The sequence below is a fragment of the Camellia sinensis genome, chromosome 12 (genome assembly GCF_055761805.1).
Source record: "Camellia sinensis isolate YWXY chromosome 12, ASM5576180v1, whole genome shotgun sequence".
Classification (NCBI taxonomy): domain Eukaryota; kingdom Viridiplantae; phylum Streptophyta; class Magnoliopsida; order Ericales; family Theaceae; genus Camellia; species Camellia sinensis.
In genome coordinates this window covers 100,340,795-100,484,973 of record NC_138972.1, presented here as the reverse complement: position 1 = coordinate 100,484,973, position 144,179 = coordinate 100,340,795, and the positions used below count along the sequence as shown (strand labels likewise).

The 144,179-nt window shown below is 36.9% G+C and overlaps 5 protein-coding genes and 1 long non-coding RNA gene across 29 annotated transcripts; 2 read left to right on the top strand and 4 right to left on the bottom strand.

Moving 5' to 3' along the window:
* Positions 1–62,615: 62,615 nt before the first annotated feature.
* Positions 62,616–83,543, bottom strand: LOC145804664 (uncharacterized). Of its 22 annotated transcripts, none has more exons than XR_014346904.1 (7): positions 83,274–83,514; positions 82,764–82,861; positions 67,484–67,522; positions 66,716–66,854; positions 65,565–65,642; positions 65,364–65,405; positions 62,616–62,851 (listed from the first exon to the last, which is right to left on the bottom strand). XR_014346904.1 is itself a non-coding variant. In XM_082899412.1 (6 exons), the coding sequence occupies exons 1-5, from the start codon at positions 83,420–83,422 to the stop codon at positions 65,374–65,376; spliced, it is 411 nt and encodes a 136-aa protein (XP_082755538.1). In that variant the 5' UTR covers positions 83,423–83,514; the 3' UTR covers positions 62,616–62,851; positions 65,364–65,373. The 22 variants fall into 22 exon arrangements, 12 of the variants coding, with proteins under 12 accessions (XP_082755538.1, XP_082755542.1, XP_082755548.1 ...); XR_014346909.1 differs by lacking the exon at positions 66,716–66,854 and adding an exon at positions 66,056–66,165 and having other exon boundaries at positions 83,274–83,513; XR_014346905.1 differs by lacking the exon at positions 62,616–62,851 and adding an exon at positions 64,665–64,935.
* Positions 72,617–74,551, bottom strand: LOC145804665 (uncharacterized). The gene is made up of 2 exons (XR_014346913.1): positions 72,914–74,551; positions 72,617–72,809 (listed from the first exon to the last, which is right to left on the bottom strand). It is a non-coding gene; the product is annotated as an uncharacterized LOC145804665 (long non-coding RNA).
* Positions 83,544–92,284: 8,741 nt separating the features above from the next.
* LOC114260201 (Tetratricopeptide repeat (TPR)-like superfamily protein) lies at positions 92,285–97,655 on the top strand. 2 transcript variants are annotated; one of them, XM_028200256.2, is made up of 3 exons: positions 92,306–92,880; positions 93,121–94,147; positions 97,245–97,655. In XM_028200256.2, exons 1-3 carry the CDS (start codon positions 92,433–92,435, stop codon positions 97,486–97,488), a joined length of 1,719 nt encoding a protein of 572 aa, XP_028056057.1. In that variant the 5' UTR covers positions 92,306–92,432; the 3' UTR covers positions 97,489–97,655. The 2 variants fall into 2 exon arrangements, with proteins under 2 accessions (XP_028056056.1, XP_028056057.1); XM_028200255.2 differs by having other exon boundaries at positions 92,285–94,147.
* A 2,663-nt stretch (positions 97,656–100,318) lies between these two features.
* On the bottom strand, positions 100,319–102,145 carry LOC114260218 (RING-H2 finger protein ATL16). Its single transcript, XM_028200279.2, has one exon. The coding sequence runs from the start codon at positions 101,756–101,758 to the stop codon at positions 100,601–100,603; it is 1,158 nt and encodes a 385-aa protein (XP_028056080.2). The 5' UTR covers positions 101,759–102,145; the 3' UTR covers positions 100,319–100,600.
* Positions 102,146–108,907: 6,762 nt separating this feature from the next.
* LOC114260200 (putative carbohydrate esterase At4g34215) lies at positions 108,908–113,042 on the bottom strand. Of its 2 annotated transcripts, XM_028200254.2 has the most exons (3): positions 112,362–113,042; positions 111,742–111,946; positions 108,908–109,295 (listed from the first exon to the last, which is right to left on the bottom strand). In XM_028200254.2, the coding sequence occupies exons 1-3, from the start codon at positions 112,947–112,949 to the stop codon at positions 109,225–109,227; spliced, it is 864 nt and encodes a 287-aa protein (XP_028056055.2). In that variant the 5' UTR covers positions 112,950–113,042; the 3' UTR covers positions 108,908–109,224. The 2 variants fall into 2 exon arrangements, with proteins under 2 accessions (XP_028056055.2, XP_028056054.2); XM_028200253.2 differs by lacking the exon at positions 108,908–109,295 and having other exon boundaries at positions 111,548–111,946; positions 112,362–113,039.
* LOC114260199 (hyoscyamine 6-dioxygenase-like) lies at positions 109,027–110,945 on the top strand. The gene is made up of 4 exons (XM_028200251.2): positions 109,027–109,272; positions 109,446–109,696; positions 109,894–110,209; positions 110,345–110,945. Exons 1-4 carry the CDS (start codon positions 109,066–109,068, stop codon positions 110,579–110,581), a joined length of 1,011 nt encoding a protein of 336 aa, XP_028056052.2. The 5' UTR covers positions 109,027–109,065; the 3' UTR covers positions 110,582–110,945.
* Positions 113,043–144,179: the final 31,137 nt, after the last annotated feature.

Sequence of the window (144,179 nt, the reverse complement as noted above, 5' to 3'; positions counted from 1 at the left end):
CTGGGCATCAACTCTAGGTTTCCAAACACAACCAACCTGTTTCAAACCTGCCCAACACAAACCAAGACTCCAATACAAATAGTAAGGGATGGAAATGAAAATAAGACAACAACACACTCCACGGAACCGAGTCTGGAATACAATAAATAAAGAAGGGAAAAACTGGGATCGCTATACTACATTTTAAGAGGCACATAAATTTTTAAGTGATATCAATTGTGGTTATCAAATAAGCATAATTGATTATTACTTAATGCATTCAGTTTTAAGTTTTGAATTAGCTTATCACTTAATTTTTGGAATTAATAAAACTAAATTGAGTATTGAAATGTTTAAGCATTAAACTGGAATTGTAATTTTTATATAAAGTAAAAAAATATGTGGATATAAAACAATTCAAATATATCAACTAATTTAACAAAACAGAGTGCTACTATTAGCACCCTATCAATTATTTTGGACCCTCCATTTTTTAGCTTTTTTTTATTATTACAATAATAACCTCAAATGAAATTACTAAAAAGGACATCAAAAATTTTGGGACACCCTATCTCACAATTAAGCCTGCACACCCACTGCATCATGAGTTAGGGTTTACGAGACCACCCACCTATTACACGATCTTGGGTAGAACTCACCTCAAAAGCTAGCTATTAAGGTGAGGGCGCCCTCATGCTTATATGCTTAATATTACTTTAGTACTCAGGTAATGTGAGACTTCGCTTCACATCCTCCCTCACGCCCAGCGTGCTTACTTGGCAGCACCTGCGGCGTGTGGGCTAGGGACATGCGCCCTACCCATCCTTTAGTACTTTGGCTTTGATACCTTGTTAACTTTCTAAATCAAATTGTATATTCAATTGTGTTTTAATACAATGTGTATATCTGATATATATAGCAATTCTAAACCTAATCCTAAATAGGAAACAAGAATAAACCTAAACTAATCCTAAATAGGAAACAAGAATAAACCTAAACCAATCCTAAATAGGAAATAATATTCACATAATATATACTATACTAATATTATTCTCACACCCCCGCTCAAATTCAAGGTGTTTGGGTAGAAAACACTGAGAGTTTGCTAAGAAGAAATAGAAACTGAGCAGTAGTGTGAGTCTTGGTAAAGCAGTCAACAAGCTGTAGAGCTGAAGAGATGAAAGGAAGCGAGATAAAGTCAGACTGCCGATACTGACGAACAAAGTGACAATCAATCTCAATGTGCTTGGTCCGCTCATGGAAGACAGTGTTATGTGTAATCTGAATAGCACTGCGGTTGTCACAATAGAAGGAGGACAGAGAAGATTGAGAGACGTCCAAGTCAGAGAGAAGACAACAAAGCCAGACAACTTCAGCAGTAGTATGAGCCATAGCACAATACTCAGCTTCGACAGTAAAGCGAGCAACAACAGTTTGTTTCTTGCTTTTCCAAGAGATCAAGGAATTGTCAAGAAACATACAGAAACTAGATGTGGACTTGCGATCAGTAACATCACCAACCCAATTAGAATCAGCATAGGCCACCAAATCTAGAGAGGAAGTAGAGGACAATAGTAAACCCTGAAATATAGTACCTCGGAGATAGCGAAGAATCCGAACCAAGGCAGCCCAATGTGTGGAGCGAGGAGTAGAGACAAACTGGCTAACCACATGAGCCGCATAGGCAAGATCAGGACGAGTAACCGTTAGATAGACTAAGTAACCCACGAGCTCTCGATATAGAGTAGGATCATTCAGAAGAACACCATCAATAGTGTTGAATTTTACATTAAGCTCAATGGGGGTATCAGAAATCTTAGTGTCAGTAAGACCGGCACGATGAATAACCTTATTGGCATACTTGGCCTGAGAGAGAAAGTAGCCCTTGGGAGAAGAAGCTACCTCAATACCAAGAAAATACCATAATAGGCCCAGATCCTTCATTTCAAATGTGTGGAAAAGATGCTGCTTGGCCTCTGATATAGCAGAAGAGTCAGAACCAGTGATGATCATATCATCCACATACAGTAATAACGCAACAAATCCAGTAGAGGTGTGGAGAAAAAATAAAGCAGAGTCTTGGACACGAGGATAAAACCCAAGCTCAGTAACAGCAGTCTGAAAGCAAACATACCAAGCAAAAGGAGACTGTTTCAGACCATATAGAGCACACTGAAGGTGACAAACCTGTTCAGAGGAATGGTGAAGGCCAAGGGAAGGACACATGTAAACCTCTTCAGTGAGATGGCCATTAAGAAAAACATTTTTAACACCTATCTGATAATGAGACCAAGAACGAACAGCAGCGACAGATATCAAAGTACGGACAGTAGTCATCTTGGCAACGGGATCAAAGATCTCCTTATAATCAATACCAAACTCCTGTGAGAAACCTTTGGCAACCAGACAAGCTTTGTAGCGTTCAAGAGAACCATCAGAATGAGTCTTGACTTTGTAGACCCATTTGCAACCAACTAGATTCTTACCAGTATGAAAAAGAACCAACTCCCAAGTACGAGTTTTCTGTAAAGCAAACAACTCATCCTCCATAGCTTGAACCCAATGAGGATCCTAACAGGCCTCCTTGTAAGATTGAGATTCTGAAAAAGAGTGAATAGCAAACAAAAAAATACGATAGGAACCAGAAAAACATGTATTAGACCAACCTAACCAGTTTGGAGGATGACGCGTTCGAGTAGGATATCGGTGTGCAGCAGGATCAGAGTCGTCAGAAGCAAGAGGATCAACAATAGGGGCAAAGACAATCGGTGGAGTAGGAGCCTTGCGACAAAAATAAACTAACAATGAAGGAGGATAAGAAACTGAAGGAGAAGAAGATGGAACAAGCTGAGGAGAACTGTGGAGATGTACTCATTAGACAGAACCTCAGAAGGAAATGGATCAATATGAACCAAATACTCTTTGGAAACTGGGGCGGTGAAAGGAGGAAACTGAAAATAAGGTAGACGTTCGAGAAAAAAAACATAACGGGAGACATAAAGATGACGGGAAATAGGGTCATAACACCGATAGCCTTTCTGAGTAGGACTATAACCCAAAAAGACACAGAGGACAGACCGTGCACTAAGTTTGGTCCTATCTTTGTAGGGAGGAAGGGCAAAACAGGCAGACCCAAACACATGAAGGAGGGAGTAGTTAGGAATTTGGGAGAAAATGCCTCATAAGGAGACCGGCCAGAAAGAAGGGGAGTAGGCATGCAGTTGAAAAGAAAAGCAATTGTAAGAACTACCTCCCCCCAGAATGGAACCAGAACTGAGGCAGAGAGAAGAAGTGACCTAGTTGTCTCAAGAAGATGACGGTGTTTATGTTCGGCTCGACCATTTTGGGAAAGTGTATCTGTACAGGAAGTTTGGTGAATGGTACCCAAATTGGCCAAATACTCACAGAACTCATTTTTAAAATATTCCTCACCCAAGTTAGCCCTTAACACTTTAATTGTAGACCCAAACTGAGTAGTAATCATAGATTGAAAGGTACGGTATATCCGATAGAAATCGGACTTATGAGTCATAAGATAAACCCAAGTGTAACGGGTGCAGTCATTAACAAATGACACATAGTATGCAGAACCCCCTTTGGTAAGGACACGAGAAGGGCCCCAAACATTAGTATGAACTAAAGAAAATAGTGTATCAGATATAGAAGTACTTTTACGAAAAAGTATGGTTGTCATTTTGGCAAGTTTACACCCCCGACATTCAGGAAGGTCACTAGGAAAAGCTTTACCCAATATACCTAACTAAGCTAAAGACCGTAAGCGGTCAGCAGACAAATGTCCTAATCTAGAATGCCATACGTAGAAATGAGTGGACAGAGAATGTAACTGAAAAAATAAAAAAGCAGTTGGAGAAGTTATTATAGGCAGATGCAAGCTCTCCACTTCATAGAGGTCTCTAACTTTACAGCCTATCTCAATCTACTGCTTAGACATCCGATCCTACACAGAACAGATAGAAGAAGAAGAAGAAGAAGAAGAAGAAAAGATAACATCAAAACTGGAAGTATCAAGCTGATTGATAGATAATAAACTGACAGATAACTGGAGAACAGAAAGAACAAATGGAATAGAGACAGCAAACATAGCAGACGGTAAGACAGACCCAACAGATATAACAAACATACCAAACCCGTTAGCAGCATTAACAGTAATAGAAAAAGGAGGGGGAGTACAATTTTGAAGTAAGAAGAGATGGAGAGTCATATGATGAGAGGTACCAGAGTCAAAAATCTAGACAAACGAAGAGATATCTGAAGAAGACCCAAGCAAACCTGAATGAAGAAAGGAAATAATAGAGATAGACGGGGATCGCTGGGAGGTAGACAGTGTATGTTGAAGCTGACTGATTAATCTGAGCACTCAAGGAAGCCAAGTCAGGATCAAGAGCTGGAGCAGATGCAGTAGAACTGGCGAAAGCCTGAAAATTACTCTGAGAAGAAGGGCAAAACTGGGTCTGAGACTGCTGAGAATACGAGCCAGATAGACATCCCTTCTTGGAACAATGATACTTCCAAGGCAGAAAGCACACTCATCCAGAGCTAGAGACATCATAATAACCAAAAAGCTAATAGGTTTAAGTGTAATAAACCCTAAATAGCCAAACTAGGGGTCAAAGGATAATAAACAAAAATCTGATGGGGAAAAATCTAATAAACTAATGCCAGATGGGCCAAATATGACCAAACATAACTAGAAAAGGAGTTACGTAATTCCTCAAAACAGATGTAGCGAACCAGAGAAGAGACAACCAATCTGACCTAGAACCAGCGAGAGAGAGAAAGTAGACCGTCGCAAGAACCAGACGAAGTACCCAACTGAGATGGGTCGACTTCATGAGACCAGAGATTAGGATCAGAGATGGCTGCTAGGGTACTTTGAAAATTTAACAATCCATATTCTCTAAATCTAATAATCACCACCTCCATCACCACCCATCCATCTTTGCCAAATCCAATAATCAAAACCTACCCACTATCAAAACCTTGAAAAATCTTTGGCGTCAATATTCCGGCTGCAATGATGGCTACTATTTGATTGCATACACTTTTCCAACGATGACAATGAGTAGAAGTTTTTTCGACAACCACAAGTCCATGAGACGAGAGGAATACAACAATAAAAGCTCAAAACAGATTCACAACTTTGATGGCTTTCTTAGTTTGGAGGAGATTGGCCTTGTAATGGTAAGTATCTTGAAAAAAATGGCAAAAATAATAAAAATTGTTCGTTACTTTTTCAGGACTGAACTTCCAAACATATGACCAAAATTCTGGAACACAGGTCCGAACATTGTTTGTTTGTTCAGGAATTGGGAACCGAACATTTCTTATTTTTTCTGGAACAAATAACCGAAGCAGCAACAGAAACAGGCACACAAAAAAGGTCCAAGCACCCTTGAGTGGTCGACTGGTGGGTGGAATCTTGCCTAGTTTTGCTCACACAATGAGGCCATGGATAAATGACTGAAAACCAACCAGAGAAGCATGAGAGTAGGTTGTGTTGTGTATGTAACAAAAGATAATAGGGGGAAAAAAAATAGATTGACAAACATCATAATGAAGCAAAGAAAAAAACTTCTTAATCAGCACAAATTTTTTCTACTGGTTTTCAAAGGTTCTACCGTCATGGGTTTTGTTAGGGTTTTGGGAGAGAGGCTTTTTTGGGGTGTGGGGGCGTGCATTTGAATGGGTGGAATGTTTTTACAAAGATGATTTTGGTATCATTTGGGGTAAGAAAAAATATTTTAAAGGTTTTAAAATTTATAAGTGGGAGTCCAAAGAAGTAAGGGATCCAAAATAATTGATGGAGTGCTAATAATAGCACTTATAAAAAAAAACATAGAACCAACTTGGATTTAAAGATTAGCTTTCAGTGACTGGTCTCATTGGCATAAGATTCAGAGGTTTTTTTTATTTATTATTTTAAAGCAAATTCTCAACTTTAAGGTGGTAACCTATTGTGTGCTATGAAATGCACTTGATTGTCCAACCACTGAATATATCATGAAGTAAGCACTTCTTATATCTCAAATCTTGATAACAAAAGCATTCAATTTGTACGAACCTCAAAATGTGGTCAGTTTGAAGAATAGAATGCTGTGCATTTTTTTTTTTTGATCTTACGTGCATTATATGTTCTTTTGAAATCATCTTGCAAGAAGAGCCAAAACAAAAATAAGGACAATAAAATTCTCCCTATCGGTGAAACATCCCAAAAAGTGTTTATGTAAATTGAATGAACCCAACTCCCACACAAAATAATCTTGCTGCATGTAAGAATCGAAATTTGCAAAATAGATTTACTAGAACATTTTCGTTTGATAATGTTGTTGATTTCTTGTTTTCTGTTTACAAAAAACAGAAATTGAGTTTTAAATAATCTAATGAATGTGAGTAATGAAATTTTAAATATTTGCAGAAATTAGGGGCTTTTATGGACCCAACCTATTTGCCAAAAATGACCAACCCGATTCAATCCACCAACTTTTAAGCAGTTTCAATAGTATGGGTGGATGGGTGTAAATGGAGATTTCTAGATCCTCTTATGTTCGGAGGGATGACAGATGAGAAGCCACTAGAACACCATCTAGGAAACCAATCCAAAAAAAAAAAAAGATATTTATTGACAACATTATAAATACACTTCTTGTTTGCTTAAAATATGAGCTTTGTAATTTGAAAAATTTTAAATATTTATTATCAATTTTTTTTATGAAAAATTAAAATTTTTAACTGATCTCCTATACAATGATAAAATTATCCAAATTATTAATTAAAATAAAATTCTGATATCATTAAAATCTGTTAATTGACTCCATAATTTTTTAATAAAATAAGTCATTTGTTATGAAATTAGAAATTCGATGAGTGGGATGTAATTTTCAAAAAGGTTCAGTTTGTTTCTAGTTGGAGATCAAGACTAGACCGTACAGTCCGCAACATGGGCCCACTTTTGGATCCCGTCTCGATGATCTGAACCGTTTACATTTTACGATTCGTTGAGTATATCATCCATGCAAAAAATCAAATCGATCGAATAACAACAATCACTCGTTTGAATCAATTTTATATCAATCATTTATTTTTTCACTGTTCATTTTTTTTTACCTTTATCTGCCTTTTACCCTTATTCTTTATTCTCTCTTTAGTTGTTTGCTAGCAATTTCTTTATTCTCTCTTACGGAGGGAAAGAACTTCTAAAAAAAGGTGTTGTTCTGGATTGTTAATGACACTAAAAGATCTTTTTGAAGACCAATGGATACCTACCACAAACAATGAAATGATTGGTCGAGGAATGAGTAGATTTTTATCATTTTTTCAGGTTGCCGACCGAATAGAAAAAACTCCAGAGATTGGAGGGAACCATTACTCAAATCTCTATTTCCACTAGAGGTGTGCAAGGAATCAATTGACCCGATGAATCCGTCCGATCTGAATAGAACCGAGGCTCTATGGTCGGCTTCGTCACTTTGGACAGTCGGCAATGGTTTCATATTCTATTAATTTATTATCTGACGGTCAATGAATTGATCTAAAATATAATTATTAAAACCGAACCGAGCGAGATATATATTATATTATATATATTCAAATAGATAGTGGTCCATGTTAAGAATACACACCTCTCTTCATATAATATTTTATATTTACCTAAGAAATACACGGTTGTCATCTCTCTTTATCACTTTGGAGTTTGATGCAGAGTAACTCAATTTCCACTTTATCACAGAGTTTGAGACAGACTGTCACACTTCCCTATTTTTTCCATAGCCATTTAATGTCCTCTCTCTCTCTCGCTCTCTCTCCCCTAAACCCTAAGAAAATTCTCAGAAAACTAATCTTCAATCTCGATCTCATCTCTCTTCTTCATATCTGCCCCCCCTCTCTCTCTCTCTCACAAACGATTTCCCAAAAAACAAAGCAACTCTCATCTCTCTCCCTCATCTGTTTGTCACTATTTTACCTCTTATCATCGATCTTTAATAGTGATTGTAATGGAGAAGTGTTGTGAAGAAGGGTGTGGAGATGTTGGGTGATGGCGGTCGTGGTGGTTGTGACTAGTGGTTGGTGGCTGTTGCTGAAAAGAGCGAAGGCCGTGGCGTTGATAGAGTGACAAGCAACGACGGGAAAAGAGTGGTGAGTTTCTTCTCTCTCTTTTTCCCCCAAATTTTCACTTCCCTCTTTCTCACACTGATCTGTAAGTATATATATATTATATGAGTTTTATTTGTTGATTTGAAATTTGATTTTGTTTTTGGACAGATTTTTTCCACACTTATCAAACTCTCGAAATCACTCGAACCGACCGCTAAACTGAGTTCTTTGGTTTGGTCGATTTTGAACTTCACAACGGTCGGCAATGCGTAACAAATTTTCTCACCCGATGTCGGTTCGGCTGACGGGCTATGGATAAACCTGAGCCGACCCAACCTGACCCATGCACACCCCAACCTTAGACCCACGGGGGTGCCTCTCTTTTATAGTTTACTAAATCCAAGTCCCACTAGAAGTCTGACTTTCTATGGACTCCAATTCAATGTTAACTTTGGACTCTTCAAAGGATAAAGATAAACTCCCTAAGAGCTTTATCTTTATCTTAGCAAAGTCTTCTCTTTACTCTAGGACTCTTGTCCCTTATCCACTTATCTCGGATTCTGATATCTTCGAAGATCACCTCGGCCTTGCCTAGGTAACCTCGGCATAACTGCCAGGACACGTGGCACCTCGGCTGACACGTCGGCATCACCATGCCATGTGTTGGTATTCAGAAAATACATCCCCACAACTGCCCCCTAGGTTCTATTACCTCGGCATTCTGAGGTGATGGAACCTATTTCTGTATTTTCTTCCAGTACCTCGGCGTGTGAACTCTTCGGCCGAGATCATTCATTTTAGGCCGACATGCCTTCATCAAAGAACAAGAACTCAAACGAACTCCTCCACGCGCATGAGCTGTCATGCACCTTTTCTCAACCGTTCCCTTCACGTGCTTTATCCTCATTGGCCCGTGTCTGTGACGCGCCTGAAAACTGTATTTCACCCATCTGCGCCGTCTGACGTGTGCGTTGCTCCACGCGTAATAAATGCCCTGCTTTTTGCCGCCGTTTCAAGTTTTTTACAAAAATTTTCTCTCCATCTTCATTTCTTTACTTTTGCATTCGATTTTCTGGCTCTCTCTCTCTCTAAACTTTCTCAAACTCGCCATTGCTCCAGCTCCAAGCTCTGCAACTGCCTTCATTCTTCCATTCCAGCGACGCTTTCATCGCTCCGTCTTGTCTGCAACCGTTGCCTTACCTCGGCGACTTTCATTCCGGCTTCATTTGTTCTGGTAAGCCTCTGTTCCTCTTATTCCCAATTTCTTTTATGTGCTTTCGTTTTACTTACTGCCATTATTGCGCCGTTCAAACCTTTAATTTGCTGAACTATTCATCTGGATGCGTCTTTTCCATGATTTTACTCATATCTTGAACACTTGCACTGTTTTAATACTTTTCTTGCCACTGTTATTGACCTTTTACTTCTGTATTTCTTTCGCTTTTGAGAACCATACCTCTGTTCTTTGTTTCTGAAACGTCAGTCTTTGTTTCTTGTTTTCTGTTTTTCCTTTCCAGATCTGTGCCTTTGATCTTCATCTTCATAGTTCTTAGGTTTGGGATTTGTTTGTAGAACCTTTAATTTAGGGAAAACTGAAACAATCCTTATCAGCATATACCTAGGGTTTCGCCGAGGTCCGGATAACCCCTTAAGAACACCTTTCTTTCTGAAACCTAGCCCTCTTGTTTTTAGGCTGACGTTATGGGTATGTGGAGACATAGGGTAGATACCCCAACCAAACTCGAGTACTTTAGGCGGGTGTTCTCTATTCCTGCCGATGTCCATCTGAGGCTAGCTGAAGATAATGACTCTATCATGCCCACAAATTATTCAATGCCCTTTCCTATAGTAGCTTTTACTGAGTGCGGACTCCGGCTCCCACTTAACATTCTTTTTCGCGAAATTCTTCATTTTTACAAGTTGAACCCTGTGCAACTTGCCATAAACTCTTATCGAGTGATCAATGGTATCATAGCCCTAGCTAGGCAGGAGAATATTAGGATCACCCTTGCCGATGTACAATATTGTTATACCATGTGCCCCCTTAACCTGAAGGAAAAAGGTTACGTCTACTATCTCAAGCCGAGGTCTACTGAATTCAAAATTGTAGCCGACCTCCCGGACTTCAATAAGGGAGCCGGGGATGACTTTGTCATTGCTTCGGGAAATTGGGAATTTGGTCCAGACGAAGATGTTCACCTCTACCCTCTTCCTCGAACAGTTAAAGAGGGCAAGGGTAAGAGCCCAGGGCCAATACTTAGTTATTTCTTTTCCAAGTCTTCGAAACTTTGTCTATTTCTAATGTCTGTTTGTTTGTCCTGCAGATCTTCATCAGCCACCAAAAAACTTCCGCCAATCCTTCTTCCCAGGAAAAGATTTAAAGAAGCTCCTAGATCTTCCAATCTACAAGCGCAAGGCTCCCCTGTTGCAGAATTTTATTTCGACATACAAATCCACGTTGCCCGACGTCCCAAAAAGAAAGAAGAAGAGCCTATCTCCTCCCTCTGCTACCACTCTGCAAACAGCATCAACATCTCGGGCTGACCAAGGGTCAAACTTTGATCCAGCCGACCAACCATCAACTTCAGAGCCATACTTAATCCCAATACCAGAAAGAAAACGTCGGCGACGACTCGTCAAAACTGCTGAGATGGGTCGCCCGAAGCCTGTTGCCCAAGATCTCTTGGCCGACCTTCCCACCGATGTTGATGCTCAACCGACGCAAACCATGCCCCCACCAAAGCCGAAGAGAATTAAAAAGGCTCAGCCCAAGGCCAAAGTCGCTGAGATTGAGGCTGAGGATGCTCTGCCCATCTCTCAATTGGCCGAGAGTAAAAAGACTGCTTCTACCTCCGCAAAAAGGTCTGCTGAGGCCCAGCCATCAAAATCCACCCAATCAAAAAAGCCGAGGTCATCGTCTGCGACGACCTCGGGTTCTAGAATACCAAAAGTTCCTTGGAGACCAGAGATTATTCTGGAAGATAAGCCAATCCTAGCCAGCGACAGTACTGATGACGTAAACGTCGGCGTCGCCCTAAGTACTGCGCTACTCCTCCCAGGAGATCTTGAGTGAAATGCCAAGATGAGTGAGTATGAGAACTACGCCTTCATGCTGCAACACTCTGTCCAAGTAAGTGCCTTTGTGTTGAAATCTGTTTTCTTTCTTAATTTGTAGAATTTTGTAACAATTTGTGCCTTGTGTTCTTTCAGGCCATTCAACATGCCCACTCCCTCTCCATGCAAGCTTTTGAAACGAGGGAGAGGTTGGCCGACATGAAGAGGGAGGTTTCTGCTCTAAAAAAGGAGAGTAAAACTCTTCAGTTAAAAATGAAAAAACTGGAAGACCAGGCTGAGGCTGCCACCAAAGCCCAAACCCTAGCTGAAGAAAAGGCCGAGTCTGCTGAGGCCATCAAAAAAGTTGCCGAGGCCGAGAAGAGAGAGGCTGAGGTCAAAAAGGCCCAGGCTGAGAAAGAGCTTCAGAAGGCTCTGGCCACCAAAGAAGCCGAGATTAAGAAGCTGATGAGAAGGCTTACTCCCAGGGAATGGCCGACGTCACTGAGGAGTACAAACTATAAGTCAGGCAGGCATGCAACAGGGGCTTCTCCCTTGGTTGGATGGCCCTTGCCAAAAAACTAAACATTCATGATGATTCGCCACTACGCAATGCCGATGCTATTCCTCTGCCGTTCCCCCTTCCTCCTCTATCAAGTCAACCTGGAGGAGAATCTGAATTTGAGTCTGAGGACGCCGATGAGGAAGATGATGAGGCTTTGGTCAGAAAATCGAAGGACGCTGATGAGGCTAAGTCCCCTCCTTAGAATGAGCAAGTCCTTGACTTGACTCAACATGAAGAAGGTGATGAGGTTATCCCTGAAGCTGTTCCTGACACTGTTCCAGCCGGCATTCCTTCCGAGGTTAAGACTGTCGAACAAACTCTTCAGGAAATTGACACTGAAATAGTGGCAGAAAAGGAGGCCAAGGTTGTAGCTGATCTCCAAATCCAACAATCTGGAGGAGAAGACCCTTAGCTTTATGTTCTTTTTTTGTATTTTGTTTTTATCTTTTTCTGAACAATGTAAGTTTTTGTGTGGCCGACGTGCCTCCTAATTTTGTAAATTGTAACTCAGCTTTCCTTTTCTAAATGCTTGAATCTCTGTCTTTTCTTTGATTGCTTCTGCGTGGTTTCCATACTTATAATATTTTGCATGATTTACATACTTCTTTTCTTCATTGTGCAATCTTCTCGGGGTTACATACCTCGGGTGCAATAACTACAAGCTTTACTTCGGCAAGATACTGATCTGCAAACTTTTCATAAATTTCAACAGGTGTAAAGCATATACTATTCAATGTCAACTTTGCAAACTTTTTTCCAAGTTTCAACAAGTATTTAAACAGTGATCTTCGTCTAATCCTACTTGTAAATTGCTGCAAATTTCAACAAGTGTTAACATATACTGTAATTTTTTCTCAAGTTATAACAATGATCTACTTGTAAATTGCTACAAATTTCAACAAGTGTTTAAACAATATCCCTAGCTTTTACCTTAACCTGTAAATTGCTGCAAATTTCAATAGATGGTCACATGTTGGCTTAACATTATCGTGTAAATTGCTACAAATTTCAACAAGTGTTAAGCATCTTCTTTGGTTGGACCAACCTGTAGATTGTTATAAGTGTGTAAACTATAACCTCAGTTTCACTTCGACTTGTAAATTGCTACAAATTTCAACAAGTGAAGAGAAACAGTAATCTCGGTTTAACTTCAACTTGTAAATTGCTATAAATTTCAACAAGTGAAGATAAGGAATCAGCTTAATTCCAACTTGTAAATTGCTACAAATTTCAACAAGTGAATTAAGGAATAATCTTGGTTTAACTTCGACTTGTAAATTGCTACAAATTTCAACAAGTGAAGATAAGGAATCAGCTTAATTCCAACTTGTAAATTGCTACAAATTTCAACAAGTGAATTAAGGAATAATATCGGCTTAACTTCAACTTGTAAATTGCTACAAATTTCAACAAGTGAAGATAAGAAATCAGCTTAATTCTAACTTGTAAATTGCTACAAATTTCAACAAATGAATTAAGGAATAATCTCGGCTTAACTTCGACTTGTAAATTGCTACAAATTTCAACAAGTGAAGATAAGGAATCAGCTTAATTCCAACTTGTAAATTGCTACAAATTTCAACAAGTGAATTAAGGAATAATCTCTATCTTTTCTCTGCCCCCAATGTGAACCTGAGTTCTTCTTGGGTTCTCATTATTCATGTTTCAAAAAACACCAATATGTAGCTTTATCAATCGTATGTGTTTTAAAGAAAAAGGGAAAAGATTTTATTGATGACATCGACCAAAAATTCTGCACATCTAATGATAGAAGAATTTCAAATTACAAGTGTTCCAAGGTCTTGGCAATGCTTTGCCCTCATTATCTTTAAGCCGATAAGCTCCATTGCCTAATACCGAAGTAATTCTGTAGGGTCCTTCCCAGTTTGGGCCAAGCTTGCCCTCTCTGGGATCTTTCTTGTTGCCGACGACTTTTCTCAGGACTAGGTCGCCGACTTGAAAATCTCTCGGATTGACCTTCTTGTTGTAAGCTCTGGCAAGCTGCTGCTGGTATACTGCGAGCTGAATTGCAGCTTTCTCTCTTCGTTCTTCCAAAAGATCCAGATCTCGGGCTAAGATTATATCGTTGGTGCCATTCTCTACTCCCTGGGTTCTGATCCCTGGTATGCCGATTTCCAATGGGATGACTGCTTCTGTGCCATATGCCATGGCAAAGGGGGATTCCCCTGTTGATCTTCTCGGCGTAGTCCGATATGCCCAAAGTACGTTGGGCAACTCGTCTACCCACTTTCCTTTTGCTGCCTGCAGCCTCTTTTTTATTCCATCCAAAATTACTTTGTTGGATGCTTTTGCTTGCCCATTGCTTTGGGGAAAACTTGGTGTTGAAAAGTAATTCCTGATCTTGAATTTCGCACAAAAGTTCTTGATGAGTTTGCTGTCAAACTGTGTTCCGTTGTCGGCAACTATTGCTCTTGGAATCCCAAATCTGGTGATGATGTTTCTCCATATAAAGTTCTTGACGTCCACATCTCGGATTTTGGCAAGAGGCTCTGCGTCTATTCACTTTGTAAAGTAATCTGTTGCTACCAGCAAGTATTTTTTCTGCCTAGTTGCCTAGGGAAGTTGCCGAACAAGGTCTATGCCCCATTGGGCAAACGGCCAAGGGCTGGATACTAGGTTCAGGTCCGCAGCTGGCTGATGTATCAGAGGTGTGAACCTTTGGCATTGTTCACACTTCTTCACGTAGGCTTCAGCATCCTTTTGCATGTAGGGCCACCAATACCCCTGGGTAATGGCCCTGTGGGCTAATGATCTGCCCCCAGCGTGGCTTCCACAAATTCCTTCATGAATTTCATATAGGAAATCTTCAACTTGTAAAGGGTGTACGCACCTTAAAAGGGGTCCAGTGAAGGACCTTCTGTAGAAGTGTCCATCTGCTGCTAAACAGAATCTTGCCGATTTCAGTCTGACTTTGTGTGCCTCCTTATGATCTTCTGGTAGCTTTCCTTCTTTCAGGAATGCAACAATTGCATCCATCCAGCTTGGCCCCATGTCCACACACATTGTTTCCTGTTCTGTGCTCCTTGGTTCTATGCTCGGGCCCGACATATAGTCGATCATAATTGTCCTTGTTTTTTCAGTCTGTATTGAACTTGCCAGGTAAGCCAATGCGTCGGCGTGGGTGTTGTCATCTCAGCTGACTTGGAGTAGTCGGCAATTTTGAAATAGGGCTGCCAATCTGATGACCTCTTTTGCATATGCCGACATCCTTTCGTCCCTAGTTGCAAATTCACCTGTGGACTGGTTAACAGTAAGTTGTGAATCACAAAAAACTATTACCTCATCTGCTTCTGCTGCTGCTACCAGTTTTAGCCCTGTAATTAATGCTTCGTATTCCGCTTCATTGTTTGAGGCCTTGAACCCCAAACGGATGGACTGTTCTATTATTTCTCCATCTGGAGATATCAGCAGTACTCCTGCCCCCGCTCCTTGTCGATTCGAACTTCCATCGACAAACAGTCTAAATGAATCGCCGATGTAGATGCTACAGGGTCTGAGTTTTTCCTTCCTTTGTTCTTTTGCCCTAGGCTGGGATTCCTTTTGCTTGCTGGGACAATGCTCATCCTGGCTCAACGGAGCCCGATGTTCAATGCTTTCGGGTGTGAATTATGCCACGAAGTCGGCCAAAACTTGGCCTTTAATTGCTGTTCTTGGCCTGAACTCCAGGTCATACTGGCCTAGGGCTACTGCCCATCTTGCTATCCTTCCTGTTAAGTCTCCTTGTTGCAACAAGGACTTCAGTGGGTGCTCTGTTAGGACCACAATCTTGTGCGCCTGAAAGTAATGGTTCAACTTCTTTGAAGCCATTACTAAGGCTAGCATTAATTTCTCCAGTGGTAGATACCTTGTTTTCTGCATCGGCCAAGGTTTTACTAACATAATAAACAGTTTTTTGCTCCCATTTTTCTTCTCGGATTAGTACTGCACTTACTGCGTGTTCTGAAACTGCCAAGTACAAAAACAATTCTTCCCCTAGTTCTGGATTGGAAAGAACCGGAGTTGTGGTCAAGTACTTCTTTAGGTCGGTTAAAGCGGCTTCGCATTCTTCTGTCCACAGAAAGTCTGTGGCTTTTTTCACCAAGTTGAAGAAGGGTCTGCATTTATCTGAGCTTCTGCTGATGAACCTATTTAGGGCTGCGGCCCTTCCAGTAAGCATCTGAACCTGTTTTGCTGACGTCGGGCTCTGTAGCTCTAGGATGGCCTTGATTTGGTCTGGGCTAGCCTCAATGCCCTTTCTCGTTACCAGATACCCTAAAAACTTACCTGATCCAACGCCAAACGCGCACTTTGATGCGTTGAGTCGGAGCCGGTATGTTTTGAGTATATTAAAGACCTCTTTTAGGTCGGCAAGATGACCCTTAGATTCCTTGGTCTTCACGACCATGTCATCGATGTAGACTTCTACCGTTTTGCCAATCAGGTGCTTGAACATTTTTGTTACTAACCTTTGGTAAGTTGCTCCTGCGTTTTTTAACCCAAAAGGCATTACCTTGTAACAGTACAGGCCTTTAGGGGTGATGAACGCGGTTTTCTCCTTGTCTGGAGGGTACATGGCAATCTGGTGGTACCCCTGTATGCATCTAGAAAACTCATCCTTTCATGCCCTGAAGTAGTGTCTACGAGCTGGTCAATCTTGGGCAGAGGAAAGCTGTCTTTGGGGCAGGCTTTGTTGAGGCTGGTAAAATCTACACAAACCCTCAATTTGCCGTTCTTCTTCTTCACCACTACTGTGTTGGATAGCCAAGTTGGGTAGTGAACTTCTCGGATGGCCCTGGCCTCCAGAAGTCTATTTACTTCTTCTTCTACTGCTTCGACGTGCATTAACGTCGGTCTTCTGGCTCGTTGAATCATAGGTTTTGCCGACCTGTCGACATTCAGTCTGTGGCAAGTGACCTCGGGGTCTATTCCAGGCATCTCGTAAGGTGTCCAGGCGAACACCTCAATGTTGGCTCTCAAAAAATCTTTCAGTTCTCTTTCCTCTTCTTCGGCTAAGCCTGAGCCGAGAAGAAAGAAGCGTTCTTCGTCGTCCTCCTGGACAAGAATTTTCTTTAGTGTCTCTTCACTCTTTTCGGTTGGCTCATTGCCGACATCTTCTAGGACCTCCATGTCCTCGTCTTCAATCTCTGCCTCTTTTGGCTTTCAAATGCTGCAAGTAGTCTTCATTGCTGCCATGGAGCAAGTTTTTGCCTGTAGTTGATCTCCTCTGACTTCTTCAATCCCATGCTCTGTTGGGAACCGTAATAGTTGATGCAGTGTTGAGGGAACTGCCCCCATTGCATGCAACCATGGTCTTCCCAAGATGATGTTATATGGCGAGGGTGTGTCAATCACCATAAATTTTGTCTTGATCTTTTTAGTACCAGCTTGTACTTCCACGCTTGCTGCGCCCAGTGGCCATGTCGGCATTCCATTAAAGCTGACCATAGGGTTGCTGGATTGTTCCAGGTCGTCAGGGTGAAGGCCCAGCTCCTTGTAACATCTGACGTACATGATGTCACAAGAGCTGCCTTGATCTATCAGGATGCGTTTCACTTGGCATTCTCCAACCTGGAGGGATACTACCAAGACATCATTATGCGGATGTTGTACCAACTCCAGGTCGGCTTCAGTGAAAGTTATCATCGGTCCTTGGCATTCTTCAGGCCGAGGCCTTTTGTATCCGACCTGGTTCACGTGCTGCAGGTGTTTTACTCTTTGGGTTTCTCCCCGAATGTCGTTTTCGTTCACCTTTGAGTGGATTACGTTAACCACCCTTGGTCCTCCTGCCTGTGGTTGCTGTGCTGGGGGAGGCGGTGCTGCTGGTGCTTGAGGCAATCTTGCCTGTTCTTCTCTTGTCCTGGCCTCATCAACAAGGTCCCTCAGATGGCCTTGCCTTACTAGGTCTTCTAAGTGTGCTTTTAAGGCTCTGCAACCCTGAGTTGGGTGTCCTTCTTCATTATGGTAAGCACAGCGCCTACCAACGTTTCTTCCCATAAATTCCCCTGGTGCTCTTGCCGGTGCCCTGAAATAGGGTTGGTTTCGTATTTGGTCCAGGACTTTATGGATAGGGATTCGGAACACTGTCGTCACTGCCTGTTTACCCTTCAATTCTGTTTCTTGTTTGGTTGGCCCGTTGGTACCTCGGCCTCGCTTCGGCGAGCCGTTTCCCTTCTCCTGTTTCATCTCTTTGTTTCCTGACGTATCTTCCTCGGCTCTGGCGTACTTCTCGATTCTCGCCATGAGTTCCTCCATGCTTTTTGGCAATGTTTTTGCAGAGACTTCCATAGTGGGCAGTCATCTTTCAGGCCGTTCTTGAAAGACACGACCGCCACTTCTTGATTGCATTCGGGTATTCGATTGAACACCTCGTAGTACCTCTTCACGTAGGCCCTAAGGCCTTCTTCCTTGGTGATTCTTAAAGCCATCAGGGCGTCGACCCTTAAGGGCTGTAGTTTGTTTGTTACAAATCTGGCCACAAACATCTCGGCCAGGCCTTCCCATGTCTTTACACTTCTCTTCGGTAGTTTATGGAACCAATCAGATGCAATTTCCCCAAAGGATGAGGGAAATACTTTGCAGAGCAACGGCTCGTTCCCACTGTATAATGCCATTGAGTTCAGGTATAGTCCAACATGAAAGTTGGGATCTGACTTACCATCATAAATTTGGAACCTTGGCATACTGAATCTTTTTGGTGCTTCAAATTTGTCCAGTTCCACCGAGAACGGTGTTCTCGGCTTAACTGGGGATGTCACCTCGGCTTCAACATTCTGCTGCTTCCTTTTGAGGTAATCCCTCAAGTCTTCCTTACTCCTACCTGGAGCTCGGCTATCTCTGGACTTCAATCTTTTTGGCACACTACTTTCGGCCTCGTGGTGGGCCCGTTTCGATCTTTCTCCATGGGTTGTGTCAAAGCAGAGTGCCTGCCCCTGAACATGCCGATGTTCTTTGGGCCCTGGATCCTTCATTCGATGTGTCCTTCGGGACTCTTCTTGCCTCGCCTCCTCTCGTCCGTCTTCCCTAGAAGGTCGGGGTGAGTGCCTTCCACTCCTGGTGTGCTGAGGGGCTTCGGGGATTGCTTTCCTTCCTCCCTTCTGGGTGTTAATTGCCGGCATCGACGTATCTTGCAGCGGGTATGGTGGCTGCATAACATTGTTTTGCATCATAAAGTTGACCACTGACTGTAGGTCTGCCAACTTGTTTGCCAAGTCTTTTACTTCCTCATCTCTCCGTAGGCACCTATCCCTCCATACCTGAAGGTTATCTTCGTTATAATACTTGCTTTGGTCTGTTCGCTTCGAAGTACCGCCCTCCTGGCTGACGTCTTTCTCTCCGTGACCCTGGTTATGATTTTCTGTACTGTGGTTGTCTTCTTCAATGTCAAGATCAATTGGTCTGCCACTCCTAGCAGGAGTGTCGCCCCAATGTTTTCCCTCTGTCCGTCACTGGCCATCTATTCTTCTAAGATTCCCACAGACGGCGCCAAATTGTGTGAGTAATTTTCTGACCACACTGCCCGCCTAGTAAACAGCTGGAGAGCACCGGCAGAATAGATGGCTTCAGTGAATCTGCAACAGAAAGAAAAGGCTCCGGCGGTGGCTCTTCCACCCGGGGGCACTCCGACGATCAAGTCAGTATATCTCTCAAAGATAATCCAGTGCTAAACTCACAAGCTTTAGTATAAAACTGCGTACCTTAGACCCACGGGGGTGCCTCTTTTTTATAGTTTACTAAATCCAAGTCCCACTAGAAGTCTGACTTTCTATAGACTCCAATTCAATGTTAACTTTGGACTCTTCAAAGGATAAAGATAAACTCCCTAAGAGCTTTATCTTTATCTTAGCAAAGTCTTCTCTTTACTCTAGGACTCTTGTCCCTTATCCGCTTATCTCGGATTCCGATATCTTCGGAGATCACCTCGGCCTTGCCTAGGTAACCTCGACATAACTACCAGGACACGTGGCACCTCGGCTGACACGTCGGCATCACCATGCCACGTGTTGGTATTCAGAAAATACATCCCCACAATATATATATATATATATATATATTTTAAAAATAAAAAAGTTGACTTTTAATTTACATCTCAAAACACCCCATAAACGTATCAATAGGCCCTCATCGAAAAATTATTAAGTATTGTATTTATATTCTTTCACCAATAATCAATTATCATATTCTTTTATGTACCTTAATCATCTAATACAAAATCATAATATTTCGCAACCACATTACCACCCTCTTGAATACTTAATAATCAACCGCCTCCATCTCGCCCGATTAGCAAATCGTGGCCCATTTTATTTTTGGAATACCATATCAATTGTCACATTTCACATCTTATAGAAGTCAGCACTTTGCCATTTGATGAGTTTCACAAAACATTCATATAATACAATTCATGAGGTATAAGACATGTAATGTTGATACATTCCAAATGTTAACTCATGAGTATGAATATCAACAATTTTATCAAAATCTCTTAATTTCACAATCTAGGATTTTGAATAAATTGGGACTTTCCAAATAAAACAAGTTTTAAGCGAAATATTGTCAAAATAAATGCAATAGAGAAGAAAATATCTCACCATAATAATAAATTTCTAAAACCCTAACTACCCACATGAGTGCATGAGAAAGAGTACAAATTTGTATACAATGAAACTAGTGGTAACCTGTGCTATGCATGGAACTTTACAAATTTTTAAAAAATATATATTATAAATATGTTGAAATAATTTAATATTTTGTCTTGTGGTATATATGAAATTTATAAGTTAATTTTTATGTTTATAACTCTTTAAATTATGAGTTTACAAAAATTAAAATATATATATATATATATATATATATATATATATGTAAATCTATTTAGTGCAAGTGTGATAATTTATAATTAAAAAAAAAGGTTAAACCTAATTAAATGGGTTTACATGAGTTGTGATATACCTCTTCTTGTTATGAAAATATACAAATTTAAAAGTTGTAATTAAGACAAATATACAATTTTATTATTAAATATGAAGTGAAATGATATTTAACAATAATTGATATGATGTTTATGTTATCAATCCAATAATTTAAGTTACATTTTTTTTTTTGTTTTAATTTCATAACTAAAAATACAATATGAATATATACGCACACAAATTGTAGTCTTTAAGAATAAGAAAATTTTAGAATATTTTCAACTTTTCATCATTTTCTTTTAAATTTTTTTTTTATCTAATTTGATTTTAAATTTGAATAAAAAATTTGATTTGATTTGATTTGATATGAATTACTTTAACTTTTTCATTAGTTTTTTTTATCAATTTTTAAAAGAACTTTCATTTTTATCCCCCTTTTTTTTTTCTTTTCATCAATTTTGATGGAAAAAAACAATAATTTCCAATGCTTCATCTTTTTAAATTTTTATCAAATTATAATTCGATTAAAAAAATATTAAGGGTTAAAGATTCTCTTAATTGGAATTATAGTGAAATAACATCTTGAAATAGTAAAAGTTTGAATATGTGGTTAGTGGAAATGTATAATTTGATTAATTATCTTCTCATATTTGTATAAAAATTGACACTTATGACCACATCATTATAAGTCGGATTATGGAAAATTTTTTGAGATGTCAAACATTTTTCATTTGTAAATATCCTACCTATTAAAAAAAGAAAAAATAAAAGAAAAAAAAATGTGTAGCTTTTGGATTTGTGTTTATTAATTTTGTTTTGTGGACGTAAACAACTGATGTTTCAATTTAAAAAATTTAAAAGTATAAAAAAAAATGATTTGATTTTTTTGGGATAAAAGAAGTCATCTAACTCTTCTATATATTATTTTAAGATGGACTATTCTAATCATATAAAAAAATAGAAATTATATTTGGAGATTATCCTTATATATTATGCTATTATATACAAATATAGCGGTAACAAATTAATTAATATATATGAAAAGTTATACTAAGCTTTTGTACGGGGAGGAAATAATTCTCCTCGTATAATCCTGTTGACCAAGTCCACGCTCCTCCGTACGACGTCGCTTTGTCACCTGAAAACACAAACGTGAGCTAGCCGGCGGGTGTGTGCCGGAAACCTCTCCGATGCCTAAGTCAGAAAACTTGACAAATAGACAAAGCTCTAAGTTCTCAGAAAGATTGTGTTCAATTACCTCCTCCAAGGTGATGCTCGTAGGCTTTTATAAGTTTCATATGGCACAATCCTAGTAGGACTTGTATTTCTCCATGCAGAGTCCTCCTAGGATTCATACTCCTAAGGATAATGCTTATCCTTTTACACCCTCCCCCACTGCTTAAACCAAGTGGGATGGTTTTCTATATGGCCGAACTTGCTTTTGACCGAAGTAAAATTGGCTATACCGAGCCACAGAGGGCCGAACTATCCTTAGCTCGGTCTTCTCCCCTAACTCCTTACTTCGGCTGTTCTGTTCACCCTTGACGTACTTAGATCAAACTTCCAAGTAACAAGTTCTGACCGACCTAACCATTGTAAGTCACGACCGGACTAACTCCGAAACCGGCCTTCTCAGAACATACTGTGACCGGACTAACTCTGAGACCGGCCTAACCGTAAGTTGCCTAAAGACCGGAGTAGTTTTACTCTTCCTTGGGCCGAAGTAAATATCTCTCCTCGAGCTGGAGTAACCTTCTTGGGCCGAAGTAACTTTGTCTTCCCAAGGCCGGAGTAACTTTGCCCCTCTGGGCCGGAGTATCAATTGCGGCCTTCTTACTTAGTCCTCCGCGTTTTAGGCCTCAATGCCCAACTCGCGGCTCGGCCCAATTTTTCCCAAAAATTACCCTCTCAGCTTTCATTTTCAATTAATTGAATTATGATTAACAAACTAACAAATAGCTGTAATGATATAATATGATAGAAAGAGGATAAAAAAAAAAACACAATGATATTTAAAAATTTGAAATTTACCTAGTTATACAAAAATCTAATATTATAGTACAATCTTGAATTCCCAATAATTTTTCTCATTTTCTATAAAATAAAATGACAATAAAAAATAAAAAATTCGATATCTATTTTTTTACTTCAATTTTACGATTTTCATTAAAAAAAACAAAATTCAATCAAAATCCTTGTCACAAAATGGGCATAGATACTTCAATTGCAACCATCATCACTAATAATTCTTCTCCACCATGTAAACCTGTAAACAAATACATAAATCTCACTAAAACTAAAACCAAAACCAAACTAACAATAAAGAAAGAGAACCACACAAGGAAAAAAATAAAATTAAAAAACAAATAAATTTATGAAGTTGTAGGATATTACCCCCCAACAACTTAGACCTCGCCTCACCTAATTCATCAGCTCCTCCGCTAGTGCCTGCGAACTCTAAGAGTTGGGATGACTAATCAAATTATTCTTTAAATAAACTTGAAAATTAATTAATTTGTCACATTAAGTAATTTAAAATTTTGATAGATATACATCAAAAAAATAGATAATTATATTAATAAATCATAATTTAAATTTAGATATTGTCATATCTTTTTGAGGTCTATATCTAAATTCTTATCTTTTTTTATTTTTATGTGGTTTCTATTTATTATTATTTTTTAAAAATTTATTTAAGATGGAGTTGTGGGTTTCTATTTTTTTAATTTAATTTATCTATGGTTTCTATTTGTTTTTAATTATTATTATTTAGGTAAGTTATGATGTGAGTTAGATATGTGATAGATATGTGAGTTTTATTGATTTAAAGTATGGTGGTGTGAGATATTTTCACATTAGATTTGTTTAGATAGATTTTAAAGATTTTCAAATTTTAAAATTGGATATCGAGAGGCAAAAGAAAGATTTTAACTAAATAAATAAAGATCATATTTATTAATTTTATCTATTTGTATATCTGATTTTTAATTTTTTTTTTTTGATTATATTATAATATAATATATAAGATATAGATAGATAACCACAATTCTCATGAAAAATATTATCTGATTTTTTGAGGGAGAGAAAAGGAAGACTGTAGCGATCCCAGTTTTGCCACTTCGCTGAGTATGTCGGGGGTCGAGCTGCCTAGTCAGCTCGCGGGGGTCCAGGGGGCAGTGCCCCTTGACGGGTCCAAGGGCAGCACCCTGGTGGGGGTTGAGCTCGAGCGGCCGTTTATGCGCTCAAGCGGAAAATGTTTGGTTTCAAAAGTTTGACCTGTCTGCAAAAGTACTGGGTTAGTATATTTGACGCTCGAGCGAGGCATTCCACGCTCAAGTGGACCATGTTATATCAGTTCGTGAATCTGATATTTCAGATCACTTTTCCAATCCTCTCTCTCTCTAAAACTCTCCAAAATTCCAGATCAGGAGTTTCTTTCTCTAAAAGTCATCTTCTTTCTTTGATTTCTCCAAATCCATTGGGATTTAGACCTAAGTTCTTTACCAAAGTTGATTATCATCTCAAGGGCTTTGTTGTGTGCGGTGAAGATTGAGTTTGGACACTGTTGATTTTGAGGGTTTCATCGCATTTCTTCTTCAAAACTTGAGGTAGGGATTTTCTTAGAGTTATATATATATATATATATATTTGCAAGATCTAAATAATTTTCAAAATCATCCTTCGATAGCTTTGAAAATTGATTGTTAATTCAAGAAGTTGAGCGGTTTTGAAAGTGGGTTTGTCTCTTGTTTTTTAAAATGATCTTATGGGTTTTGATCTTTGTTGATTGAAGAAAAGATGATTTTGAAAAGTTTTCTTTCAAAAGATTTGAGTTGTATAGTTTTGGTGAGAAAATCTAAAATTTGGGGATTTTTTTTTTAGAAACTGATAATCCATGAATGATATTATTATATTTATTTTGTGTGTCAAAATAAATGGATGTTTGGAAAATTTCTTATTTATATTTTTAGAAATGATGAATTTCAGGGAATATGAGAATTGTTGTTCATTTTGAAAATTATTGTTCAAAACGTTGAAATAGTCTTGAAATGACTAATTGTTGAGGATACTTGAGAAGAGGGAATTGTGTTATTCCTTGGATGATGAATTGGAATAAAAGTATTTATATTCATCTTTTGTTATCGGCATATCAATTCATTTGATTACATTAAACTTTGAAAGTTGATTTGAAAACTTGCATTGAGAAAAGAATGTTGAGAAACAAGTTTCCATGAATTGATTTTGGGGTAAATACGGTGGTAACCCTTGACAGGTGGTATAGATGAAATTGAATAGGTGTCGAGCCTTCCAGCTAATACTAGTAAAAATGATAGATTATAGGTGTCGAGCCTTCTAGTCAATGTTGGTAAAAATGAAAAATTTGTAGTACTTGTATAGTCTACTTGCAGACACCGACCTAGGGATTACCAGAGTCGTATTTACCGCCCTTGAAATAAATTGTTAGGTTTTAAACAATTGAAATTGCATGATATCATTGAGCATGATGGTTTTCAAAAGATGAAAATGTGATTTATCTTCAAAAAGGACATAGTATGGCATGTGCATTTCATCTCTTGAGACTTGTATAAAATGTATATACTTTGTTAAGAATTTCCTACTAGACTTTATGCTCATCCTATGGAATTTTTGTGCAGGAAAAGATGTGGTGATCCCAACCAACTAGGGGCGTGGAAGTATGTGTGTTGGGAGTACAATGCTCTCATTTTGCTGTGACTCTGTGTGTAAGCCCAGGGCTGTGTTTGTGTGGGTTTGAATAACCGTTTTGTGTAACCAAACTCAAGCCTTGGAAACTTGTAAACCCCCTTGGGGGTATTTATTTGTTTATTTACTTGTTGTTGGATTAATGTATTGTTGCATGAAGAACTATTGTATCATGTACTATAAGTTTGGAGATTTATATTTGGTTTTCCTTGAACGAGCCATGATTGTTGTATTATTATTTGGGCTAGAAATTTGAGGCGTTACAAAGACAAGTTTTAATATTTTCTTTAAAAATTGATGAGAGAAATTAGAATGGAGATTATGAAACATTTTTGTTATCTTTCCATTTGAAATCCATAAATTACGAAACAATTATTATTTCCAAACTAATTAAATAGGTATGGGAGAAATTGAAAAGAGGGGATAATTATTATTTCCAAAATAATTAAATAGATATAGGAGAAGTTGAAAAGGGTGTGTATGAGAGAAGTCAAAAAGATTTGGGGAAAGTCAATAAGTGCTAAGATTTTTTTATTTAAATAAAAAAATTAGAAAATTAAGATTGAGATATTGAAACTCCCACAAGGCTTGTGAATTAAAAACTCCATTTTCTTTATATAATATATAGATTATTACACATATCTTAAAAACCCATATTGAAAAGGGGGAAGAAATCACTCCCTCAAGAGAAAAGGAATCGCAGCTCCACGAAAGAGATGATGACCAAAACAAATTCATTTTGATGGCTTAGCAGTAACTTGATGCGTAGAATAACTTTAATGCTTCAACTTTAAGATGAATCCAACTCCTTCGCCTTCAAATCTTAAGTTATACAAATATGTTCTTGGGTGTATAGATATAAGGAGAGAGAATATATATATATATATATATATATATATATATATGTCACTATAGAAATTTAAGGTTTTGGAGACTAAAATTTAGGGACAAAATTACTTTTTAGAGACTAAATATTTTTTTTTTACAGAAAGTGTCGTTCTTATATTTTTAGCAACAAAAATTGGACATTAGTGATGAATTATCCTTTTGGGACTAAATTTTTTATCTCAAAAAATGAATCATTTTGAAGCCAAATTATTTTGTTACTAAAAGTCTATTTATTAGTGACATTTTCAAAATTTTGTAGCTAAAAATTTTATTTTTGACTTTTCGAGACGATCTTTCAACGATTATTCTTACGACGATAAAAATTGGTCCCTAAATCTCTTTTGCAACAAATTTTTTGATTTTTAGGGACCTTAGAGACCAAAAACTTTAGTGTATAAAATTCTTATATGTTGTAGTGTGTAGAGAGAGAGAGAGAGAGGGGTGAAATTGGACTAAAATATGAAAAAAAAAAAAATGCGTCTTTTAGGTATTAAAAGTCGCACAGACCACTCAAGTGAAACTTACTGCTCAAGCGAACTACTCTTGACAACTTCAATGCTTGAACTTCGAATATGCATAACTCTGTCGTTCATACTTTGTTTTGGGCAAATTTTGAGTCTAAATTGAGGCCTTAGAAGTAAGCTTTCCAATGATTTTAATCTCACATCAAGATTTGAAGTATGGAGAGAAAAAGAAGTAAAAGAATGCAGACTAATTAAAAACAAATACTTGAATTTAAGACTTTTGGTCCAATCATGCCCAAACATCTAGAAATTGGTCTCAATTACAATAATTTAAATTTCAAATGCAAACCTATCATTATCAAGAATTTGGAAGCAATGCAAGTACAAGGTAAAGGATGCCAACTAGCATAAACAGATCGGGACTGAGTCATTACAGGGAAAGCTTCAAGTATGAAAATCAAAACTGCAAGTAAGTGAATCCACCACCAAGTTCTTCAAGAAATAGTCATAAAGAACACTCTTAAGCCCTCTCAAGCAAGGTTTTAAAAAGTGGCCGCAACCATTATGTAACGCCGTTACGTAACAGTTTTGGTGGTTACAGCCACCCGTTATGGCAGCTTTTGCAGTGTGATTGAGATTCGCAGGTGTGTCGGCCGTAACGGTGCCGTAACAGTCGTAATAGCCTGTTACGCACCGTTACATAACGGTTCCGAATTGTTTCTTTTGAAAAAACACACAAAAAAAAGCTAACAATGGGGGGAAGAGGGATAGAGAGAAGAGGGAAGATAAAGAGAGAAGATGGAGGAGCAAGAGATAGAGAGAGAGAAGAGGAAAGATAAAGAACATATTATTGATTTGTTGAAGCTGTAAGACCTATGTTATTTTATTCAGCTGCTATCACTCAACCATTTTATTTGTGTGCGTTTATCTATATATTGTTTGGTAATAATAATAATAATAATAATAATAATAATAATAATAATAATAATAATAATAATAAGTGTGGTCATTATCTATTTGGCTTGGTTAAAATATGTATATATATAAATTTAGGGTCTTATTTATTCTCTTATTTTTGTCATTGTTTATCTTATATATAATATTTAGTGATTGATTTTTTTGTATAACGTAAAGTCATTAATTATTAAAATAAAATGTAAAAAAATTAGTTTATAATGATTTAAAAATATGAAATATATTAGATCATACTTAAAAATTTATAAAAATTGATCAATATTTATTTTAAACCCAATAAATATGACCATGGAAAAAAAATATGCGTATCAGTAAGTTTTTTTCAAATTGTGCGAAAAATAAAAAAATTTACTGTTCCGGTTACCGCAACCGTTACGCTACGGCCTTTACACCCTGCAACCGCAACCGCGCCACCGCCACCATTACGGCGACCGCAACCGCTTTTCAGAACCTTGCTCTCAAGTCTCTAATGAACTCATGAGTACTCACAAACATTCAAGCAAGGCCTAGGATCTACGAGGAAAGATCCAAACCAATTTTCTTAGCTTCTCTAAAAGCCTTGTACTTCACCCAATCTACTAGATTGGAATTTGCTGAGTTTCAACTGCATCCACCAAGCGTTGAATATGATAGGGAAAAATATAGTCAAAAAGCCATTGCAGTTGAAATCTCGAATGAAGCGCGAACTCCTATAAGAGGAAGAAGAAGAAGAAGAAGAAGAAGAAGAAGAAGAAGAAGAAGAAGAAGAAGAAGAAGAAGAAAGAGTGAACGTTGTGAACGTAACTTCAAATTAAACCTGTAAATAAAGAATAAAAAATAAAATAACACATTACTGGATTAGCTCTTTTAATTTCATATTTCATCCTGTCAAAGTGCTCGTATAATTGTCTCATTAAATTTATGCATTCTCCGATATGCGTGTGTTTTTCCTGTAGTGTTGCGGAAGGATCTTCGGGACGACAGACAGGCAACCCCCTTTTTTCCCTATCTCGTTTATCTTGCGACAGCAGCAGATATAAGCTTTCATATTCCTTACTTGTCCCTAGCCAATCTGGGCCAAAAGCATCTTCCAATTTGTTAAAGTATACAATACAACACACACCAGCACACACCCACTAGCATCACATGTTCTGTTAATACAACACACACCAGCACACACCCACTAGCATCACATGTTCAGATCACACTGTAAAGCACACACCAGCACTAAAGAAAGCTTAGTTTAATGTATTGTACTATACACTTCGGTCACCTTCTCCTCTCTATAAATAGAGAGAGCTCAGTCTCTTGTAATAGATAGAAATACAACAGACACTGAATATACATCACTGTCATTTCAGTCCTTCTCCTCTCTTTCATTTCAGTCTTTATTTATCATGGTATCAGAGCCATAAGATTTAGGCCTATACTCCTTTCTTTCCGGCGGGCAGCCGGCCGGCAACCTTGCCTTCGCTGCCCGCGGGAGTTTTTCAACACATATCACATACACATACCTTGACTCCGCTGCCACTAAACCCACTTCAACATTCACCTTCAAGATCAGAGCATCATCACCAATCTCAGTGACTCGGCCACTGAGTCCCTCGTAAACCACCCGTCTTGCTCGTCTCTGGGTACTGAGTATCCCATCTTCTTCTCCTCCAGAAGCCTAGCATTCAACCCCTGCTATGCCAAGAAAGTCAGCAAAATAAGAGCCTTCTCGAAGTGCCCGAGAATCCAAACGACTCTATAACAGGAAGGTATGCCTTGATGTTGTAGAGTGGGGTACCAGGCCTCTGCATTTCTTCAAACACATGACCCCGCTTCTGATTCAAACCACTGTAGCGTCAAGAGGCACGCGATGCGCGTGGCTACCTCGTTATTCTCCAAGACGACCGCCGCACGACGACAAGTTCAAACCCTAGCCTCCTCTGCTCTTCTTCGCGAGCATCCGCCAATGGCACTGCAGGCATCTCGTCGTCCCCGAAGCGCTTCGTCATTCCAGCTCCCCGCGCGACCAGGCAAGGTCCCGTTGTCCTCGCCTCAATCCTACGCAGCATGCCCTGTCGGTGGACTCCACACCTGGCCATCTTTTGATTTCACCATCTCTCTTCTCTCTCTACGAACTCCACACACACCATGCATCCGTAACTCTCTCTCTTCTAGAGGAAGCTGTCTCCCACTCTCTCGGGTTTGGGGTGTTGAAGGCCACTCTCTCGGGTTTGGGGTGTTGCAGAACACAAAAACAAAAAAAACAAAAAACAAAAAAACGACCAGATACACATGCACTCCACCCACTCCCTCTCTCTCTGGTCCCTTTTTCTCTCCCCCATGCTCCCTTTAATCATCTCCATCCTTTTTCTTAATTTATTCCAACCCCACTCCACTTTCTCTTATTTTAATATCTTTCTATATATATATCTCTATGTTTATTTTAATATATTGCACAGACCATCATCCTCTTCTCTTTCTCGGGGGGACACAGCATGCTTTTAAAGAATAAAAAGTGACACACAACACACACATTCTTCTTTCTTTATTTTATTTATTTATTTATTTTTTTTTTTTTTAATTAAAAAAAAAAACATAAGAGGCAGAAGACGAACTGCACACTAACTTATTTTATTCATGTCGGGGCTCCCCCGTTCACCATTTTACATCAACAACAAAAAAAACAAAAAAAAACAAAAAAAAACAAAAAAAACAAAAAAAAAAAAAAAAAAACAAAACAACCACAACAAACAAAAAAAAAAAAACAAAACAAAACAAAAAAAAACACATCCCCAGGCGGGATTTTTTTTTCTTATCTACTCTACCGCCGGTCTCTTCTTCTTGCCTCCGTCCTGGGCGGCCCTTGACGGTGTTGCCTCCGTATTTCCCTCTCCACTGGGCATGATCACTACTCCCTGCTCCTCCACTGCAGCATATGGCGGACCTCCAAAACGGAACATCACGGTGGCCTTCCGCTTCAGCTCCTTGTTTTCCGTCTTTAGCACGCTTATCTCTGCTCGCGCATCCTTATACATGCGTTGGAGCAGAGCCAGTTGGGCGTTTAATTGCTGCACCTCATTTGTCCTACTCTGCAGCCGGTGCGACAAGTTTGTGACCGCCGTCATGGACTCCACACATGACTTCAAAGTATACTGATTCGCCTCCACATCCGTTTGCACTGCCATTTTTTGCTCCACCGACTGCATTGGAAAGTTCAACGGAGCAAACCCAGTGGTGTTTGGTTGAGGTTCACGGGACACTGCACCCGTTATCTCTCTTGTTGACTCGTTGAGATCGGGAAAGAGAGTCAGCAGACCACGGGACGACGAAGCCATTTTCTCTCGCAACAGAGTGTTACAGACTCTCTCTCTCAGCACAACAGTGTTACAGCCTCTCTCTCTCAGCACAACGAAGAGTTTTACAGAGGATTTCGCAGGTTTTTTGCTTCTGCCTCGGCCTCAGGCTCTGTCTTGGTTAAATAGCCGAGGCAGCCACGCGCATCGCGCGCCTCTTGACGCTAGACAAACGGGCACGCCAGCCAAGGCACTCACGTGCCTCGCCATCATCTCTGGCACGCCTTTTGATGCATCGGGCACGCCTTTTGATGGCACGCCTTTTGACAGATTGGGCACACCTTTTGAGGGCACGACTTTTGAGGGCTCGATATCTACATCCATGTATATTTTTTGGGCAGCCTATATACACACTCATACAGTGTCTTCTACACTGCTCAGCTTTATCAATCCCTTTGTTTCACCCTCAAATAGGTTTCTATCTTCACACCTATTTGAGTTTGAGGGGGGGTTATACACAGTATCATATATAAGTTGCTCATGGCGCACTCCCTAAGTCGCCCCCTTGGTGCACCACCACAACCTCTGCTACAACGGTCCGACATGACCCCGTAAACTGTCCTGCTACTACGGTCCGACATGACCTCGTAAACTGTCCTGCTACATCGGTCCGACATGACCCCATAAACTGTCTTCTACATCGGTCTGACATGACCACACAGTGTCTGTTACAACGGTCCGACATGACCCCGTAAACTGTCTGCTACAACGGTCCGACATGACCACATAAACTGTCTTCTACATCGGTCTGACACGACCACACAGTGTCCTGCTACATCAAGTCCGACATGACCCCGTAAACTGTCTGTCACAACGGTCCGACACGACCATACCGTGTCTTCTACAATGGTCTGACACAACCATACAGTGTCTCCTATCCCATTTTTAATTGTCAGCTTATTTTTCTGTTTTGTTATTCTCTCCAAACTCAAGTTGGCTAGTGCCTATCCTCCTTGAGTTTGCGGGGGGCTGTTAAAGTATACAATACAACACACACCAGCACACACCCACTAGCATCACATGTTCTGTTAATACAACACACACCAGCACACACCCACTAGCATCACATGTTCAGATCACACTGTAAAGCACACACCAGCACTAAAGAAAGCTTAGTTTAATGTATTGTACTATACACTTCGGTCACCTTCTCCTCTCTATAAATAGAGAGAGCTCAGTCTCTTGTAATAGATAGAAATACAACAGACACTGAATATACATCACTGTCATTTCAGTCCTTCTCCTCTCTTTCATTTCAGTCTTTATTTATCACAATTCAAGAACCCAAAGGACAAATGAAGGATTTGCTCCGAGAAATGAGGATAGCAAGCAAATAAAATAAATCCGCCAGCTCGTATCCCTGAAGAACAGAATTCCAAGTATACCTCTACAAAATACATTTAAAAAAAATAATGAGCAAAATAACAAAATTCATTGGCTCATAAAGTCACTATATCCCCAACACTTAATTCCCCAAGGCAACTTATCACAAACCCAGCAAATTCCATGCCAGTTATCAATATTCCATTCATTTTAAGAAGATCAATTAACAACAATATTTTACAAGGCAAATCAATGACCATTTATCAAACTATATATATACATATAGATAATGCATATATACCAATGAATCTTCACCGTGAAGCATCATCAACGAATCATCTCCTTCCCAAGCTTAAGGATGTTATATCTTGGCTACAAAATTTGCCATGTCATGGGTTGCACATGTGACAACCCCAAGGGTTTGCTAGAGGGGTTTAAATATTAACAAACTAGTAGGCCTCACACGTAATGCATGTGCAATTCAAAATATATATATATATAATAGTATAAGAATAATGATAAAAAAAAAAATATACATATAGTATTTCTTATTTAAGTAGTAAGATTTGCTTTGCCAAGCTCATGACATTGGTTTCAAATTTTGTGCTTTTCTTTTTTACATAACATAACACCACCAGAAGCCTTCAATTTATATATTAGAATAGATAATTGATCATAATTGAAGGGAATTTGTTGTAATTTATCTAAGGATGGCAATGGGGGCAAGGGGCAGATATTAACTCCCAATTCCCTTATTATAAATTTTTCACATTTCCCAACCCCATCTCCTATGGCGACTGCCCTCCCCATCCCCTAGCAGGTTTGGGTTTTCCCCATCCCCGACTTGACCCATTTACTTCTTTTTTTTTTTAATAAATATTTTCAAAAATATATATTATATATATATATATATATATATATATTTTTAAAAAATATTTTTATTTTTTTAAAAAAAGGGTAAATTACAAACATACCTCCTGAGGTTTACTTAAATTACAAATTATCCTCTGTGATTTTAGAAATTACATTATGCCCCCTAAGGTTTATAATTTCATAACAAATAGGTCCTTTTATTAATAAATCATCAAGTTAATTAACTGTTTTTAATAATGTAAAAACTTATTTCAATTAATAATTCAGATAATTTTATTATTGTATATGTGAACAGTTTGAAATTTCACTTTTCCCATTAATTCTATTAAATAAAAAATTCTGGCAGGGAGGTATTTGTAATTTTCCAAACTACAGGGGACAATTCGTATTTTAAGCAAATCTCAGGGAGTGTATTTGTAATTTACTCAAAAAAACTTATTATTTATTTTTTTTAATTTTTTCTAAAAAAATATTTATTTATTTTTTAAAAAAATAATTTTTAATTTTTTTGAAAATAATTTTTATTTTTAAATTTTTCTAAAAAAAATATATTTTTTTATTTTTAAAAAAAGTGGTGTCAAAATATATGGAGAAATGGGTGGGTACCCATCCCTTACCCACCTCCAATGGAGATTTAAATTATTCCACCAAGCTAACCTGATGGGTAGAAAAATGGGAGAAACCCATGTATTTTGGATTGGATCTCCATAGGTAAACCACTAGGCAGGGTCTCCATTGTCATTCCTAAATTTACCCTTCCTTAAAATATATAAATATATCCATACTAATTATTTTTGTGTACATCCATTTTGGTGTGATCACATGTTGTATCACACTATTTAAATTTCCCAAGATTGTCCCAAAAATAAATTCACTGATTTCACTTCAAAATAATTATTGGATACTTGTTTAGGTGATGTTTGGAAATTAATTTTTTTTAAAAATAATTTTGTAATTTTTCTAAATTGATTTTTATAATGATTTTTTAGTTTTTAATTTCCTTGGTTGGTTCCAAACACACCTTAGTGTTACATGAATTGAGATTGTGTGCTAATATCATGTGAGAGGGAACATCCCAGTTTAATGATGGGCCACGCTTGCTTAACTCACTACAGGAAAAGGGGGGGTATTGCAACAGTTCTTTTATGGTGTTTATGAAAACGCCATTATAAATTAATGAAACACAACGTTTTGAAAAATGTTGTCTCTGATCTCAGTTAAAAGGCGTCGTATTGGGTCAATTTATTGACCGTCCAAACCTCCGTCTCTTTCAACTCAGTCTCTCTCTTTCTCCAAACCTCTGTCTCTTTCAACTCAGTCTCTCTCTGTCTCAATCTCTTCCACAATTTAGTCTCCATCTCTTCCAAAACCCTCGATTTGAAGCTCTCACCATCACTTTCACTCTCATTCTCAAACAAACTCACTCTCTCTCACTCAATTTCAAACAACATACTCTTGTTCGCTTGCTGAATTGCAGATTTTGCATTTGATTAGTTTCTCACTCTCACACACCATGGTTTGCACTTCATCGATCTCTGTCACTCGAGGACTTTGCTCTAGCTGTTCTTCAGCGAACTCGAACTCGAACTCGAACTCGAGCTCGATCTGATCTTCATCAAATCGGCAGATCCAAAATCGATATCATTCTTGAACCAAATCAATCTCTCTTGCTCTTATCTCAGGTACATTTTTCATTATCTACTTTCTTATTGTCAAATCTGTTGATTAACTCTGTACTTTTTTCATGCTTTAGTTTTTTTTAAAAAAAAAAAACTACTTTATATAATTTGTAATGATGTTGCTGTTCTAGTTCTTTAGATTATTTATGATTTTAGCATTGCAATCTGTTTGGGGGAAAAACTAGTTAATATTCACTTGATCCTTATCTTGAATTGGATGTGTGTTTCATTGCTTACTCGACGACTTCTCTTTTGAACTGTTACTAGTAATTTTCTTCTCCCTTCTTGCTTTATCTTTGTTTGAGAGAACTAATTGATGACGTGTTTGATTACTTACTCAAGTAGGTGATCTCTGTTTCTGAAAGTTGTCATTAATGTTGTTTTTGAACATAGAAATGATGTAATACACAAAACAAATAAATTGTTACTATTACATTTCAATGACTTAGTTTTAATAATTGTGACTTAGATGGAAAGACCTATTTTGGATGATTCTCCTATTTAAATCTGAATGGTCTTATTTTGAAATGAATGTGAAAGTGTTGAAAATAGTATTGATGAATTGAATACTTTTTGTTTTTGTTTTTTGGGTCTGATGAATACGGTAATTTGAGTTAGCCATGAATCAATCTGTCCTAGAATAACCTATTTGTAAATTTCCCCGAGTTGCTTTTTGTATTCAATTGCCTAGAACAATTGTTAGTTTGTTCATTCATTTATCACTACCGTCATAGTTGTCGGAGCGAAGGGCCTTAGAATATGGATTTATAAAACGTTACAAAACATTTTTAACTGTGACACCAGTTGTTGAATTGGTATCAAAGACAAGGAGACTGAGGAAAAAATTCTTGAAAAAGAAAAATAGGACACCTCTATTGTGGTAGTTGGCTAACATAAGCTCATTAGAGGTGTTCTATTCAACATGATTGTAGTAAGAAAAATAAGACACCTCTACAGTCATGTAATGTGCAATCAACTACAATCATGGAATTTTTTTACTTTGTGATCAATCAAGATAATTTGGTTGTTCTTGTAGAATCTTCATTAGAGATACCTAGTCATTTTGATGAAGCTCTATATCATAATCTATTAAGAGCATTGTAGAAACTATTAGTTTCTTCATGCTAGAAATGATTCTAGTATGCTTGATAGTTCTGATTCAGGTTGCACCACCGGGATGCAAAAATCATGACAGTTGTTAATTTAGCAAGTAATTATCCATGCATGCATAAATAGCCGTAGACCTGTACAAGAATCTTCATTAGAGATACTTAATCATCTTTGATGAAGCTCTTCTTGGATTGTCTAGTTTGGACAGTTCAAGAGCACAAGCCTATGTTGTAATTAGTAGTTCTACTACTTAAATGTAGTTCATCTCGTAGAGATTTCATGTAGTAGCTCCTCATGTTCTCTAGGTGTATACTAGACAAGGTGTAGTAGTACACCTAGTCTATGTCGTGTACTTGGAGAACTATGGGGAGATGCTGCCGAAATTTCGTTAGAGATGGATAGAGAGGTATGAGCTACTTTTTACAATATAGATTGTGCATTCCTGAATGGGAAAGTAGGATGAACCAACCTATTAAACAAGAGTTAGAGGTGAATGGTGTCATGTCGCATGCATTATAAGGTACTTAATTGAGGTTTAGAATAATTAAAATGAAATGATAATTTTGAACTTTGTTGATTAGGCAGTGACATTTGTAGTATAAGAAAAAGTCAGATGGATAAAAGTTGGATAAATCAACATAGGTTGCACCTAGAATATATAGAAGGGGTTAAGGAATTTGTTAAACTTGCATGCCAAAATAATCCTCTATCAAATGAAGTCACATGCCCATGTAAATGGTGTTGGAATGTCAAACTAGTAAAGAAAGACCTTTTGGGGAAACATTTAATGATCAATGGGTTTCTTCCAAGCTACACCAGATGAATTTTTGACGGAGAAGATTTACTAGCATTTATGCCATTGAATGAGAATATCGGTGATTCGAATGAAGGCGATGAAGTCAATGAAATGATATATGAGGGGTTCAGACTTCCTCCACCAAGCTTGATTCATCTTGCTAGTAATAAGACAGGAAGTTCTAACATCGAACTAGGCCCGAATAAGAAAACTGAAAGATTTTTCAATTTATTGAAGGAGGTCGAAAGAGAGTTGTATCCAGAGTGTCACAAGTTTTCAATGCTTTCATTTGTTGTTCAATTATTGCATGTCAAGTGCCTTAGTGGATGGAACAACAAGTCTTTCATAATGTTGCTTAAGCTTTTGAAGGATGCGTTCCCAAAAGGTGAAACTTTGCCAAAGTTATTCTATGCAACGAGGGTACTCCTTAAGGAATTGGGCCTCGATTATCATAAGGTACATGCATGCCCAAAAGATTGCTCACTGTATTGGAAGGAGACAACTAGTAGGGATGATTGCATAGTGTGTCAGACGCCTAGACACAAACAGTTTGAGGGTGAGAAGAATGATTATAAAAAGAAGCAACAAAGAATTCCCCAGAAGATTGTGAGATACTTTCATTTGATTCCAAGGCTTCCAAGATTGTTTATGTCATCCAAAACTGCTTCATTAATGAGATGGCACGCAAAGGGCCGAATTGATGATGGTAAAATGAGACATCTTGCAGACTCTCCTGTCTGGAAAAATTTTGATACTTTGTATCCCAAGTTTGTGAGTGAGCCTCGCATTGTCAGACTAGGTTTAGCAGCAAATAGATTTAATCCATTCAAGGCAATGGATGTTGCTCATAGTAGTTGGCCAGTTATTGTGATGCCTTATAATTTGCTACTGTAGTTGTGCATGAAGCAACCTCATATGATGATGATATTGCTCATTGATGGTCCTTCTTCACCTGGCAATAACATTGATGTCTATTTGCGCTTGCCAGTGGATGAACTGAATGAATTGTGGGAAAATGGTGTTCAGATGTACGATGTAGAAACTAATCAAATGTTTCGAATGCACGCGGTCTTATTGTGGACAATAAATGATTTTCCTACATATGCAAATTTTTCTAGATAGAGCACGAAAGGTGCTTTAGCTTGTCCTTGCTGTAACATACGTACTCGACATCGATATTTGAAGAATGGAAGAAAATTTTGTTACATGGGGCATCGTCGCTAGTTGAATGCGAGTCACAAATTTCGAAAAGATGATGTGTCTTTTGATGCAACTTCTGAATTTGAACCATGTCCAACTCTGTTATCAGGGGCTAATGTATTACGACAGCTAGGGCCTAAGCATCAACCAACTAACAGAAAAAAAAAAAGAACCAGGAAAGGAAAGGAAAAAGAGGACAACGAGAAGGATCATAATTAGAGGAAAATGAGTATTTTCTTTGAGCTTCCATATTGAGAGCATAATTTGATTCGCCACAATCTTGATGTAATGCACATTGAGAAGAATGTGTGTGATAATGTATTGTGGACGATATTAAATGTTGAACGGAAAAGAAAAGACAATTCAAATGCTCGTTGAGACTTGCAAGATATGGGAATTCGAAAGGAACTACATCCTAAAAAAGGGGTTGCGAACAATTATTATTTGCCACCTGCATGTTTCGTTATGAATAATAGAGAGAGGTTTGTTTTGTACACTTCTGAAGAATATCAAAGTTCCAGATGGGTATGCATTCAATATCCCTTGTCGTGTTAACCTCAAACAACATAGCATATCTGGATTGAAAAGTCATGATAACCATATATTGATTCAACAAATACTTCCAATAGCAGTGAGAAATTTGTTACCAAAGAAAGTGGTTGAACCATTGATTGAGTTAAGCAATTTCTTCAGGCATTTGTGTTCCAAAACTCTAGAGCCAAATGAGTTAGATCGTCTTCAATCCCAAATTGCTCTTACACTTTGCCATCTTGAGAGAATTTTTCCTCCATCCTTTTCGATATAATGGTGCACTTGCCCATTCACCTAGCAGAGGAGGCCAAGATTGTCGGTCCGGTGCAATATCGCTGGATGTACTTTATAGAAAGGTATGCAATTCTACTCCAATTTACATTTGTATTCATTTGTTTGTTTATAACTGAAAGTCATGTGTGCATTTGTTTGTTTATAGGTATCTTATGACACTTAAGTCATATATGCATAATCGAAGTCATTCAGAAGGTTCAATTGCAGATGGATACTTAGTTGAAGAGTGTATGACCTTTTACTCAAGGTACTTGGATGATTCGAGTCAAAATTGAATCGACCAATAAGGAATTTTGATGTTAGCAACAATCCTGGGATATTCTTGGGTCATGCTTTAGGAAAAGGATAAGGGTTTGCACTTGATAACACATCATGGGTACAAGCTCATCGGTATATGTTATTTAACACTGTTGCGGTTGTCCTATATCGAGAGTAAGATAGAAATCTTTGTCCAAAATTTTATTGATACCATGAATAAGTATCTTGCATTTTATAAGTACTTTAAATGTGTAGGGAGTATCATGATTTTATTAAGCAGTCACATCGTCATCTCAAAGATTTTGATGTGGATCGCCGTCACAATGATGAGTTTCCCAGATGGTTCAATTCTCATGTAAGTACTCATAACTTACATGTTTCCAATTTTCAATTCTCATTTTTTCAATTTTTAATTCTCTGTTAGTTGATGTTTAATTTTGTTAACTTCTTAAAAATAGGTTGAATAGTTTCTAGCTATTGAAAATGTTGTGTTGTCAGATGAGATTAAAACTTTGGCATTGGGACCTAGGAAAAAGGCCACGAGATTTAGCGGGTATATAATTAATGGTATTAGATACCATACGAGGAGTCGTGAGTGGAGAAGAAAAACTCAAAATAGTGGGGTTATGGTGAAAGCAAAGACTTGTAGCTATGCAAGTACTAGAGACATATGTAGAAACTTGGAGTCTATAATTGGATTGTTTACTACGTTAACTAATTTGGAACACCGAACACATTTAAAACCACCAAACAAAACATTAATTGATTAGGTAGTTTCAAATGTTTTTCATTGAAGATGAATATGTGGGTTTAGGATAGTGATGAAGAAGAATACAATTAGGGTTTAGATTGGTAAAGAATATGTATAGATAGAGATGAAGGTGTCTGTATAATATTGTAGAGCGTCATTTTAATTGTTTTCATTTGGTGGGTGAGTATTCTATTAAAAGTTGTCATTTAATGTAATTTTACTTCAAAGTATAATTGTAATAAAAAAAATAAGAATTAGGAGGTCCAAAAAAATTAAGTACTAATAGCAGCACTCTTTGTTTTTCTAATGGAATGGGCGTGACATGACCTCTCTCTGCAGAATATCATCACTTTTTTTTTGCATTAGAGAGACACAGGGTACTTTTGTAAATTTACTGCCTCCATTAACGTGGTTATTTGACAGGGGATATTTTGTAATTTTTGAAAACATAGTGGTATTTTATATTTTGCTTGAACCTTAGGGGGGTGTTGGTAATTTGCCCTAAAATGTAAGAAAGCCACTCCCAAATTTGTCCATGACTATCTATATGTCTAACTATCTATGCAATTAAATGGACCTTAAATGATGCGTCAATATTTTACTAGTTTCATTCAAACGATAAAGGTCAATCAAAACACAGTATTGTAAATCAAATGTCACTATAAATCTTTGCACTCTGTATTTCTAAATTTAATAAATTAAAAAATTAAAATGTTAAAAAATTAAAAAATCATATAAAAAAGTTAAAAAATAATTTTCATTCTTTTTACTTTTTGCACATTTTTTTTATGAAAGGTAAAAAATTCAGTCCTAAATATTTCAAGTATTTTGTTAAAAAATTAAATAATCACAAAAGAACATCACTTTTTATATAAACCTAACTTTCTAGCAAATCAAGACCAACAAGGACATGAACTTGCCAGTTTCATGCAAAATGTAAATGTCACTTTCAAACTTATCATTGTAAAACAAATATGTGACTATCAAACTTTATATTTCTAACTATTTAGCTAAATAATGGACCAAAAAGGATGGGGCAAAACCTTAATAGTTTCTTGTAAAATGTAAGAAGGTCACTCTCAAACTTATCAATGACTATCTATCCTTTTATGTCTAACTATCTATGTAATCAAATGGACCATAGAGGAAGCGGCAATATCTTACTAGTTTCATGCAAACTGTAAAGATCAATCTAAACTGAGTAATGTAAATCAAATGTCATTATGAATGTTTACATTTCTAGTCTATCTTTGAAAATTGGCTAAATTAATTAAAAAAAGATTAAAAAGTCATACAAAAAAGTTAAAAATTTATTTCCATTCTTTCTATTTTGTACAGAAATTAGTCATAAAAACTCCAAAAGTCATTCTTAAATATTTCAATTTTTTTCATTTTATATTTTTAGTTGTGAAACTAAAAAAACATTAAAAAATATTCTCTAAAGCATTAGATTTAAAGCAATGAATTTGATTAAGGTTATAATAACATTTGATTTAAAGGAACAAATTTGATTAAGATTATAATAACATTAGTCATAAGTTAACACCACCCACGATATAAAGTTACTATAGAAATAATCAAAATGATCACAGTGGATAATAACTAATATTTTCACTATCTCAAATTATGTTTGACACAAAAAATAAAAATTTAAAATAATATATTCTTGTACTTAAATTCTTAAAAATTTCACCAATTAAAACCACTCATTAAGTACTTATAGCTGTGCTTTAAAAAAAAAAATGGCACAAAAATATGTTATTTTAAATTATTTAGTTTTCATGCCTAAGAAATAATTTACTACAGAGGAAGTACCACTTTACGTAATAGAATACTATAATGAGACAAAGCTAATTTTAATTTCACAAATTTGCGAGTCCTATAATCATAATGAGCTATAACCAAACACTATAAATTGGTAACTAAAATCAATTTTAAATCCATCTAAAAAAAATCAATTTAAATCAACAACAAACTGTTGGCCTATTTGTTGATAATACAATAAATAAAGATTTTAGAGACAAAAGTTTAGTGATAAATTATCTTAATTACCAAAAGTGTTTTTAATGTATTTTTAACAATGGAATTATACATTTAATAGTGAATTACTATCATTTTGAGACCAAATTTTTTGTACAAAAAAGTAAAATTTCCGGCACAAATTTATTTTTTTCCTTTAAAAATGTATTTATTAACGACATTTTTAAAATTTTGTATCTAATGATCTTTTTTTTTTTATTTTAACTATTCTGAAATTCGAAACCTGATGTTTTTTATAACAAAAATTTTATTTTTCAAGATGAAAGAGCCTGGTCCCTAAAATCCTTATATATTGTATTGTAGGATGCTCTTTTACCAATGTCTAGGTTCGAGCTTTATCTCTACAATTGTAGTTTCTCTTTCTCTTTCCATTATCCTTTCTTTCTCTTGGCATATAAAAAAATAAAATCAAAATAAAAAATCAAATTTACACGTAACTTATATTTGGAATGCATCATATATTTATATTATTCATGTAATGTGTATACCTCTACTATTTTACTAAAGGTTGAGTATCTCTCTAGTTCACAAGGTACTGTCTGAATCTGTGAGTAGGGACAGAACCAAAATTTCGTGGTGTGAAAAGGAAAATATTGGTCGATTTTGTTTGGTGGGTGGTTAGATTCGGAAAAATTTAAGGACAACCAAATTCAACAATAATGAGCTTATTTGATGTAGTTTATTGTAAGCTAAAAACTAATAATCATGAAGCATAAGCCAAAATCACCCTTTGCTAGCTTCTAGATAATCAGCTCTTTTTAACTTATTTAAGTTATTTCTTCCTCAGAAAAGCAAAAGTTGTACCAAACAGTCTCATATAGACTTTTAACTAGTGATTTTTGCCTCTTCTATCTATTGATTTTTATTTTTGTTTGTTTGTAGAAGATGCCTTAAATGTTAGTGATTTGCAGCATGCATAGAAGGGCATTTCTCAAACACAAGAAGGCCATGGCACCCTTTAGTTGTAAAGTTGGTCTATTGATGCTGCTGTGGGTTCATTACGGGTTTTATTTTGTTAATTTTAATCATTCATTTTATAGGGCCCAGGAGGTAATGCCCCTTGGCGGGTCTAGGGCAGTGCTACGGCGAGGTTGAGGGGCAGCACCCCCGAAGCAAAATGCAAAAATGCATTCGAAGCTGCTCGTCCGCTCGAGCGGCCGTTTGTGCGCTCGAGCAGAGAATGTTTGGTTCCAAAAGTTTGACATGTTTGCAAAAATATTGGAAGTTAGGATTTTACGCTCGAGCGAAATTTCCTGCACTCGAGCAAGGTCTACTCGAGCAGCCATTCTGCGCTCGAGCTAAGATCGCAGAACAGATTGCTATAAATATGTGTTTCATCAGATTTTAGGGTTACGGCTCCCAGATCTTCTTCTTGGTTATTAGGGTTTATATCTGGGGCTATTTTGCTAGTTTTCTTTGTTGTTTGATTGAGTATTCAACTCATGGTTTAAGAAGTATACATCAAAGGATTGTTTGTTTATTCAATACAAAAGAGAGAGTTGTTTTTCGGTGGATTCTGGAGAATTCGAGCCTGAAGCTTTGATGGATTTTGGAGTAGCTCATCGTCATGGATTCAACATTGACGTTGTGGATTCAACATGGGCAAGACAATTCCGAGGTGAAGATGGGCCTGGAAGAGGCACATAGAGGTCGATTCGATTTGGGTGTGGATTCGCTAGGTAATTGAAAGTACACTTGTGTAGTTCCTTTATGTCTTCTTATTGGATTGTTTTGTGGCTTTTGCCTGTGATTTTTTTTATCACAATTGGAGGCGCACCAATTGTGATTTTTCCACGTAAAATCTTTGTGTCGATTTGTCGTTGATTGTTTGATTGGGATTGTTATTAACTATTTAAAATTGTTACATAATCACAAATCAATATCTAGGGGATTTCTAGATTTTTCAAATTCATTATCAAATTGATGTAAACAGTAACATGTTCCTCTATTTGATAGTAACATATTACTCTATTTCACAATAACATGTTACTCTGGTAATATTGTCCAATAAAAAAAAAAGATGTTTTACTTTGTCCTTACTCAATTATGTGCCTTATCCTTAGAGGGTTTACGAAACAAAATAAATAGGACTGTCTTTTTTCACCAAATTAGAATCCAATAAAAGAGTTTTGGCTAAATTTCTTGTTTAAATTTGGGGTAGGATTTTGGGAACTAAAACCCTCCTTTATTAAAGTTTGAAATATTTTTGACATCCACTAATATGCGTTGACCGACCACCCCCATTCTACAATCACATGTTCATCTTTACTTCATTTAGATACTTCCATTACTTACACATTTTGGTAACTTTTCTTGCACATCCTTAGAATTGAAATTCGTGCATAAACAGTCAAAAACTAACAATCTAAATCATTTAACACATACGAAAGTGATTTAAATTGTTATTTTACAATTAATAAATCGACACAAATAATTTTTATGTAGAAAAAATTACAGTTGGAGCATCTCCAATTGTGATTAAAAAACTATGGGCGAAACGCCACTAATCAATCCATTATGAAGAATGAAAATAAGCAAGATTACCAAACACTTTACCCAACACACTGTAAAACTGTCGTCCACTCGAGTGGTGTGCCTTGTATGCGAAAAAGCTATAAGTGCCTTCGCTCGAGTGATGAAAAGCTCGCTCGACCGTAAAAACAAAACTCCTAGTATTTTTACTAACTGCCTGAACTACTGAGAGACAGAGCCCTTCACTCGAGTGGTAAAAGTTTCGCTTGAGCGATCTAGCTGAAACACAGGCATAAAATTACAACTCAAAATATGTTTGTTCGCGGAATTGACAACACAAAGAAAGTTTCACCTTATTAGTTATACTAAACACCTTTAAGCCTATATATATATATATATATATATTATTAGTAAAAAGAAAGAATTTTATTAATATAAATGAACAATATACAGAGCATCAAAAAATACATCAATAAAAAAGGCAAGAGCAAAAGTATTACCGCTAAATAAAACCATTCCAACTCAGTTGGCACCGAATTGTTAGCTTGATCATGTGCAAGCACCAAGCCAAGAGTAGTAAAGCAAACAACTCAGAGAAAAAAAGAAAAGAAAACAAAAAAAGACAGAAAACAAACAAAGAAAAGCATAACACCCAATTAACCAGGTTGAAGGCTTACAACAAAGTGACCCAGCCAAGTCTTCAACCAAACAACATCAGATCACACCACTCTTCCATCTCTCAAGCACCCCCCCTGATGTAGAATCTAACTTGATGAAGATTAAACACCAAATCATTGACAGAAAACATCATAGCAGGAGATGAATCCTTTACCCACATTACAATTCTTACTTTTATAAGCTCACAAACTTCTTCCATATTTGGCTGCACCCCATTAAACACATCATTTCTCAATTTCCAAATAGACCACAAAATTGCAATTCGGGTGGCATTTCAAATTTTTATTCTAGCTTTTTCATACGAGTCCCTGTTACGAAAATGAAGAAGAGAAAGACTTTTACCCACAATAAGAAGAGTTTACTAATCTGCACATTTTATTGATAAACCAAACAGCCATTATATAGGCAAGTAAACAAACTGATAACAACAAGAAAATAGGAACTGCAGTGACTGCATAACAGACTCAACTTACTCCTAAAACTAGGCCAAAGTAGGCCACATACAACAACTAACTAGGAGCAGTTGTAAACAAGCTTCCTAAATACTGGGACAACTTCTTGACTTTTCCAACAATCCCTCCCTTAAACTGATGTTTTAACATTCAGTTTACTGAAGGTATCCAAAGTGCAAACACCAAGCATTTTTCTTAGCTTCTAGAACACAAGAAACTTGAGAGACTTTGTCTTCGCTTCTTGGTCTATGCTTCTGCAGTAAATTAGATCAATGACTCCATCATTCGTGAGATCCCTCAAGAACTGATACTTCACATCTATATGTTTGCTTCAACCATGTAGAACAGGATTTCTTGATAGCTTTATTGTTAAAGTGTTGTAACAATAAATCAGAGTAGGCTTGTATTCCTTGGACTGTAGTTCTTTGAGAATCTTCTTTGGCGAAATAGCTTGACATGCACAAGTTGTTACATCAACAAATTCAGCTTCTGTAGTTGATAAAGTCATGATTGATTGCTTTCTTGATGACCATGAATTGCTCATGTCCCCATCATGAATATATACCCCGACGTGCTTTTCCGATCATCTGAATCTCCTGTATAATCACTATCTGTGAAGCCATACAAATCTAATTTTTCTCCCTTCTTGTTGAACAACCCAAACTCCTTAGTACCTTGTAAGTTCTGAAAAATTCTTTTTGCAGCCAAGAGATGAATCTATGTAGGACACTCCATATGCCTACTAATGACACTTACAACATGCATTATATTAGGCCTTGTTGCAGTCAAATACATTAAACTCCCCACAATCTACTTGTAAAGAGTGTTGTCGACCTTTGTTCCTCATTATCTTTGTTTAGCTTTAAGCCAAACTCAGATGGTGTATTCACAGGATTACAATCCTTCATCTGGAATCTGTTCAAGATTTCTCCCGCGTACTTCTTTTGAGAAATAAAAATTCCCATAGATGACTACACTACTTCAATACCAAGATAATAATGCATCATTCCAAGATTGGACATCTCAAATTCACCTGTGTGGGGGTCGAAGAATAAGGAGTCGTAGAGATTCCAGATAGTCGAATCTGGGAGAGTTGAGATTCGAAGCACTCGGCAATTGGCTCGAAAGCTCAAATCCAACCCTACTCAGCCAAATAACCGATTAAGCAAGGGGCCGAGTGAAGATCGGTCTATTATAAAATGTGCCGAATATGAGGTGGGAAATGGACCTAATCCCGAGGCCCAAAAAAGAAAAGATATAAATAGAAGAAACATCAGCCAGAAAGAGGTATATGAGAATTGTTATGCTAAATATAGAATACAAGCATTCTTGAGTGTGGAGACTAAGTTGTCCGTCGGAGTGCTAATTCTGGCACCCCCGACCGGAGTGTTTATTCATTTTCAAGTGACTATCAGCGGATCACAAGCTCCCCCCAGGATCAAAAGAGTATTTCCAAACCACTTCTCCACAATTGGCGCCGTCTGTGGGAATACTCAAATACATCCATGGCGGGCGCAATGGAAGATCCTCCGATAGCCACTGACGAAACAACGCAAAGAGACGACCTCACTCCATCAAACATGCTTGGACTGAACACCGTCCCTGTAAGACGCGCTCTGAACTTCGCCTCACCCTCAACTCCAGAGCATGAAGCAATGCAAGTGATCATGGAACAAGCAAAGCAAAATGAACAAAGGTTGGAGAACATGATCACGGAGAACGAACGTCATTATGAAGATTTGGCCTTGGAAGTGGCGTAGTCCAAACAAGTTGTACGCCTAAAGCCGGATCGATCTCCGTAGGCAGGTGGTCGACGACCTCGAACCTGACAAGACGACACTGATAGCGGCTCTGACTCATTATCCCCAGAGCCCAGGAAGACAGGGCAACCTGAAACTACCAGTTCTTCTGAAGAAAGTCCCCGTATAAGGCATAAGCGAAAAAGGCACAGTTCGGACGAAGATCAACACGATTCCTTCGTACGACGGATTGCAAAGGCGGTGCTACCTAAGAAATTCAAAGCACCGTCATTCACCTTGTACGATGGCAAATCAAACCCCACCGACCACATCCGCCACTACAAGCAAGCCATGACATTGAATGCAAATGACGAGGCCCTCATGTGCCGAATATTCCCCAGCAGTTTGGGACCATTGGCCGTCAGGTGGTATTATAAACTGGAGCCGGCTTCGATCAAAACTTTCCACCATTTACAGAAATCCTTCAGGGCCAGATTCATCACTAACAAGGTCCAGCCGAAACAAGCCGACTCTCTCTGGGCAATGCAGATCCAGCCGGGAGAAACACTAAGGGCATGTTCGGTACGATATTGGGAGTGCTTTAATCTTGTTGATGACGCCTGCAACGAATCAATGGCCATCATCGCCTTCAAAATGGGATTACACCCAGACAGTGCCCTCCGCAGCTCTCTGACAAGAAGGCCCCCCAAAAAGTCTGGGCATTAATGAAGAAAGTTGAGGAATACTGCAAAGTGAAAGACGACGCCTTGCGGGTTAAAGCTGGACAAATGGCCAACAAAACGGCCCCTCCTAAAATTGCTCAGCCAATAAGTTCCATACCACCTTAGAGTCCTGAACCACGACAACGAGCTAAACGAGACAAGAAACGGGATTCTCGTCGATCAAGCGATCAATGCTCACACCGAGCAAATGAACAACTGCAGGTCGATAGCAGGCACACAAAGCGCGCCAACAAGAAATATACGGAGCTGTCAGAGCCAATCAGCTCGGTTATGTCCAAAATCCAACATCTTCCGTTCTTCAAATGGCCGTCCAAAATGGTTGGACCCCCTGACACAAGAAGGCGGGACAGGCGGTGTGAATATCACAAAGATCACGGTCATGATACGGACAGTTGCTATGCTTTGAAAGACCACATTGAGGAATTGGCCCAAGATGGTCGCCTCCAGCAACATGTCCGAAAGAGCTCAATCAAAACAGTAGCCCTTCGGCAGGACTCACCTCCGCTCAGTGTTATTCATGTGATATACAGCCTTCCAACGCTATGTACCGCATACGCAATTCAGTCAGCCCCCCAGAGGCAACGCATACCAATGAAACAGCCCCACGAAGCTCCGAGTATTGTCTTCGATGATTCCGATCTTATCGGCATAACACTCCCCCATATTGATCCATTGGTCATTGAACTACACATAAACCGAATTGCTGTTGAACGCGTCCTCATAGACTAGGGGAGCACTTTGGAGGTTATGTATTATGAGACCTTTATCAAACTCGACTTCAACAAATCAGACCTGTCTCCGGCTCCTCACCCATTATTCGGCTTCAACGCAAATCCAGAGTACCCGTTGGGAAAAATCACACTTCCCGTTCGAGCGGGCTCCCAAACAGTGGATGTGGGATTCTTGGTTGTCAAGCTCCCTTCGCCGTATAATCTCATCATGGGGTGAACTTGGTTGCATCATATTCAGGCCGTGCCAAGCACCTATCATCAGCTGCTACGCTTCCCAACCAAACACGGCATTGAGCAAATCCGTGGTTCCCAGCAATCTGTACAAGCATGTTATCTCCTTTCTGGAAAGACACCAATGGAGTCGCAGGTCAACTCCACTGATGTGCCGAATCGAAACAGCCTCGATGACGTCGAACGGCTCCCTAGCAGAAAGCCACGGAGGCTCTAGGTGATACCAGCGGCAGCTTGCCAGGACGTATGATCAGCACGTTCAGCCGCACCGCTACACGCCGGGAAAGTTGCTCCTGAAGGTATTTCCAGATGATAGGAGGCCGGTTGATGGAAAATTAGGTACGCAACGTTGCTCCCGAAGCACTCACGAAAATTCTGTCATCAAACCCGACTTGTGGGGAATGATCCTAGTTCTAAAAGATTCGCCATGTACACATTCCACCTTTGTAATGGAAGGATTCTTGTTCAGAAGCTAGATTCTTATGTAAAATAGCGCTCCGACGAAAAAGCCTCCGGATTCGGAGCGCCCTTCGTGGATATCACGATTGGCCAATCTAAGTCTCCGGATTCGGAGCCCCATCGGCGCATGACGTCTTTGGGTCGATTAAGCCTCTGGATTCGAAGCGCCCTTCGTGGATGTCATGATTGGCCAAACCAAGTCTCCGGATTCAGATCCCCATCAGCGTATGACGTCTTTGAGCCGATTAAACCTCCGGAATCAGAGCGCCCTTCATGGATATCACGATTGGCCAAACCAAGTCTCCAGATTCGGAGCCCCATCGGCGCATGACGTCTTTGGGCCGATTAAGCCTCCAGATTCAGAGCGCCCTTCGTGGATATCACGATTGGCCAAACTAAGTCTCCGGATTCAGAGCCCCATCGGCGCATGACGTCTTTCGGCCGATTAAGTCTCTAGATTCGGAGCGCCCTTCGTGGATATCACGATTGGCCAAACCAAGTCTCCGGATTCGGAGCCCCATCAGTGCATGACGTCTTTGGGCCGATTAAGCCTCCGGATTCAGAGGGCCCTTCGTGGATATCACGATTGGCCAAATAAAGTCTTCAGATTCGGAGCCCTATTGGCGCATGACGTCTTTGGGCCAATTAAGCCTCCAGATTCGGAGCGCCTTTCATGGATATCACGATTGGCCAAACTAAGTCTCCGGATTCGGAGCCCCATCGGTGCATGACGTCTTTGGGCCGATTAAGCCTCCGGATTCGGAGCACCCTTCATGGATATCACGATTGCCCAAACCAAGTCTCCGGATTCGGAGCCCCATCGGCGCATGACGTCTTTGGGCCGATTAAGCCTCCGAATTCGGAGCGCCCTTCATGGATATCACGATTGGCCAATCTAAGTCTCCGGATTCGGAGCCCCATCGGCGTATGACGTCTTTGGGCCGATTAAGCCTCCGGATTCGGAGCGCCCTCCGTGGATATCACGATTGGCTAAACCAAGTCTCCGGATTCGGAGCCCCATCGGCGCATAACGTCTTTGGGCCGATTAAGCCTCCGAATTCGGAGCGCCCTTCGTGGATATCACGATTGGTCAAACTAAGTCTCCGGATTCGGAGCCCCATCGGCATATGACATCTTTGGGCCGATTAAGCCTCCGATTTCGGAGCGCCCTTCGTGGATATCACAATTGGCCAAACCAAGTCTCCGGATTCGGAGCCCCATCGGCGTATGACGTCTTCGGGCCGATTAAGCCTCCGGATTCAGAGCCCCATCGGAGCATGACGTCTTTGGGCCGAAAAAACCTCTGGATTCGGTGCCTCATCGGCACAAGACGTCTTTGGTCGATAAAACTTCCAAGCTCAAGGGCCGAGTAGTATTCCGAATTCGGAGCGCCCTCCAGAATGAAAACATTTACACATCAAGGCAGGGATATGTAGGTTGAGCCAGTATAACCGCATGAACAAGACAAAATGCGCCAGCATTCAAAATAAGATGCTTAATTAAGCATATAAAAATTTAAAATGAGATAAACTTTTAAAATAAAGCATTTTATTCGATTAATTAGTAATTACAAAAACACAATCCGCGTTCGAAGCATTACAATATCTATTCTCATACGGCATCGCGTTGGTACAGCAGCAGCGCCGAATCAATGCCCACTGATCGGAGAGCATTCGCAACTTGAAATGCCTTGATCTGACCATGCTTGAATCCGCAATGTTCACACGGCAAGACAATCACTCTCAACGTGGAGAGCTTCAACACCATAGACAACGTCAAGGCCAAGATCCAGGACAAGAAAGGAATTCCTCATGAAAATAGTAATACTCAACGGTCGTGGCACTACGTCGGCCTCATTTCTCGGTGGCGGTTATGGAGAACTCCCCCATTGCTGTTTCTCCCTTTGGGCTGATCTACTTCGATGACTTATGGGCTGATGTTTTTTCCGTTTTTTGAACGCCCTACCTCTCACATGAGTGGGTTCTCTGCTGCGATTCATTGCAATGTCAAGCTCAGCCAAAGTCGAAGTTTCTCCTCTGCTGCTGAAGAAAACTCCATTTGACATTCACACTTGTCTAACCCCACGCAACAAAATCGTTTTAAATCGAGTCTGAACACAGTAAGCGAAGTTACTAGAGCGAAAAGCCCGAGGCAATTTATTTCTAAATCCTTACAGCGACCCCGAAGCCATTTCATTAACGCAACTCCAAAAGACGAACACCGAGTGATATTGGCCACAGCCATTCTACGAACTAATTTTTGGCTTTTTTGGAGTTAAAATGGCCTAATTATATAAACAGCATTTATAGATGGGCTGACTGTCTCCGGATTCGGAGCCCCAAGTGCATGACATCTTTGCGCCGGTTACGCCTCCGAATTCAGAGCCTCATTGGCGCAATGGACCGTGCGTGTGCCAAATATATATTTAATGAAGAATGCTCATGACAAGCCGGCATATAATCGTTCGAAATTAAAATGCCTAGTTGACTCGGGCCGGTCAATGTTTATACAATGAAACATATGCAAACACGTGTGTGTCGAATGCAAATCACAATGAAACATTTTATTCAATCAGACAATAATTACATAGTTATGAATGCGATCTGCGTTCGAACGTTACATTGAGTGTTTTTACACGACGTCGCCCTCATCCTCACTCTGCTCGACTTCAAAGGCAGAAAACGGAAAATGGTTACGCTAGTACAGTGGCAATGCCGAGTCGACGCCCGCTGCTCGAGGAGCTTCTTCGGCCTGAAGCGCCTTGATCCGACCATGCTTAAATCCACGATTTTTGCATCGGCAAACTTCCTCAGCAAGCTTCTCCTTGGTTTTCTGTATCCTTACTTTCCGGCCTTCGTGGAAGCCTTATTCATAGGCCCTCCCCTTCACGGATTCCATCGCGAACATGCCCGCCGTATCGTGATCAGCGAGCACAGTACTGATATGCCGCTGGGTGACCCTTTCTTCCACAATTGGGTTACCCTGTCCGACGGGTTGTGCCTGAACGACCTTGACCTTTCTTAGCTCATGCTCAGCCACCTCCGCGCGAGCCTCCAAGCTTCAGATGCGTTCATCCCTCTTCTCTATTTCTTGGCGAGCAGCACGGAGACGCATGCCGATTTCATAGGTGGTGTAGAGCCCCTTCACCGCACCGTGAATGCCTTCACGAAACACTTCGAAGTCCTGCCGACCTACTATCGATTGCTGGACCTCGGGAGGAAAAATCTGTCGAGCAAATTCAACTGCCACACTTGAATCTCGAACGATCGAGTCCGCATCTGTCATGGGTCTATTCCCCATGAAGACTGTAAAACTCTATGGGCGTGGGTTCGCACCGGGCTCCCTTCCAGAATGGGGTTGTGGGAATTTGTTCTGTGGCTCCTTGTCCCTCCTAGGCGACCTACTTTGACGACGAGGAGATTCACGTCTCTCTCGATCCCTCGAAATCCTCCCTCCCGCACTCGAAGGTTCGCCACTTTGATTCATGTCTCCTTCCAGCTTAGCTAGCGTCCTCGCTTCCCCTTTACTGTTAAAGAAGAGTCTATTTGACATTCACGCTTGTTTATTCTTCATCAAAGACCTGGACTGAGTTGCTCACTGAGCACATAGATAGAACCTTCATTCATTTATTCCCTACGAGGGCAGCGCCACCGAGGTAATCTCATTAATATCGAAACCTCAACAGCCCGACGCCAACCGAGTCGTGCCCCCATCAAACACTGTTATTCGGCAGTCTTAACTTCCGCAAGGGCAGATTCATCAATCTATTCGGCTTGAGTGCTGCAACCACTTCACGAATCGACTCCTCAATATTGTCTGATTCGGCGTTTAACGTTCATGAACCAGCTGGGGCAAGGGCAGATTCATCAATCTATTCGGCTTGAGTGCCGCAGCCGCTTCACAAATCGATTTACTAGTCCTATTCGGCACCAAGAGTCGACTTGTTCAGATAAATCAAAGTTTAAACTAATATAATTGCCAAGATTACACTGCTATCCAATCGATAGTTAGAAGGCACAACGGACAATAGTCATTTTATCCAAAGTAGTGGAAAGTAAAACTCTTCATTAATATCAAAAACTGCGTACAAGTAATAGTGAAACGGGAAGGAAATTTTCATTAATAAATTGAGCGCAGATAGTAACTAATTTATACATGAAAATTACCTTGAACTGACAAGAATCCACTAAACAAAAATGTATATTGAAATTGAAGATACCTAATAAAACTAGAATGTCTCCTAGATCAATCCTCAGGATCAGACTCAAGTGGCTCAACGTCCACTTGCTCGTATGGAATTGGCAAGGCCAATGTAACTCTAGCGGCAGCAAGGGCTTTGAGCCACCCATGTTAGAAATCCCGATTCTCGAATTTGGGGACCTCATCTACGTATTCCTTCAAGGCGGCGCTCTTCCAAGCCTCTAGCGCCGTAGAAGCTTTAGATTCGGCTTTTTCCTTGGCCGCCTTCAATTCTTCTAACTCGACCTCTGCCTTGGAAAGTGCCTCCTAGGCTAACTTGAGTAACTCCTCGCTCGCGTTCGCCCTATCCTCGGCTTTAGATCTAAGCTGGCCAGCAATCTGAGCCCTCTCCTTTTTAGCTTTGGCTCGAGCACTTTCCATCGCGGCTCTCATCGCCTCGAACTCGACCCTGCTTCTTTCACCTTCAGCTTCAAACTTTAAGCGGCCAATTCTTTTAATGGCATCACGCTGTCGGCGGCCTAGTTCGGCTATCCTTCCAACCGTCTGCAAAACAAGTTTGGATCACCACACCAAGCAATATCGTATGCAAACCATACCAAATGAGCAAAAAAAGAAAGTATCGTATACATACCAGAAGGGCCGACTGGGCAGCGAACGCTATAGCTACCAAATTCAGCTCTTCTCGAAAGGTGGCCTTGTCAGCCGGTAGCGAAACTGAGGCAGCCAAGCTCAACGCCACGGCCGGATCCTTCATGGCAGATGCGTTAGAGGAGATTGGCGTGTCTTTGATCTTTGGTTGAACAACGAAAGGGACAACTATGTCGGACTCCTCTAAGGAGGTCGTTTGTCAGCAGGGCTATCCTCTGAGCCGGCCTCTCCCTCGGCGGAACATTTTTCGCCTCGCTCTTTTAAAACCAGCTGTTCTTCCGTAACCTGCTGTTCAGCCCCCTCCATCTCGGCCACAACAACTTGAGCCGTTTCTTCTCCAGTAACCGGTTGTAAAGATTCAACTGAGACAGGCTCAGAATGGGCGGCCTCGACTTTCTTTTGGGTGACCATTCGCTCGGCATTTCTCTTTCTCACCATCTGCGTGAGATTTTTCCCAGCCATGCCTTCAGAAAAAGCGCCAGGTAGATCTCCCAAGTTTGTAAAAATATCTCCGAAGGAAAACTCTGCCCGACCTGAAGTGGACGGAGAGTTAGGCTAGTTAAGACCGACTGCCGCAAACACTGATTTCAGAGATTCGTCGACCTCTTCGGCCTCCGCAGCGAACACCTTCGTTGATTCGGCAACTGCTTCGACCACCGGCTCTAAGTCTTGCTCCGAATCAGAAGCTTTGAGACCAATATGCCTGAGGGCCTTAAAACTGGGAAAGACAAGAGCCGTAAGGTGTTGTTCGCCGGTTAGGATAGAAATGTCGTCCACGGCCAAGAATGTAGTATAGGTAGGCTCGTACCGCAGGAGAATATGGGCAGCTCTCCCTTGTTTATGTACGTTTGGACGGCCAAAGTACTTTAGTGTAGTCATAATTTCTGCAAGGACTTCATCGTCAGCCGAGGTCAGAATCTTCTTCAACTTATTGCTTGTAAAAACAAAGGGTTAGACTCCGAGAAAAAGCCAAATAAAAGAAAGATCAACAAACAAGGAATTATACGGTAAACTAGTTCACCCCTCCGTCTGGGAATAGGGTTTAGGCGATCTTCGCCTTCGCCGAATTCCCAGTTGCCTCGGACATTGACCATTACATCATTAACTCATTTGCCAGAGCTGGCAAGCATCGATTCCAAGTGATGGTCAGTGTCCTTAGCCCTGAGAAAATAGCGCCCGAGCCGATCAGAGGATTTGGCTAAAGCGTAGCAGTGCCGAATCGCCGGAATGCCAAGATTGATCCCGAGACGCCAGTTCAACTCTACGAATCCCGTTATAATTCGAAAAAAATTCACATTGGGTTGCGAAGGAATCAAACCCCAATAGCGGAGGACGGCCCTAAGAAATGGGTGTAGGGGAAAGCGAACTCTGCCCTCCGCAATGGATAGGAGAGGAAAGACGATTGTATTTTGGTCATCCCTCTCCATATCAAGGGTATTGTCCATTACTAGAGATAGATGGACATCATCGGGGATAGAGAAATGTCTTTGGAACTCAAAAATTCGACCCTCAGAAAGGAGGTCTTTCAAATGCTTAGCCACCCTAGTAAGGACCCAAGGATATTCTAAAATCAAAGATAAATACGGAAAGTAGGGTTGCAAAGCGAAAAGAAGAAAACTTACAAAAGGCAAAGGAGAAGACGGAGAAGAGTCGCAGAAAACGCGTTGGAGAAGAGACACCGACTGGCAATCCAGGAGGTTCAAATATTCGAAAAAGCATGCATTCGAAGGGACTGAAGTTTCAAATCGTAATAAATGTGAGAAAAGCATGAATGAGGCAGGAAAGCGTTGCAGTGACCAAAAAGCATGTATGCGTTCTGACCCGCATCGGGAAAAGGGTTAACCGTCAAATTTTTGACTGCCCAGACTAGAAGCCAAACACGCCGACTAACTGATGCTAGTGGGGTGTTTGGGGGGCAATTGTGGGGGCTGAAGAATTGGGAGTCGTAGAGATTCCGGATAGTCAAATCTGGGAGAGTCGAGATTCGAAGCACTCAACAATTGGCTCGAAAGCTCAATTCCAACCCTACTCGACCAAATAACCAATTAAGCAAGGGGCCGAGTGAAGATCGATCTATTATAAAATGTGCCGAATACGAGGTGGGAAATAGACCTAATCCTGAGGCCCAAAGAAGAAAAGATATAAATAGAAAAAACATCAGCCAGAAAGAGGTATGTGAGAATTGTTGTGCTAAACATAGAATACAAGCATTCTTGAGTGTGGAGACTGACTTGTCCGTCGGAGTGCTAATTTTGGCACCCCCGAACTGAGTGTTTATTCCTTTTCAGGTGACTATCAGCGGATCACAAGCTCCCCCCAAGATCAGAAGAGTATTTCCAAACCACTTCTCCACAAACCGTCATGGATTTCTTAAAACTTTCAAACATGGCTGTATTACTTCCAGTGTTAATTAAATCATTTACATATAAGCAAACAATAAGCATGTTCCCCCCATCTTCAATTTTTATGAAAAGTGTATGTTCATAAGGACATTTTTGAAATCCTTCCTTCAAAAAATAAGTCTCTATATGATTATACTAAGCCCGTGGAGCTTGTTTTAATCCATATAGAGCCTTTTTTAACCTATACACTTTATGCTCATTGCGAAGTTTCACATAACCAGGAGGTTGATCAATGAATACCTCTTCTTTCAAATCTCCATGGAGGAATGCCAATTTCACATCTAACTAGAAAATAGGCCATGAGTTTTGAGCTGCCAATGCAATCACCAATCTGATTGTGTCATGCCTTGCAACTTAAACAAGGACTTCTTTGTAATCAACACCGAACTCTTGCTTGTGGCCCTTAGCTACCAAGCTGGCCTTGTACTTGTCAACTTCACCTTCTCCTTCAGCTTTGTCTTGTAAACCCACTTTACACCAATTTTTTTGTGCCCTTCTGGAAAATCCGATAACTCTCATGTATTATTTTTTTCGATGGCTACGATTTCTTCATCCATAGCATTCTGCCATTTTGATTTTTTGACAGCTCTTTCAAAAACTATAGGATCACAGTCCGAAAATAAAGCAAAGTGAGTGAATGTGTCTTTAGATTGATCAATTTCGGTTACCTCATAGTCCGACATCCATGCTGGTCTTCTTTTGGCACATTAAGGTTGTTCCTTTTCTTTGGTAGTTGCTGGAATCGGCTGCTATTCATTCTCCACCAGTTGCTACCTTCCATCTTCATTCTCTCCATCAAAATCAGCAAGAATCTGTTGTTGAACACCATCTTTGTTACATGGCCAGAACTTCTCTTCATAAAAAACAACATCTTGACTGATAATGATCTTCTTGGTGCTAGGATTGTATAGCTTATAAGCTTTCGATTGATCACTAACACCAAGGAAAATGCATTTTTCTCCCTTATCATCTAGCTTTCTCCTCTTCTCGTTTGGAATATGGGAATATGCAACACACCCAAAAATTCTGAAGTGATCCACCGCTAGTCTTCATCCGCTCCATGCTTCCTCCGGTGTCATATTTTGAATAGCAAGAATGGGACTTTTATTCACAATATGAATACTCCAATTTACTACTCCAGGCCAAAAACTTTTTGGAACTCCACTTCTGAACAAAAGGCTTCACACCACATTCATAATAGTGCAATTTTTCCCCTCACAAACGCCATTTTACTGGGGCATATAAGCTACAGTAAGTTGCCTCTTGATTCCATGGGTCTCACAGAAATTTGCAATTTCATGTGAGTTATATTCTCCACCATGATCCGGGCAAGGAACTTCTATGAGTTGTCCAACCTCTTTCTCAACAAGCGCTTTAAAGCTTTTAAAGGCTACAAAAGCTTCAGATTTTTCCTACAAAAAATAAACCCATATTTTCCTAATATAATCATCAATGAAGGTAATTATGTATCTTTTACCTCCATTAGAACATGGAGTTATTGGCCCGCAAATGTCGGAGTGAACAAGCTCCAATGCCTTCTTCACTCTCCATGATTTCCATTGTGGAAACTGATTACGATGCTGTTTGCTAACAGCAAATTCTTCACAAACTTCAGAGAAAGCTATGATTTGAGGAAGACCAATCACCATATCTTTCTGCTATAGAGTCTTCAATTCACCAAAGTTTAGGTGGCCATAGCGAAAATTCCATAGCCATGCTGCATCCCTCAATTTTGCTGAGAAGCATGAATGAGTGGTGTTGTTGAGATACAATGGAAACATGCAGTTGGCTGTCATGTTAACTTGAGCCACCAAGCCCAATTTTTCATCTTCAATTTTGTAGACTCCGTTTTTGATAAAGATTCCATATCCCTTTTCTTGAAGCTGACCAACACTAAGTAAATTTGTTCTCAAATCTGGAACAAAGAGAACATTAGAGATAGTTTGGATGGAATTTTTGTTGGTTTGAATTGCTACCTTTCCTTTTCCCATAGCAGAGACTTTAGAATCATCACCGAACTTCACAACATCACGAAAGGCTTCGTCCAACTCTGAGAATGTAGACTTCTCTCCACAGATATGGTTGCTGCAACCAGTGTCTAAGTACCACAGATTCTTGTGAGTTTTCTCTTTCACGTGACACGCCATCAAAAGAGACACCTCTTTTTCTTTTTCTGCAAAGTTAGTTCTTTCTCCACTTTGTCTATTCAAATTAGTTCGACAATCCGACTGATAATAGCCATACCTATGACATTTGTAGCATTCAACGTTGGACTTGTCTGCTGACTTTGGTCTAGTTGATTGATGGCCTCCACGTCCTCTTCCTTTTCCTTGAAATTGATTCTCTTGGTGATGGTTTTGTTGGTGATTTCCACGATCATTGTTGTCTCTTCCTCCTCTACTACGACCTCTGCCTCTTCCTCGTCCTCTATCAACTCTACTTGGTATAGAGTGACTTTCAGATGAGGCCTTCAATGCATCTTCCTCTTTCTCCTGTTGGTTAATTTTTTACTCATGAAGCAGGAAAAAACTTTGTAATTCATCAATTGAAAGTTCATTAACATCATTAGATTCTTCTATAGAACAGACAACAAAATTAAATTTTAGTGTCATGGATCGAAGAATCTTGTCAACAATGGTGACATCCTTTGCCTTGTCACCATAGATCCGCATCTTATTGATGGTTGCCAGTGTTCTTGCAAAATAATCTATCACTGACTCTCCTGATTTCTTTCGAAGCATTTCAAACTCTGAATGAAGTGCTTGACGCTGCTGCCTCTTCGCCCTTCTTGTCCCTCGATACTTTTTCTTCATGGAATCCTAACTATGCTTGGAGGTGTCCTTGCAAAGAATTGTTTCCAAGATTGAGTGATCAATAGCTTGGAAAAGATAATTCTTTGCCTTGAGATCTTTCAGCTTCAGTGCTTCAAGCTCTGTCTTCTGCGCATTTGTCAGCACAACACCTTCTACTGGTTCTGCTAATCCAGAAACAACCACCGGCCAGTATTCTTTGGACCGCAAGAAGCTCTCCATTAGCATGCTCCAATGATCATAGTGACCATCAAAGCGAGGAATGGATGGTTACACAAAATTTTCTGAAGCCATCAATCTTATCTACTGCTGCAAAAGAAAAACAGGTTATAGAGAAATAGAATTACTGCTATATCACTCTCTATCTCACTTTTCCACTTGGAGGCTCTGATACCACTGTTACGAAAATGAAGAAGAGAAAGACTTCTACTCATAATAAGAAGAGAGTACTAATCTGCACACTTTATTGATAAACCAAACAACCATTATATAGGCAAGTAAACAAACTGATAGCAGCAAGAAAACCGGAACTACTAAAGCATGAAAATAGAAACTGCAGTGACTGCATAACAGACTCAACTTACTCCTAAAACTAGGCCAAATTAGGCCACGTACAGCAACCAACTAGGAACAGCTGTAAACAAACTTCCTAAATACTAGGACAACTCCTTGACTTTTCCAACAGTCCCAGCCCAAAACTGCAGTAGACTCACCACTACCCAGGACATGGTGTCACTTGTGAGGTTAAATAAAGGGTTTTGATTGAGTTTTGAAAGAATATTGAAGAACACTTTGAAGGTTTGGCGTGTTCTTGAGGCTTGGGGTTTACTTGCACCATTCCCACCATCAACTCTATCTTTTCCCTCCTCTTTGTGAATCAAAGCTTCAAATAAAGGTAAAAGTCTTCTCACATCTTCATTAGAAGCATGCTAGGGTTTCTATTTTTAACTAATAGCATGATTCTTGAGTTAGTTTTGTATTCATGAGTAGTTTTATATATTTCAATCCATGAAATCAATGCTCCATTAAAATCCATATTTTGAATGTGTTAAGTTAAATTCCTATTCATACTTTGTTTCGTGATTAATAACTCATTTTTGAACTAAGTTGAGGTATCACTATGAAACCTTTAAAAGGGTTAGTGTTGCATGATATTATAAATTTTGAGTACAATATTGTTATGCCTTCTATGAAACCAAAATAAATGATTATTTAATTAATTTAGGATTTTCATGTCAAACATTAAAAAATATATTTTATGGCATATTAGAAGACTATTAGTATAAACAACATGTGATTTGAACAATTTTGATTTTTTTTTGAATTTTAAATTGTTGAAAAATTAGAGAAAATAGTTTAGTTAGATTAATTATGAAATAATTTGACTTAATTTAAAATATGGTTTGACTTGATGGTGATTTGATAATTTTACTATAAATTTTACGTTAGTTTACTTACTAAATATGTATTTTAATGATTAATCATTTTTAATGATTATTTTATGATTAAGTTAGCTTTGACTAAATTGGATTATTTAATGATTTGGGACTTATAAGAACTGGTAATGCTACACTTATATTATATTAAAAATTATAGCTATAGGGGCAATTGAATAAAATTAGCTAGAAAGAGAAACTGTTGAGAAAATGGCTAAGTGTTGGGAAATATTTGAAGTGTAAAGGTAAGTTTACGACTAAGTGTTAAAAAACTAAGTTTGGAGTTTTATTTATACATAGTTGATTTTCGGGTGAGTCCCGGTATTATTGATTTTACGAGTTTGGCCCGGGTTATAGGCTTATAACCAATATTGTGGTCTGGTACGCTTAAAGAGATAGTTGATCTACCTATCTACGAGTTAGAACCCCGAACACTACTCAATTAAGAGGAATAATAGCCTCTGTGACAAATAAGTTATATCCCAAAACACTTCTTTTGTCACTTAAATTTTAAATTTAAGAAACAGATAATGGGCACATTTTACGAGGTAAACCAAAATTTCATAATTAAATGAGAATTGGCTAGTAAAGTGATTTTGAGAATGAATTAAGTAATAAATGGACTTTTCACTTAAAAACTCCATGCTTAGGTTAATTAGTTCCGGCCTAGTTAATTTTTAAAAATTGGGGCGTGACATACGATTTGGTTTGGTTTGGTTTTCTCAATGTATGGTTTGGTCTTGGTTTTTAAAATAGACAAATCATACTTAATGATCCAGACAGTGATTTATAGTTATGAATCCGATTTGAAACTGAACTGAACCGTTTATATATATATATATATATAATTTGTTACCTATCGTAAATACTCAAATATCTTATTTATATGAAAATATATATATATATATATATATATGTTGTAATCTTTTATTTTTGCAAGTTTGTTCTTGTACAATGGTGGAATTAGTTGTGAACAATTGCTTAAACAATTATTACATGATGACATTAGTTTTTAAAATCGTGGTTCTAAATCAAATAGAACTGTGGTTTATTAGTTTGGTCATGGTTTAGTTTTGAGATTCTCATGGTTTGATTTAATTCTAAATTTTATGAAACCGTAAGTAATTATTTAATCTCGATTTACTTTTAAATCGAACCAATCCAAACCATGCCCACCCTATTTAATCATGCAACGTACCCATTAAATAAAATTTTCTCCAAAATGACAGCACAATAATTCCATTATCAGAGTGGCTACTCTCTTTAACAACAACATTGATCAAACACAAAGCATGAAAAGCAGAAAATCAACTGAAACAGAGCAGGGTACAAATTCAGCTTTTGTAATTCTGAAAATGAAGAAACGAAAATAAATAAATAAAAGCAAGCATCCTATCTGGCAGAATCCCATAATGTATCATCAATACAGCCTTCTTTGTTGCTGAAATCCACACCAAACAACAGTTTCCCCAATTGGAAACCTGCATGCATGCTAAGGAGATGCAATAATAGCAGGAACAGATTCCTTCTTTGTCTTAGCTTTTACTTTTCCCACTCTTTTACTTTCTCATTCACTAGCAACCCCTTTCCCCTAAAGCCCAGCTCTTATTTGTTGGAAATAATTGAAAGGATAGAATTGTTTTTTGGTTTAAGAACGGAAGTGTAACGACCCTAATCTGCCCCTAGAAGTTAAAGTAGTGACTAGCCAATAATCATAGATTACCGACGGTCTTCTTAAAATATATACGTATAATGGGTCCTGAAGCAGAAGTAACAAAAATAATTTTGTCCATTGAGCAGTGCATAAATGATATAAAAAAACACATACATATATTATTAAATACACATAACATATACACACATCCAACAACATTTACATTTACAAATCTTGACTTCTCAAAAACTTTTCAAATGAGGCAATCAAGGGCCTTGGCTCGGATGACATTTTCAAAAGCTTCACAAAGGTTGACAAAAGCAAAACTCTAAACTTGACCTCTTGTTGAATACCTACATACATATAAGAGAAGGGGTTAAGCTAAAACCCAATAAGTAACATCAATGTAAAGGAGTTAATGAAATGAGTTCCAAATTTTCGAAAACATTCTTATCATATTCAAAATATCATTCAAAGATACAACATACATAAGTTTCATCAAACTTCTCAAAGTTAAGCAAATTATGTGGTACATCCAATAGCATTAATCAAAATAAATAATATAAAACTTGACAGAATGACCTCTAGTCCAATATATGGCAGAACGACCCTAGGTCCAATATATAACAGTTGTAACAAAACGACCTCTGGTCCAACATATGACAGATATGACAGAACGAACTTAGGTCCAACATATAACATCATGGATAATTTATTAGAGGATGCCACAATAGATAAACAAAAGGAAAAGCTCATTCATTCTTAGCAAAACATAATTTTTGTAAAACTTATCATATCATAAGCATTTCGGAATTTCATAGCATATCTTATCATTTCAAAAAATACTTGTATCTGAATTCTTACCATATTGGAACATTTCATAAATAATATACAGATTACATAAAACATCTCATGTTAGAGCATTTTCAAAACCATTTATACGAATTGATCAACTAATAGTAATTTCAAAATTGAGTGGGAAAAAAATTTCAAAATTCGGTAAGCACCTGGTACAGGTATGACATATTTGTCGAAGTACCCATGCTTCATAGTTTCAAGATAATTCTAAATGAGAATTTATATATATATATATATTTTTTTTTTTTTTTTTTTTGCAGCGTATATATTATTTAAAATTTAATTTTTTCATTATTGAGATAAAAAAAACTTATTTATTAAATATTTAATTTTTTTTATATTTTGGAGGCAAATTGATTTTTAAGGTATAGTTTGGGAGGTAAAATGAAATTCCAAATGAATTTTGGTGCCACGTTAACACATTTAGACCAATTGTAGACGAAATGTGACGGCAGTGGCCAAATTGATCAAAATTTCAGAAGTTTGGGTGTAAAATTAATATTAATCGAAGTATGGCTGTCAAATTGAAAATTTTGTGAAAGTTTAGAGGGCAAAATGATATTTCCTCTAACTTATTCATTTCCCATGGAATTTACGTAGAATTTCCAATTCGAAATTACACTGGCCAAACGTGATTCCAATCGGACTTTCAAGGTTATTCAACAAAAGTATGAGATTCTAAGGTTCAACATTTCACACAATAGATTCCTTTCTAAAACAATAGACCATCTTACATACCAAACAATAATATCACTATCACCATAATCTCATACACTTCATTTGATTATCAAATAATTCCTATAGCGCTTCAACTTCTCCAACATTCCCACAATCTGATATACATATAACCAACATAACTGCCATCAAAGATTCCAATTCCTTGCAATATCAAATTCCCACAGTACTTCTCAACTCTTAAGTCTCAACACTAAACTTAGATTACATATAACACACTTAAGCACAAACACATTCATAATGTGAAAGCTTTCCTAAAATTTCGTTCTACAAATTCTTAATGCTCAAATGAACAAGTGCGTGAGAAAGTAATTCGTGCTCTGATACCACTTTGTCATGACCTCAACCCACTCCTAGAGGTTACAGTGGTGATCGACCAGTAATCACAGATTACCTACAGCCTTTGTCACGACCCAATCTCCGCCCCAAGGGATTAGTGAGGTGACCGACCAGTAATCCGTAATTACCAAAGGCCTACTTAGATAGAAACATAATTATGGGGGCTTATAGAAGCATTCAAATTAAAATATGACGTCCAATGAGCTGTGTAGAATTTTATGAGACAAAAGAAACTTGCAAAAATATATACATACATAAACGTAACATCATAATATTATACATATAATATTGTCATGAGATAAGGGTTAAAACCCTATATACAGAAACATTGTCATCTCCCTTCAGAACAACTTAATTACATATTAAGAGGATAACTCCACAAACACAAGAAGCCTTGACACTTGACATTTTCGAAACCTCGATGTGAGGCACAAAGGTTGGCTTTACAAAAACACAGCCCAGACAAACGCCTCTAAGCTTGCTCTTGCGCACAATCACCTACATACTTATATAGATAAAGTGAGCTGGAGCCCAATGAATAACAACGTAAAGGGTTAATGAATAATGTCCAAAAATATAAATTCCCGAATCGGAGTTTTAGTTCATAACAGAAACATACTCATACTTGTAACAAACATACGTGGTACATCTAATAGCAAAATAGAGCAAATGGTCATATAAGACCAGAACAAATTAGACAGATGATTATGCATAATCAGAATAGATAACCATTAAGGTTAGACAAATAGTTCCAAGAGTTGGAACTAACAGAGATCTCTGATAACAGATAACATAAACAAATACTAAAGGATGCCATGAATACATTTCAGAAAAGGACAATCATTCATTCATTACATAGATTATCAGTTTTGAAACATAACATATTCTAAAAATAATTTTAAACAAACATAACTTTACAGAGTTATTACTCACAGATAGCTCCTCAGACAAGTTGGTCAGAACATAGCGTATAACCTACACAAACACATAACAGAGTTACATTGAAACACATGTTTCCAAGCAATGTTCTAATTATTCCAATCCTCTTTCAATGTATTTCTAACTCGGTTTCTTATTAAGAAAGCCTATGCAATGTCCAATGATGTCAATGAGAGCATGAGGATGAAAACTTACATACGGGAGTGTGTTTCAAAAGTGCTGGAAACAGAGCAGTTCGCTCGAGTGCACCTTTGGTTGCTCGAGCGGTGTGATCTGATTGCAAAAGTACTGGATGGTGTCAAAGTGGGCTCAAAACACTTAGAAACTCACCCAAGAACATGGACACAAAGCCAATTTGCAAAATCAAAGCTCAAAACTTGTTAATTATTCAAAATCAAGCTTACAGCTTCATACTTAAAACATGCAAATAATGAATTTGAATCAAAACATGAACAACTGAGATAGTAAGTGTAAAATCATGATGAATTCTCAAAACTTGGCAAGTATAGCCTCATGCATGTAAAGAATTTGATGAAATTCTAACTTAGGGTGATGAATTATGCATGCATGTGTGAATTAGCACCAATTTCCTCATCCTAAGCTCAATTCTTATATTTAATCACATAATCCTCTTAAATTCACATCTTTAATGACATAATTTACTAAATTAAGGTTCAAAAGCTTACCTAGGGCCTTTAATTGAGCTCCCCTTAGCAAATTCTTGAGTCAATTCTTCTATTCTCCTTCAAATCCTTTCAATACTCCTCCCTCTCTCTCTAGGTGATGTTCTCACTTTCTGTTACAAGTGTTTAGCTCAAAAGATGATGAAGAAAATGAATTCAATAAGCTCATATTTTATTTATATAGTCTAGATTAGTTTAAGGTAATTAAGTATGTTTAAGGCTAATTAATCTAGCTTAATTCTAATTATTTTGTTCCAAGTCAAATTCTAATTAAATCTGCCATAACATTCTAATATTCCAAGTAGTCTATTGGACTAGTCAATTTCGGTTTCTATCACCGTTAAGGCCTTAAATTTTAGTTCCTAACAGAAGTCACAACAGATATTCCTACATTTAACAAATATGAAGCCAAAAATCATAATAAACACATAATTAAAATTGAAATTCACATTAAGCACTTAAGTAACATTCAAAATTAACAATTAACAGCATAATACGTGTCGGGGTTATTACAGCCTTCGTAACAAATCACAAAAATATTTAAGTATAATGGGGCCTGAAGTGGAAGCAACAAAAAAATGCATAAATAATATATCAAATGCATGCATATATTATTAAATACAAATAACATATATATATATATATATATCCAACAACATTTACATTTATAAATTTGCAAATCTTGACGTCTTAAAAGCATTCCAAAGAAGGAAATCAAGGGCCTCGACTTGGGTGACATTTCCAAAAGATTCACAAAGGTTGACAAAAGCAAAACTCTAAATTTGAAACTTTTGCTGAATACCTACATACATATAAAGGAAGAGAGTGAGCTAAAGCCCAATGAGAAACATCAATATAGAAGAGTTAATGAATGAGTTCCAAATTTTTGAAAACATTCTTATCATATTCAAAACATCGTTCAGAGATATAACATACATAAGTTTCATCAAACTTCTCAAAGTTAAGCAAACTGTGTGGTACATCCAATAGCATTAAGAAAAATAAACAGAACGACCTTTGGTCCAATGCATGGCAGAACGACCTCTAGTCCAATATCTGGTAGAACAATCTTAGATCCAATATATAACAGCAATAACAGAACGATCTCAGGTCCAACATATGACAGATATGATAGAACAACCTCAAGTCCAATATATAACATCATCGAGAATTTACTAGAGGATGCCACAACAAATAAACAAAAAGAAAAACTCATTCATTCTTAGCACAACATAATTTCAGTAAAACTTATCATATCATAAGCATTTCGGAATTTCATAGTATATCTCATCATTTCAGAAAATACTTGCATCGGAACATTTATCATATCAGAACATTTCATAAACAATATACAAATTTCATAAAACATCTCATGTTATAACATTTTCAAAACCATTTATACAAAAATATCTTTACAAAGACATTACTCACAGTGAATCTGATTTCGGTAAGTCTCCTCGTATGACCGACCTACATAATACACACACAATTCAATAAAACAAAAGCACTTAATTAACTTTAGTTTCCTTCATTCAATTAGTTTAACTAGAGTCAATTTCTAAGTATATTTTATTTCCCGATTAGTCTTAATATACGAGTACCGGTGTCCGGAAGGTCAAAAGAAGATCAAAACACATTCACTATGTTCCGCACGTGTGGAGTCCTAGCTGCACTTGTAGTTATTTTAGAAACTGTGACCATGTTTTGGTTCCTAAAGAACGTGCAGGACTCACAGCCACATGTACAGTTTTGGACAGTTTTGTGCTATTCAAAAGTTCATCAAGGATCAAAGCGTCACTTACTCAAATTCTTACCAAACCTCATGCGAAACCCTTCTTAAATTATGTAATTTCATGAAGAAATATAAACACATGATCAATTTCTAAATCATTTTCCTTAAAACCTCTTTAATTGCATGATTAAAGCTAAAAATCCCATGCATGCAATATTTGCAAAACTTTTTCTCTTTTTCTTTACAATATGAAATTAAAGCCATAAAACTCTTAAAAAAGAATTTGCATGTCCAAATATTTATCAAAATCAAACCAATTCTTCATTGTCATTCTCAAATCATAATTTACTCATTAGCATGTCCAAGTTTATATTTAATTAATTTCCTTCATATCAAACCCAATTTCAAACCATTTACATCAAAACCCCTTTTATTTGTCAAAATTAGAATCAAACTTCATGAGCTCCTAATTTTCAAAACCTTGTTCTTGTTTCTTCAAAGCATGAAATCAATTCTTAGAAATCTATGATGTGAAAGTTTGCGGAAAAATTTTATTTGAAAAAATAATCATTGAAAGAAACACCACCTGATTACACAATCTAAAATACCTCAATCCAAGCGTGGTGTTGTTAGTATCTCACCAAGCGATCCAAATGTCTCGCCTCCAAAGTGATTCACCTTGCACCCTCTTGCCTTTATTTTTGTGTGTATTTTTCTACGAACTTTAAAAATTCTAATGGCCAATTTTTGTATCAAATACGTCTGATATATATACAATACATGATAGAGTTTGCATGTAGGTGGGATCCATAGGGATTTCTATCTTTCAGTTGTGGTGATAAAATAAAATATGTATCTTTTATTTTGAATTTGCAGGAACTTATCCAATTTGTCAGTTAATTATCTTTTAAATAGATAATATAGAACTTCCACTAATTGCAATAATGTCCATCAACACGTTACAATTAAATCTCTAAAAGTAGAGAATTACAAGTGAGATCCTTTCTTACAATTGGTCACAAGCTTCCTTCCACCAAACTATATTCCATATGAGCTTCTAGGTATGTACAAATTTATCACTATCAAAAAACCCTAGCTCATGTAAGCGAATTCTAAATTTTCCTTTCTTCTAATTGGACCCGAAAAGCATTTTTCAAAAATAGTACTTTTGTAATACATGTATAAAAATATTTTTATGAAAAATTACTAGCTGGTTTTCTTTTGATCCAATGTTAATAGGAAAAATTACTTGAATATATTTTCTCACTTTGAGAATGGTGGATTCCATGTTAAGCACCTATATAAATCAATTACCACTCACATAACCCAACATGTCTGTGTATAGCCTTTGATTTAGCGTCGCCGATTGACAATATCAAAATTAAATGAATAGTTAATTAATTTATACAAGCCTCTCAGATCAAAGGAAAATAAGTGCATTATAATAAAACTACCTATTAAATTAACAGTGATCATTCCATAGGCATTCTCAAAATCGATCCTGTTTAGTGTATGTACTTATTGCATAGCACCCTCCTATTTGCCAAGGTAACTACCTCAATGATGGAGTAAATCATTCTATCATATAACAGCAAATCAGGTGTAAGCCATAGTAGTGCGATGCCTAATCAACACCCATAGCCTAGAACATTAATTGGGTCAAGCAGGCACCGAAAAATCATAACTCCCACCTTTTGGTTCATTAACCATTAGCATGTTTTTCTACAATATTACCCAAGGGACCTTATGTTCACATCACATGTAACATTAAATATAACATTACCCAGAATAATAATATACAAAAATGCAGAATAAAATGCCAAGCAATTTATTCAATCAGTTAATAAAGTCAATAAATTGGTTTTTGAGGGCACAAATGCTAACATTCTCCCACTTGCACTTAAAACCAATTACACATGTATTTAATACCCATAATCTCCAAGTGCTTCTGAAAAACCTTCTGATTTAAGGCTTTTGTGAAAGGATCTACAACATTTTCAGCTGATGCAATCTTTGCCATTGACATATCTCCTCTATGGATGATATCACATATCAAGTGAAATTTACACTCAATGTGCTTTGTCCTTTGATGAGCCTTAGGCTCAATAGCATGTGCAATAGAGCAAGTGTTGTCACAATAAACAATTACAAGAGATTCAATTGTTAGGACAACACGTAGTTCTTGAATGAACTTGCAAATCCAAATAGCTTCCTTTGCAGCTTCACTGGCAGCCACACACTCTGCTTCAGTTGTAGAATCTACAGTAGTATCTTGTTTGCAACTTCTCCAACTTATTGCTCCCTTTCCAAGAGTGAACACAAATCTAGAAGTTGATTTTTTATCATCAATACCAGATTGAAAATCTAAATCAATGTAACCTTCAACAACCAAATTAAAACTACCAAACACTAGAAAATAGTGTTTAGTCCTTTTCAAATATTTCAAAATGTGTTTCACTGCTGTCCAATGCTCTATACTTGGATTGGATTGGTATCTACTCACAATGCTCACTGTGTAACAAAGACTTGCCACTGCCGAAGCATAAGGAATATTTCTCATTTTCTCTCTCTCCTCTTGTGTTTTTGGTGTCATTCCCTTAGAGAGATGAATTCCATGCCTAAAGGGTAGGAACCCTTTCTTGGAATCTTGAATGCCAAATATTGCCAAGACTTCCTCAATATAATTGCCTGGTGAAAGACCAAGTAATCTTTTCTTTCGGCCTCTAAACAATTTGATCCTGAGTATTAACTAGCTTCACCAAGGTCTTTCGTTGCAAAGTGATTAGATAACCAAACTTTGACCGATGACATTGCTCCTACATCATTCCCAATAAGTAGTATGTCATCAACATAGAGAACCAAAAATACTTTGGCACTCCCACTGACCTTCTTGTAAACACAAGGTTCATCCATATTTTGCAAAAAACCAAACAATTTGATTACATTACCAATGAATTTGATACCCTTAACCACGATCTTGTCTGATTGAGGGTCAGATCTCTTATTACCCAACTCAATACCATTAAGTAATCTCGCCACGCCTTTATTATCAAACTTAACGTCCCTTAATTGTTCATCGTATAGCTGTAATTTCCTTACTCCCCTCTTAGTATTGTTCAATTAACGACAAACAGGTGCCATGGATGGTGAAGTATCGACTTGAAAATTCCAATATTAAAAAGGGGTTACGTATTGTAAAATGAAGGGGTATCTGAAGTATTCTTCGAAAAACAGAGACGAACTGTGGAGGGGAATACTTGGCGAAGCAGAAACGGAGAAACAATTCTTTGCTCTCTATAAAGAAAGATGTCCCACCGATTACGTCACAAAATACCCCCAATTAAAAATATTTTGCAGGGATCATTACAAAAGAGAGAAGCCCCTCGTCAAAACAAATATTCCAACTCCGAGATGCTTGCTTGAGGCCATAAATGGACCTTGTTAATTTGCACACTTTATGTTCTTCACCATGAGATGTAAAACCTTCTGGTTGGTGCATACAAATTTCCTCTTCAATAGAGCCCTTCAAGAATGTGGTTTTAACATCCATTTGCCAAATTTCAAAAGCATAGTGTGCAACAATTGACAAAAGAATCCTTATGGACTTTAGCATGGCTACTGGCGAAAAAGTTTATTCATAATCAATACCAGCTTTTTGGTTATACCCTTTCGTTACTAGTCTTGCTTTGTAGGTCTCTACCTTTCCATTGGGTCCTAATTTTCTTTTATATATCCATTTGCAACCTATGGGTTTGATGCCCTCAGGTTTATCTACTAAGGTCCAAACCTTACTAGAATACATTGAGTCCATTTCAGATTCCATGTCTTTTTGCCAATGCCCAACATCTTTGTCATTAATTGCCTCTTCATCAGACAATTCTAATTCTATCTGATAAATCTCATTTAACAACGATAACTTAACTAGAGGTCTAATGATCCTTTTACTAAGCTGAGGTTCTTGTGCAACAATTGGTTCAGTGCGCTTACTTATTTGTCCTTCACTTTGACTACTTGCCCGATCCATTGAAATGTCAGTTAGTTCTTCATGAACAATTCTTGTTCTATTTTCTTGAAAATATAATCCTCTTTTTAAAAAATAGCATTTCTGCTAACAATAATTTTTTGTTCTTTAGGATTATAAAAATAGTAACCAAGAGGGTCTTAGGATATCCAAGGAAAATGCATCTGTCAGTTCTCAATTCCAATTTATCAACATTTTGCTTTTTCACATGTGCTAGACAAACCCATATCCTAATATGCTTTAGCCTAGGCTTTTTCCCAGTCCCTAATTCATATGGAGTTTTAGGAACTGATTTAGTAGGAACTCTATTTAACTAATAAATAACAGTTTCTAATGCAAATCCCCAAAAGGAAATTGGCAGTTCTGACATGCTCATCATTGAACGAACCCTATCTAATAAGGTTCTATTTCTTTTTTCTGCCACCCCATTATTTTGTGGTGTGCCTGTGGAAATTAATTGAGATATGACACCATTCTATTTTAAATAATTTCAAAATTCATCTAAAAGGTGTTCTCCCCCATGATCTGATCGAAGAGCTTTGATGCTTTTTCCAAGTTACTTTTCTACTTCACTGCGAAATTCCTTGAACTTTTAAAAGGTTTTAGACTTATGTTTCATTAGATACAAATAACCATACCAAGAATAATCATCGGTGAATGTAATGAAATAATAAAAATCACCTCTTGCCATGTGATTTATTGGGACCACAAACATCTGTGTATTAATCCCAAAGCTTTTGTGGCTCTAATTCCTTCTTAAAAATGGAATTTTAGTCATTTTTCCATGCAACCAAGGCTCCCAAATTGAATATGGCTCAATTTTCAAAAATCAGAAATTAAATTTCTACGAATATTTGGCACAAATAGACAATTTTCTAAAACTAGAGTCTAATTAAATGATAATTCTAAATAAAAAGTTCCTATAGAAACTATAGCAACTGTTGCACTTGTTCCCAACTTTATTAGCATCTCCCCTTCCTTAAGCCTTCTGGTCTCATTGACCCCTGCAACATATTGCAAATATGTGAGGTCGCACCAGAGTCTACACACCAAGCATTAGGAAGATCAATCAATAAATTGGTTTCAATAACAAACAAACTTAACATACCTTCTGAAGGTTTGTCCTTTTTCATTGTTGCCAAATAATGACGGGCAGTTTCTCTTCCAATGGCCAAGCTTTCCGCAATGGAAACAATTTCCTTTGCTTTTCTTTTTATCTATGCCCTTTTTAAAAATACTGTGTTTTTCCAGAGAACTTAAAGCCAATAGTTTTCTTATTAAAATTATTCTTGCCCTTAGGCTTGAATTTTCTTGGACCTTCCTTCTTACCCATCATCACGGTGGGTTGGCCCTTTTTAATAAGATCCATTGTTGCTTGCAACATATTGAGCAGCTCTGATGGTGCAACGATCATCTTATTCATGTAGTAATTCAAAATAAATTGATTATAAGAATCTGGTAAAGATGAAAGGATCGCATCAATTTTAGTTTCACCATCAATATCTACACCCAAAGTTTCCAGTATGTAAATGAAATAAATCATTTTCAGGACATGTTCCCATACTGGAGTACCTTCCACTATTTTGGTGGACATCAAACCTTTCATGGCAATTTGGCGTGCACTTCTGCTTTATTCTCCAAACATTTCTTTCAAATTAACCATCATGTCTTTTGCTATAAGAACACCCCCGTGCTGCTTTTGCAACACATTGGTCACTGAGGCCAATATGTAGCATTTTGCAACATCATCCGCCTCATGCCACTTCCTAGCAGCCTCACGTTGTTCATAAGTGGCATTCACTCCAGGGAGCGCAGGTGGATCAGTGGTTAGAACATGGTTCAATTTTTCAGCAGTGAGGACAATTGTTAAATTTCTCTTCCAATCCACATAGTTTGGCAAATATGTGTCAAAAGAATATAAGTATTGCATTGTATATAAATCCATAGGATGCAGAATTTGTATCTACTATGGTAATGCTCACTAGAATTATCATTCAAACAATTATAAACAATTTATAACGCCACAAATATAACACTTATATTTAAAACATTCATAGTGAGCATTGGGAAACTAATCCTACATGTACAAAAATTTCTTTAAAAATAAATGAACATACCTTGAATGGGTGGATAGTTACTGCCCATCATAATATCATCTCATGTTATCATTTTTCTTTTTCTTTTAGAAAAAATAAATTTCTTTATAACTCCCAATTTTTCTTTTAGCCTCCAAATCAACTCATATGACACCTTTTGATTACTAGATAAAAATTTTCTAAGTGCAAATCATTGTTTAGATACATAGCATGAACATGTAAGATTATGCCTTCATTTTAACCGACACTCTCACTAGTCATACTTATACTTTTCACAAAATAAATAAAACAAACTAATTAATTAAAACCCCAACCAACTCTTTCAGTATCAATTAAATCTCAATTAATCAGAATTTTTATTTACCAACAATGGAGGGCCATAGATTTTATTTCCTTAAAATAATCACATTCAACACTTAATCATTAAAATGGGATACCAATAACATTTATAACTAATTTATTCACATAAATTAGCAAACTAATTTTTATGTTATCAATAAACTAACAAAAACAAACAAAATAATCACTGCAGTGTCTTACGGAAACCAATCCCCCTTTTTTTTTCGGCCCCATCATAAAGCTCTGATTTGAAACTGCAATCATGTCTACAACAAACTGATTTTTTTTTAGTCCTTTTTTTTTCCCCTTCTTGTTGCGTACTGTTTCAGCCCCCTTTCATTTTTATTTATTTATATTTTTGATGAACGATTAATACAAGGAAAAAAATATATATTATATATTCACAAATTATATAATCGGCAATCACCCAAGACAGTATTGAATATTCAATATTTTCATCAAAATGAAAAACATAAATATAGACTCATGTAATCAAAGTGGCGCGGCTCTGATACCATTGAAAAAAAATTATTTGAAAAAATAATCTTTCAAAGAATATTTACACCATCTAAAATACTTCAATCCAAGCATGTTGTTAGTATCTCACCAAGTGATCCAAGCGTCTCGCATTTAAAGTGATTCACCTTGCACCCTCTTGCTTTTACTATTGTGTATAATCCATAGGGATCTCTATCTTTCAGTTGTGGGGATAAACTAAAATATGTATATTTTATTTTGAATTTGCAGGATACAACTCATCCAATTTTTCATTTAATTATCTTTTAAATAGATAATATAGAACTTTCACTAATTGCAATAGTGTTCATCAACACGTTACAATTAAACCCCTAAAAGTAGAGAATTACAAATAAGGCCCTTTCTTACAATTGGTCACAAACTTCCTTCCACCAAACTATATTCCACATGGGCTACTAGGTATAGACAAATTTATCACTATCAAAAAACCCTAGCTCATGTAGGCAAATTCTAAATTTTCCTTTTTTCTAATTGGACTCCAAGAGCATTTTTCAAAAATAGTACTTTTGCAATTATACATGTATAGCCTTTGATTCGGTGTCATCGATTAACAATATCAAAGTTAAATGAATAGTTAATTAATTTATACAAACCTCGTAGGTCAAAGGAAAATAAGTACATTGTAATAAAAATACCTTTTAAACTGACGGTGATCATTCTATAGGTGTTCTCAAAATCGATCATGTTCAGTGCATGTACTTATTGCATAGCACCTACCTATTTGCCCAATGTCACAACCTCAATGATGAAGTAAATCATTCTATCATATAGCAGCAAATCAGGTGTAGGCCATAGTAATGCGACGACAAATCAACACACATAGCCTATAACATTAATTGGGTCAACAAAGCACCAAAAAATCATAACTCCCAACTTTTGGTTCATCAACCATTAGTATGTTTTTCTGCAATATTATCCAAGGAACCTTATGTTTACATCATATGTAACATTAAATATAATGTTACCCAGAATAACAATATACAAAAATGTAAAATAAAATGCCAAGCAATTTATATAATCAGTTCATAAAGCTAACAAATTGGTTTTTGAGGGCACAAATGATAACATGTACAATTACAATTAGAGTATTAAAACTTGTAGAAATTGTTCATGCTTGTAAAAATGAAACTCAAATTCATGCAAGACATTGAAAATCAAATCTAAAATAATTAATTTCCAAATTTATTTCCATAACCGTGAACCTAGATCAATTTCTTCATCCTTTTGCCAATTCCCTATTTAATTTCATGAAATTGAACCCAATTATTTCTTAATTTCAGTTTTTAGGTTACTTATGTACAAAATTCAAACTTCAATTTCTCACCTACAATGTTCAATTTGGTATATTCTTGACAACTTCTTCACTTCTTCTAACTTCCTTAGCTTTTCTTCAAGATTTCCAGCAAATGTGTACTAAAAAATTGAACTCTCTCCCCCTCCCTCCCATGGTTTTCTCCAACAAAACAATTAAAATGAATAGGCCAGCACTCTTACCCTTTTCTTGATTTCATTTGTTCTGTTTTTTTTATATTAAAATGATCGGACACTTGTCCACCTTAAATTAAGCCATGTGGTGATGTATATGAGTAAGATTAGATTAATTACTAATTATCTATTAGCTTCATTAATCATTTAGTCCTACTTAATTATGATTAGCATATAACTTAATTAATTTAATTAGTTTCAATTAAGGGTTAATTTAATCATTCCTAATTTTATTAATCTAAATCAAATTTTTAATTAAACTCTCATAACACTCTACATATTAAACTGCTTCAATTCAATTAAGTTGATCACTCGTAGTTTCTTAAATCATCTCGACTTTCAATTTCTAATTCAATTCATAATCCCCTGTTAAACGAATCACCATACACATATTACAAATAACATATGAATTATAATTAATTAATCATGTCTAGCTCCATTCAATTAGAATTAATTTTTAATTTCCCTCACTGAATTAAAAATTCTTCGCATCATATTAATGCTATTTAAGCTTCTCAATTAATATTTCTAAGACAAACATTTCAAGTTCAAGTTCAAAATTATTTCTTAACTTAACAATTTTAATCCATTAACATTTATTCAAATGTTGTTCTTGAAATTGATCTGATTTTGTGAGTCTCATAATTTTTGATAAATATATATTTCCAACCAATTGGATTCATTTCCATTTAATTTCTTTTTCATTAAATCACATTTTATTCCTTAAATAATATAAGGTAATCAAATTCGATTAAATATTTTTATTCATGTTAATGATTATTTTGTCTAAGAAATTCATGTGTTTCCAACTCATTAATTATATTATTTTCTAAGTATCAATTTAATTATTCCACACAATCAAATAGGCTTAATTTTGATTCAAGACATTTAAAGGTGATCAATATTAATCATTGTAATTGACTTTGTTTGAGGTGTTATAGGAAGCTTGTTGAAGGGTAACTCAATTTAAATTGTAATCACTTCCAGTTTTGCCTTTTGTTTTGTTTTAAGTTTGTATTTGCCCTTGCATTTTTATTTTTTGTTTTGGTGGTTTTTCTGTTGTTATGTTTTCTCAAATGGAGGCTTTAATGTTCTACATTTGCTATTTAATTTTTTGACAGTAATCTTATTTTGTCTACGAGGAAGAACAACAATGTACCCAACGTTAAATGATTTCATTCAAAGTCAAGGTAGACATGAGTGTGTTAGTGTAAGAGCTTTTGAAAGACTAGATGATGGTGATAATTTTTACGAGATACTTATGGACCCCAATATTTGGCCGCACCCTAACATTGCTTCTCCAATAGTACTAGTGTTTAGAGTGCAAAATAATTTCCAATTTTTTGTGGAGGTAGAAAAGGTAGGACAACCTCTGGAAATATTCTTGAGAAAACGAGTGAATAAAATGACATTCTGTGATGTCTTAAAATACAACGCTGTGAAGAAAAGAAGAGGTTTTCCTCAACCTTAAAAATGGAGCGCAAAAGACCGGTATATTAGGATAAGGATTTATCAGGCTTATAGAGCTATCATAAGGTCTCTAAATCTACTTGTGTTAAAATTTGACTTATATTTTTTTTCCTAACACTCAGCAAATTTAAAATACACATAAAATGTGCTTTTTGGAGGTGAATGTTTACTTGTATTACATCCCTACACCAAATAGCATATCTAAATATTAGAACAAAAATAAAATAGAAACTTTATGAAAAAAAAATATAAGTCAAATTTTAATGCAAGTAGATTTAGACACCTTATGATAGCTCTATAAGCCTGATAAATCCTTATCCTAATATACCGGTCTTTTGCACTCCATTTTTAAGGTTGAGGAAAACCTCTTCTTGTCTTCACAACGTTGTATTTTAAGACATCACAGAATGTCATTTTATTCACTCGTTTTCTCAATAATATTTCCAGAGATTGTCCAACCTTTTCTACAACCACAAAAAATTGGAAATCATTTTGCACTCTAAACACTGGAGAAGCAATGTTAGGGTGCGGCCAAATATTAGGGTTCATAAGTATCTCGTAAAAATTATCACCATCATCTACTCTTTCAAAAGCCCTTACACTAACACACTCATGTCCACCTTGACTTTGAATGAAATCATTTAAAGTTGGATACATTGTGTTCTTCCTCGTAGACAAAACAAGATTACTGTCAAAAAATTAAATAACAAAGGCAGAACATTAAAGCCTCCATTTGATAAAAACATAACAATAGAAAAGCCACCAAAACAAAAATTAAAAATGCAAGGGCAAATACAAACTGTCCAACCAAAGCAACAAACTTAAAACAAAACAAAAGGCAAAACTGGAAGTGATTCACAATTTAAATTGAGTTACCCTTCAACAAGCTTCCTATAACACCTCAAACAAAGTCAATTACAAAAATTAATATTGATCACCTTTAAATATCTTGAATCAAAATTAAGCCTATTTGATTGTATGGAATAATTAAATTGATACTTAGAAAATAATATAATTAATGATTTGGAAACACATGAATTTCTTAGACAAAATAATCATTAACATGAATAAAAATATTTAATCGAATTTGATTACCTTATATTATTTAAGGAATAAAATGTGATTTAATGAAAAGAAATTAAATGGAAATGAATCCAATTGGTTGGAAATATATATATTTAGACTCATAAAATTAGATCAATTTCAAGAACATTTGAATAAATGTTAATGGATTAAAATTATTAAGTTAAGAAATAATTTCGAACTTGAAATTGAAATGTTTGTCTTAGAAATATTAATTGAGAAGCTTAAATAGCATTAATATGACAGAAAGAATTTTTAATTCAGTGAGGGAAATTAAAAATTAATTCTAATTGAATGGAGCTAGACATGATTAATTAATTATAATTCATATGTTATTTGTAATATATGTATAGTGATTCGTTTAACGGGGGATTATGAATTGAATTAGAAATTGAAAGTCGAGATGATTTAAGAAACGACGAGTAATCGACTTAATTGAATTGAATCAGTTTAATATGTTGAGTTTTATGAGAGTTTAATTAAAAAATTGATTTAGATTAATAAAATTAGGAATGATTAAATTAACCCTTAATTGAAACTAATTAAATTAATTAAGTTATATGCTAATCATAATTAATTAGGACTAATAAAGCCAATAGATAATTAGTAATTAATCTAATCCTACTTATATACATCACCACATGGCTTAATTTAAGGTTTTAATATGAAAAAGAAAAAAAAAACAAATGAAGTCAAGAAAAGGGATGTAAGAGTGCTGGCCTATTCATTTTAATTGTTTTGTTGGAGAAAACCATGGGAGGGATGGGGAGATAGTTCAATTTTTTAGAACACATTTGCTGAAAATCTTGAAGAAAAGCTAAGGAAGTTAGAACAAGTGAAGAAGTTGTCAAGAATAGACCAAATTGAACACTGTAGGTAAGAAATTGAAGTTTGAATTTTGTACCTAAGTCACCTAAAAACTGAAATTAAGAAATAATTGGGTTCAATTTCATAGAATTAAATAGGGAATTGGCAAAAGGATGAAGACATTGATCTAGGCTCATGGTTATGGAAATAAATTTGAAAATTAATTATTTTGGATTTGATTTTCAATGTCTTGCATGAATTTGAGTTTCATTTTTACAAATACGAATAAATTTTACAAGTTTTAATACTCTAATTGTACATGCATCATAGATTTCTAAGAATTGATTTCATATTTTGAATAAACAAAGAACAAGGTTTTGAAAATCATGAGCTCATAAAGTTTGATTCTAATTTTGACAAATTAAAGGAGTTTTGATGTAATTGGTTTGAAATTGGGTTTGCTACGAAGAAAATTAATTAAATCTAAATTTGGACAAGTTGAGTAAATTATTGTTTGAGATTGACAATCAAGAATTGGTTTGATTTTGACAAATATTTTGACATGCAAATGCTTTGTTTTATGGTTTTAATTTCAGGTTGTAAAGAAAAAGAGAAAAAGTTTTTGCAAATATTTCATGCGGGGGATTTTTAACTTCAATCATGCAATTGAAGAGGTTTTAAGGCAAATGATTTGGAAATTGATCATGTCTTTATTTTTCTTTATGAAATTACATAATTTAAGAAAGGTTTTGCATGAGGTTTGGTAAGAATTTGAGTAAAAGTGAAGCTTTGATCCTTGATGAACTTTTCAACAGCACAAAAATTTCCAGAACCACACATGCGACTGTAAGCCCTGCACGTGCAGTCGATGAACCAAAATAGGGTCAGACTTTTTGAAATAACCGCGCGTGCGGCTGGGACTCCCGCACGTGCGGAACACAGGGAATGTCTGTTTTGATCTTCTTTTGACCTTCCGGACACCTCTACGCATATATTAAGACTAATCGACAACAAAATATACTTAGAAATCGACTCTAATTAAACTGATTGAATGAAGGAAACTAAAGTTAATTAAGTGCTTTTGTTTTTTTTAATTGTGTGTATATTGTGTAGGTTGGTCATAGAAAAATGTTTGGGGGCCCTAATTCTGTGGCTCAAATGTGGCTCAAATGGCCAAAACGACGTCGTTTTGGCCATTTTGATGTTGTTTTGTACTCAAAACGACGTCGTTTTGGCCATTTGAGCCACATTTGAGCCACAAAATTTGGGCCCTCTACCATTGCTCATGGTCATATGAGAAGACTTACCGAAATCAGATTCACTGCAAGTAATGTCTTTGTAAAAATGTTTCCGCATAAATGGTTTTGAAAATGCTATAACATGAGATGTTTTATGAAATCTGTATATTATTTATGAAATGTTCCAATATGATAAGTGTTCAGATACAAGTATTTTTTGAAATGATAAGATATGCCATGAAATTCCGAAATGCTTATGATATGATAAGTTTTACAAAAATTATGTTTTGCAAAGAATGAATGAGCTTTCCCTTTTGTTTATCTATTGTGGCATCCTCTAGTAAATTATCCATGATGTTATATGTTGGACCTAAGGCCGTGTTATCATATCTGTCGTATGTTGGACCAGAAGTCATTCTGTTACAACCATTATATATTGGACCTAAGGTCGTTCTGTTAAACAATTGTTCTTGCATTCTGTTTCCTGTTCATTATTATTAGTTTAAAACATTTCATCAAACAACCAGTGGGTACGCGAAATCCTATTGTGTAGTCACTTAAAAGATTCTAATTCTAGGATTTGAGGAGCTAGTTAATCTTTTTCTAATTTAAACTATTTTGGGCCATTTCTTGACTTAATTTTCAAGTAGTTCTTCACTGTTTTTGGGTCTAATTCAGGTCCAAAATTTTATGAAATTATTTAAATCTAATATTATTTTGAGTTTTGTGTTTCCAACATTCACATTGTAATCTCAAGTTAAATCACAAGTTGACAACAAATCTGAACTTAAAAATTTGAAGTTAAATTACAAGTTGTTGACAATGATATATTCACAGTTTCTTAGGACTTGTTTGGTAACCATTCCGTTTTCAATTTTCAGTTATATTTACAAAAATTTTAAAAACTGCCATAAAAACTTGTTTGATAATTTTTTTTATTTATAAATGATTGTCTCAGATTATAAATTTGAGGAAAAAACGTAAACTCAAGAGTTTACGTTTTCAGTTTTCAATTTTTTTTCAATTAATTTTTTCTTCAAATAATTTATTTTCTTTTATTTTTTTTTCAATTATTTTTTTAATTAATTTTTTTTTTCAATTAATTTTTTTTCCCAATTAAATTTTTTTTCAATTTTTTTAATTAATTTTTTTTCAATTATAATGTGTGTGATCCCATTGTCTTAAATAATAAAAATAAATATAAATATTTTAAGCCTGAACAAACATATTTTTTAATTTATGTTTTTAAAATTTTTTAAACATTTTGTTCAAATCAAACGCGTTTGTAATTTATTTTTTTCTAAAAATAAATAAAAACCAATTTATAAAATTTTTATAAACATAAACCAAAAACGTAAACGTTACCAAACGCTACTTTAGTAACAAATTTCTATGTTCTCATTGACATCAAGTCATTAACTTTTTAATTACCAGGTTGGAAACAAAACACACACACAAAAAGAACAGAGTGTTAACTCCTATTAATCCCAAAAAAAACAAATATATTGCATTTGACAAAAAAACTTTACTTGAACAACCAGCAATTCACACAAACCCAAAAAATTCAAAATCACAGTTCTTATACCAACAAATTAACAAATGAAAAACCCAGAAATCATCACCATCATCAACAAACAATAAAATAGAAGAAAGAAGATTAGCTTAATTTGCAAAAAACCCAAATCAATGAGAGAAGAATTACAACTGAAATCTGCAAAACCAGATTTTAAAAATAGTTTTATCAATTGCATTCAATTGCTAGTTTTATCAATTAGCTTAAAAATAGTTTTATCAATCGCATACCCACTCCATCAAAAAGGAATTTGTGATTAGGTTGAGAACACAGAACACGGGTTGAGAAGAGAAGAAGAGGGGAAAAGAGAAGAAGAGAAGAGAAGAATACCTTCCAATCGAATTGTCAAAGTACAACCACTCAAATTCATCGAGCCGGAGTTCACATTGTTTGCATAAACTTTTATTAGTAATCTTAACAACCATCCCCTAGAAAACATGAAGAAAAAAGATAGATGCATGTATACAAAACTACTGTCACATAAATTTTATCCTAATTGAAGTCACTTATAATGAGAAGAAGCTCCATTTCATACACGGGCTAAGTACAATCTAAGTGCCTCCAAGCCATGTAACATTTTAAAATCATGAAAGGGAATGGGGAAAAACAAACAAACAAAAAATAGCCTTTCAAATTACCTGATTTAGAGAATTCTTGATTCCATCCTATTTACTATTTTTTATTTTTGACAAGTAACTCAAATTGCCAGACCAATTTTCTTCAATTCACAGTTCAGTCAAGACTTGAGAGTTCAATCACAAGGACAATTCACATTGTAATCAAAGAATTTACAACACATGATGATTAAATCAGAGAGAGAGCATAAAGAGAGCCACGTACCAAATCGGGAAAAAGCAGCAACGGTGAGAGGAGAAGCAGCGCTGGAAAGGCCAACGGCGACGACTAGCAAGAGCAGCGGCGGCGCCGATCAGCAAGGAAAGGAGGAGGATCAAGAGGGAAGATGGAGAGGCACGTCGATCGATGGCCATCGGCGGCAGAGGCGAGATGGAGAGGCGCTAGAAACCCTAGAAAGAAATTGACCAGCTCTTTCTCTCTCTACCGAAACAATTTCATGAGCTTATGTAGAATATCGGAATAATTATTTTATATAAAAAATTAAATTGAAAAATTATATATAATGAGCTGTAGTGAAAATAAATAAATAAATATATATATATATATAATCATACTTATTTTAATATGCGTGATTAAAAAAATATTATCCCACTCATTAAATTAAGTGTGATTAAAAAATCATTTAAATTTTTTTAATCATATTTCTAATAAAAGTGAGATATTTTTAATTCTTCTTATGTGATCTTTAATCACATGTTAATTAAAAAGTGTGATTAAAAAATATATATATAATCACACTTATTTGAGAAGTGACATAAAAAATAAATATTATCACGCTTAATCAAATCAAGTATGATTAAAATATCAATCTAATTTTTTTTATCACACTTTCAATAAAAGTGAGATGTTTTCATTTATTAAAGTGTGATCTTTAACCCTTTTTGTAGTAGTGAGTATAATATGTGGGGGTCGGGGGGGTCGGGTACAAGAATGAAAGTGGCGGATTATCCACCACCCGATCTGAACCTGCGAAATTAAAAATTTTGGATCCATATCCGTCCGTCACGTATCATGAACCCATCCAAAAAACGTCGAGTGAGTCGGGTCGGCACAATCGGTGCCCAGCCCTTGAGCCACTCTAATAATGGAATTATTGTGCTGTCATTTTGGAGAAAATTTTATTTAATTGGTAGGTTGCATGATTAAATAGGATAGGCATGATTTGGATTGATTTGATTTAAAAGTAAATTGAGATTAAATTATTACTTATGATTTTATAAAATTTGAAATTAAATCAAATCATAAGAATCTCAAAACTAAACCATGACCGAACTAATAAACCATAGTTCTATTTGATTTAGAACCACAATTTTAAAAACTATTGTCATCATTAATAATTGTTTAAGTAATTGTTAACAACTAATTCTACCATTGTACAAGAACCAACTTGCAAAAATAAAATATTACAACTTATATATATATATATATATATATTTCATATAAATAAGATATTTGAGTATTTACGATAAGTAACAAATTATATATATATCAAAACGGTTCAGTTCAATTTCAAATTGGATCCATAACTATAAATCACTAACTGGATCAGTAAGTATGATTTGCCTATTTTAAGAATCAAGACCAAATCATACATTGAGAAAACCAAACCAAACCATGCGGTTTGGTCTATGTCACGCCCCAATTTTCAAAAATTAACTAGACCGAAACTAATTAACCTAAGCATGAAGTTTTTAAGTGAAAAGTCCATTTATTACTTAAGTCATTCTCAAAATCACTTTCTTAGCTAATTCTCATTTAATTATAAAATTTTGGTTTACCTCATAAAATGTGCCCGTTATCCATTTCTTAAATTTAAGCAGAATTTAAGTGACAAAAGAAGTGTTTTGGGATATAACTGACTGGTCACTGAGACTATTATTCCTCTCTACTAAGTAGTGTTCGAGGTTCTAACCCGCAAATAGTTGAATCTACTATCTTTAAGTGTACTAGACCACAATGTTGGCTATAAACCTATAATCTGGGCCAAACTCGTAAAATCAATAATACCAAGACTCACCCAAAAATCAACTACGCATAAATAAAACTCCAAAATTAGTTTTTTAACACTTAAGTTATAAACTCACTTTTACACCTAAAATATTTTCCACCACTTAGCCATTTTCTCAACAATTCCTCATGACCTCTGAATCTGGGTTTAACTGTGATTGGTTTGGTGTTGTACATGGATGTTTTATGTAGTTCTTAAGAACATCACATCTTGAATAGAGTTCTGGTAAAATTGAAAGTATATTCATAATCATTCAAATTTTTAATTTTTTTAAAATTTTTTTTAATCTCCATGATCACAAGAGAGAAGATCTAGATTTTAATATTGCATCATCTATACACAACTATGAACATACTTAATTTTATTATTCACGTGAATGGATATAGAGAGAAGTATATCGAACTAAAAATCAGCTTGAGACCAAATCGAACTATAGCAATAAATTTGACTCTCGTGGAAGAAATTGATTTAAATCAAAAGTCGGCCTGACAGAGAAGAATGTGCAAAAGATGCTAGGGTTTCGACCTGAATTTTGATTGAATGTCTACCACAGAACTTGAAACTTGAACTCAAAATCTACAAACCTAACAATGCATAGAGAGATCATAAATGATCCAAAATCAAAGAAAGTGTGATAAAGTTGTAGACTGAGAAACCGATAGAGAGATTGTGTGTGTGCGTGTGTGTGTGTGTATGAGAGAGAGAGCGAACGAGATTGATAGAGAGATTCATAACACTCGAGTTTTTTAGATGACCATGAGGCCGGTCCCGATCCCTTGGTCCCTCACTTTTCATACATTTGATATTAAATTTTAAATCTTATTTTAAACAAGAATAATTAAAGTGATTTTTTTTTTATACAAATGGTCCATTTTAAAGTCAAAATCGTTATACAATTTATTTTGTTTTAGTTAACTTGTATATTTTTTGAAATATAATAGTCCTCTTTTTTAATGAATAATGTTTGAGCTTTCTTAATTATAAAGTTATGTTTAGTTTGATTTTCAGTATCTATTTTTTTTTATAAAAAAAAATCTAAGAAACTAAAAATTAAATTGGTAAAAAAAATTAAAAATACATTATTTTTATATAATTTTATCTTTTGAGAGGGTGTAAATAATTTTTTTTGATATTTTATTTTCTTTAAATTAATTTATATTTTTTTAAAAGTCAAATATAACAACAATTTTGATGTCATTATTAAACTAACCCATTAAATCAAAAAAATCTAAAACTTAAAACATTTCATATATCGATTACACATTAAAACCTAATAACCATCCATTTCATGATAACCATCCAAAAATATCTGTCAAAAACAAATACAACCATCTATTATATGATAATCGTACAAAAATATCAATAAAAACAAACACCCATTACGTGATCATCATCCAAACATACTAAAAATTAATTTGGTAAAAAAATAAAAATGTAAAAGATTTATCATTTTTATATAATTTTATCTTTGGTGGGTGGAAATAATTTTAAAAATTTTAAAAATAATTTTTTGATATTTATTTTGTCAAACTACTTTATATTTTATTAAATTGATGGCTTTATCCTTGAAATGGAGCTACAGTACTTTCAACTGTCTTTATTTTGAACGAAATTCAAAATTCAATATCAAATGTATCACAATTAAAAGTTCAATGACTAAAGTGACACAAGTTCCAAATTATTGGAACCGTTAGTGTAATTCGCCCATATAACTATATTCATTTATATTTTGCGTTGGTATTTCATTGCCGACCGACTATAATTTTTGTAATATAATATTAATAGTTTGTACAATTAAATTTTATTTTAATTAAATTAAAATTATTATTCATATTAAATATGGGGTAAAATTGAAATAACATCTACTATGATGAAGTAATGAATATTTTGAAAATAATTTATAAAAAAATAAGATACAGTTGTCTATGTTAAAATTTGATATGACTCATTAGTAATCTTAGGAATAAAATAAGATTTATTGATTATTGTCCCTTTAATTTTTTGTATATTGAATTTTGCTTAATTATAAAACAACAAAATTATATTTTATTTTTTTGAGTCTTTGTAATAATTTCTTGATATTTTAATAATTATATTCAACAAATTTTGTGTGGATACTAGAAAAAATTTAAAAAATTATAAACATTTACTATTTCATTAACAAATTTTTTTTTTTTTTGGCTGGGCTCAACTTGAAATTTCGCTTAGAGCCCACCTTGTTTCTTGTCTATTTTACTTAATGGAAATAAACAAATAATTTATATTGAAAATAAATTTAAAAAATTATAATTTAAATTAATAAAGTTTAAAAATTTAGAATTTATTTGAGAAAATTAGTGAAACATCCCTCTTCCAACTTGTGTAATAGGAGAGGTCCAATATATATTTTTTTATCAGCTAAGGTCCCTCAATATTATCACAGAGAAAATTCGACTCAGAGAATTTTGCCTGTCTTAGAGAAATTTTGACCAACTCAGAGAATTCCACCCGACTCAAATAAATTTTGGCCCCGACTCAGAAAAATTATGAAATTTCTCTAATATAATCATAGAGAAATTTCCCTATGAAATCAGAGAAATTTCTCTGTAAAAATTGAAATTTATCTAAGTTAAGGAAAAATTTCTTTGCGTCGGATAAAATTTCTCTAAATCGAATTTTCTCTGTAAAAATGTTGAGGGACATTAACTAGTATGGAAATATTGTATGTCATTTATCTTATAAAATTTTAATATTATGGATCTTAAAAATAATTCCCCTTTATTTTGTTATAAGAGTCCAACTTTGAATTTGTGTATAATTTTTTCAAAAAATTATGATTTTATGGTTTAACGTTTATATAATTTATCATTAATATGAGGTTACTTTTTTAAACTTACAATGTAATGAAATTTTTCCAAAAAGAAACAAGGGGATAATTTTTTTTTCTTTCTCTTTGATCAAATCATAAAAAATGGTTATTATATTTTTGCACCCTGATTATAATTTTTTTAGTTCGTATAATTCACCTCATTTAGAGGTGATAAATTAGGATTTGGGATAGATGCTATCCCTTCTAAGCACAATATCGTGTTGTGAGTCTTCCAAGATGTGTTTCAAATTTTTTTTAATAATTTGAATAATTCATAGTGTATGGTTTGTTGAGAAGGTCATCTATGACAAAATTCAACTCAATTAGACATTTGTTACCCACAACATGACCACATATATGTTTAGAAATAATAAACGATTAACATGATTTTAACAATTTTTTAACGTTATTATTCAGTTTGATCATGAAGTTGTACTTGTCCGATTAAATTTATTTTTTATATGAATGATATACTTAATGAATCCTATAACATAAATGGCTTGAATCATCAAAATATTATCTGAATAAACTACACGGAACGTGATAGCATGGGTGCTGTCACAGCACCCAAACAAAATCCGATAAATTAGGAGGATGTAGCATTTTTTTTTATTCACAAATGTATTTCATTTTATATTAGAGGAAATTAGGGAGACATCACTCTACAAATTTACGTTAGAATTTAAGGACACTAACAATTTTCATTCTAGTTAAAGTCACTGAGATTTGAAGTAGTAAGACAAACTTTAACCTGTATAATTCAAAATGCTTTCATAATCTTAAAAACCCTAATCTTTGTTGTTATATTTTTCATAACACCGTTTTTCTCACTTTTTACATTGTTTAAGTGATTTTGAAATTTTAAATTTTAATAATTTTTTATTTACATCTCTATTTTTTTGTAAAATTTATATTTTTAGAATCTTATTGACAAGATTTTTCAAGCAAAATCCATGAGTAATATGAAATTTTGAAGAAAAAAAAAATCATGAAATTTCATTGACATAATCATCGAAATTTCACTGACCTAAATCAATTTTTTTGTTTTTTTTTTTAATTTTGTATTCAGCATAAATCTTATTTTACAGATTTTGATGAAACAATTCAAAAATATAAATTTTATAAAAAATAGTGATTTAGATCAAAAGTTATAAAATTTTCAAATCGAATGAGTTAAAAAAAATAAAATAATAAGCGTTATCTGAAGTGGTATAGTGGGGTATTTTTACTAATATAAGAAATTGTGTTGTCCTTATCATTTTAAAAAAATATTACTACATATCTTAAACAAAAAACCCCCTTTATATTATTATTTTCATTTCAAATACTAAATTACAATAAAGCTATACATTTTTAAAGAATAAATAATAATTAAAAATTATAGAGTTTGACCATTATAACAAAATAAAATTTGAGTTTATAATTTTGTTAATCTAAATTCTAAATTTTAATTTATTTCCAATTTAAATCACTATTCTATTTTTATTAAGTAAAACCGATCAAAATATAATATTTTAGTTATTAAACTCAATGTACGTATACATGTATAAAATATTATTTTTTATTGAGTTTAAAGATTAAATAGAATTTTAATTATGAATTTAATGTGAAATAAGTTTATTTTGTTTCATGAGTCTTATATTACAATAAAATTATAAATTCTTAACGAGATTTTATTTTTTATTTTTATTTTCCCATTCTTAAAACATCATCCCCGTAAATTTATCAAGGTAAGAGAGTGGATTTTTAATTGATTAATTTTAAACAAATTAAAAACTAATATACAATATCCATGTGATTAGCAGTAAATTTAGAAGTAATATTTAAAATTTTCTACCAAAATATTAATTGTTGCTTTGCTTATAACACTTGTATAATAATTATTGACTGTCAAAGTGACGTGATCATATTACAAATTAATCTGATTATTTTTGAAAAAAATTTCATTCTATATATTTTTTAAAAATTAATTATAGATTCATTCAAAATTTTATAATATTAATAAAATTTACCATTCATATATAATTCTTTTTTTAAAATACATTGTAATTTCCCTATAATTTGTCACGGAAGAAGAAGAATTTTATAAATTTTATAGGGGGAATATGAAAAAAATGGAAAGTATGAAAAATAATTGCAAAAGAATAAATGTACAAATAAATAAAATTTACCATTCATATAAAATTAATTTTTAAAAATATTTGTAATGCCACTATAATTTGTCATGGAAGAAGAAGAATTTTATAAATTTTATAGGGGGAATATGAAAAAAATGGAAAGTATGAAAAATATTTACAAAAGAATAAATGTACAAATAATTCATATATTAAATTGTACAAATAAAACTTGTAACTTCATAATTTTACAATTATATTTTGGGAAAATTAGTCTAGGGTTCCTCTCCTACTTTTCGTAATGGAATAAATCCACAAAATTATTTTTTGATGTCTAAGATCCCTAAACATATATCAGAGAAATTTGACTCTTTGTCTCTACTCTACTCTCTCTCTCTCTCTTCTTCTCCTCTCCACCCTCCTCTACGACCTCTTCCTCAACACCTTCTCCTCCGACTCCTCCCTCCGCGCCGCCCGGATCCGAGACCCGGCCTGCTTTTCCTTCTCCAATGGCAGATGACGAGACCATCACCTGCTAGATCTGAATCCTCCGGGGATTTGATCGCGGCGATTCGAGCGATTGAGTCCGATCAATCCTTGACTGTGTAAACTACGCATGCATCAACCCAACAGACCCCATGCCCCAGCAGCCACCACCCCGAATCTCCAGCAGCAGCACCTACAAGTGAAAATATGAAATACCAGAGCTGGCCACTCTTTCATCAGATGAGCCGAGGCCAGAGTATGAACTCGCAACAGAACAAAGAAACAATCCATTACAACCACGTTCAAGCCATGTCCTTGTTTATTTAACTTCAATGCAATAAGTGCTGGAAATGTAAAGCCCAGTGAGACTGCAGTAATTATGAAGAAACCCAGAGAAATTTCACAAGGAGAGCTTGGAGAAGATGGGTTCAAACCCCGAAGTCCTCTTGGTGTGGTTTTGCATTGGAGCTTGGGGCCAGCTTTTAATTTATATATATATATATATATATATATGTTGCTATTGTTGTTTATTCACTCAATGGAGTGAACTGTTGATAACTTTTATCTTGCTTTTGAATCTAACCTGACAATAATCCCAGTCGTAAACAAAATTGACCAACCAACTGCTGATCCAGATCATGTTAAAGCTGAGCTAAAATCAAAGAATTTCTCTGGACCAACCCAGAGAAATTTCAGTTCAAAGCAGATAAATTTCAGTTCTAACTTGTGATGCAACTTTAATATTGATTAAGGTTACCTTCTTTTCTAACCATGCAGCCAGAGAAAATTTGAATATCTCTGGAGAGAAGGGTGATATTGCTTTGTCGGCATGTTAGCTGCTTAGATCATCCACCAACTGGTCTGTTCATATAAAGGAGAAAAGAGAAAATAAGAAAAACTAGCAGCCCGCCAAGAATGCATCCAACCATAATCAAGGTAATCTTCTTTGATGATTTTGGGTTATGTTTCTTTGATGGCAAACTAGCCACAATCTTTTTTGGGGGATTAGGTCCAGTAAGGTTTCCATCATAGTTGCTTAATTTGAAAATCTCAGCTCCATTTAAAATGACGTTATAATAGTGAGATTTTGTTTTCGTGTTTGGGTGTAGCTCTAGCCACAGGTCTTGCTTCTCCCCATTGTTTACTTTTGGAACCAAAACAACATAGTCTCGGTACACTGGAACTGCGTACCCGTTGCTCCAAGCAATAACATCAGCTTTAACTTCGGCTGTTTCATTGTTGATGAATATGTCAAACACCCTCTGGTTTACATTTTTCATCCACCGATTCACCTCGCAAAAATGCAACCGAACAAGGTAGAAGAAACTAGAATCAATGGGGAAAAATCAGCTCAGATTGTAAGGCACATTGACGTTGGAATTTAGCCCCATGGCTCTAGCTGTCTTGTAGACCATCTCAGGTGCAGTGTATAGCAAAGAAGTGAGTTCAGGTAGGGAAATTCTTATGTTAAAAAAAAAAAGGGCAGAGAAATTTACAGTGGGAAGTTTAGGGAAGTCTAGAGAAATTTCTCTAGAAAGTCCAGAATTTCTCTGTACCAATTTTCTCCGACTTGAATTTTCTCTGGACTAATTTTCTCTGGATTGATGTTGAGGGACTTTAGACATCATGAAAATATTTGATGTCCTTTATACTATAAAATCATAATATCAGGGACCTTAAAAAAAATACCGCTTATATTTTTTACCCATTACTTTTTATTTATTTATTTAAAATTTCCCAATTTTATATAGTTGCATTTGTCAAAAGAAAAAGAGAAGAATTCCCTCTCTCTCTCTCTCTCTCTAACAGTGAAAGGGTTTTTCTACAAGGGTTTAACCACCGTCGCAGCGAAACCAATTCCTCTCTCTCTCTCTCTCTCTCTCTCTCTCTCTCTTTCTCCATCCGCCATGAGAAGAGCTTCTTCCAGAGTCTTCTGTCATCTCTCCCCACATCCCAAACTCTCTTTCTCTCTCCTCTCCAGAGACTTCATCACCCACCTTTCTTCTCTCCCCACCACCACCACCAATCAACACCACCACTACCACCACCACCACCTCCCATCCCAGACCCACCTCGAGTCCTGCACCAAATCCGATGCTTTACTCTTCTCTAAGTTCAAAACCCACCAATTTCAGATCCACCCATCTCACAATCTCAATACCCTCGTGGACCAACAACCTCCAATCTCCTCAAGGCAAAGAAAGATTAAAGAGAGATCACAGCTAGATGAGGCTTTTGAGTCTGCCAAGACCACTGAAGATATGCTCAAAGCATTCAAGGACATGGAAGCAAGTTTTGACGAGAGGGAACTTGGATTGGCTTGCTTGAAACTCGGCCTCAAACTTGACCAAGAAGGTGAGGACCCTGAAAAGACTCTTTCTTTTGCTAATAGAGCTTTGAAAGCTTTGGATAGAGATGATAATAGGGTGTCTTTACCTCTTGCCATGGCTTTACAATTGTTGGGTTCTGCTTGTCATAGCTTGAAAAGGTTTAATGATAGTTTAGGATACCTTAATAGGGCTAATAGGGTATTGGGTAGGTTAGAAGAAGAGGGTTCTTGTAGTCTTGATGATATTAGACCGATTCTTCATGCAGTTCAGCTTGAATTGGCGAATAGCAAGACTGCAATGGGAAGGAGAGAGGAGGCTCTTGGTAATTTAAGGAATTGTTTGGACATAAAAAAAATGACTTTGGAGAAAAACAGTAGGGAAATTGGTAATGCTAATCGGGATTTGGCAGAGGCTTATGTTGCTGTTTTGAATTTTAAAGAGGCGTTGCCATTTTGTTTAAAAGCATTGGAGATACATAAGGGACAATTGGGGAATAATTCGGTGGAAGTTGCGCATGATAGGCGGCTTCTTGGGGTTATCTATACTGGGTTGGAGGAGCATGAGAAGGCACTGGAGCAGAATCAGTTGTCACAGAAGGTACTGAAGAATTGGGGTCTTAGTTCTGATTTGCTTCGGGCAGAGATTGATGCCTCCAACATTCAGATTGCATTGGGGAAGTATGAGGAGGCCATCAATACTTTGAAGGACATTGTTCAGCAGACCAATAAAGAAAGCGAAGATCGAGCTATGGTCTTCATTTCAATGGCGAAAGCTTTATGTAATCAAGAGAAATTTGCTGACTCAAAAAGGTGTCTACAGATTGCTTCTGGGATTCTTGATAAGAAAGAAGCAACCTCTCCAGTAGAAGTTTCTGAGGCATACATGGAGATATCGATGCAATATGAGACTATGAATGAGTTTGAAACTGCAATTGCGCTGCTAAAGAGAACACAAGCTATACTTGAGAAGCTCCCTCAAGAGCAACACTCAGAAGGAAGTGTTTCTGCACGTATTGGCTGGTTGCTTCTGTTAACAGGCAAGGTGCAGGAGGCTATACCCTACTTGGAGAGTGCAGCAGAGAGACTGAAAGAGTGCTTTGGTTCCAAGCATTATGGGGTTGGGTATATTTATAACAACTTGGGTGCGGCATATTTGGAACTAGATAGGCCTCAGTCAGCTGCACAGATGTTTGCAGTAGCCAAGGAGATTATGGATGCGTCCCTTGGTCCTGGTCATGTGGATACAATTGAGTCATGTCAGAACCTTTCAAAAGCATATGGTGCCATGGGGAGGTAAGAAACTAAGATTACCTTACTTAATTTCTGGTATCTTTGCATTACATAATATACACTTAACTGATTTATTGGTTTTAAGTATAGCTTTGCAAACTACTAAAATAGAGGAGAATTTTAACAAGTAGGTGATAATGGGATATCATTAGAAACTGACACTGGTTTTACATATACATAAACATTGTCATCCATTGAAGTTTAAATCATTGGACATGCCAAAACTAACTATGCTTTCATTCTAATATTTAGCTCTTATATGGACCAAACCCGCCTTATAGAAGCTAATAATGCCGTATGATTGTTAATTCTTTTTAAACTGTAATACAAGTATGTGAGGACTGCATATTTGCAGATTCCATATGAGTAACTTCCGTGAACTCGGTCATGGGTGTTGAGTGCGGATGTTTCAAAAGTGTCAGATTCATCTAATTCTTATGTCCAAGGACACAACGACACATCTAGATGTCATGTTTCTTGAGTACATTTTTCTAGGATAAAATGATATTTGCAAACTAATATAGATCATGTTATGCATAAAATGGACATCTTATTTATCCGTAGTTATTTCGTAAACTTGACTATTTATACATAATTGTTGGGTGCATCCCCAACTAGACATGTCAAACACATATCCCACATCTTTCAGCATGTTTGTTTGGACGGACTGAATAAGGAGGGATTGGAATCTATCGGATTGTAATCCTAGGATTCATAGTCTTGAGACTATTTGATTGGATAGGATATGTATCCCATGTTTGTTTAGTTATGGAATTAGATGTCAGGAAAGGACTATTTGGTTGGATAGGATATAAATCCTATGTTTGTTTAGGATATTATAGAGAAGGATAAATGCTTAAATGGCTATTTTACCCTTTTCAATTATTTACTAAGTAATAGCAATATTAAACATATCTTTAATATTTTAATTATTTTTAGTTAGATTAAATAAAAATTTGTTTTATTTTATTTTATTTTTTACACAATTAAATAATTTTTTTTAAAATTAAATAAATAAAATATCAATAAAAATATATGCTATTTTTTTAATTAAAATTTTAAATAAATTTATTTTTAAAAAATAATAATAATTAAATAATGAAATTAAATAAAACATCTATTAAAATTTAAATAATGAAATTAAATAAAATATCAACAAAATTTTAAAATAAAACGTCAATAAAATATTTATAAAAAATTATTTTAAAAATTTAAATATATAAAACATCAATTAAAATTAAATAAAATTATTTTATTTTTAAATTGAGACTACTTTATTAAGTATAATTAATATCATGAGGAAAAAGATATTTAATACTAGAGAGTCAACAATGTAATTTGGCAACCTAATCTCATGGGATAAGTTATCCCATGATTTGTGTCCCCCCCCATGAAATACAATAGTCCAACAAATTTGAGATTAATAGTCCGGTGCAAAAAATTTGATACAAACAACAGACTATTAGTCCTAATGGACTATTAGTCTAATCCCACCCTTCAATCCCACCAAACAAACATGCTCAGAGTGTTGAGTGTCCAATATGGATACTTCACAACTTTAGAAGAGTATTTGTAGCATAGTTTGCATCGTTGGACACTTTATTCTTTTTCCCTTCTCTATTGTTTGTACAAGTTTTCTTGAAGCCTTCCAACATATTATTATGCTACTTGAAATTGCCTTATTTCTGCTACTTTTTTTTTTTTTTGGATACATCGGAAAGGACTTTCTGCTACTTATTTTGATGAAAAACATCTGTCACTTCAGCAAAACAGTTCAATGAATCTGAACTCTTGCATTCCTTACTACTTAACATTTAAACTTAGGCACACATCAATACCAAAAAGATGTATATCCAGTTTGATTCCCATTAGATGGGGGGTCTGTGATGGATAGATTGAATGCAGATCTTACCTTTAACATAATTTGCACAAAGTTAATTGTCTCACTTCTACTTGGTATGGACATATTATCCAAAGTTAATTCTCTCTGTGTGTATACGCACCATGGAAATTTCATAGCCATAGAGTGGATCTTCATTTTGTTTCATGTGAACGAAGTCCATCTTTTGGCATTGGGCTAAATTTACTGAAGAGGTTTTCAACATCTGCTACAATGTCAATGGCCAGCACAAAATGCAACAACTGAACAATGATATTCCCTAGTTTTCACTCTCACCCTGCAACCCTCAGACACCTGTTTATCCTTCATCTTTAGACCTCTCAAGTCCATGAGCATAGTTGATGCAGGAAGAATAGGGACAGCGCTGGATTTTCAAAACAGAGGTTATTTGATGGCCTGAACAGTGAGTAAATTATGGTTTCAAGAGTAAATTGAAGGCTAATAGGTAGGAGAAGGAATTATGGTTGATTTGAGGGTGATTAGATGGAGTTTTGAGGTTGAAAAATACACTTTTAGAGGGCTGTAAATAGTAATCCGAGAATAGCAAATTGAAACATAAAAGAAGAAGAAAGGAGGAAAAGAAGATAGGTCTAGGTATCACACACCTAGATTCCATAGGCATCACACCTAAGGTTTGATTGCATCACACAATCCATAAAGAAGCTTCAAAGCTCTTTAATTTTTTATAAAATATCAACTCTATTGAATTAGAGGCATTACATGGCTTTATATAGACTTTAGAAATTTCTAAACCAACTAGAATCAAAAAAAGGAAACTGCTATAATATCTTAAACTTTCAAAGCTAATTTAAGACCAAATAAAAAACATAAATAAAACTCAATTAAATAACTTGACCCATAAGACGATCTATGGGCAACCCATATAACCCATGTCAGTAAATATAAAATTACCAAAATACCCATAATCTTAAAAATCCTAGAAAATATAAAAATAATAATAAAATAAGACTCCAATAATGTTAGAAACATAATTATAGAAGATTTCTATTAGGTTCTCTATAAAATCATGCCAATGTCCAAGTATCATCACTTCTCTGAACTTAGCCTTTTTTGAGCTTCTTATACTCTGCATCAATAGTGCAGTGCTGCAGCTTACTTTGTCCGATCTTTTAAGTTATAGACTTATAGGGCAAAAGATTATTTTGTTTAAAATTTAACCTTATTTATTGGATTGTGCAGCTACCCTCTTGCAATTAAATTCCAGGAGCAGGTAATTGATGCTTGGGAAGGCCATGGTCCGAGTGCACAGGACGAACTCAAAGAAGCTCGCCGACTTCTTGAAAAATTAAAGAAGGAAGCTCGAGGAGCATCATCAAATGAGCCTCCTGTAAGGGCCTTGCCCTTGCCCCATAATAGTCATGGCTCCACAAGAAGCTGTCAGCCTGGTGTTTCTATTAGTGAGAGGCAATCCAGCACAATTTAGTGTAGTATGAAAGGAAACTGATGCTGAATCAAGAACAATGCTGTATACCTCTCCTCTCATGAGCGTTTCTACTTGAAACAACGATGGTTATTGCTTCATCTTGATTTCTTGCTGATAAATACTAGTAGCAAGTCATATAAGTCCAACGAACAGATTTTTCATGCCATGTGCCGCCATTCTGTAAACCTTTTCTAGTTTTTGTGACTTGATGTTGGGCCGTGGATGTTGCTCATGGCTAAGCCTTCCGGACAATTAGTGTTACTAGAAAATGCTAATACCTTAGCAAATTAAGTTTTGGAACACATGTTCCAAAACATGGCATACTATTGTCCCCAAAATAGTAAATTTAGGGGTGGTTTGTGATGATCTAAATAATTGCACTTTTTGGTTTTTTACAAAAAAATGTGTAGAAAAATAGAGATGTGATATGATCCAAAAAAAGATAAAAAGTGTGTACTTATTAGGTTATCTCAAACAACCCCTTAGTGATCCGAAACGATTCCAAAAGTTTTTCTGTCGATATATTTCCTTAAATGTTTTCTTAGGAGGAAAAAAAATCAAATATAGTGAACTAAAATTTAAGGTAAGTGCACTTTTGATAGGACAACGTAAAAAACGAGTCAAAATGTTTAATTGTTAAAAGAAAATTATTTTAGAAATACTTTAAATTCTTATAATATGACAAGTTTGTCCTGTTGTATCACATTTTAGAGTATGTGGCATACGATGTTTTCATTCTATATATTGAAATGACCCATGTTGCAGTAACATAGAGTAGAATCATGGCTAAGCCTTCGGTAGAGTAGAAGCAGCTTGACTGATGGCTTGGTTAGGGTAGTATTTAATTCATTAGAATGGAATGATTATTCTATCAAATATTCATTTTTATGTTTGATTGATTAAAAAAATAATGAAAAATATATTGCAAATGGAATCATCATTTACCATTGCAAGGGAATGATCATTCCATAATGAAGCTTAAGGAATGCCCATTTCATTCTAGTCCAAATAAAGCATTAGTGTTAGACTTGATGTTTTGTTTCACGGGCTTTGTATGAGGACAATGCAGAGAAACACTAGCAAGAAACCTCATCATCATCAATGGGTTTGATTAAACTCATCTGATAGATCTTAGTGACCCAGAGGACTTCCACATGCCATTAGATCAGGCACGTAGGAAGTGATCTTGCATGATTGGCTCTTATTATTATAATTGTGTTGTATTTCAAGCATGTGGCTTCCCAATTATCATAATGCCCAGAGGGAAGAGACTGTCTGGGTTATTACTAATCTTTCAGGAGTTAGAAGTCATGTTTTGCAATTTTTCTAAACTAATGCTGTATTTTTTTTTTTGATTCTTTGTTGACACACATGAATACATCTTTGATCTTTCCTGTTAAACCTAGGGTTCTATTATATTGTGTATTTATTAAAGAGCTTATACTGCGAGTGAGGTTGATAATTTTTTATTGAATAGTGGTACCATTTGTCTATGTTATAGTGAATTTTACTCCATTTCTTATTAAGTGGGAATGTGTTTAAAAAAGGTGGAGTTTAAACATTACTTATATGAGCTTAGCTTGTCTCTAATTCGGATTTCAACTGAATTGAATAGAACAATCCGAGCAATAAGGTTGTGACATATCAGCATTATTGCAAATTGAAGGCTCTGATTTGTCCATGTACTCACACAACTCAGTATTGGATCTTTTACGGGTGTGAGGATAACTTTACATGTCACAATATTGTTGCTCGGACTGTTCCATCTAGTTGAAACTTGAAATTCTACTTATATGTAGATATATAAGATTTTGTTAACAAGTTTAATTAGTTAGTAAAATTTAAAATAATTGCATATCATGTACAATTATTTAAACTTGTTAAAAAATATGCTCACATTAACAAAAATCCAATCCCCCCCCCCCCAAAAAAAAAAAAGAGGAAGAAAAGAATGTGTTTCACATCTTTGTAAATATTTGAGTATAAGATCTAATATCTCGAGTTCAAGTCACTCTAAAAGATTTTTGAAAGTTTGTTCGGTTATTAATTTTAGGATGGTCTCAGAATTAATTGAAGTGCGCGCAAGTTGGTTTCAATATCTGGTTATTAAAAAAAAAAAATTGTTAAACAAAGAATAGTGTTTTATGAGTTTAAATCAATTTAATCTTAAGAAATTGGGTGTTGGGAAGGGTGGATTTGAATTTGTTTGCTTTCTTGGATTTTGTTGATGAGTTGATTGGTCTGGTGTTTTCTGTTCATGGTTTTTCTTTTTATTTTTTTATTTTTTGGCATCTTCTTGATGCTCGTGGCAATAAATTTTATTTATCAAAAATAATAAAAAAAAATCCTGTAGTTCAACTAGTCAACTTGTAGAAGCAGATGAACCAACATCACATCAGCTGAAAGATAGCCAACCTTGAATTGTGATGATATGAGGCCATATTCACTTAACCATAATCATTCATTCTATTCTTCACCCAACATCAACTTTATTATTGCCTTGACACGAAAGAAGGTGGTGATCATTTCCAATGGAGAGCTCTTCAATATTTTCACTCATGGACACTCAATTCTTTCAGAAAAAAGGGCCCCTCTACCCTTGCCTTCGTTCATTGCCCCTCTCTTTTTCTCAAAGGGTGACTTGGTACATGAGATTCTTATTAAAGTGATGTTTAAGAATGATAAAATTTAATCAATTTTATTTCTCTTTTCTGGAAAAGTTATTTCCGTGACTCGAACCTACACTCCTAATGGAAAGCTTTATCGTTGGACCAAACAACATTATGGGAAAAGAAAAAAAAAGTAAGTTAAAACGCAATGATCTTCATTCTTGAAGAGGAAGGAAATCAAGAGTTGTATCTACTCATAATGGTTGAAGCAATTATTGTGACACCCATGCCTACATTTCAGCAAGAGACCAACTCCTCTTAACTACTATCTAAATATCATGACAAATTCTCTTTACACTCACCTAGCATACTCTTTTTTTCATGACAAATTTAGAAATTCCCTTGTAAGAGTTTCACTATCTCAATCACAAACAAAAATCAAAAGATAATTCAGAAAGAAATGTGGTAATTAATTAAGCATGAACCCTATGATTAATTTACAACTAGAACTCAATAGGAAGAATTGCACTTCTAGATCCCCTTCCATGTCCAAATGAAAAGAACGATCTGCGGACTCTGCTACTACTAGACGCCTCACTGTGTCTAAGATGTTCGTTCTCGTTCTGTCGTCTGATCTCTTGAACAGCCAAGCAAACATGCCGATCAGCTGCTGAATCCATCGAGAAAGATCTCCTGATGGGTTGTTCAATACAGAACCGATCGTCTTTTTGCCTCACATCAATGCACTCATCACCCATACTCGACACAAGATGAAACTTTCCTTCTTTCGCCTGCTTCCCGAGCTTCTGCTCAAATTTTCCCGGAAAGTGAACCCTTGATAGCATTAACTGTTCCCTCGGGTCATTTCTTTCTGGAACTAATTGTCTACGTGGTTGCATTACTGTTCTATCAGCTCCGGCCAATTCAATTACCACAAAGGCTTCATCACCACCATTGAAAGTATCTACAAATGGCCTTGGATCTTGAGGTGAAGATGTTGGTGCAACAAGCTGGTCAATCGGATATCGTGTTGTGCCAGAAATGCTCGATCTGCAGAGAGGGCAGTTGGCATTGCTTTGGAGCCATATATCAATGCAGTCCAAGTGAAAGGCATGACCACAATTGGGAAGAACTCTGACCATGTCTAGTTCTTGAAACTCATTCAAGCAAACCACACACTTGCACAAGCTTTTTTCTCCTCCATTTTCGCCTCTGCTGTATTGGAAAGTAGGGATTTCGCGGATCAACAAGTCATCGAGGCCATGGCTCTGCCATGAGGGAGAGTAGGCCGTTAACGGGTCTTCGTTTTGTGGCGGTCGGGGCATGGAAAAGCGGCGGAGGGGGTCGAATTGTTGCCAGTTTAAGCAGCATTTGGTGACAAAGACGTAGTAGCTAACTAGTAAGAAAACTGTGACAATTATACAAAGTACTGCAATGGCTAATATGGGAAATCCAGGATCTGAAGTAGGAAAGGAAGGTTGATAGGCTAAGTTTTGTTCGTTTTTGATTGGATGGAGAGACTGGGATTCATGGTTGTAGATTTGTTGTTGTTTGTGCATAGAGCCCATGAGAGATTTACAAAAAATATGAGAAAGAGTTGAGTTTGATTGGTGGGCTTGGTAAGATCTTGAATGGAAAGACACAGACAAGTAAATAATCATACGCAGAAAAAATTAAAAGAGAAGATTGAGAGAGAGAGAAAGAGAGAGAGGGGAGAGAGAATGCTTTAATAAAACATTGGGTTGAGGGAGAGTGGATGGGTGAATCTGGGTCTGACTATTAAGAGGTTAAGTCAAAGGTCTACCAAAGAAAAAAATTTTAAATTTTTTTTAATAATAATCAAAGAAAGAGAGGACTAGCATTGAATGAAAGCGCAAAGTTTTGCGGAACACATGTAAAAAATAAGAGTAGATGGTGAGATATGGAGATCAGAGATGAGAGAGAGACAGCCTGAGTCGACTCAAACCTCGTTGTTCTACTCTCTCTCACACTTTATAGTTTTTAATAATCAACTGGTTGTGAATGGTATACCACAAATGGGGAATGTTATGCCCTACCTGGATGCTTATAATTGGTTTAAATACTGTAAGTCTTTCACACTTTATTAATGAATCAAAAAGTTTTAAAAAGTTTATTTTGGCCTAATATTTTTTTGAAAATATTAATAGGTACAAAAAAAATTTATAAATAAATAAGCTCCGTCAATAAGATGGGTTCGTAAATCCCCTGTTATGAAATCTAATTTCTTTGATTTTCGTGAAGATGAGCCATGTTCATATAATGAGCTCATTTCATTAGAAGCGAGGCTTATTGGGAGTGTTTGTTTCAGCTTTTCAGAGCCAACTTATGGCTTTTAGCTTTGAAAAAGTTATTTTGGACTGTTTGGTTAAACTTATTTCAACAACTTCTGATTCTAACAGCTTATTTTAACTCAAAAAAACTGATTCTGAGAAGCTGCTCACCCCTTACTTCTGATTATCAACTTCTGTTGTGGACATGTTAATTTGTGGTTATACTCTTAATTTTTTTTATTTTTTATTTTTTTAAAAATAGAAAAAGACTCAAATGGACTATAGATTATTATTATTTTTTTTTTATGAGAAATGTAGACAAACAAAAAATAAAAATTAATTGAAAAAGCTATTTCACAGCTTATTTAACAAACACTACTCAGCAACTTAAATCTATAATCTAACAGCTACACCAAACAGTTTAACAACTTCTGATTAAAGTCATAATCTATAATCTGTTAAGCTATAATCTATAAGCTGTTTTAACAGCTACACCAAACAGAGCCATTTTGGAACGGCCCTTGGCTTCTTTGGGCCACATGTAAATTCCGACCTCTATGTATGATTCTTGCATTCAGATTTGACAGAGATTTCTAATCCAATCAATTAGGGTTGTTCAAGTATCTATTTGATTTGCTAAAATTAATGGTCCAAATCAATTTACTATAAAAATGTGCGATTTTAATAATCTGAGTGAACGAATATGTAATTTTTTTAATCCGTCTAAATTCAGATAGATAGCGAATGGGAGACAAACACAATTTTACAATTCTCAGACTAACAACTATCATCAAAACAAACACAATTTTACTAATCCCCTCACTATCAATCCCCTCACTAACAATCCTTTCACTATCAATCCTCCCGTTCTACCTCTGAAAATAAACGAGGCTTTACTTCTATTTAAAGCCAATCAATCATCAAATGGCAAATCTATGAGCAATGTTAGAGATTTTAAAAGTTTTATTAAAATTTTTATCAAATATTTCATGTGTGTGTGTGAAACTTACATCATGTGGATTCCATATAGATCCCACATTCATGTGAGACATTTAGTAGAAACATTAATAGAACTTTTAGAATCTTTAACATTTTTGCAAAATCTATTTCATGTCATCAATCTTGTGATTATCATATGTGCCTCCGTTTGGGAAGTGGGTTGGCTTTTTGGCTTTTTTGGTTATTTTAGCTTGGGCTTAAAAGCTTGGTTTGGGAAGGGCTTTTTGGCTTTTTGGCTTTTTTGAGTTTTTTTGTGAGAGAAGAATGTAATGATTATGGGTTGGATGTGATGTTTTGTTTGTTATGGCTAAAATAGCCTATTTTGTTTTTTGTGGCTAAAATAGCCAAAAAAGCCTGCAAACTCACTTGCCAAACACAGGCAGAAAATGATATTTACTTTTTCATAAGAATGATATGACCGCGTCAATTTTAAAAGGAGTAATGTTATACAAATGAAAAATTTATACATAATTTTTATATATAATGATATGGTTTATTGTGAATTTTTCATTTCAAAACAAAATATCATTAAAGATGAGTTTATTTACAATAATGAAATTACCACATCATTCTTGTGAAGTTTTTTATATAAAATTTGGAATAAATTACAAATACACCATCTGAGATTTGCTTAAAATACAGATTGTTCCCTGTGATTTGAAAAATTACAAGTAGCTCATTGTTAGTATTTTTTATTTAATAGAATTAATTACAAAAATGAAATTCATAATTACTTTCCTAAACAATAATAAAATTACCTAAATTATTAATTGAAACATATTTATAATATCATTAAAAACTGTTAATTGACTTGATGATTTATTAATAAAAATGACGATTTGTTATGAAATTAGAAACTTCAGGAGATAGAATGTAATTTCTAAACCGCGATTCGTATTTTAATCAAATCTCAGAGGGTGTATTTATAATTTTCCCTAAATTTTATGTATGTATAGAATTTTCCTTTTAAAAATATAAATCATCTTGTTGTGTTTGGTAACGTTTACGTTTTCAGTTTATATTTACAAAAAATTTATAAATTGATTTTTTTTATTATTTTTTGTTTATTTTTAGAAAAACATAAACTACAAACGCGTTTGGTAATTGACAAAATGTTAAAAAAATTTTAAATATATAAAAAAGAGTGAGAAATTGCAAGTGGTGGCGGAAAACGGTGGTGGAAAGTGGTGACGGTGGGTGGTGGGTAGCTGGTGGTGACGGTGGGTGGTGGGTAGCTGGTGGTGGCGGATGGGTGGGTGGGTGACGGTGGCAGGTAGTGGGTGGTAGCGAGTGGGTGGTGGTGGTGGTGGTGGCGGGTGGTGGCAGGTGGGTGGCGGATGGCGTCTGGTGGTGGGTGGTGGTGGTGGTGGTGGGTGTGTGGGTGGGTGACGGTGGCGGGTGGTAGCGAGTGGGTGGTGGTGGTGGTGGTGGTGGCGGGTGGTGGTGGCAGGTGGGTAACGGATGGCGGGTGGTGGTGAATGGTGGGTGGTAATGGTGGGTGGGTGGGTGGTAACAGTGGCGGATGGTGGGTGGTAGCAAGTGAGTGGTAGTGATGGTGGTGGCGGGTGGTGGGTGGCGGATGGTGGGTGGTGGTGGTAGTGAGTGGGTGGGTGACGGTGGCGGTTGGTAGGTGATAGCGAGTGGGTGGTGGTGGTGGTGGTGGTGGTGGTGGCGAGGGGTGGGTGGTGGTGGCGAGTGGGTGCCAGGTGAGGGTGGGTGGTGGTGGCAGGTGAGTGGTGAGTGGTGATGGGTGGGTGGTGGTGGCGGGTGGTGGGTGGTGGTGGCAGGTGAGTGGTGAGGGGTGGGTGGTGGTGGCGGGTGGCGAGTGGTGGTGGCGGGTGGTGGGTGGTAGTGGCAGGTGAGTGGTGGTGGGGGGTGGGTGGTGGTGGCAGAAGACGGTGGTGGGTGGTGGGTGGTGTTGGGTGGTAAAAAAAAAAAAACTCAAACTCAAAACTCAAAATGAAAACACATTTTTTGTGTTTTCATTTTTTGGCCAAATTTATAAACTGAGACCACTGATTTATAAATCAAAAATTTTACCAAACAAGTTTTTATTTGAGTTTTTAAAATTTTTGTAAATATAAATAGAAAACTGAAAACGTAAGTGTTACCAAACGACGCCTCAGTGTTTTGTTTTAAAATGAAAAATCAAAAGTTTGTCAAATTATTTTGTATTAATTTTTTATATATATTTTTTGATTGTATATCATTACTATGATCATATATGTAGAATACAATTATGTTGTATATTCAAAAATTTACTTAAAATTTTATCAGGAATTAAAATATGTAAACCAGATTTATTTCGCATATAGCTCATAATACATTAATTTTAGATTTACACCTTACATTTTACTTTCCTAATAAAATTTTGATTAAATTTGCATGAAATCTAGAATTATTAAATCGAATAAGTATTTTTTTGAACTGAATTAAAAGGAATAATATGTTATGGAATGGGAATATATCATATATAATATTTGAGGCAGATTTTCTTTAGTGTAGAATCTGGATTGGGGTATGTTGTTTGGACTAGTGAGGCTTATCATAAATTTTGTTTTAATAAATCATTTATTTTTTTGGTAACAGATGTGATAAATTGAATAGATTACGATAATTGAATCGACTAAATTTTTTATGTAAATAAAATATATGAAGTACTTAACCAAATGAACAATTAAAATAATTGAGGAGAAATTCATGATCAACCCTATAAGTCCAAACAATGTCCTCCAAGTGGTCGTTCTATAATAAAACAATCAAATGCCTTATTTTACTAAACAAGGATATATCATATATATATATATATATATATATATATCATTTAATATTATTAAACTGAGATTTCTATGTCACGAAATAGGAATCAGATGACATTTTTATTATTTGTTATGGAAATCTCAATGTATCCAATTATCTAATTGCATTATTTAAAGAATTAAAATCTTGGAAGATTTGGCATTGATGATTCCCTGCAAATGAAAGTTGAGATACTTGTTTAAATAATGCCAAAAACAACCTATTAGTTAGCTTAAGGACGTAGACTTGAGAGGGAAATTTCAAAATAATCGCGAAACGACGTCATGTTAGTGGGCACAGTGGTGCCCATTGCCCCACAAATAGTCACCCCACTAATATGTGGGCCCATCCCAGGCAACCAAGGTTAAAAATTGACTCGTAACAGGCAAATTGCTTTTGTATATAGTTTCATGAAATACCAAAATAAATTAATAAATGGACATGTAAATTAAATTATTAATTATTCTATCAATTATTTATATATATGTGTGGAACTTTTATATCTATGGATCTCACACATATATACATAATTAATAAAATAGTTAGGAAGTGTACCCAATTTCTATTTAGAAATTTTGAGAAGAAATGTTTTAGTACTTGGAATTTTAACAAGGTCTGTTGAATTGATTTTCTATAGAGTCCAGACTATTTTTTCTTTTTTTAAATATTATTGTCTGTTAGTAAAAATTATGCTAAGTTTTGATAGACAGAGACTTAATAATAATTTTAACCAAACAACCAAATAGAAAATCAAACGACCATGCAAAGGTTCTAATGCCTTGAAAATACAAGGACTTTTTTGGAACAACTAACAATCGAAAGAGTGAAGTAAATATAGAAAAACTTCTATTGAAACATTTTATGTTTACAATGTTACAAACTGTTTAAAGCTACTCCTAAAAACTAAGATAATCTACTCCTAAAAATTAAAGTAGATTACTAAAAATAAAAAAAAGACTGCTAAGTTTGATGATTTCTTGATGCCTTCTCAATCTGTCTCAATCTATTTGTAGAGTAATAATTAACAGTTTCCCATTTGAAGTATAACTGTTGGAGGCAGTTTGGCCACTTCAGGAAACAAAACCAACCCAAGTACCTTATAAAGTGCTACAAACTGCCACATGTGACCAACTTGCCACCATTTTCTAAGGAGAAATGCTTTAGACCACTAATTAGTGATGACTTTAATGATGTGGCAGTGGATCCCACCCACTGCCACAGAGTATTTGTGTCTTTCTTTTTTTTTTTTCTTCAATTGACACCTCATTAGTGGTGAGATTAGTGATAGCAAATTAGTGGTCTATAGCATTACTCTTTTCTAAGTCCATTTTCATCATCTATAAACAATAACAAAACCAACAATGATTCATCCCACTAAAAACATCACCACTAATAGCACTAATGCATTAAAAAAGTAAAAAAAAAAAAAAAACACAACTCCAAGACCAAAACATCACATCATTAATGGCGGGACCCACTGCCACCTAATTAGTGGGAGCACTAATTAGTGCTCCCAAGCATTTTTCTAACAAAACAACTAATAATGTTGGGGCAATCCCACGTCGTTCGGGGAGATAGATCGACTTCACTATATAAGCGTACTGGCCCATCAACTTGTTACAATGCGTTTTCCCTCGAGGAAGAACAAAGCCGTGAGGCCGACTGGGCTCCACGCCCACCTCGCCAAAGCGGACAATATTATGGTAGGCACATAGGCGCCAGGCACATGCAAATAATATTAATAATACAAATGTTTGTGGTTTGACCACAATTGATAAAAAATAATTTATGATGCAAATATTGTCATATATGAAAATGAGTATATGAGAGATAATTGAAAAAAAGAGATGTTATGTGCCTATGATTTTGTTGTTTTCTGAAACTGCATCTTGTTAGTAGGGCTTCATAACCCCCTCCTCCCTTCCTTCCACCCCAAAACCAAAAGAACTCAAAAACGAAATTTAAAAAAAAACATTTAAAAGCTTATTCCACATTTAGTTTCTTTTTTTTTAGGGGGGGCGGGGGTGTGTGTGTTAAATTGAGGATTTTCTTATAATTGTTGCCAGGGACATAGAAGCTTGTTCATTTTTATTGTCATCATGATCATCATCATTTTATTTGATATTTTTTTGGTACCACTAAGAACATCCTTAAATTTATATTTCTTTAACAAAAACCTTGTAAACATCATGATGACGACGATCATCTCCATTATTCTTGAGACAATTGCTTTATCAGTGAGATAGTAAAAATCATTTAAATGCAAGTTTAACACACACACACACACACACACAAAAAAAAAAAAAAAAAAAAAAAAAAAAAAAAAAAGCCTTACACCAAACACATGGCAAACTTGAATTCCATGAAAATAAGAAAAAAAATTTCACAATCCAAATGATTTTAGATATTCCATATATTTTTTTTTGGGTAGTCAGAGTAAAATAGTTATGTTAAATCCAAATAAGAAACTGGTTAGGCGAGCTATTAGGCCACTTGTATTACTGGTTTTATATCTCTAAGTTGTGTTCAATTCAAGTTGCAAAACATGATCATAGACTAAACATTTGGAAAGGCATTTCCTTTCAGACAATTAAATAATGCTAGAGTTGAAGAGTTGATTGAGATACAGTTTTTTAAGAATCCATCTTTGTCAAAATGCTTTGCATGCAATTAATGTATTTCACTTCCCCCTCCTTGATAAATCCAAAATCCATCCAAACATAACACTAATGTATTCAATGGGGAAAGTGATCTTTGTTTGAATTATAATTTCATACCATTATTGCAATAGACAAAGCTGGAAATCCATTATAAAAACCCAGGTTTATCAGCCTCTTCTCATGTATTCACATGTGTGAAGATAATTTCACTTGAAGAGAATGTCAGCTCTTGTTTCAAGCTGGTCCAAGAATGTTCACACCGTGCCAGAAAACTTTGTTTGCTCATCTGAAGAAAGACCTGGAGACCTTGCAGTGCCTTTGTGCAAAGGCATTCCAGTGGTTGATCTACAACAAGTAGACGGTCATGACAGAGCTGATTCAATTAAGCAAATTATGATAGGTAGCCAGGATTTTGGAATGTTTCAGGTTCGTTGTAAATCCATGCTTACCTAAATACACAAACACATACATATTTTATTGGAAAGCTCTTAAGACAACATTTTGATACAATTTACAAGTATTTAGCTCTTGAAAATGTATTTACTTTTTTAACACCAACCAAATGATGCCATTGACTAGTACAATAATTCATAAAACAGGTGATCAACCATGGACTATTAAAAGAACTAATGGACGACACAATGAGTCTGTTCAAGGAGTTCTTTGACATGCCTGAAGAAGACAAGGCAACTTACTATTCCGAGGACATGAGTAAGAGCTTCAGACTCTTCACAGGCAGTTTTTGTCACTCTGTTATTAATCACAACTACTGGAAGGATTCAGTAAGACAAGATTGCCACCCTTTAGAGGATCACATTGAAACTTGGCCAGAAAAGCCAGCCAGATACCGGTAAACCCTGCAACCCCACTAGGCCACTTAAATCTGTCTGGTCTTCTTGTTGCATAATACTTCTGTGTGGCAGCAAAAGAAAATTTTGAATTATCTTCTTTTTTTTTTTCCTCTCTTGGGGATTACTAATTGGGATTTGGGCTCATTGAGTTGAGTTGTATAACTGACTGACAAATTTTTGTTAATTTTATTTTCAGAGAGGTTGTTGGGACATATTCAGTGGAAGTGAGGAAGTTAGGCTTGAGGATTTTGGATCTTATTTGTGAAGGATTGGGAGTTGACGTGGGGTATTTTGCAGGTGACCTAAGCAAATTCCAGGGAATGATAGTTAATCATTATCCGCCATGTCCAAACCCAAGTTTGGTCTTGGGAGTACGTGGACACTACGACACCAACCTCTTAACCTTACTTCAACAGGACGAGTATGGGCTTCAGATCCTCAAGGATGGGCAGTGGGTTGGTGTTAAACATGTCCCTAATGCATTTGTTATCAACATAGGCAGCCAGCTAGAGGTAGATCTCCACTTTGTGCTTAATCTAGGTAGCCTACATATTATTGTCCCTTACAATTCTATCCAAGAAAGTGCAATCACTCTGCCTGACTAAATATTTTCAGCTAAATTCAAATTCTGTTTTGCTTGGATGCAGATAATCAGCAATGGGAAGCTGACAAGTATTAAACATCGAGCAGTGACAAATTCAAGTGTTTCTAGGACGTCCATAGTCACTTTAATTAATCCATCTGAAGAATGCATCATAGAACCTGCAAAAGCACTTGTTAGTGCATGCAATCCCTCGATGTTCCAAGCTGTTCAATGCAAAGAGTACGTTGACACTTGCATGCCCAAGGCTCGGGACCCCAACGACGCAACACTGGAGTCCTGATAGCTCCAAGCTTAAGTTACGGCGTTTTGAAGGAAAAAGCAAATCAAATAACAGAAGCCCATAATACACTTCTGTCTGATGAAGCAGCTCAACCCAAAAAATGCTCATTCAAAAGGGCTTTAATTGCAATGAGATGTGGCAAACTTGAGTAAAATATACTTTTTCCTATGTGAACTTTGTTTTGTATAAACCAATATTAGTTACCTATCAAATGTTACTTTGTGAATAAACTAGCAGAGTTCCAAAGTTATGGATCATTCTTCCACTACTTTTATCTAATAAAAACCGGACTTTGATCCTCCCCGTCCCATGTATTTAATGGATGATTTTCATTGCATATCTAATGACTACCTTGTTATAAGAATTGTGATCCTCTTCATAATAACAGAATCTATATATGTAAGTATATATCAAAGTCACAAGTTCATAACTCACGAAGTACTGGGCAAAACATTGCTGGTTAAAAATTTGAAGTTCTAAATCCATTGAATTTTAATGGATTTGAGGAAATTTTGGTAATATAATTGCAATAAAGAATTATGAACTCAACAAACTTCCATGGTCAGGAAAAAGAAAAATTAAAATCAAATTGAGCTGGAAATGTGGGGAATTCTTCATTCCCAATCTTTGGCTGGATCATTGGGTTGGTGATAAGCCATTATCTATTACAGTAAAAATTAAATGAAGTTGGAGAGATGTTCCTTTCTCTATTCAAATCATTGGGGTAGATGAGCAGTAAATTGCTGGACCTGCTATAACATTGCTAGTTTGTGGAGATGGAGTTCATTATTCACCATTGCCTTTGGAAAATTTTATTTAAAAAATGGAAAAAATGTGTGCCCTTGTGAGTGTTCTTTGACGAGGTCTACACATGTAAATGCGCTAATTTTTTTTAGGACTCCGGGACAAAAAATTGAAAAGAATTGTGAATCACCACCACAACAAAACTACTAACAACAAATAAACTTTGAAATTTAAGAGAAAGACTATATGTCATGCAATAAAACTTTACTGGACAAAATTTCATTTGCCCTGATTAATAAGTTAGTACAATCAAATGATATCCTGCTCAACTATGAAATTCAAATATCTAAACATGATGAGGACTATAGAAAAGGTCGAAAAAATAAAAAAATTGTGAGATGTTTTGGGGGCAGTACTCTGGATTGGGGTAGGCAGACTGTGGAGGAATGCATCGGCCAACATCTCCCCCAGTTGAACCTCGGCTTGAGTGGTAAGGTGCACATGATCTGGTTCCAGCTGCAGTCCCTTGGCATCCACACATTTCACATTGGTAAGATCTATTCCCAACTGAGCTTCTCTCACTTTCTCAATATAAGGCCCCAGTCCTGATGCCAATGCCACCTAACCCATATATATGTGTCATCAACCAAAAATCAATTTCAAACTTTTGAAGCAGTTGGGCTACACCTTAAATGAGTTCAACCCAACCAAGATTATTCAAAAAGATTACCCATGACATGACTACTTTATATGACATGAATTGGAATCCAAATGGGGCTCAGGGTACTAAATGTATTCAATAAGAGCATTGCTATTTAAACCTAGAAGTTAAACTCACTTTCAAGACCCAGTGATGTGTGAAGAATATAATTGATTGATAATTATCAACCAATTATCTTCTTGACAAATGTCTAGAAAGTGGATCTAAAAAGTGGATTTTTTGTATCATTTTCCATTCAATAATTAGTCGGGGTCCTGTAATAAAAGGAAAAAAACAAAAAGCAACTAGAAGACTACTACTAATGTGTGTATGTACCTGAAAAATGGGTAGCAGTGGAGATTGCAGATCATCACGCAGGTCCATGAAGAATCTCTCAAGTCGGCCCTTGTACAAAGCAGCGTCCTCAGGACTCACAGTGTCGCTCTCACCCTGATACCACAGTAGTGCTTGGATCGATCCACCATCTTGCAAGGCTGCACTAGCCCTGCCCACCAACTGGTTGTAAAGGTGAGTTCCACGGCCCCACTCGCTCATCTTGGTCCCCCCGATCGCACAAGGCACCAATCCCACAACCCCCCCGATGCTGGAGTCCTTGTTGTTCAACACTGTATTGGCAAACACCATTCCAGGTCCAACCCCGCAAGTAACGTTCACATCAATGTCCTTATGGAGGGGCTCGCTTGCCTCCACCCAGTTGAGGTCTGAGCTGAGTCGGAGGATTGCCGGGTTAGGTTGACATTGAGGCGGCACGACACCGTCCCAAGTGACGTTATTAATGCCGCCTCGGCCGGACATGTTGCTTTGTCCGGCCAAAATGAAAATGTTCTTGTTGTTGTCCTGGGAAGAAGTAGGGAATACCAAACCGGCGTATGCCAGAAGCATCAACAAGACAAAAGCAAGCATCTCTTTGCTTTGCTTTGCGGCTTCTTTCGTATGTCTGCCTCAACTCCCATTCAAATGCAATTGGTTTGAAGTGGGGGACTTGGCCTTCTTAAAAAACAAGCTGATTCCACCCCATTATTTTACTCACCAAAAAATATATACAAATTTAATTTTTTAAATCCACTTTTTAGATTTAATGATGGATCAAAAAGATGATCGGTTGATAATTATAAATTATTTAACTACTATCAACTAATCATTTTCATGATGCATCACTAAATCTAAAATACGGATCTAATTTTTGCGTCTAAATAACAATACTCTTCACTTACCACTTACCCGACTAATAATAGTTTGTTTAATGCTTAAGCTATTCAAAATTTGATCTTTATGGTGCTATTATCCCATATATTTCTTCCTTCACACACACACACACATATATATATATATACACACACTAGCAGCTAACACAAGTGACATGTGAAATTCAAATAAGTGAAACTAAAACAAAATATTTATTATGTATTACATATTGCTTATGAGGTAAGAATTTTATTTATTAGGCTCAAGGTTCAAGTCTCATTCCTCCCATCTATCTGTTTTTTTTTTTAAAAAAAAAAAATTAAATAGAAACAAGACTTGGACACTAAATGAGTTGTGTACATTATATAATAATATACATATTTATATAATATAAAATTATGTAAATGTTCACACTTTATATGAACAAAAATAATGTAAATTTTTTAGAAGTGAAAATATTCACACTAATAAATTAGAATAATATTAAATTTTAGAGAGTGTGAATATTAAACTTTCATACTTTTCAAGAATTCGTAATGTTGTATTAATATAAATATTCACAATTATAGTTTTCACTTACTAGAACATTCACAGGAGTCTCACGGCAACATTTTTTGAAATGTGAAATTGTTGAAGTGAAAAAAATTGACACTTTAAAATACAAAAACAAAAAAAAAAAAAAAAACAAAAAAAAAAAGAGAAAAAAAAGAGTGATATTTTTAATTCTTTAATTTTACATAATTTTATATTCAATTAAGATCTTATTTGAGATCTCATCGAATAATTTTCAAAAATGAATTTGTATTGAAAAATTATGACATTTTAAAATTTAAAAATAAATTAAAAAAATGTTCCTATAAAAGCATGTTGATCAAAACAAGAGTAAAACAAACAAACAAACCCACATTGCTCCAGATTCCATCTCATCTCCCAACACCTCATCTCATCTTGCAACACATTCTCTATTAACAATAATTCTCCAACACCGCATGTGCTCCGAAAAGGGCACGGTTTGTTTTATTTCTTTTATCTTTGCTATTATTTCTTAATTTATATTTAATTATATATGTATTTTTGTTTCTTTAGATGAATAGCATTAGTATAACACCAATATATTATGTATAAGAAAGTTAATTTAAAAATATTCAGAATATAAATATATGAATAAGATTTACATCAATAATAAATTTACATGGTAAATTATACTCCGTCCTGTTTGGTCATTTTTTCATTATGACCCTTTTAATTATTTTATTTTTATTTTTTTTACTTTGGCCTTTTTTTATGTTTAGAATTTTTTTTACTCTTCTCTTTAAAGAAAATTTCTGAAATATTTAAATTTTGAATACTGCTTTTTGGTGCATAATATTTTTGTAAATATAAAAAAATATTTAGAATTTAAAATATATGAATTATATTTATTTTGAATGTACCTTACACCATAAAATTTACACTTACATTTTTGTGTGTAACATTAATAGACTTATAAAAAAATATATTAAAATGTGTATAAAGTATATTAAAATATATAAAAATATTTTAATATGTGTAAAAATTGTATTGAGATCCTAAATTTTTTGACACATTTTTTTTCTTGCTAAAAATTTGTTAAATTGTCATTAACATGACCCTAATTTTTAATACAAGAAAAACGGGAAAAAAATTCTGAATTTAAAAGGAGCCAAGGGAAAAAAAATGCCCAAAGTATAAATAAATAAATGAGTCAAAGTGAAAAAATGGCTAAACATAAAAAGGGCAAAGTATAAGAGCATCTCCAACCCACTAGGCATATGATGCTTGTTAGTCAAAATGCCTAATGTGACTCACTTTTTTCAACTCCAATGCACTAGGCATATGCTTAGGCATTTTGGCTCAGTTCACATTCACTAGCTACATGTAGCTAGCCTTCAAGGCTAGGCAAAATATATTTAATCATTAAGATTATTTCCCTCCATCTTTGTTGCTGACGTGGCATTCTATAAAGTTAATAGTATTTGGATGAATAGCTAAAATAAAGAGCATGGTTGGGGCAGAAACATGAAATCGTTGATAGGCAAAATAAAATGTATACTTTATAGTAATATTTAGATAGGTAAAATGCCTACTACCATTGGAGATGCTCTAATTACCATATAGATTTATCATTGATGGAAAAAATTTATGAATATAAAAGGGGCAAAGTATAATTACCATATAGATTTATCTTTGATGGAAAAAATTTCTCAATATAAAAGGAGCCAAAGTAAAAAAATAAAAATAAAAATAAAAGTGTCAAAATAAAAAATAGCCAAACATAAAATGGGCGAAGTATAATTTACGGTGTAGATTTTATCATTGATGTAAATCTCATTCATATATTTACATTCTGAATACTTTTAAATTAATTTTCTTATACATATTATTGGTGTTGTTCAAAAAAAATTTAAAAAATAAAATACATATATAATTAAGGCCTTGTTTGTCATTCCCTAAATAAGTTTATATTTTTATCTTTTTTGGGTCATATCAATCAACATCTCTTCTCTATTTTTTTATACATCTTTTTATAAAAATTCAAAAGGTGCACTTATTTAGAACATCCCAAACCACCCTAAATATAAATGAAGAAATAAGAGCAAGAAGTTAAAATTTTTGAAGTGGCCGTGCATGCACAGAACCATTTTTTAACTAATTAAAAAAAAAAGAAGATAAATTATCAATAGGTCATAATAGTTTGACTTAATTTTTCTTATTAAAATTATGTCCTAGTAAAATTATCACAAAAAATAATTTTTTGTGACGATTTTTTGCAAGTCGCTAAAAATTGATAATTAGTGACTTTTTTTGTCACAATTTTTATAAATTATCATTAAAACTTATAATTAGTGACGTTTTTCTGTAACGAATTTTTTAATTGTCGTTGAAAATTAAAAAAATTAGTGACGCTTTTTGTGACGATCTTTTTAAACTGTAACTAAAATTTATAATTAGTGTCACTTTTCTGTGACAAATTTTTTAACAAAAATGCTAGAGATCGCAAAAATTCTACCAAAATTTTTATCAAATATCTCACATAGGTGTGGGACCCACATAGAACCCACATGGTATGGGTACCACACCCATGTGAGACATTTGATAGAAATTTTGGCAGAACTTTTGGGGTCTCTAACATTATTCAATTTTTAAACTATTTTTAAAATTAACAATTAGTTACTTTTTTTTAATAGTGTTTGATGAAAAATATCATTAATTATCATAGGATCTATTAGATAATAAACCCATCTATTGAGACTTATACGTAAATTCACCTTAAAAAAAATAAAAAAAAATAAAATCGTGCCATTTTCAGAGTATAGCACCATTGCTGTACCACAGGCACCCCATACCCCACTCCATTATGGGGTGCCTGCAGTGCTTTTATTAATAATAAATGCATGACCCATAAAACAACGCTGGTGCTACAAATCAAGTATGAACCTAAGTGCGGAGGTCGCTCCTGTTAGGTGACTAGGAATGATTAAAGAAGCATGGGCCAAAACCCAAGAAAAGTGGGTCAGCAATGTGCCAGAGTAGGTCTGACCCGCCAAAGGTCCGAACAAACTTTATGAAGAAAAATGCCTAAGTCAAGTTATGGAGGCAACACTTGTAGCGATCAAGTTACAGAGGTACTTTGTCTCAATGACGACATTCCAAGTATTGTCGGCATAGCCGCTATTCCTAGTATTGTCGGTTCCGCCACCATCTAAAGTTGCTGAGGGAAATAGAAAACCGAAGTAACTAACTTGCAGAGGCAACACTTGCAGCGGTCAAGTTGCGGAGGTACTTTGTCTCAATGCCACAATTCCAAGTATTGTTGGTACAGTCGTCATTCATAGTATATTCAGTTTCACCGCCATCTGAAGTTGCTGAGGGGAACAGAAAACCGAAGCAACTAAGTTGCAGAGACAACACTTGCAACGGTCAAGTTGCGGATGTACTTTGTCTCAACGCCACCATTCCAAGTATTGTCGCTACAGCCGCCATTCCTAATATTGTTGGTTTCGCCACCATCTGAAATTACTGACGGAATGAGAAAATTGAAGCAACTAAGTTGCAAAGGCAACACTTGTAGCGACCAAGTTGCGGAGGCATTTTGTCAGCGCCGCCATCTCTAATATTGGTAGTTCCGCCATTTGAATTTGACGCGGGAAATGATTGCCATAGCAACTACAACCGCAACAACTATGGCTGCAACAACTAACTTACGGAGGAAACACCCCGGCAAGGTGATAGTAGCCTTTGAGAGAAGTTTCCCCTCCACAAGTAGGGGTTAATGTTTGGCTCTGATAGCAGGCCCCAAGACATTACTAGCCTAGAGCTGATAGTAGGCCCCAAATTCATTTTTAGCTCACCCCTGACAGCAAGCCCCGAAGCTCACTAGTTCGACGCTAATAGCAGGCCCCGAAGCTCACTAGCTTGGCACTGATAGCAAGTCCCAAGGCTTACTGGTTGGAGCTGATAGCAAGCATAGAGATACCAGTATACCGCAACAATCCCACGAAGATGGGAGTAGGTCAGCCCGAACACATCCCTTTCTATTTACCCAGGTCATAGACCCACCTTAGTTGTTGAAAGGGATGTGTTCTTAGCCCCCTCGGGCTTGGTACTAAGGCACAACATGACTGATAACAGGCTTGGTTGTGGCCTTAGCCCTAGAAAGCTGAGGAGTTTGTGATTAGGTGGCTAAGGGTAAAGGCTTTACTGAGGTGAACACGAACATAGCCGATAACAAGTTGATGGAGTCCTGAAAATGCATGTACTGGCTAAATAGAATTGAGAAGGCAAGTGCAGCAGCAAGGTTTACCGCTACAAGTGCACTTGCTGAGGTTCGGGCTGAGAAGGCAAGTGTAGCGGCAAACACTCCCGCCTCAACTGTACTTGCTGAGGCTCAAAAGGGAGTTGCAGTGCCAAACACTCCCGTCGTAACTACACTTGCTGAGACTCAAAAAGATAGTTGCGAAGGCAAACAGATAGTACACAGTACATGCAGAGGGATATGTGCCACCTTTAACCTGGTGGCTCAAGGCAGAATATTCTATGTGATTCTTAGGGACACCTGTCTTCTCTCTATTTGGCCACTTGGTGTCCTCTTGATAACAAGGAAAAGCCTATAAATAGGACCCATTTCCCAAGGTTCAAAGAGAGGAATTTTGGAAATTTTGGGGAGATGCTGCCCATTTGTGCACTGGCATACATTTCTTCTTGAGCTACTTGCTTCACCCTCACCCAGCTGCTCACTCTCCAACCTTCCAGACAGTTGCTGCTGCTCATTCTTCAGTCATTCCACCATTGTTCGACCATTAGCATAGTTTTGCTTCTCTAATCACCTTTCTAACCTTGAAACCCCCTACATTTCTAGTGATTCCGTTGGAGAGACTGCTTTGTTGATGGTTCATACCCGCAATGGCTTACACACTTCATTGGAAAAAATGGCAGAAGATGAAGTTCAGCAACCCCTCTTCAAATGGCAGAGCAGCACATGTTGAGGACCATGACCATGGTGTTGTGGTTGAGACAATCCAATCACTTCAGGATACGCAGAGGGAGATCCTAGCAGCTTTGCAAACTCTCACTGAAACTATTATGGCCATGGCGTCCAGGCCAGTTCCAGCACAGGCGCCTCCACCTGTAGCAGTCCCAAACCCAGTGCGTAACCCACTCCCTGAGAATCAGGCTCCGATCTAGGTGCCTCCAGCAATACCTCAAGTGAATGGCAATGCTGCTGGTTCAGCTACACAGGGGTAGACTGGCCCTTACTAGCTTTCTCACTTCGTTACTAAAGCCGATGTCCAGCTATGCTTGAGCAAGAGCATAACAAGAAGCAACTGTCGTCTCTCTGAGATCTAGATGTGAAGCCCTCATATCCTCAAGAGATACTGGTCATGCCATATCCAGCTGGGTATATGATACCCGAGTTTGTGAAGTTTGATGGGAAGCAAGGAACGCCAGAGAACATGTGGTGAGGTTCATTGAAACCCTTGGTGTCTATGGTAGTGACCACCCTCTGCGCTTTCGGGAGTTTTCCAAATCGCTCACTGAAAGGGCTTACAGTTAGTATGTGAACTTAGCCTTCAACTCGATCAAGAATTGGGAGGAGATGGTGAACAAGTTTCATATGAAGTTCTTCCAAGTCCAAGAAAAAGTCACTACCCTCACACTTGGGCAACTCGAAAACTTAAGTTGTCCCTTAAATTTTATATTAATATTATTTAATTATAAATGATTTCAAAAAAATAATTTTAACTTTATATTATTATTCAATATTATTTTCTGAGTACTATGATATTTTTATTATATTTTTCTCTATATTTTTCCTAGACCAAAATACAGTGAAATATAACATTTTCTGTACAAGAAGGATGCGTACCCCTTAATTCTCTTGCTACCCACGCCTTCTCCCCTATATATAGGGATTTTCACCGTATGCATCATCATTAGGTTCCAAACTCTCTTATTCTCTCTCTTGGCTCTCTAAGTGTTTGTTTTTATATTTAAAACTTTGAGTTTAGTTTGGAGTATTTAGTGGGTCGCAGTGAACAAAAGGTAAAAGTTAAAATTAACATTAAGGTAAGTTATATTATACATTGAGTCACCATAATATATTTTACATATGTTTTGAGTTACCATAATTATTTTACAAATTATATTAATATTTCAATTACGTGGATTATTTTCTGAACCTTATTTGCTTAAATTGAAACCCATGGATATATTTGTTTAATTTTTAAAAAATATTTGACAATGATCTTGTAAATAATTATTTTTTGTAAGCACCACCACGAGAGTCCCACGCCTTGGGGGACTTAAATAAATCATTGGCTTCTGATTGGGCATGTTGTAGCCCTTTGTTTGCCATGGATCTATTGACCCTTGTTCTGTACGGAGCAAAGTATTGTGCGGAACTAAGTGCTACACTATTGTGGGAGCCACCTCTAGAATCCATACGAGCCACCTCTTGAATCCGTACCTTTGTATTGTCATGAATCCATTGACCTCTGTTTTGTTTTGCACCGTAATTATGGTTATATATTTTCATATAATATCATATGATTTCTGAAACAAATTTATGTTATAATATGAGTAACTTATTTACTTTAATAGAAAAGTATTCTATTTTATCTATTTTGAACCTAAAGCTTATCTATGATAATTATGCTCATAGTATAATATTCTCACTCTGCCATGTGCTTATAGCTATTTACTAATTTTTAAGAAACAATGCAATTCAGAAATAGCTTTTGGAGAGTCTTAGATGCGGGGCTGCGGAATAGATACACATAACAATTTTATAGAATTTATAATTATATTCTTCATATGTAAATATCGGCCTTTTTGGTCAATAAATTTTGTTATAAAAATAAAAGCTCCGATAATTATTTTGGTACCCTCACTTAAATATTATTTTCACTCACGTTTATTTATTTGTTAAGATTTGGCCGTAGGTAACTTCAGTTACTGGCCATCACGATGCTTAACCATTGGATACGGGGAGCGGGTTGTGACATATATTGGCTTATGTCAAACGATTCCAGGACAAAGCCATTGACTGTCACGAACCAGTGGATAAGGCTTATTTAGTTAGCATATGTGTAGAGGGTGACATACGCGACTACAAACTTTTCTTAGTGAACTATAATCTACCCACCTTTTCAGTCTTGATTGAAGCGGGTAGAAACCTTAGTACCATTAGCCCATAGGCCGCACTTACAATCAGTCTGTCCAGCACATGCAGTTTAAAGAGGAGGTTTTGGTATGGAAGACAGTGGATGTGATTATGCGAAGACAACCAATCTTCAAGTTCTCACCAAGATAGGAAGGCCCTTACAAAGTTGCTGAGGCAAGTAACAATGGGTACTACAAGTTGCCGAGGCTAAATGATGGATTCAGAACTGGTCCTGTAAATGCCAAGTATGTAAAGGAATATTTTCCTTAGTTTTGATAGCAAATGGTTTCAAGTCTTTGTTAATATTTCCCAACACTTAGTGAGAAGAAAGTTTCCATACTTAATGAAATTTTATCCATGTAAAGACTTAGTCATGATGAAGTTTTGTTCATGGCAAGAGTATTGCTTATCTTTAGAAGCTATGTAAAAGCAATGTAAAGAAATTGATGAAATGAAACTCAAAAGTACTACCAAACATCCATACTTTTCATAAGAGTCAAACTTCCAGAACATGATTACAATGTTTGAAAAGAAGTTGTGACAAAGAAAGAAAAAAACGAAAAGAGAACTACATCATATTAGACCTTTCATCAATGAGTTTGTCAAACCAACATCCTAAGGCAGCTGAGCAATAAGAGCAAAATCCTTCTCCCTGAACCGAGCCAGGTTTTGACGGTGTTACTCCAAGGTGCCCTCGCAATCTCTGATGATCTCCTCCAAAGAAGCGTTCATGGCTAGTGTGCTAAAGGAACTTGTCAACCACCTGGAGCCTTGTCTTCATCTAGGACAAGTTTAGGCCATTTCCCTCAAGCTCGGTGAGGTTTGCCTCAGCACCTTCCATAAGCTTGCCTAAAGTCGTTAAAATTCTCTTGGTGACAAGATCACAGACAAAACCAACGAAAGACTCTAGCAACGCTGTTTGCATCATTGAGCCTAGAACATTAAAAGCAGTAAAAGTCTCCGGGTGCAGCGCTTGAATGCGGACAAGTATGGGGGTAGCCTTAGCAAATATTCACTAATTCAAGAAGGGGACCCTCCTAGAAGGCATAGAAGATTCTGCCACAGTAGACCAGTTTGAGTTATAGTGGGCAAACTTGCAGAATGCCTAACTATCTAAGGCCAACTACCATGTTTTTAGCCCTCAGCAACTCCAGTCTGTGCGACCAATGAAGATTTAGCAAAATGAGATAAACCCCTAGAGACAACCTCCATTTGAGAAGGACGTTCTCAAGGCAAGTGATACATTCACCCCATGGCCATTCTGAGGAATCTCGGGAACGAAGTCATCACCGTCAACAGATAAATGGCCAGAGTGTACAAAAAGATCTAGAATAAGGGCAGAGCTAATAAGGTTCGAAACCTCTGGGTTTGGAACACTCTCAGCAACTATCTCTGTCACGACCCAACCCCAAGGGCTTAGGGTTGGAATCGCAACTTACTAATTAATTCTAATCTTAATAAATTAAATAGCGCAGGCGAAGGCAAAATGGAAGTAAGAAAATAATTAAATGCAAAAATTAATTCCATTCTATTATTTTGATAAAAGAAAATACATCTATAGGGCTTTTATTTTTTTATTTTTTATTATGCAATGACCGGCCCTCAGTAAAATAAAATAAAATAAAAGGAAGAAAAGAAAAAAAAAAAAAATGGATCAACATCAATTCTTGTCCAGGTTCCACTACATGAGGTTATAGGTTTTCCTCACATTTCGTCACCTGAAAGGGTAACATCTATAAGCACATAGTAGAGTAAGAAATATTATACCGAGAGTATAGGGAATACAAAATAACCATGGATAGTTAGTTAGGCTAAAATATTTACATAACTCAATTTAAATAAAAAAATTATTCAAAGTGGCATAAACTGGAATACTGAAATTATGTAAATAAATAACCATAATCATGGTACATAACAAAATAAAACAGAGATCACAGGAGTGACAGTTAAAACAAAAGTTAATGGATCCATGACAAAGAGAAAACCACAAAGTGGCCAAACAGAGGCCAATGGTTATTTAAGTCGCCCAAGGCGTGGGGCTTCCGTAGTGGTACTTACAAAACATAATTGTTTATAAGGTTATAGTCAAATACTTTCTAAAATTTAAACAAACATATCCATTGGTTTTATTTTAAACAAATAGAGTTCAGAAATTAATTCATATAACTGAAATATTAATATAATTTATAAAACATAACTTGTATAAAATAAATTATGGTAAGTCAAAACAAACATAAAATATATTATGGTGACTCAAGATATAATATAACTCACCTTAATATTGAGTCTTACTATTTCTCTCATATTTTTGCTGTATTCTCTTGCTTCTATCTTTTTTTTTTCTTTTTTTTCCCTTACTATTTTCACAACCCCCTCCTCCCCTTTTATGTACACGTTCCTTAGTGCTGACTCACCCCGTCATGATGACCCCATGGTTGATGACTCGTCTCTCCTATTTGCTTAGATGGCTCAATTCTATCTCTCTAAGACAATTGCCAAATCTTCTCTCATTAATGATTGATTTACTTAATCCCCAAGGAAATCTCCTACATCATATATTTGATAAAGGCATATTAATTTACGTATAGCTTTTTTATTATTATTATTATTATTTTGCCTTAATTTTACATTGACTCTAATTTATAAATTAAAGTATACTTTATAGCATACCATCATAATATTAATTATTTTGTTTTACTATTACATATTATTATTATTCTTATTAATAATTGTGGTTGATTGTGTGTTAATTAAATATTTAGGGTGTCACATTCTCCCCTCATAAATAAAAGTTTGTCCTCAAACTCGACGTACCTTAGTTTTCAAAGAGGTGCGGGTATTTGGCTTGCGTTTGACTTTTCGTTTCCCACGTAGCTTCTTCGACTCGATGATTTCTCCACAAGATTTTTACAAGAGGTATAGTCTTGTTTCTGAGAACTTGATTATGACGGTCTAGAATCTGTACCGGTTGTTCTTCATACGAGAGATCTTCCTGAACCTTAAGGTCCTCGTAATCAACCACATGCTCTAGATCTCGAAGACACGGTCAAAGCATCGAAACGTGAAACACATTGTAGACATTGGACAGTTCAGGTGGCAGTGCGAGGCAATATGTCACAGGACCAATCCTTTCTAGTATCTCGAATGGCCCAATGTAACGTGGGTTTAACTTTCCTTACTTTCCAAATCAGATAACTTCTTTCGTTGGTGAGATCTTAAGGAACACATAATCTCCTATTTGAAATTTCAAGTCCCATCTTCGTGTATCTACATAGCTTTTCTGGTGGCTTTGAGCAGTACGAATTCGTAGTTAGATGAGTTGGATTTTCTCACTTGTGACTTACACGATCTCGGGGCCTAATAGTTTCTTGTCCCCGACCTCCGTCCAACACAGAGGTGATCAACATCTCCATCCATACAAAGCTTTGTACGGTGCCATTCCAATGCTTACTTGGTAGCTGTTGTTATAGGCGAATTGCACTAAAGGGAGGTGCTCATCCCAGTTACCTTTGAGATCCAACATGCATATACGTAACATGTTTTCCAAAGTCTGGATTGTTCTTTCAGATTGCCCATCAGTTTGTTAGTGATAAGCAATGCTAAACTTCAGTGTAATCCCCAAAGCCTTCTGCAATTTGTTCCAGAAGTGAGACACGAAGTGGGGGTCTCGGTCAGACACGATTGAAACTGGGGTACCATGCAAACGAATAATTTCCTTGATGTATAAAGTGGCAAACTTATTAAGAGAGTACATGATTTTGATGGGCAGAAAATATGCCGACTTCGTCAATCGGTCTACTATTACCCATATTGCACCATTCTTAAAAAATGACTGTGGTAGCTCGACCACGAAGTCCATAGTAATGTGCTCTCATTTCCATTCAGGAATAGAGAGTGGTTGCAACATTCCTGCAGGTCTCTGATGTTCTACTTTAATACGCTGACAATACAGACATTTGGAAACATGGCTTGCTACGTCTTTTTTCATTCTTGTCCACCAGTAATGTTCCTTTAGATCATGGTACATCTTTGTGTTGCCAGGGTGGACTGCAAATCTCGAGCTATGAGTTTCCTCTTCTTCTTGAGTTCTGGAATGTTAGGTACGCAAATCCGATTTTGAAATTTTAGTATCCCATTACTCATAGTGAAATTAGGATTAGGTGTACTCTTTTGCTCCTCGTACTTTTTCTTCAAAAGTTTATCTTCATATTGGCGTGCTCTAATTTCTTCAATCAAGGTAGGTTCCACGGTTATGTTGGCGAGTAGTCCATTGATCTTGCGAGAAACGAGAGTACATGCCAAACCTTTGGTTATCTTTTGGCTCAGTGCGTCTACTACCACGTTAGCTTTGCCTGGATGGTGATGGATTTCTACATCATAGTCCTTCATAAATTCTAACCACCGTCGTTACCTCATATTCAGTTCCTTCTATGTGAACAAATATTTAAGGCTATTGTGATCAGTGTAAATTTCGCAGGTTGCACCGTAGAGATAATGTCGCCAGATCTTGAGAGCAAAGATCACCGCAGCCAATTCCAGATCATGAGTTAGGTGGTTCTTCTCGTGAGTCTTTAGTTGCCGTGAGGCATAAATAATGACTTTTCCATTTTTCATAAGAACACAACCTAACCCATTATATGAGGCATCACTATAAATTACGAACCCATCTGCTCCTGTAGGGAGTGCTAGTATAAGAGCTGACACAAGTCGACTTTTTAATTCTTAAAAGCAACGCTCCTATTTGTCAGTCCATTCAAAAGGTGTGTTCTTCTGAGTTTGCTAGGTCAAGGGTGATGCTATTTTTGAGAAATCTTGCACAAAGCATTGATAATAGTCAGTTAGACCCAAGAAACTTTGTATTTTTGACACATTAGTAGGTCGTGGCCAGTTCACGATTGTTGCAACTTTTTGGGAGTCAACCGAGATGTCATCTTTGTTAATGACGTGACCGAGAAAGTATACACTAGTGATCCAAAATTCACATTTCTTTAACTTGGCATAAAGTTTGTGATCATGTAGTGTTTGTAGAACCGTTTATAAGTGCTGCTCATGGTCTTCTGGTGACTTGGAGTATATGAGGATATCTGTAACAACCCTCATGTTGTTTACTGATTAATGACTGATTGATTACCGATAATCACCGATTACTGCTAAACGGAACTGATAATGACTGATAACTGACTGATAATTGAACTGATTAAAGTACTGAACTGACTGACCGAACTTTAAACTGAATTAAATGAATACATCTGTTTGAATTGCATTCTATCTGTTTGACTGTATGATTATCTGTTCATGCTTATATGTTTAAACTGCTAATTGAAGGCCTTATCGGCGGCCGAATCCGGAATTGGTCAGTGTTTTATGATCCTCATAATTAATGTAATTTTATGGTATAATTATCTGAAAACCGATTAGGTATGATTAAATTAAATTAAAATAAGCCAATTAAAGAGTTTGACGTAATTACACTTTTTCCATCTAGTGAGGCCTTTGTTTACTCATATTTGAGCCTTGTGTATGCTTTATCAAAACATTTCTTCAGCCATATTTTGAGCACACCACCGAACTAGAGAGAGAGGAAGTGAGAGAGTGGAATTGTTCTAGAGAATTGGCTTGAAAGGCTTGAAGAGATCATAGGAGATTTGCCTAATTGGACTCCTAAACCTTGAATACAAGCTCTAGGTAAGGATTTTATCTTCTCATTCTTGTATTTGAACTGGTTCTTGCATGGTTCATGTCTAGTTGTAGAGCTAAGTCATGAATTGGTCCATTAATGGTGAATTGAAGCTCAATCTTTGCATGCATGTTAGTATTGTTGGATTTTGAGTTGAGTTCATGGCAAAAGGTTACATGCATGTTCATAATTTTGTAATGGTCCATGTTTTCACCATGTTTTGAAAAGAATTGGCTCCTTAGAGCATCACATTGGAGCTTCAAAATGGTTTGAATTCATGCATGTTGCATGTTCATATTGTTCTTGAAATTGGTTTGAAATTGGGTTTGAATAAAACACCCTTGGGCTTTGATTTCTGAAATTGAGTTTTGAACCATGTTTAACTATGAGTTCACATGTGTTTTTTGGAAATTTAGCCCAAGAGGTCGAGTTTTGATGCTTTTGAACTTGGTTTTGAGCTTGGAGGTGCAATCTGGGTTTTCCAGATTTCGCACTTCCGCTCGAGCGGGGGAAATGCCGCTCGAGCGTGGAATCCGAGCATCCAGCATCTCTCTGCACTGTTTTACAGTACGCTCGAGCGGAGGATTGGGCGCTCGAGCGGAGTCTTGTCTCAAGCTCGAGCGGGCGTCGAGCGGAGATTTCACCCATCCAGTACTTTTACAGTACGCTCGAGCGGGTAAGTTTACGCTCGAGCGTGTACCTTTGTTGCGTGACCGCTCGAGCGGGGAAACATGCGCTCGAGCGGGACCCTATTTTTCTGAAAATGCTTTTAAATGTACATCTTTGCATCCTCATTCCATTCTAGGCATTCTTAGGCCTAGTTTAAGGCATCTTGTTGAGGATATAGATGTAGAACACACCGAGGCATTAGGAATTAAGTTATTACCGTTCCCAATTGGGTAGCTTAGTGTGTGTTCAATCTGTTAACTGTGTAGGGTTGGCGACTGGGGAGACACGCTCTAGCATACTGTAGCCCAAACTCTGTGAGTAACAATTGTGTAAAGATATGTTCAACTGATATCTTTTGAATACTGAACTGAACTGTTTACTGAATTGGTATTACTGAATGAATGTATGTCCTTTATTTCTGAACTGTACTGTGGCATCCTTAGTACCTACTGTTTACTGTTACTGTTACTGTTACAGAGATCTCTGTCGGTTCCCTTGTGGAACCACTACTGTTTACTGACTGATGGCCATCATTACTGTTCGGTCTTTTAAGACCTACTGTTACTGTTATGCTAATGGATGTACCACATATGACTGTTTGCTGTACTGAACAACTGAAATACTGATTGAATTGAACTGTTTTCATTACTGTAAGGACATTCATTCTAAACCCCTTTACGCTTTATGTTATTCACTGGGCTTTAGCTCACTGCTCATATATATATGTAGGTGTACAGGCACCAGATCGGAGCTAGGAGTGTCAGGGTAACTCCAGTTTTGTCAAGCCAGCCTTTGTGCCTCACTGCGAGGTTCCGAGTTGCCATGCTATGGCTTGGGGGTGTTTTGTTTGTTTTCCCCCGCCTGTCTTCATACTGTCTAACTGTTCTGTATAGACTGAATGTTTACCGTACTGTTATCAAGGGATTAGGTCCCTGTACTGTGTGACTGTAAATTCTGTATAGACTGTACTGTTTGTGTATGTATGAATGCATGAAAAATCTTTTTGGCATGCAGACCGTCGCAGCTCATTGGACATTGTTTAATTACTGTTTTGGCTTCCGCCAGGCCCTGTACTCTGTTTTACTGTATTACTGTTCAGCAGGCCTTCGGTAATCTCGGATTACTGGCCGGTTACGGTGCTAAACCCATAGGGCCGGGTTTGGGTCGTGACAATATTGTCAATAAAGACGATGACAAACTCATTAAGATAAGGTTTGAACACTTGGTTCATGAGGTCCATGAAGGCCGCTGGAGCATTTGTGACACCAAAGGGCATGACGAGAAACTCGTAGTGCCCGTAACGGGTTTTGAAGGCAGTTTTTTCGATGCTTTCCATTTTGACTTTTGGTTGGTGATAGCCAGAACGCAAGTCGATTTTTGAGAATACTGGGACACCTTGAAATTGATCGAACAAGTCATTAATTCGTGGCAGTGGGTACCGATTCTTTGTGGTGACCTTGTTCAGCTTCCGGTAATCGATGCATAACCTCATCGTGCCATCCTTTTTCTTTACGAACAATATTGGAGCTCTCCAGGGTGAGGTACTAGGTTGAATGAAGCCTTTGTCCAAGAGTTCCTGGAGTTGGCTCTTCAACTCTTTCAATTTTGGCATTGACATGCGGTAAGGGGCTTTTGATACTAGTTGGGTACCAGGTTGAGTTTCAATGGTGAATTCGATTTCTCGATCAACCGGGGTACCAGTTAGATCTTCAAGAAAGACATCGGGAAATTCTTGAACCCCGAGGATTTTATCAACAATAGGGGCCTCTTTTTGTTTATCGATCACATAACAAATATAACTACAACAACCCTTTCTTAGAAGTCGTTGGGCTATCATTGAGGATATAATATAGGGAGGGTTGGAAACTCCAGTCCCGTCAAAGACAAGCTCGGGTTGGTTTGGTAACTTGAGGAAGACCTTTTTGGCTTTACAATTAATAGAGGCGTGGTTGGCAGCTAGCCAATCCATCCTTAAGATCACATCAAAGTTCCCAATGCGGAGGGGAATCAAGTCTACGTATAAGGTTTTGCCTTTTAAGGATATAGTACATGATCTGCACACATTAGTATTACAGGCAGAATTACCAGAAGGAAAATACATAGACAATATATATCCTAAGGTTTCAGGTATTGATGCCAGCTTGGCAGCAAATGGTGGTGCAACAAAAGAATGAGTTGAACCCGAATCAATGAGAACACGAGCTAAATGACCACAGATAGAAAGTGTACCTGACACAACATTTTTGGTAACTTCTGGTTTTCCAAGTTCCAAGGCAAAAGCCCTTCCTTGGCATTTTTGGTCATTCCTCTCTCCTCTAAGTCTTGCTGGTTTTTTGACTAGGCCAGAGGGGTTGGCTGTAGGATTGGTCAGCTTTGGACAATCCTTCAGCAAGTGACCAACTTGACTGCATTTAAAGCATGCTCCCGCGTCTCGATGGCATTGTCGCCAATGAGCCCTTCCACAAGTAGGGCAAGTCAGAATGGTGCTACCTATGGGATTAGTAGAACCTTGATTACCTGAGCTGGTTGTGCCCGTATTCACCCTCTTCGGAGGCGCAACACCGGATCTTCTGTTGTCTATTTTCCAGAATCGCTTCTTTTGACTTGGTTCCCCGGAACGCGAGGCTTAATCTATTTTTGTACAATGTATGCTCGGTCTACCACTTTCGCATAGGTTGGCAATTTCAAAACTTCAAGCCTATCTTTGATTTCAGTGTCCAATCCTACTTCAAATTTTCTTACTTTTCGAGCTTCGGTGGGGATGACATATGTCGCAAACTGAGCGAGTTGTGTAAAATTGCTCTCGTATTCGGCCACCGTCATGGTTCCTTTCTTTAGATGTATGAATTTTGACACCTTTTGTTCCCGTAGTGAATCTGGGAAGTATTTTTCGTAAAATACTTCCAAGAATCTTGCCTAAGTCGCAATTTCTTCTTTCTCTAGAGTAAGAAGCCACAATTCCTGTACATTATCTCTGAAAGTGAAAGTGGCAAAAGTTACCTTTTGTCTTTCGGTGCAGGATAAAGTGCGAAAAATCTTTTCCATGTCTTTAACCCAACCGTCCACTACCATTAGGTCTGGACTGCCGGTAAATGTAGTGAGTTTCAGATCCTGGAACTATTTTATGATGACCAGCTCTTCTCCCCGTTTCGGCATCCCATTGTTGATGTTAGTCTGTAAGGCTTGCAAAAAGCTAGTAACCGCTCTTTCCATGATTCTTTCCATCAATTCAGTGCCACTGACTAATGACTCGCTTCCGTTACCATTATTGGCCATTCTACAAAGTAATAAACGAGGCATTACATCTATAACGCAGCGTATATATAAGCATATATAGCGCAATATATATATATATATATAATATTATTTTTAATATTTTTATAATTAATATTACATCCTTGTTCAAAACTCAAAATATTTTAGTGTCTCATCCTTGTGGTACAAAAAAAAAAAAAAAAGTATTAGAACACATCATGGTTAGCGTACAAAAAAAGGTTTTCTTCTACCAAATCTAGAGCGGTGGGTCAAACGGGTCAAACAACCACGAGAAGTAGTGTTGCATAAACAGCTCAAATTCCCATCCTAACTGGACCACACCAAAACACATCCGCGCTGCCTAGACTGTGAAAATAGGGATGGATTGTACGTATCCCAAAAACGCTCAATCAACAATCTAGCCGAGTGCCTCGATATATGACAAGTCATAACTAAAGTCAACATTTTGAATATTAATAATCTCTAGCGAGTTAGGGACATTGGTAAAAATATAGTTCTCGGGGTACACATTTTCCATTTTTGCCACAAAATCTAGGGGCAAAGGGCCAACGATGTAGTGCGGGCGGTTATAGCCTAGGGCAAGGCCGAGGACACAGGTGGGTCCGAGAAATCGTCCGCGCATATAGGCATGGCTCTGCCTCCACAGTAAGTATGGTACATTAGTAGGATCAATCTGTATATAGATTGGCCGACCCATTAATTGGGCAAGGCCGGGATGTAGTCTCCTAACTATATCCTCTGAGTCTCCCTATCCTTCCAGTGAGGCGGGGACAGGGTGTTCTGCTAAAATATCATCCAAATTGATAGCCCCAAGCTCCTCCCAAAATGCCTCATCAAGGTTAATCTCGGGCATTCCTATATCACCGAATAAACGTAAGATTTTACAGAAAAGGACTAATGTCGCAGGTAAATATTTATCTTTTTAAAACCATTGCTTGGATACCACCTCTGTCACGACCCAACCCCAGGGGCTTAGGGCTGGAATCGCAACTTACTAATTAATTCTAATCTTAATAAATTAAATAGCGCATGCAGAGGCAAAATGGAAATAAGAAAATAATTAAATGCAAAAATTAATTCCATTTTATTATTTTGATAAAAGAAAATACATCTATAGGGCTTTTATTTATTTTCTTTTTATTATGCAGTGACCAGCCCTCAGTAAAAATAAAAATAAAAAAAGGAAGAAAAGGAAGAAAAAAAAAAAAAAGATCAGCATTAATCCTTGTCCAGGTTCCACTACATGAGGTTACGGGTCTTCCTTAGATCTCGTCACCTGAAAGGGTAACATCTATAAGCACACAGTAGAGTGAAAAATATTATGCCGAGAGTATTGGGTATACAAATAACCATGAGTAGTTAGTTACGCTAAAATATTTACATAACTCATTTTGAATAAACAAATTATTCAAAGTGACAGAAACTGGAATACTGAAATTATATAAATAAATAACCATAACCACGGTACATAACAGAACAGAACAGAGGTCACGGGAGTGACAGTTAGAACAGAGGTCAATGGATCCATGACAAACAGAAGACCACAAAGTGGCCAAACAGAAACTAATGGTTATTTAAGTCCCCCAAAGCGTGGGACTCCCGTGGTGGTACTTACAAAACATAATTGTTTATAAGGTCATAGTCAAATATTTTCTAAAATTTAAACAAATATATCCATGGCTTCATTTTAAACAAATAGAGTTTAGAAATTAATCCACATAATTGAAATATTATTATAATTTATAGAACATAACTTGTATAAAATAAATTATGGTAAGTCAAAATATACGTAAAATATATTATGGTGACTCAAGGTATAATATAACCCACCTTAATATTGACTCTTACTATTTCTCTCATATTTTTTTTGTATTCTCTTGCTTCTATCTCTCTATCTCTTTTCTTTCTTTTTTTTTCGTTCGATCTCTTACTATTTTCACAGCCCCCTCCCCCCTTTATATACACGTTTTATAGTGCCGACTCACCCCATCATGATGACCCCATGGTTTGATGACTCACCTCCCCTATTTGCTTAGATGGCACAGATGGCTCAATTCTATCTCTCCAGGACAATTGCCAAATCTTCTCTTATTAATGGTTGATTTACTTAATCCCCATGGAAATCTCCTACATCATATATTTGATAAAGACAAATTAATTTACGTATAGCTTATTATTATTATTATTTTTTTATTTTTGCCTTAATTTTACATTGCCTTTAATTAATAAATTAAATTCTACTTTATAGCATACCATCATAATATTAATTATTTTGTTTTACTATTACATATTATTATTATTCTTATTAATAATTATGGTTGGTTGTGTATTAATTAAATATATAGGGTGTTACAATCCCATCACCCACAACTTGGGCATCAACTGTAACTTGGCACTGCTCATTACCATCACCCTTAATGGGGAAGTTGCCATGGTCTCCCTTCATGACTTGGACCTAGCCAACTAGTTCGTCCTCAATGCCTAAAAGCATCAGCCTGTAAGTATTTGGCCGAGGGATCAGTGAGGCAATAAGGTTCTCATAATCCTCGCAATTTGAAGAAGCCTATTACAAAGCTCCTCATAGTGAAAGGAAAGATTATCCACATTCAGACCAACAAAAAGGTCTTAAGACACAAGATAAGAGGATAACTTAGGGAAGCAAGTAAGGTACAAATCAACAACTTGTTCAGAAGTTGCAGAGGGAAAATGATTGTCGCAGCAACTGCAGCCGCCACAACTAACTTGCGGAGGGAACACCTTGCCAAGGTGATAGCAACCTTTGGGAGAAGCTTTCCCTCCACAAGTAAAGGCTAATGCTTGATGCTGATAGTAGGCCCCCAAAGTCATTTTTAGCTCGGCACTGATAGCAAACCCCGATGCTCACTAGCTTGGTGTTGATAGCAGGCCACAAGGCTTATTGGTTGGAGCAGATAACAGGCCCAGAGATACCAGTATACCGCACAGAAGTTACAGAGGCAATGGGATTAGAAGTTTCAACGATAGCAGTGGCAACCTCTAAGTTCATAGCCAACTCCGCTAGGCGAGCCAAGCCTAGATGGGCAATACTAAACTCAGTCATGATGTTTTCAACTTCTGTAGCAATTTGGGTTTCAACAACCTCAGCATGTGGAACTAGTGGAGACTGGGTAGGAGAAGAACCCTATAAGCAACCTCTACATTGAGTGATTCTAGCCAAAGAGATATGTTCACCCTATGATCAGCTCTAGACGTCTCAAGGACGAAGTCTCCACCATCACCTTCTATTACCTCTGCATCTTCATTAGGGAAGCTCCTTATGACCACTATTATTACCCTTTTCAATGCTAGAAGTTATTATGCTTTGAGTTTTGGACAAATAAAACAGCAAGCCAATGGGTACATCATCACCATCATCAAAGTCTGAAGAAAGCCCCACAATACTAGATGGGCCACCTGAGCCTAAGGGAGTAATAGCAGAAACATTGTCCCTCTCTGAGATAAACAGACCCTAGAAAAAGAAAAACACACTTATGCAACCAAAGTTGAATGAATACTAAGTGAAGACACATTACTACTGAGGTTTAATTGTAGCCTAACATTATGCACGCATAGAAAAACACATGTTCTCCACGCGCGTAAGGGGTAAATGTAAAGGGTCAGAAATTAAAGTCCAAATTAAGTATGGACCTAAGTGCGGAAGCCGCCCCTGTTAGGTGACTATGAATAATTAAAGGAGCATGGGCCAAAGCCAAAGAAAAGTGGGTTAGTAATGAGCTAGAGCAGGTCTGACCCGCCAAAGGTCCGAGCAAACTTCCTGAAGAAAAATGTCTAAATCAAGTTGCGGAAGCAACACTTGTAGCGGTTAAGTTGTGGAGGTACTTTGCCTCAGCGCCGCCATTCCAAGTATTGTCGGTACAACCGCCATTCCTAGTATTGTCGATTCCGCCGCCATCTGAAGTTGCTGAGGGAAAGAGAAAATCAAAGCAACTAAGTTACGGAGGCAACACTTGCAGCAGTCAAGTTGCGGAGGTATTTTGTCTCAGCGCCGCCATTCCAAGTATTGTCGAAACAGTCGCCATTCCTAGTATTGTCAATTTCGTCACCATCTGAAGTTGCTGAGAGAGAAAACTGAAGCAACTAAGTTGTAGAGGCAACACTTGCAGCGGTCAAGTTGCGGAGGTACTTTGTCTCAGCGCCGCCATTCCAAGTATTGTTGGTACAGTCGTCATTCCTAGTATTGTTGGTACAGTCGTCATTCCTAGTATTGTTGGTTCCACAGCCATCTGAAGTTGCTGAAAGAAAAAGAAAACTGAAGCAACTAATTTGCAGAGGCAACACTTGTAGCGACCAAGTTGCGAAGGCATTTTGTTAGCGTTGGCATCTCTAATATTGTCGGTTCTGTCATTTGAACTTGCCACGGGAAATGACAGCCGCAACAACTACAACCGTAGCAATTAACTTGTGGAGGGAACACCCCGCCAAGGTGATAGTAGCCTTTGAGAAAAGTTTTCCCTCTACAAATAGAGGCTAATGCTTGGCGCTAATAGCAGGCCCTAAAGTTATTTTTAGCTCGACGCTGATAGCAGGCCCTGAAGCTCACTATCTTGGTGCTGCTAGCAGGCCCCAAGGCTTACTGGTTAGAGCTGATAGCAGGCCTAGAAATACCAGTATATCGTGGCAACCCCGCGAAGATGAGAGCAGGGCAGCCCAAGCGCAAGGGACTCCCTTTCCATTTACCCAAGTCATAGACCTACCTCAGTTGCACAGGCAGAACTAAGGAAGCCCCCTTGGGCTTGGTACTTAGGCACAACATGGCTGATAGCACGCTTGGCTGTGGCCTTAGCCTTGGAAAGCTGGGGAGTTTGTGGTTAGGTGGCTAAAGGTGAAGGCTTCACTGAGGTGAACACGAACATAGTTGATAGCAGGCTGATGGTGTCCTGAGAATGTATGTATTGGCTAAATAGAACTGAGAAGGCAAGTGTAGCGGCAAGGTTTATCGTTGCAAGTGCACTTGATGAAGTTCGGGCTGAGAAGGTAAGCGTAGCGGCAAAAACTCTCGCCTCAATTGCACTTACTGAGGCTCAAAAAGGAGTTACAGCGCCAAACACTCCCGTTATAACCACACTTACTGAGGCTCAAAAAGGTAGTTGCGGAGGCAAACAAATAGTACACAGTACATGCAGAGAGACACATGGCACCTTCAGCCTGGTGGCTCAAGCAGAATATTCTATGTGATCCTTAGGGACACCTGTCTTCTCTCTATTTGGCCACTTGGTGTCCTCTTGATACCAAGGAAAAGCCTATAAATAGGACCCATTTCCCAAGGTCCAAGGAGAGGAATTTTGGAGATTTGGGAGAGATACTGTCCATTTGTGCACTGCCATATATTTCTTCTTGAGCTACTTGCTTCACTCTCACTCAGCTACTCACTCTCCAACCTCCCAGACAGTTGCTGCTGCTCATTCTCCAGTCATTCCACCATTGTTAGACCATTAGCATAGTTTTGCCTTTCTAGTCACCTTCCTAACCTCGAATCCCCCTACAATTTTAAAGCTTTAATCTGATTATCAACATAGATCTGATGTGTTTTCCTTTTGGACTTTAAGTAGATGGTAGATTGCATGATGTAGCACAAGAGACTATCCATGTACAAGAAATGGAAAACTTGAGACTATCAAAGCTAATTTGGATGGCAACAGATGACCTTGAAGAATAGAATATAAATATGTTTGTAATTTTATTTTGATGTTTTAATTTTTTAAATAGGCTCGGCTTGTACTAGCCAGTAAGATGTGGATTCATGGATGGGATTTGGTTTTAATTTTTTTAAATAGCTCAATCCGTATCAATCCATTGATTAGTCAAAATTCAAAAAATCCATTAATATATGGGATTTTGACACAATAATTGCAGGCTGGATAAGCTTGGTATATCCCATTAACAACCCCTAATTAGAGACTCGCACATTTGATTTACAAATTCACTCACAATAATATTGTAAGAAAATTGACCCCACAATCACTGGGAGTTTAACAAATTATCACTAGAATTGTGGAAGTGTTTTTTGGGTGTCAAGCATTTTCGGTTGAAAAAATGTTTGAGAGCTTTAAACTAAGAGGTCTAATAGATGAGGTCCACCTATAATGTGATATTTTAACCTTTTTTTTTCATTACCACATAAATAAGACTCAATTTAAAACTTTATTTTTAGAACTCTCTATCACCACTATTTTGATTGCTATCTATTTGGGAAAAATGCCTCGTCCATGCACACAATCCCCGAATCCCCCAAATGACATGGCAGTGAGGGTCTCTCTCTTCAAGGAAAATGGTTGAAATCACTAATTAGAGGTAGTACTAATGATGTGGCAGTGGGCCCCACTCACTGCCACAGTGTTGCTGTGTCTTTTTTTTTTTTTTTTTTTTGTTTTAGATTAATGCTTGAGAGCACTAGGGGAGCACTAATGAGGTGACTCTCCCTTTGATGTGATGGTTGTCTCTTGTGTTTTTCTTTTTTCTTTTGTTTTTACATTTTTCAACTCATTAGAGCTATTAGTGATGGGATTTTTTAGTGGTCTCTATCATTGTTGGGGCAATGATATATACCACTAAAAGTTATGCTCTAAAGCATCACTAGTGGGTTGGCATATACTTAAAACAAACAAAAATGAGTGAGACAGCTAAAAAGAGGAGCACTAATAGCTCTAAAGTGGTGTGGGTCCTACATGATGGGATGTTTTGCTCTTGTGTTTTTTTTTTTTTGAATTTCTACCTCATTAGTGGTCCATTAGTGCTCCCAAATTAGTGGGATGAATCATTGTTGATCATTGCCCTCTCTTCAAACTCTCATCTCTCTCCCCAAACCAAATCACACTCTTTTTCTTTCCCCTCTTTCTCTGGTAGTGACTCTCAGGTAAACTATCTCTCTACCCCCGACTCATAGCTCGTATTCTTGCATAAACCCCACAGAAATTTACACTATGTTTGGGAACTTATGAGAGAAAAGAAAAGAAATGATTACTTAAGTTATAAAAGAAAAGAAAAGAAAAGAAATGATTGTGATTTCTCTCATTTTTGTTTGGATAAGAAAGAAATAAAAGAAAATAAATGATTGTGATTTCTCTCATTCTTGTTTGGTTAGATTTCATTAAGAGAAAAGAAAAGAAATTATTTTATGTTATATTACCGAAATAACCTTTTTATATTTTCAATCATTTCATTTCTTTTATTTTTATAGGGACAAAATTGGTATTATGAAAATAATGGTTTCTTTTCTCTCCCAATCTCTCCACTTTTGGGAAGATTGAAAATGAGACTTATAAGAAAAATGAGTTTATCTCAATTTCTCTCAATTTCTTCCCATTTCTCTCCACTTAGATTATCCAAACAAGTAAAAGAAATACATATTCCTCTATTTCTTTTCTTTTCTCTCCAAATCACTCAATCCAAACATAGCGTTAAAGTACACCAAAGAGATTTAAAGCACAAAATAAAAGACTCGGTTTAAAGTTCAAAAGGAATCAACTTTTTAAAAGCAAACACAAAAATCGAGCCAGAACAGAAACAGATACAAGACCCAAAAAAACCATCAGAAAGCAGATCCAAAAACCAGAAAAAAAAGAGCAGAAAATCAATCCCTCCTCCTAAGGTAATTCTTTAGTTTCTTCATCTCTTCGATGTTGTGGAGGAATTCATTGACAGTAAAAAATACTCCCTCAGAACTACTTTTCACCTATAAAGCTGCCCTTTTTTAATGCTATCACCCACCACTTCCCATCCCATTTAACTTCAATATTTGTAAATTAACATATTGTTTCTGCATAAACCATATTGTCTTCCACAAAAAAGCACAAAAATAGGGAATCCCATATTCTCAAATCTAGGAAAACCTGAAACTAGTCATCCAGCCGTCAAAAAAGTAAAAATTACCTGGACTCACCCATGAGATTCCGCACCACCATCTCACTGTTTCAGTCCACACCTTTCATATAAATCTGCATCTTAAAAAGATATGATTGATAAATTCGATTTCTGATTTGCAAAAAAATTCAGGAAGAATCGGAATCTGCAACAAATCTTTAGTAGTTATTGTGCCTTGTAAATCTTGCCATCCAAATCAAACATTCGAATTTTTGGTGGTATTTTTTTCCTCCATACATATGATTCTAACAAAATCCTTTTCAAAACCCAAAATTTTTTCAAAACAGCTACATACTTTAGTTTACTGAAAACTGGCTTCCCTCCCTTATCACCCTTTGGTCTTCCTTATGTTTTCCATCCAAACAAATGGAGCGTAAATTTCACGTCCCATTTCAGATCCACAGACCCATACAGAAGGGCAACCATTTGCAGGTAATTTTTAAGAAACCCATTGTTATTGTTAATGATGTTCGTCCTAGTGAATGGATCGGGCAGGTCCAAGCTCCTCAAGCCCGCGGCCAAATGATCAAGCCCACTGGATAACCTGCAGGCAAGTTCAACGGGGAACGGGGTAGTCCCCCAGTGAACTCTCCAACGAGCAAGTTAGGAAGAGAAGTAATGTGTAGAGGGAGAGGTTAGGGATAGAAAAGCTTAACCTTTTTCTTGTCTACAACATTCGCTTATATCCTTTGGTAATCATTTCGTTGTCCCTTCTGACCTGCTCTCCTTGCTGAAAGCCTATGCTGTAGCTTACCTTGCTCAGGGTAAGGGGGTCCTGTTCCGACGGAGAGGTGTTGTCGTAATAAATGCTGTGATGGGCTGCATTAATGGTGATGTGCAGTGGCAATAACTTTGCAGATCTTTGTCTGCTGATGTGGTTCGTCCTTCTCTTGCCGTGTGTCTGAATGTCATTGGCTCTTTATGCCATGTTGGACTCCAGCTGTCCCGGACCTCGTCAGCTGGGTTATGCACTGGGCTTCAAGTGATGGGCCATAGGTGATCCATGGCCTTTATGGGCTTATACATGTCAGTAGTCCCCCATTCCCGAGTGTAGCTTCAGTCCAACGAAGGAAATATTAGTGACATAGATGAGTGTGTTAGGGATTGGCAGAAGGGGTGATCGAGGGGGGGCCGACCGCGGTGGTTGGCCGAGTGGGAGGGCCGACCACAAGGAGGGCCGACCGCGGTGTTGGCCGAGTGGGAGGGCTGACCACGAGGAGGGGCGACCGCGGTGTTAGCCTACTAGGAGGGCCGACCGCGAGGAGGGCCGACCGCGGCGTTTGGCCGAGCGGGAGGGCTGACCACGAGGAGGGCCGACCGCGGGGTTTGGCCGAGTGGGAGGGCTGACCACGAGGAGGGCCGACCGCGGTGTTGGCCGACTGGGAGGGCCGACCGCGAGGAGGGCCGACCACGGCGCTTGGCCGAGCGGGAGGGCTGACCGCGGGAAGGGCCGACTACGGTGTTTGATCGAGCGGGAGGGTCGACTGCGAGGAGGGCCGACCGTGAAGGGTGAGGTGGAGGGGCGTGGGGCTCGAGACGCGGCGGGTCACGTGGTGAGTTGAAGTGGAAAAGACAGGGTAAGGGGAAGAAACAGTGGATCGTGGACGTGGACGTGGCAACATCCCGTCAGGGGGGAGGTGAGGCGGTGGATCAGAAATGAAACGGTAAGTCATTATGGGTGTTGAGGAGACAGTTTTGGCGGATGATTTTGAAAAGTTTTCAAACTAGCGGAAATTAATTGGGATCCTTGGAATACGGGCAAACCGTGGGCTTTTGGCATTATTCGATTCACCTACCTGTTTACGAAAAATCAAAATATTCCAAGTGTGGATTCCTTCGTTGCTCACAATACACCTCTGCAACACTTTTTCGATTTCCTTGTTCCAGCCGCCGAAGTGATTCGCAAACAAACCACAGAAATGGCCCAAGAAGGGAATGCGATTGTCAGGGTGGACCCGCTTGGAGAGGATGATGCTATGGAGCTAGCGGCGTAGTATAGGACAGAGAGGGTGAGGGAGTCGGTGGTACGACCCACGGTTCCACCATGATAGCAGCTCCAAAGCCAATCAGCCAGGCGGAACCAGATCATTGGCACACGAAGGCTGACAAATCCACGATTACTGAGGCAGAGTTGGAGGCTATCCGCGAAAAATACCAGATCCCTGGGGAAGTGGAGTTATTGCTGCCGACATCAACGGAAAGGCCGTCTGATGCCAGGCCAGGAGAGTTTTCCCTTTATGAGGAAGCTCTGAAGGGTGGACTGAGGTTGCCACTGCCGCAAGTGGTGGCGGATGTGCTTAACCGTCTGGAGGTAGCACCGGGGCAACTAATGCCCAACGCATGGAAGATCCTGCTGGCCTGTGCAAGTGCGTGGCCGAAGGCAAATGGAGGGGAGGCCATGACGGTAGATGAATTGTTTGCGTGTTATAAGGCTTCGGGGCAGCAGGAGACATGGGTCACTCTGCAGGCAGCAGTAGGGAAGGGGTTGGTGGCGGGTCTGTCGTCGTCGATCAAGGGGTGGCAACCGCGATGGTTCTACGTGTCTGCCAATGGGGGGCTTGGAGCGCGCACCGTTTGGAAAGTACCCATCAGGTCTGTGGAGCTAAAACTGGGGGCAGCTGCGGAGGGGAGGGTGAAGAGGGTGAAGGAGTGGAGGGAGAGAGAAAAGGCAAAATGGGACGAGCTCGTTCAGCCGTCGGCATTGTTTGAGACGGGGTTGGGACCAAAGCCAAGTAGTGGGGACCTCGACCGAGCGGAGTTGGAGGCAAGGAAAAGGGTTCAGGAGGCGGAGGATCAGGCCATTCTTGCTAAAGCCCAACAATTCAAAGAGTCCCAGGCCGACCGACCACCAAAACCGGTTGCGAGGGAGAGGATTCGACCTCGCCCCAAACCCTTGGGAGAGAAAAACTTGGGCGATTTTGTGCCGCGACCGCCCCCAACAGACCCTTTGAAGGAGAGGTCCTTGAAGGAGATAGAGGCGTTGGGCGTGGGGAAGAAGAAGAAGAGAGTGAGTCGGAGTGAGGAAGTGCCTGCCCAGAAGAGGAGGAGGGAGACAAGTGTGAAGGAAACCAGTGCGGCCGAAGGGGCTGAAGGAGGAGAAGTGGAGGGGGTCCCAGGAAAGGTAGGTGGCCCAGAAGTGGTGGATGTTGCCTCAGAGGGCATGGAGGTGGTGCCAGTGGTGGCGGCGATCGCCGCCGGGGTCGCAAAGGCCGCCCCCGAAAGGCAAATGGAGGACGAGGCTGCTGGCCCTGGGCCAAGGAGGGGGGAACAGCCCTAGGGGGGGCTTGCACCTCAAGAAGGAGGAATCAGTGAGACCACGGCGATCTACCATGCTCGTGCGGTGGTGGGGCGGCTGGAGGGAGAAGAAGGCCCAGCCAGGGCAGGGGCAGACCGTCTTGTAGGGATTGTAGAAGAGGCAGCCCTGCGCTCGGCCTCCAGATTCAACGAGGCTGAACTGTTAAGGGGGTTATACTTCGCTTAAATGGAGGTAACCACCTTAGCAGGGGCCCTGCTGAGGAAGGCGGGGGCTGCCAAACTCAAGGCAGATGAGGCCAAGGCTCAGCTAGCAAAGTTAAAGAAGAAGAGTGCAAGTTGGGAGAGTGCCCACACTGAGCTGCCAGCGATTAAGGCGGAGCTGGAGAACATACGCCACTAGGTTGTGTCGCTCAAGTTCCAACTTGCTGGCGAGCAGAAGAAGTTGGACGAGGCCCAAAGAGCCTGCGCCGTCGCGGTCGAGCGACATGAAGAGGCTATGAGTAGTAATGAAGAGCTGGTGAGGCAAAAAGATGAGGCTGATGGCAAAGTGGGCGATCTCCAGAGGGAACTGGAGGGCGAGCGCGCCAAGGCAGTGGAGGAGAAATGGAGGCTTCAGAGGGAGTTAGAAGCAGAGAGAGTGCAGACGACGACAGAGAAGGAGAGCCTGAAGAAGGAGCTGGAGGCGGAGAAGGCAAAGGCGGCGTCGGAAAGGGCGGCCCTGCAGAAAGAGCTGGACGAAGAGAGGGCAAAGGCAGCCTCTGAAAGGGCGGCTTATCCCGATCTGTGCGTCGCAGCAGTGGAGCAATTCAAAGGGTCTGCCGAATTTCAGACGGCGGTTGATGCCACGGTCGCGAGTAGCCTGGCTGGGCAAGAATCTGGGGGGGCTGGCCCATCAAGGACGACCGCTAGAGGCAGAACTGAAGCAGAAGTTATTGAGAGCTTCCAGCAGTCAGACTTTTATAAGCACAAAATGGTTGAGTACTGGGACAGTGGCTGGAAGATGTTCAAACGTAGAGCTGAAGAGCTGTTCCCAGACTTAGACCTTAGTAGTGTAACGATTGGCGAAGACGATGTTGCCCAGACCCCCCTGGATGAGGGCATTGAAGAAGAAGACCTCCTCTCCAGTGAGGAGGAGTAACTAGGGAGGAAGGAGAAAAAGATACTTTGTTGTTTTGCTTTTTTTTTTTTTTGAATTGCTGTAATGAACTTTTGTACATGAATTACTGTAATGAACTTTTGTACAAAGTTGTGAATGAATAAAATTTCAGTTGTGTTTGTTATTTGATTATTTCTGCTTGTGGATCTTAGATAAATGAGGCGTGGGTGACGCGTGTGTAGAACTCCTTGTTAATAAGAGTGAAATTGAAGCTTGTAATAAGGACTCAATGCAGAGTTAAGTTAAGAATTCCACAATGCAGAGTGAAATTTAAAATGTAATAAAATGATAGGTTTGAGAAAGTTAAATGTAATAAAATGATAGTGAAATTTAAGAACTCCCCAACGCAGAGTGAAATTTAAAATGTAATAAAATGACAGGCCTGAGAAAGTTAAATGTAATAAAATGATAAGAACGTCTTTGGAATTTGACTAAGCAAAGAGTGGCGTGAAGACTTGGACCTAGAATTGTGACTAAGTGTGTTAGTTAATTCCACAAGTATGAAGTTTCGCATGGGTGGTATTGATCGAGCCCTACATGTTAGGTCTGGACGAGTGCTTCACGCTCAGTCTGGATGGAGCTTTTAGCGCTCGGTCCGGCAGAGGGTGTTAACGGTCGGACTGCCCGAGGCGGCTCATGCTCAGTTTGGATAAGGCTTTAAGTGCTCAGTCTGGCTGAGGCTTTAAGTGCTCAGTCTGGTTGAGGCTTTAAGTGCTTTGTCTGGCAGAGGCTTTTAGTGCTCTGTTTGGCTGAGGCTTTAAGTGCTCAGTCTGGCTGAGGCTTTTAGTGCTCAGGCTGGCTGAGGCTTTAAGTGCTCAGTCTGACTGAGGCTTTAAGTGCTCTGTCTGGCAGAGGCTTTTAGTGCTCAGTCTGGCTGAGGCTTTTAGTTCTCAGTCTGGCTGAGGCTCTTAGTTCTCAGTCTGGCTGAGGCTTTAAGTGCTGCAAATAAGAATGTTACTGAGACAACATATAGATAACTGAGATATATAATCAAGAAGTTACATTGCGTGGGGGAATATCAAGAATGTGTGAATTTCCCAAAAAGAAAATACAATAACTGAGCAATACAAAAATAGGAGCTTATTGAAAGTAACGTTTAAGGTGTTCGGCGTTCCATGGGCGGGAGAGGTCTCGACCTTCCATGTCCTGAAGTCGGTAAGTGCCTGGTCGAGGTCGGGCTTTCACAATGTAAGGTCCCTCCCACTTGGCTGCCAATTTACTCTCAGTCGGATTTTTGGTAACAAGAGTTGCTTCTCTCAAGACAAGATCCCCTATAGCGAACTCCCTCGGTCGGACCTTGCGGTTGTAGTGTGTTCTCATTTTCTGTTGGTATGA

What these genes read in the sequence shown, in the direction of transcription:
- LOC145804664 (XM_082899412.1), bottom strand. Translation starts at nt 83,422, where the DNA reads ATGGCCATCGATCGACGTGCCTCTCCATCTTCCCTCTTGATCCTCCTC. An exon ending in TTACCGAAATCAGATTCACT is followed by an intron (nt 65,658 to 67,483) that starts GTGAGTAATGTC and finishes GACACCATCCAG; the next exon opens with TACTTTTGCAATCAGATCAC. An exon ending in TTTGAAACACACTCCCGTAT is followed by an intron (nt 65,406 to 65,564) that starts GTAAGTTTTCAT and finishes GTGTTTGTGTAG; the next exon opens with GTTATACGCTATGTTCTGAC.
- LOC114260201 (XM_028200255.2), top strand. Translation starts at nt 92,433, where the DNA reads ATGAGAAGAGCTTCTTCCAGAGTCTTCTGTCATCTCTCCCCACATCCC. An exon ending in GCATATGGTGCCATGGGGAG is followed by an intron (nt 94,148 to 97,244) that starts GTAAGAAACTAA and finishes TGGATTGTGCAG; the next exon opens with CTACCCTCTTGCAATTAAAT.
- LOC114260218 (XM_028200279.2), bottom strand. Translation starts at nt 101,758, where the DNA reads ATGATTATTTACTTGTCTGTGTCTTTCCATTCAAGATCTTACCAAGCC.
- LOC114260199 (XM_028200251.2), top strand. Translation starts at nt 109,066, where the DNA reads ATGTCAGCTCTTGTTTCAAGCTGGTCCAAGAATGTTCACACCGTGCCA. An exon ending in AGGATTTTGGAATGTTTCAG is followed by an intron (nt 109,273 to 109,445) that starts GTTCGTTGTAAA and finishes TTCATAAAACAG; the next exon opens with GTGATCAACCATGGACTATT. An exon ending in GAAAAGCCAGCCAGATACCG is followed by an intron (nt 109,697 to 109,893) that starts GTAAACCCTGCA and finishes TTTTATTTTCAG; the next exon opens with AGAGGTTGTTGGGACATATT.
- LOC114260200 (XM_028200253.2), bottom strand. Translation starts at nt 112,949, where the DNA reads ATGCTTGCTTTTGTCTTGTTGATGCTTCTGGCATACGCCGGTTTGGTA. An exon ending in CACTGCTACCCATTTTTCAG is followed by an intron (nt 111,947 to 112,361) that starts GTACATACACAC and finishes TATATGGGTTAG; the next exon opens with GTGGCATTGGCATCAGGACT.